Genomic DNA, 144,179 nt, shown 5'->3' with positions numbered 1-144,179 from the left:
TGTTTTAGGTTAGAGAGGAATGATAGAGAGTATTTTCTGTAACGCAAAGCGGTGCTGAAACTGTAATTTTCTGAGATAGCAGAAATTGGTTTGTGGAACTGAAGCGTTCCTGTTGTAATCCCTCTGTCAAGAGGAAGATGCTTTTCAGCATAGACTGATGAATCCCTCTCTCAAGAGGAAGATGCTTTTCAACATAGACTGGTGAACCCCTCTGTCAAGAGGAAGATGCTTTTTAGCATAGACTGGTGAATCCCTCTGTCAAGAGGAAGATGCTTTTCAGCATAGACTGGTGAATCCCTTTGTCAAGAGGAAGATGCTTTTCAGCATATACTGGTGAATCCCTCTGTCAAGAGGAAGATGATTTTCAGCATAGACTGGTGAATCCCTCTCTCAAGAGGAAGATGCTTTTCAACATAGACTAGTGAATCCCTCTGTCAAGAGGAAGATGCTTTTTAGCATAGACTGATGAATCCCTCTCTCAAGAGGAAGATGTTTTTCAGCATAGACTGGTGAACCCCTCTGTCAAGAGGAAGATGTTTTGTAATAGCAATTGTGAAAATCCCTCTATTTGAGGAAGACGAATTTGTATCAGTTGGTTTACTATTTATAAATAGAAGTTTTATTTACGTGTTGTTGTTACACCATAACCAGAAAATAGTCTTGACGTCAAAACAGAGTGTTGCTGACAAACCAGTTTCAGCATTGTTGAAACACCAATGCTGTTACACTGCAAACAACAACTGACAAAACTGCGTTGTTGTTACACCGTATTCCTCAAACGATTTTTATTTCCGCTGTGTTAAAACAGAGTATTGCTCTGTTTTTCAGTTTTGTTTAGAATTATCAGAAATTACACCATGGTATCAGAGCTAGTCTAGGCTCTTTGAAGACATCAAAGAAGCTGAAGGAAGGTTTCTTGCTGCAACAACTTCTCCAGCAGAGTGAAGACTCAGTCAAGAAAGATCCAGTGCATGAGAGTGTGTTTTCAAGGATAGCAGCAGCCAAGACATCCAGAGAAGCATGGATAACTCTCAAGACATCCTATCAAGGCATGGAGAAAGTGAAGACAATAAAACCTCAGTTCATTGAGGAGGAAGCTTGTGATAAAAGCTTAGAAAAGACAGTGAATCTGAAGACAATTGTGTCTCACGAAGAAGAAGAGGATGGGACAACAGCAAATAATCCTTCCTTGGTGGCTCCTCCTCCACCACAGCAAGTACAACAAACCACACCACAAGCTGTCGAAGAGCCTTGAGAAGTCAAGGAAGTGCTTCTCAAGCACACCACAGGGATCAGAAATACCCTCAAGCTCGAATGGAACTCCAAGCACACCAAGAAGACCAAGATTCAGAAATCTGAATGAGATTTATGAACAAGGAGAGGTAAGTAACAATACCGGTCTGAATTCATTATTCGCTTTGTATTGTCATGTTGATGACTTAGTTCATTTTGAAGATGTTGTAAATGAAGATAAATGGATTGAAGCAATGAATGAAGAAATTGGTGCAATTGAGAAGAGTAAAACATGGGAGTTAGTGGACCTCCCTGAAAGGCAAAGATGCCATTGGAGTTAAGTGGGTCTATAAGACCAAAAGCAATGCTGGAGGTAAGATTGATAGGCACAAAACAAGACTTGTTGTGAAAGGCTACAAGCAACAACAAGGCAAAGACTATGATGAAACCTTTGCACCAGTAGCAAGGATGGAAACAGTGAGAACAATGTTGTCTATTGTGGCACAACACAAATGGAAGATTTATCAGATGGATGTTAAATCTGTATTTCTGAATGGAGTGTAAAAAGAAGAGGTTTATGTTGAACAACCTCCAGGCTATGAAGTTGAAGGCCAAGAGCATAAAGTCTGCAAATTGAAGAAGGCTCTTTATGGGCTGAAGCAAGCTCCAAGAGCATGGTACAATAGAATAGATGCTTATCTGATTGAGAATGGGTTTGATAAGTGTGATGGTGAACCCACACTCTAAATAAAGGAGAATGACGGTAAGATTCTTATTGTTGTTTTATATGTAGATGCTTTGTAGCAATGATGCTTCTCTCATTGTTGATTTTAAAGCAGTCATGAAAAGTGAATTTGAAATGACTGACTTGGGCTTCTTAAGATATTTTCTTGGAATTGAAGTAGACCAAAGTGAAAGTGGTGTTTTCATTTCTCAAGTTAAATATGTAGAAGCAGTGTTGAAGAGATTTAACATGCAGAACAGCAAGACAGCTGTGGCTCCAACTGTAATGGGGTTGAAATTGACCAAAGAAGACAGCAGCAAGGATTTTGATCCAAAACTGTACAAGAGCATAGTTGGCAGCCTTATGTACTTAACTGCAACTAGGCCATACATTATGCACGCTGTGAGTTTAATCTCCAGATTTATGGAAATACCGAAAAAGACTCATTGGCGGGCAGCCAAGAGGATTCTAAGGTATGTGAATGGAACGAAGGGGTTTGGTATTTTATACTCCTCTTCTGAAAGTTTCATGTTGACAAGCTACACTAACAGTGATTGGGCTGGAAGTGTTGATGATAGGAAAAGCACATCGGGATATGTGTTTCATATGGGATCGGAAGCCATCTCATGGGCTTCCAAGAAGCAACCAGTTGTGTCTTTGTCAACAGCAGAGGCAGAGTATGTGGCAGCAACAACAGCAGCATGCCAAGCAGTGTGGCTGAGAAGAGTTCTCATAGATTTGTGTCATGAACAAGAAAAGGGCACAACCATTTACTGTGACAATAGCTCAGCAATAACATTGTCTAAAAACTCTGTTTTTCATAAAAGGACAAAGCACATAGACACCAAATTTCACTTCATACGTGAATTGGTTAACAATGGTGAGATTGTTTGCAGCACTGCAGAACAGAGGATCAGTTCGCTGACATCTTGACAAAACCATTAGGAAAGAAAAGTTTTGATCATTTCAGGAAATTCCTGGGTATGCAGAAAAACCCAGCAGTTGAAATTAAGGCGGAGTGTTGGAATTTAATTCCAACTGCAACATAAACAGCTGGACAGAAATCTGATTTTCTGTAGATATTCTAGACTGTTGGATGCCTCAAAGTCATGCTTGATATTTTCCACATTAATGTGCATTAAATTGTCAGCATTAAATTCCCCTGCAACAGCCGACTTCATTTCTTCAAAAGGCATCACCGCTTGCTGCATTCAATACGTAGATAAGCTTTAGAAGATATTTGTATTATTTTATTGTTTAAAGTCATATATGTTTTAACATATAAATGTAATGAACAACAGTGCTGTTTTAGGTTAGAAAAGAATGATAGAGAGTCTTTTCAGGAACGCACAACAGTGCTGAAACTGTAATTTTCTGAGATAACAGAAATTGGTTTGTGGAATTGAAGCGTTCTTGTTGTAATCCCTCTGTCAAGAGGAAGATGCTTTTCAGCATAGACTGATGAATCCCTCTCTCAAGAGGAAGATGCTTTTCAGCATAGACTGGTGAACCCCTCTATCAAGAGGAAGATGCTTTTCAGCATAGACTAGTGAATCCCTATGTCAAGAGGAAGATGTTTTTCAGCATAGACTGGTGAATCCCTCTATCAAGAGGAAGATGCTTTTCAGCATAGACTGATGAATCCCTCTCTCAAGAGGAAGATGTTTTTCAGCATAGACTGGTGAATGCCTCTGTCAAGAGGAAGATGCTTTTCAACATAGACTGATGAATCTCTCTCTCAAGAGGAAGATGCTTTTCAGCGTAGACTGGTGAACTCCTCTGTCAAGAGGAAGATGCTTTGTAATAGCAATTGTGAAAATCTCTCTATGTGAGGAAGACGAATTTGTATCAGTTGGTTTACTGTTTATAAATATAAGTTTTATTTACGTGTTGTTGTTACACCGTAACCAGAAAATAGTCTTGACGTCAAAACAGAGTGTTGCTGACACACTAGTTTCAACATTGCTGAAACACCGATGCTGTTACACTGCAAACAACAACTGACGAAACCACGTTGTTGTTACACCGTATTCCGCAAACGATTTTTATTTCCAATGTGTTAAAACAAAGTATTGTTCTGTTTTTCAGTTTTGTTTAGAATTATCAGAAATTCCAACAATACATTCTAAAAAAAGAATATTGCGCTTCCTTATGCTTCAGAGTTTACTCCAAAACATCCACTTCATACAATTTGAAAATATAATAGTTCAAGTCATGAATACAGCCCGGACACTCCACAGAGGGATTTCTCAAGCCTCTCGACCCTAATCCACGTCTCGCGCCCATTCTCACTGCTTTCCATGAGGCAATACACAGTTCTCCAAGTCGCATTGCATTCTTCTCCGAATGTTTTTCCATCTCCTCGCACATAAATATTACATTCGCCTACCTTAACAGAACAAGGGATAATAGTCATCATGTGGGGATTACATTGAGGGATAATAGTCATCGTGCGTGCAGGAAAATTCGTTGGTCGTGCACCACAAAAATAAATCGACATTATGAACACCGTCGTGCAGCGAGTGAAACAGCAGTTGCATTGGCGGTTGCGGAAAACGGGGAGGCAAGTATAGACAATACACTGTTGAAGGAAAACGGAGGTGCTGGAGCTGAGAGGACGCATCCACAACACAGTGAACATAAAATTTACGCTTCAATATTTAAATCAAAACTTCGGGAACAATCTCGTGACAACGGGGATAAGGTCTCTGTGCGGTATACCACTTACGCGATAGGCATGATTTTGTAATCGTCCCTTTATTTTTTATCTTGGAATTGTTTTCTGAATTCCACTATGCAGATGACGTCCCGAAAGACGCTACCATGACCTCTGCCTCGGATTATCATTACCCGGCTGCTCAGCAGCCGCCGGCTACTCAGCCCGATTAGTCTACTGTAAAGCCAAGCAAGCAGTAATGGGCCCGGTGAACCTTTTCAATAGGGTCATTCCCTATCATTTAAGGGGGTATACATAGGCATGGACTGATAAACGTCTAGCCTCTTTCGTGATCTCACTATGATGCGCATACTACGTAGAGGAGGGCTTTGAAATGTGTCCGCCGGTGGATCGTGTTTTATATATATATGCATATATAACAGACATGAACTTCAAGTAAAAGACATGTCTCCCATTGGATGGTGAGATAAATAGTGAAATTAAGATTTATTGCTGAGGGGAAATTAAAGCCACTCGATCATCTTATCTGCATGACTCCGCAGAGATTCCAGTCGTGGACAGTGTTTGGGTCACATCCCTTTTACATAACTCCACAGAAACTCTAAGGGTGCACTTTCATCGGGTGTCAGGAAAAAGGATCCTTTGTGTGCATGTCATTGCAATATCAGTCTGATTTTTCGGGCACGTGCCTCGTGACATTGGACTACAAATTATCTCCTTCCGCGGATGTATACGATCTGAACCAACGCTGGTAAGTTTATACCGATGGACTTCAAGATAAGTAGCAGGCAGACTGGAACCTTGATGCGATCGACAGCAGGTTATAGAATCTAATATATATGAAATATTTTTGTAGGGACTGGTCCAGTCAAGGTATCCAGGTATCAAGGTTGGGGTTCTTTTTAAAACTTATGTGATCAAGAGAGCAGGGCAGTGGAATTTTATTATAATGTTTTCATAAATTAACTATTACTTAAAACAAAATTTATAATAAAATCAAACTACGGCAATTACAAAATAAAATTTTAATCTATAAAATATTTAATAAATATATAAAAATATTGTATTTTGTATGCCATTCCATACTATAATCAATAATTTTAATAAATTAAATAAAAATGGCAATCATGATATTATAACGAGTTTGTTATTTCATGGGTATAGGATGCTAATGGAAGTATTTTTTCAAGTATAAATATATAGTTGTGTGTATATAGAAGTAAAGAGAATTAGTGCATCCCGTCAATCCAAAGCGGAATTTGTGCATCCCGTCGAACGCTCGTTGTCGTCGAATAGTTTTAATACCGTCGTCGGTAACGCTGAATGGTTGCCCATCGTCTGGCCCAGTTATAGTAATTTCGACGCCTTTACGCAGTTCAAGTCTAATTACATCCTTCCCCTGGTCAACAAAGTGGGTAATTTCGATCACCTGTGGTATCAAATCCCTTCAACTCCTCTCAACGGAGTAAGACTTTTTGGAGTGAGTTTGACAGAATCTTAATAATCGTCACTATAGCGGAATTTACGGTGAGATATCTTCCCTTCCCATCCCTTCCTTGTCCCATGACGACGCTGCTACAGCGCCATGTCTGGAAATAATAGGCCGTACATTAAAAAAAGGCCGTACATAAAAAAAGACACTGCAAGGGAAAAGTGCGAATGGTCTGCCACCGGTACGAGCGAAGACTTTAGATATTTTGGAATTTCTTGCGCATTTTATCCTGTAAAATTGACTCAGTGAAAGGGTTAGGGTGTTTTAATGCACTTGGTATCAGTGGTTTCTCATAAAAGTTTGTGTTTTTAATTACTTAGTATTGGCGACATGAGATAAGGAGGTAGTAGTATTCGTGACGTGAGGTAATGAGCTCGTTCTTTGGGTAATGTCTTTAAAATGTTTGGCATTCTTTATGGTAATATGTTAAAGTTGAACAAAAGGTTCACTTGGTGAGGGCTAAGATGTTGAGAGGCTTTGGTTGCATTTAAGTTAACTATATATATATATTATTAAACGTTATTTTTTATATTGTAGCTTTTTAAATAAATTATGTGTAAATAATTTATGTGTATGGGTTTTATAATTATTTTTATATTATTTTATTATTACAGGATATTTTCATTTTAGATTTAATTAGGAAAACTTTACTGTCATCATTTACATCTTTATTTCAGACACCTTACCAATTTTCAAAGTGGTTTTCGCATTTATATGTAGTTTACAAATTTTCATAAAAGTGTTTTTCTTTTTCTAGTTATTGTTATTTCAACAACATGCTCACACCAAAGGCTCATTTCAAGCAACTTCATCTCAACCAACTTCATGATTTTGTTTTCATCTATGTTGCCTTTGGTTTTTTGCTCTACATCAATCTACAAAACTAACTATCCCATGTCATCTCCAAGTTGGTTGTCCATGCATTGCCATTAGGTCCTTTGTGGTTTGACCAAATACTATAATACTAAGTTCTTCACAAAGTAGTAGCTTCTCCTTTTTTTCACTTCTTTTGATTAAAAAAGAAAAAAAATTAATGCAAGAAGAAAATAATTAAAAGGGTCATATAGATAGCAAAAACGCACATGATTTACCATATACCTAAACCAATAAAAAACTAGCCAACAATAGATCTATTATCTTATACCTTAGAAATAGTCATTTATTGACTTAAATGCAAACACACTCTAGCCTAGCCAAATAGGTTGTTCACTCCTCTGACTCATTATAACAAAGAATCCACAATCCTTTTAAAGTTTTTAACTACATGTAAGAGCAAGCTCCACTAACACCAGGTACCGAAAACAACCATTGTTGACCTAACAACATTAACTTCTTCACCAAGTCAAGTTTACATAGCAATCCCCCTTTACACTTAATTATAGAAATTATTTCAACCCATTCTTAAAAACATGTATGCTCCTCTCCCCTGTCACCTAAGTCTACATCAAGGCTTTACCAATAGGGGTATGCATGCTTGGGAAAACTTGTATGCCCATTTACATGTAGTTTAAACCAAAAAAAATCCATTCTTGAAGTAATTATTTTAATTTATTTTTACTATTCCAATGCTTAAGTTGTCATTATCTAGCCTTACCACTTGCTCACACTAGGTGATCCCTACATGTAGCTTCATCACGACCAACCACTTTCTTTGGTCTTTTCCTCTATATCGTTAGCAATTTCATGTTATTTTTAGGTAGGTCATCGCTCTAGCTTCTCTAAGGTCCTTTATGACTTGACCAAACATTACATATAATTAGATAACAATTACACATATAGCAACAATATATATGATTTACCTTGAAAAAATTTAACTCTTTAAAAATGATCAAACAATAAATCCATTGTTTTATGACTTAAAAGTAACTATTTCTTAAATGTGGCTAATCTAGCTATACACCTTGACCTCATCCAAAGTAAGTATTGCAAATTTCCGAGGGCAAAAATGACTGAATTTTTTTTTCAAAAATTCTGGTAGTAGGAGTGTTTCAATATTGTTTTTTATTGTGGAAATAGAATCAACACCATAAAAAATTCATGGCCACCCAAAATCTTGAAGTGTTTCAATATTGTTTTTTATTGTGGAAATAGAATCAACACCATCAAAAACTCATGGGCAGCCAAAATCGTGAAGTTTGACAATTGTAACTTGGATTTAGAAAAATTATGTCAAATTTAATAAAAATATTGCTAAAATTTCCATGATTTTCCCAACAAATTTGAAACCAAAATCTTTAAATTTTGACTTATTATAATAAAAAATCTATAAACCTTTTTAAAAACTTTAAATTCATGTAGAATATTAAAGATCGAAAACCATCGACTCTTATTGACTTTTACTCAACGTTGATAATTACACTCTAAATTTATTTGGATTTTGTTCTTAAAAATGGACTCATTTACAAAATGGTTAAACGTATCACGTATGATGTGAGATCGTGAGTTATTAAAGCATTGTAATGATGGGAAAGTGACTTAGTATTCATTATAATTATGTTTAGGTCGGTATTTAAATAAAATATATTCAGCATGGTTAAAATTTTAATATGATCATTGATTATATTATAATTTTAAAGATATTTCTAAATTTCCTTTTAAGAATATTTATAAATTTCATTTTAATATGACGATAGATAATATTATAATTTCAAAGATATTTATAGATTTCATTTTCCTTAATATTGTCATCTATTATTTTATGTTTTTTTTCGACTTTATTCTTTGACAACAATAGTGTAGCTAACCGATTTTTATGATCAAGAGGTTGATTTTGGATGTTAAATTTACTATGATTATAAAGTTGGTGAGTTTGAGGGTTGTTGGATGAAGGCATATCTCACGTGGACAACAATTAGAGTATGTTTTATTATATAATATAATATTATATGTTGTTTTTTCCCGACGATATATGTCACGCTCCTACATCTGCAGTAGTCTTTCAACCACTTATAGCGAGGTGCGGCACCACCGAACACTTTCTTTTCACCAATACTTATGTTTGTGGACTACGCCTAACATTCCACTTATCCTACTTAGTTTGTGTTTCGCAACCAAGTATTATTAATGTGTTCCTTTATACCAATGAATACCCATACACATTCATTATCAACAGCATTATACAAGAGAAATGCACAAAAGTATAAAGGGAGGGGCAACTCCCTGCAATATGAGTCTGCCTGAATCAATATATTATACAATCTTCACTTTTACAATGTACAAGTTAAATCTTGGGAAACCCCAAATTTACACTTAGCCAAATTTCACAACTTCGGCAAACTCGGTTGCCCAGCTCGTCGGCACCTCCGCACGGTTGCCGCACAACTCACTAACCCTTCGTTCACCTCGTCGCACGATCGTGTTGTTTTCCAAACTTGGGCGCGCCTCCAAGTCGCCACACACGGGCGCCTCCACCCGAGACACACTTCCGTTCACAACCCAACACACCAACAAGTCTTTGTGCACACTTGCACGATGGGCGGGCGCTCACCCGAGTCGCCAAGACACCCACGTCAAGCCTTCGCACAAATCAGGCGCCACACGTTCACCGTGCACGCCTCACCCAACCACCGAGCGCACCTTCACCCGCACCTTCGCCCAACACCAAGTGCAACCTTCCACCATGCGACTCACCCAAGCATCGGCGCATGAGATGTGCGCCTTCACCTTCTTGTCTTGCGCACTAGAATCTGCGCACTTCTCTTTCTTATGTGAAGATGACAAGTGATGGTTCGATTGTCAAATGATTTCATCGCATTCACAATATATACCAAGGTGTGGGGCTAAGTCTGGCTACCGAGCTGACTTGCCCAAAGCCCCAACGCTATCACAAATACTTCACTTTAACTCGTCGGCTTGCTAACGTTGTAGGTCGGCCTTCATACCAATCGCTCCATGCTCCATGCGTTATATATACCAACGCTATTTCATATCGTCGCATGAGTATCGTCGCATGACTGCCGCACAACCGCAGCTTGCCCTCCAATCACGTGCTCGCCCATGGTCGCTCGTCGCCAAACGCGGTCGCACTTCGAGCAGAACCGCAGGATGTTACATCCTCCTCCACCTGAAATCGTTGTCGTCCTCGACAACATATCATCCTAGTAGCCAACCACCAAGATCATCAATATCCATGATGTCAACTCCTCCACATACTGCAAACATCCCTGTAACATATGTAGGACCACCATCTCCATCATGTCTCGCCTCGGCAACCATCTATCACCAAGATCACCATACCAAGGTATACACCTCATCGGTATGTCATACATCAGAGATCATCTCAATCCATGATCATCGATCACCCTGTCACAATCTCCACATGCTACTCTCCACCGTGGAAGGCTGGCCCCTCCATCTAAGCTACATGCCCACTGCAACATCCCGTGTCGACCTCATCATGTGTCATCATGTGAACTACTGCCATGGTACTCCAACATAATGCTAACACATCTCTGTACATTGTCGACCCCCATGTCTGAACTAGTCGGGTGATCAGTCCAACTATCACGCTCAAACCATGAGAATGCACATCCTCATGCCACCATCAGTTGTTTCTTAGAACATCCTGTCACATCCTCAACTCAATCAAGAATCCATCTCCACATAAGTATAAGCCATGCTCAGGTCCATGAAGTAGTCCTCATCTCATCTACAACATGTTGCCCATGATGTTTGGTGTCAATGTGCTACATGGAATCAGCCACATCTATCCCAACATCATCCATATGTGTATCTCCTCCATATGAAGAGATCATCTCATCAATCTCCAACTCTCGGTGTGCCACATCCAGATCCATGAAGTAACCTCCATCATATCTACAATGTGCCATCCCTCAAGTCTTCCATAGAAACAAGTATGCACCTATCTCATCTATCCATGTGCTGTCCATGACCATAAATCAATTAGCTCCCATGTGTCAAAAGTGGTTGAGTCTCGGCTCAACCCATGCCCAAGTGTTGCCACCAAGGCATCATCATCGTTGTAACTCCATCACTCCAAAGTGTCTCAGATCGATCCTCCACATCAAGTCACTCTTCCAAGCCACACCCATGTATGTACTTGAAAGTATGCACCTGCATCAAAGTCCCTGACCTCAGCTCCTCAATGCATTAGATCCTCCAAGTCCACCATATATGAAGTCCCTCTAGAAGTCACAACAATCTCATGTCAGCATGAGCTCCATGAGTCATTTCCAACCAACACCTCAGCAAGCATACAATTCTCGACCCAAAGGTCTCTGCAAGATGCCTCAGCTCTCCATGTAGTAGGAATGCTCCATAGTCTACTCACAAATCCATCCAAATCCATGGCCTTGTTGTACAAGAGTGCACAACCTCTCCATCGGCTCATAAATAATAAGTCTCCATGTCACATCAGCAAATCCATCTGCACAACATCCCTGCCTTGGCACTCCTCATTGGATGCTCATAAGTGACACCTCTATAAGTGCTCCTACACAATGTCCCTGCATAAAACTGCCATGCTCCATGTCTCCAACTTGATGTCCATGACTAAGTTTCCCCTGTAGTCCAACCATGTAGACCCATCACAACAATCGGTCATCCTCATCCAAGTCTGCAATCTTCGGTCTAGTGAACTCGGTCACTCAACCATATCATTATCATCATCACGAGTCCCTTCCATCATAGCTCCCCCACTAAAGGTTCCACCAAGACTATCTCTTGGTCTCGACCATGAGAAGTCCACCCAAGTGACTCAAGTGTGTGCCCTTCAACCTGCTCATGTGTCATGCCGGGCACTTAGCCAATGTGACTAAAGCATGACCCATTCATTCGCAACGATCATCATGTTCCTCCCTTGTCACGGGCCTTTGCACCTTCTGCCATAAGGTCACAAACAACCCCAACAAGTCCTGCAACAATCAACAATCCTTGCTTCTCCATACAAGGTCTCATCATAGTCCTCCATGGTAAGATGCTCCCTAGCGTCGGCAAACTAATTTTGCTCTTCCCTGCATACGGTCCATCTACCAAATGCTCAAGTGAAACACAAGTATCAATAGTACTTACATCATCATCATGAGGTTCCTCCATGTGAGTATCCTCATCCACCCATGTCTGCAAACTGCACAGTCCTGGTCCAACTTGATCAATCTCAAGTTCATCCTCCATTGTTGTCACATCTGCAACATTTCAATCATCACGGCTTCCTCTTCCTTGTCAGCACAATCTGCAACTTCATCTTGCCCCATTGTCCAACCAAGTTGAAGAAGTTTGTCTTCAACATTCTTTTCCAAGACTTCAAGTTCCTTTCGAATCCGGGGATTCTCTTCTTTCATCCGCTTTAACCTGTATAAGGTAAGCAAGAGCTTCCCTTCGCATTCTTCCAAACCTGCCATGCCTTGTCGTTCAGCTTGGCCCAAGCACTAAGCTTCACCTCTGCTAAACCTGTTTCACCATTCACCAGCTTCACCAAGTTCCCTGCAACCATGAACTGGCCCTTGTTCCACTTGTATGTGAAACTAGCTTCCTTCACCTTCAAGTACCTGCTTCCACTGTCATCAGTTGTTAAGCTTTCAATGTACCCACACCTGCACTTCGTCACGAGCAACCCTGCTCTAACACCAGCTCCAACCGAGCTCTGATACCACCTGTCACGCCCCTACACCTGCAGTAGTCTTTCAACCGCTTATAGCGAGGTGCGGCACCACCGAACACTTTCTTTTCACCAATACTTATGTTCGTGGACTACGCCTAACATTCCACTTATCCTACTTAGTTTGTGTTTCGCAACCAAGTATTATTAATGTGTTCCTTTATACCAATGAATACCCATACACATTCATTATCAACAGCGATATACAAGAGAAATGCACAAAAGTATAAAGGGAGGGGCAACCCCCTGCAATATGAGTCTGCCCGAATCAATATATTATACAATCTTCACTTTTACAATGTACAAGTTAAATCTTGGGAAACCCCAAATTTACACTTAGCCAAATTTCACAACTTCGGCAAACTCGGTTGCCCAGCTCGTCGGCACCTCCGCACGGTTGCCGCACGACTCACCAACCCTTTGTTCACCTCGTCGCACGATCGTGTTGTTTGCCCAACTTGGGTGCGCCTCCAAGTCGCCACACACAGGCACCTCCACCTGAGACACACTTCCGTTAACAACCCAACACACCAACAAGTCTTTGTGCACACTTGCACGATGGGCGAGCACTCACCTGAGTCGCCAAGACACCCACGTCAAGCCTTCGCACAAATCGGGTGCCACACGTTCACTGTGCACACCTCACCCAACCACCAGGCGCACCTTCGCCCGCACCTTCGCCCAACACCAAGTGCAACCTTCCACCGTGCGACTCACCCAAGAATCGGCGCATGAGATGTGCGCCTTCACCTTCTTGTCTTGCGCACTAGAATCTGCGCACTTCTCTTTCTTGTGCGAAGATGACAAGTGATGGTTCGATTGTCAAATGACTTCATCGCATTCACAATATACCAAGGCGTGGGGCTAAGTCTGGCTGCCCAGCCGACTTGCCCAAAGCCCCAACGCTATCACAAATACTTCACTTTAACTCGTTGGCTTGCTAACATTGTAGGTCGGCCTTCATACCAATCGCTCCACGCTCCATGCATTATATATACCAACGCTCTTTCATATCGTCGCATGACTGCCGCACAACCGCAGCTTGCCCTCCAACCGCGCACTCGCCCATGGTCGCTCGTTGCCAAACGCGGTCGCACTTCAGGCAGAACCGTAGGACGTTACAGTATAGGTCACATCAACAACCATTAGAGTGTGTTTTACCATATAAGTGACGTTTGTTTTAAGATAATAAAGCTTGCTTCCATTTTACATTTTTAAAGTTGGTTTGTTATTTTCTTTAATCTAAATTAAAAATATGTATTATTATATTTGTGAAATTGTATGGTATATAGTGATTGATATGGCTTAAATTAAAAATATGTATTATTATATTTGTGAAATTGTATGTATATAATGATTGATATGGTTTTGATTAGTATTAGTTCAGTTGATTTATATATCTATATATATATATATATATATATATATATATATATATATATATATATATATATAGAAAGTTGGGTGAAACATAGGGTATTTAATTTAATTTTATTTTTAAATTTAATTGTCTTATACTATTTGAGTTTTATTATTGGTTTAGATAAGAAAAATATCATATAATTATAATGGATGATCTTGAGACTGGTGAATGGTAACTTTGGAGTTAGTATTAATCCATGATATAAAATGCTATTTCTTTTCCATAAAAAAAATTCCGTATTTTTTTTTGTATACTACCTATTTGACTATCTGCCTTCTCATTGTCTCCTTCAACCTCTCACCCAATGCATCCTTCAAGCTACCACCTATTCTCACTCAATGCTCCTTCAACCTCCTCCCCACCATCCATTTCATATTTCACTTGCATACAATTTTGCCATAATAACTATATCTTATTCCCTTCACCCAAGTTAATTATATCATATTCCCTTCGCCCAGTGCAATGAAGTAGCATCTCCAAATATCGCATCCCCTTCACAATGTACATTGAAGCAACATTGAGAAGTACCATATCCCCTCCCCCCAATACATTGAAACAATGTTTCAGAAATAATATTATTTTTCCCTATACATTGAAGCTTTTGTCAAATAATCCACTTGATCATCAAAAGGCCAATACATTGAAGCATTAGTACATTGAATTCCCTTGTGCAATAAACATCAACATCTTCACAGTGGCTAACATAAGAAAAGTAGACTTTACACAAAATCCTACAAATTCTGGCATGTACATAGCATTGTGTTCTCACTAGCTCTCAATTTGAATGTATTTTCCCCAATCATCCATATCTATTGCTTTCTCTTTTTGGTTTTTAGTAATATTCTATTGTTACAAAGTATTTTCCCCAATTTTCCATATCTCTTGCTTGCTCTTTCTAGTTTTCAAGAACACTCAAGCTTTGCAAATTATATCTATGCTTGAAATAAAATTTCCTCATGTTTAGCCTCAAAGTTTTATTAAATAATTTATTGATAAGGACGATAAAGGCGCCTGACTTTCAGTGCTATGTTTGTGTCTTTTACAAATTGTAGATTGTTTTAATTTCTAATAAAAACTCTACATTAAGGGTTATCAAGACCATAAACAATGGATGGTAGGCCTATAACTCTCTCAAACTCAATTAGTCTTCCAAATTTCTTTCAATTGTGTTCTACAACATGAATGCGCATATCAAAATTTCACTAATTGGTTAAATTTATGTTTACAAATTCCATTGGTTATGTTCATGTTTACAAATCCAACATAACAGAGTAAGTTATTAACTTTTTTTCCATAATTCTTATGAAATGCATGAAAAAGTAAGATGCAAACTTTTTTTCCTTAATTCTTATGATTTCAAGCTTAAAACACTAAAAGTTTCAAATTAAAAATCAAAATTAAAGCCTTCAAAATATTAAAAAGAAAGTTCTAAGTTGTTTTCAACTACTGCATTGTGCAGGATGATGTAGAGTATCTAATATCCTCCAAGGGAGAAGTTCCTAGAAAGGGGATGAATAGAGCTTCCATAGCACTATGGAATGGATCCACATAAGTTTGTAACAAATTATAGTCACTCCAACAAACTATTAATTACAAGTGAATTTGTTCAAATCCCTTCAGTATTTCCATGATTTCCCTTAGCTATGGCTATTGGGTTCTTGCGATGTCACTTTGGTTGTGCACATTTATATGTGGAGCTAATCCAAAGGTGTGCTCCACTATAACTAGCCAGCTTTATTATTTCAATATGGCTTGCACTTTTGGGATGTTTTACAATCCTCCCATGGTAGATAATATCAGGCCAAACCCACAAAACATTCACACAATGAAGCAAATCGTGCAACCCAACAAGATTTTTTCATAAAATTGCAATACCCAACATGTTTTCTCCAAAAAATCAAAATGCTCAGATTCTTGCTGAGTCATAAAAGTATTCTTCCATGGCATAAGTAGTTTCTTCCATGTCCATAATCATTGAGTTTATGCTCCCTCTCTGTTATGAAACCAGCTCACAAAAAGATAGAAAACATAGATAAACACCTTCAAAATAAGCTTCTTTGAGGGGGAAACCTCTTGTACATTACATAAATGAACAATTCTTGGATGATACAAATGAAAAGACCTCATTTCTATATATAGGAGTCTAAGGGGTCATAATATAATCAGAGCTGACATAACAATAATAATGTAAGGGCACAATAATAACAATAGTGGGCTTCTATGGGGCACAATAATAAAAATATGGGGACTACATGGGCACAACAATATAATAAGGGGGTTGTACTAATAACAATAAGGGGTTACGCTAGTAGTATAGGGACCTAACATGCCCCTCTCCTTCAAAAAGCGTTGTCCTCAATGCTTCAGTAGTTCTTGATGCTTCTGTATAAAATTATTGTCCTCCCATGTGGAATCTTCAGCGGGTAAGTTCTTCCACTTAATGAGATACTCTGAAATTGATCAATCTTGTAGCTGTCGGGTTCTTGTTTCTGTGACGGCTCTAGGTTCCAATGCGATTTTCCCTTCCTCCTCAAGTTCTCGCAATATTGTTTGAACTGGGATCTTCTGCAACTTTTGAATGAGTGGCCACACTTCTTCGTCCTTCTTCCATTCATCCCTTGCATTGTTTATCCAATCTGGTTGGATAATAGAAATATCACAAAACAATGCTTCCACATCCTCATCCTTTCTTGAGAGTGCAATTGCAACACCATTTTTCTTCCCTTTTTTGTAGATGATTTCAAAGTCATAACCAACATATTTCTGACCCATTTTTTATGTTCTTCTAAAGATAATCTTTGTTCTAAAAAGTATTTAAGACTATCATGATCCATTTTTACCTTGAAGTGTCTTCCCATTAGGTAAGGTTGTCATTTCTTAAGTGCATGTAGTATTGCCAACATTTCCTTCTCATAAATAGATTTCTTGAGATGTAGCCGTACAAATACCCAATCACCTACATCAAAACTTCTTTCACTATGATGTTGATATGCCTATTGTTTCATTCGATTCTACAACAAAGTGTCATTATCCTTTAAAAGTTGGAGAACTTGTTGTTGATGCTCGATGTGATCTTTCACTGCTTGAAATTTTTTCTTCTTGATATGTGCTTCTATCTTGAGAGTTTGAGGAGTGGTAATTTCTTCCAATGCATTACAAGATATGGTCGGATTCATTTCTTGATGCTCGATGTGATCTTTCACTTCTTGAACATTTTTCTTCTTGATGTGTCCTTCTATCTTGATAGTTTGAGGAGTGGTAATTTTGGCCAATGCATTATAAGACATGGTCAGATTCATTTCTTCTTTCTCGATGTGATCTTTTAGTTCTTGAACCTTTTTATTCTTGATATGTCCTTCTATCTTGAGAGTTTGAGGAGTGGTAATTCTTGCCAATGCTTTACAAGATATGGTTGGATTCATTTCTTCTTTCTTTGGGGTTGGTTCCTAGTGTATGTCCTCTTCTTTTTATGTTTCTTGATCCTTTCCTCCTCTTCACAATTTATGTAAAATAATTTTTTATTAGCACACTTATGACCTTTAGTGTATTTGCTATCACAAAAGTAACAAAGTCCTTTTTCTCTTTTTTCTTCCAATTGTTGTGGTGTAAACCTTGTAGGTTGTGGAAGGCTAGGAGTAAAAACACTTCCATATTTATAGTTATGAGTGGTGGGATTCCTTGTTTCCATAATTCCTCTTTCAATTTTTCTTTACAACCTGAATGCCTTCTCCAATGAATCGGGTTCCCAAAGATGAACCTCATGTTGAATGTTATCCTTTAAAGTCCCTATGAAGACATCAATCCTTTGCTTCTCTGGAATATCATTTACCCTTATATTCAATTTTTGGAAGTCGTCAATGTGCTCTGCCATTGAATCCTTTTGTTTGAGATTTATCAATTGGCTAAAGAAAGTGTTACTCTTTGTGTCCTCAAAATGTGCTATCATTTCTTCCATGAAAATTGACCAAGTGACAAGTGCTTTATGAGAACAAAGCACTTTATACCATAAAAATTGATTCGGTTCCAAACATAAAGATGCAATATGTACCTTTTGTAACAGTTGTACATAATGTAGATCAAAATATTGCTCCATCTGTAGTATCCAATTTACCGGATCCTTGCCAACAAACTTCTTCATATCATTTTTTCTTGATTTTAGGAGCTCGATCTTGAATCTTTTGTAATTATGTAATTTCGGATCTCCTAGGTCTGAAATTGTGCCCTAAGGTAACCCTTTGTGTCCTCTATCCAATACCACTAGTTTCATAAAAAATGGATTCTCCAAGAAAGAGTTATGTCAAACCTCTCAAGATGACCTGCTTATATACTGTTTCAGTGGAGCGAACTTGTATGAAGTGCCACGTGTCACTATTTTGACCTTCGGATCTGAAAAAGATACACAGAAAACTACAGTCCATCCTCTTTATGTACCTTACGAAATTTCAATCCGATGCTCAGAGAGAAAGTTATGACGATTTTCCCAAGGTTACTTGTTTGGGATGTAATTTGGGAGCCTGCAGAAACCCTAAGTGTCTTGGATTGTATCTCTGAAAATATAGCGAAAGAAGATCTGAAAGTCGAGCCTGAGCTTCACCAATTTTTCGGCTCAAATGGGCTTTAATTTCAGTGTCTAAGACTTCGTAGAAAAACAATTATAGTGAAAATTCCACGATGTCCTATTTGAGATTGAATTCTGGATCTTGCAACAAACCTAACTTCCTCAGATCCGATCTCCGGAAATATAGAGAGACAAGGTCTGAAATTCGGACCCGAGGTTCAGTGAGATTTAATCTCAAATGGGTTTTTTTATAGCTTCTGAAACATCGCAAAAAACAAGTTATAACGAAAATTCCACGATGGCCTGTGTGGAGCAGCGAAACCATAGAATCCATAGCTCTAATACCAAATGTTATGAAACCAACTCACAAAAAGATAGATAAACGCCTTCAAAATAAGCCTCTTCGAGGGGGAAACCTCCTTTACATTACGCAAATGAAAAATTCTTGGACGATACAAATGACAAGACCTCTTTTCTATATATAGGAGTCTAATGGGTCATAATATAATCAGAGCTGACATAACAATAATAATGTAAGGGCACAATAATAATAATAGTGGGATTCTATGGGGCACAATAATAACAATATGGGGACTACATGGGCACAACAATATAATAATGGGGTTGTACTAATAACAATAACAGATTACACTAGTAGTATAGGTACCTAACACACTCCTCCTCCTCTAGGCACCTCTATGCCAACTTCCTGTGCATCTCTACCTTGATAACCCCTTGGCACAAACCATTTCCTTGATAACTCGTCAATACAGTTCCCGTTAATGTTTTAGCTTGGTAAGCACTACTAGTGCTCCTTTGCTCTAAGACATAGAGAACTCAATCATTTTTTAAAGGGAAGACCCACAAACAACAATTCAATGCAAACATAATCAATAGACACAGCTACATGGTTTAAATCACAATTTCCAATTTCCATTTTAAAGAATCCTCTGGTGTATGCAATAAGTGTTGTCCCATAATATTTAGACCCTAGAATAATGGGATATATGCTCTTACCTAAATTTGGTAACATAATGGATCCTCATAAAATGTAATCCATGGTTACCACAATGTTACTTCACTTGGTTTCCTTGAGGCTAACCCAAATGAAAAGAAGTTTGATTATTGCAAATGTTTGATTTGATTAATGACTTATCAACTTAGTGTAGCTTGCTACTTGCCACTTAGCTTTGGGCATGAGACTGGGCATTTATAATTGTTTCAAGTTGCCACACTTCTCCACTTTTCTTTTTTGGACACTTATAAAGGACTACACTGTGACCCAATTTAAGGTGATTAAAGTTCAAACAAAAAATTAGCTTGGGTAATAGTTGGTGGATATTTGAACTGTGACATATGTTGAGATACTTTGAAAATGAGAAAAATATTATGTAAAAAAACAGTAATTTGATTAAAACAACATTAGAATAATAAACAAAATTAGCTACTAAGAATTACAAGAATAAAAACACTTGCATGGACAAATTGTTGGTAAACTTATGATATATGTTGAATCACACATGATGTTCTTACTCAATCAATAAGATTAAGCAAAAAATCAAAGAGAGTATTAATATAATTAATTGAAAAATAAAAGCAATTAATAATAAGTCTAGATGGAAAATTGTTATATCTACACAATAAGGTTTTAACTAATAATCTAAAAATTTAAGCATCATATTGACCATCGATATATAATGGTCAATATATATTTTTTTAATTTAATTTTAGAAGTTTCACATTTTTCAAAAATAGAAAAAGTGTTATCAAACATCAAATTCTAGGACTTTGAAAATTTATTAAGTGAAAATATAGATGAAATAGAATGCATATGTTTTTAAATAAAATATATTAAAAGGAAATCTGAACTACCGACATTAGAATAGTAAGAAAAATCAACTTCCAAGAATTACAAGTCAATGCTAGAATAAAATTACCTGCATGAACAACTTGTAGCCCCAATTAAAAGTGCCATTAGTCTCAACACCTCCATATGACATGCAAAGTAAATATTTTTCCTGGACCCTTTTTCTCATTATCGTACATCCTTTCTCACTGGATATTTATGTTTCCTTATTGAACATCAACACTCCGAAGTAACACGCCTCTCTTTCACAAATTCTAAATTCTCAATATCATTAATAAAACCATGATTCTATATTTAAAGAACCCTAATGTCGGTTGGATAAGCCACTGCACAATTATTGCACTTGATCCATTTCCAACATTTCTTCTCCTTAGCTCCCAACTACTCATGAAGGAAAAATTTGTATTCCTTATGTTTGTATTGGTTAAAGCACACAATATATTTGTATTTCTAATTTTCGTAGCTCGAAGATCTTGCAGACAGATCTTGAGGATGTTTAGATCATGCCATATATGATCAATAATACCTTGTAGATATTTGGTGAGTAAAAGCTTCATTTACAGTTAGTAATTAAATCAACACTAACACTAGTAGACTGCAAAAATAATATTTTCTAATTATTTATTTGCAGGTATCCCTCTACATTCCAGACTTGTTAATTATGTAAATACTAGACAACTTTGTTGTTCTTGTAAACAATCTTGCAATTATATTATGATTCTTTTGATATGACCATAATTTCAACGAGGAGAATTTAAAATCTACATTTTTAGAACACAACAATTATACTTATTGTAACATCTCCCTTCACTGACAATAACTCCTAATTTTCTTTCTTTAACTTTTACTTTGTAAGCAAAGAAAATTTCTATAATGAGACAAAATAACAATTATCACCGGTGTTGTTCTTTAAAAAATAATCTTACTGTTCTACCCATCACTAAGGGGTTTACATGTTATTTGAATATGCCATCCAACACTTAGCTCTATATATATATATATATATATATATGGTTTGGATCAATTATCTAAACATTCAATTGTAACACACACACACACACACACACACACACATATATATATATATGTGCTATGTATTTCACATGTATCCTAACCATTGTGTGAACTTTGAGAAATGTTATTATTAAGGTTGGTTGAGTTCGACATATTCCTATTAGTCACAAAGGATAATGCGTAAATAATATTTGCTCAAAGCTTTGCACTCCCCCATCATTTATGATCGATTGGATTATCTATTAATTGTTAGGTTATTGCGAGCCTTTGGAAGAACTCTCTAGACCTTCCAGTTGTATAACATTATGATCCTTAGGATTCACTCCACCCTTGGGTTTGGTGCTAGACTTGAATTGATGATGTAGATCTTAGGGTATGGGGACTACAATGGAGATAGGACAAGGCATTATGGAGGTAACTAACCTCCCTCTTCCCTTGCACCACTCCGATTCATTTGGTATTTCACTCATCGAGAGATATATATGCAATAAGGGAACCCTTTTTCCTCCAAATAACTTTGTTTTTGTGAATATTGGATGACACCATGTAACTTCTAGGGACCCTAGTCTTATTCAATGTTAAGTTATGAGTTTGTTGCGAACTCCCCTTTACTTCTCCTCATTCAATTTGATTCAGGTCTATTGCAGATCACTTCTCTTAGGTTTCTTTTCGACATGTTTCTCAGTCCTTATGTATTACTTCCTTTTGTAAGATGTGGTGTAGGGAAAGGAAACCTTCATTTCCTTAGAAAAATGGTCCTTTCATGCTGAAATTTTATTGGTAGTATGTATATTCTTAACTTCAAAATAAGGTTTTATTTCTTTGAGTTATATTCTCGGCTTCTTGATAATTTATCTAAGTTTACTCTCTATGCAGGGTACAGGGATTATGGACACCTTCAAAATTTATTCACAAGTTAGTTTTCTTGCAACCCTATCTCTATTCTCTTTTTCTTTTAAAGTTGATTGTTTCGACAGTAAGATGGGCTAACTAGCTTCCTATTTGGAATTTTTAAGTTCGAATTCCATTTGTTTCGGGTACTTACATGGTTGTCATGGCTTCGAATTTGCTAAGACTACGAGGTTCTTATGTTTAATACTCCATTTCATTTTATTATTTCAGGTCACAAAAAGGCTATGACCAAGTTTTAGTGTAGGGATTATGTGAGATTTGTCATGTCCTTTGCAATTATAATTTTGACTTGATAGTATGTATTAGGTATATTGCATTGTGAGCCATGCAACCTCGAAACCTTTGTTGGGTGTTGATCTTAATTATAATTTTACTTGCTCTTGTCGAGAAACCTCTTAATTGATATTGTCTAATGCGTAGACTTATTATGGTTCTTTGTTGGATATTTGGTATTTACAACCTTCAGCCTTTGGTCAGTTTAGATGTAAGGACCTTCTCTTAGTTATACAATCTTGTTTGGTTTTGTAAATATTAATTCCTCCATTATGTGTTTTCACACTTGTTATGAGATTCTTTATTGGTCTTATGAATCATTACATTCTTCCATCTGATTTTTCTATCAACCCTAAGGGTTTAGAGTATATAAATTATCAATTCCACTGTTTTATTTTATTTAATTTTCCTTGTAGCTAGGTCTCAATTCAACTTGTATGGAAATATTTTACTTTAGTTGTTGGAATGTTAAATTATGTTTTATTATTATTTTCGGAATAAGACCTTATGCGTCCATATTCTCTGTTATATTCTATAGTAACACATTTACCTACTCTATTTGTAACAAGCCTTTATATGTTCTATTTATGCTTAACCCTGAATATTTAATTCTTACTTAAGATATATAAACGTATATGATTCCCTTTAATTGGTAGTTCAATTGTACTATTTTATTGTACTTAGTTTTCTTTCCGTGACATCATATATGTTTTTTTCATTATCCGCATATAAACCCTAATTTTTCAATAAACACTGCATGATTTATTTATAAAGCAACAATATTATTGTATTAAATTTGGAAGTCTGATGGGTCTTGCATCTGGGACCTGTCATCTCCATTCCATAGTAAGTAATAGGATTTGGTACTATTTCGAGCTAATGGACCGCTATTTGTTCAGGCCCAGAACTAACCTACTCCAATAGCATTATATAATCATTACACATTATCATAAATTTAATTTCAAAAGGGATAAACATTACATAACAAATCAATAAATGAATACATCTAGAGAGAAAGGAAAACATTCCAAAACAATTTTTCACTTATTTGTTTCTCAAGAAATCAAGTCTACCATGAAAATAACAGGGGAAAGATTTCTCCACCCAACTAATGAGAGAGAGTACCCTATACTGGAACTTGCCCCCGCCCCCCAAGGCAGCTTCACAACCAGAGAAATTTCATAAAAATAACCATATCAGGTCCAACCCTAGAGAATCTCTAACCTTCACTATGTACAGTCTCATGGTTTTAACCAAGCACACAAGCTTCAACCTAGAATTCCACTGGCCAACCAACTCAATAATTCCATTCTTGGTAGTGTCATGCCTCCCTCAACAACATCCTATTTGAGGGTATCAAGCTTACGACTTCAATCTCCTCCCTTGGGCCTCCTCCAACTAGGCTCCAATTTTTCCATGTTACCTTCGGCTTTTTCCCTTTCACCCTCTTTTCTCCCTTTTCCCTAACTGGGATATTTTACTTTAGCGAGAGGAATATGGGGAGGTAACAACCTCTTCCCATAACTGTATTTTAACTGTATGGAATGTCAAACTCTCTTTCTTTTCCCACCGTAATTTTCATGGCTGACCATAAACTATATTTATTAATTAAATTTAGAAAGATAAACATTTATGTTTATCACTTATTCATACTAGGCCTTCAACATGGCCCGCAATTTCCCAAGTAACTTTAAAAAAAGTAAATTAAAATATTTACAATTCACAGAGGGGTATTACATATTCCCCCACTTAGAGAAAAAAACAATCCTCAGTGTTTGTTCTTGGCCCTTAGAATACAATGATATATGCCTCACCCATAAAATTCTCATCCTCCCAGGTAGCCTCTTCCAGGTTGAAGTGCTTCCTCTACAATTTAACCTGGGTGATAGCTCGCTTTCGTAGCACGATTTTCAGATCTAGTATGCGCAGAGGCATGATCAGGAATTCTTCGTTCTTCTTGAACTACATCCAAAACAATTATGACAACCATTACCTTAGCAGTTATCATTTTAGAAAACATACATAATAATTCTTAACTTCATTTTTCACCTGAATCATCCTGCCAATCAATAATATGCTTCAAATCATGTATGTATTTCTTTCACAAGAAAACATGAAATCATTGTATATGCATATATGACTAGGTAAAGCCAACTGATAGGCCACAAGCCCAATCTTGGAAATTATCTCAAAAGGGCCACATAATCGAGGGGTTGATTCTGCACGAGTTCCCCCATATTAAAGTGCTCTTTCTTTTAATTAATTTGGTTTAATCCTTACATGCATATGATAGCCTATAGGAAACTCTCTATAAGTTCATCTTTTATTGAGTCATTAATATAAGCACACCATTATTAGTCATAGATAACAATAGATTATCATGCACCTTATCTAATAAACGTTATGGTAATTCTCTTTATTGTCCAATGTGGACATGAGATTAACTAATTATCTTATTATACCACTCACATAGTAATCATACTTATTATCATCATCATTTTTCTAAAGATTTTTTTTTGTCCCCATGATGGGTCACTACCAATGATCTATCCTTTAGCCAAAATATAATTTATAAAATCAAATATGCCACAAAAAAGCATTACCAAGGTTCAAGGACAATTACTATCATCATTGTCTTTTGTTCAAGTGAACCCAAACATGTTTATGATAATTATCCACCGGTTGATTCACACAAAATTATTTATCATGGTTTTATAATTCAATTTGTTTTCCTTGTTTATTCCTTTCCTTTTGATCTTTTTCAATAGACAATCGAACCCAAAAGCACAAGGAAATATTAAAAGAAACCATTGCTACCATTCAAGAGCACAACCTTAAGTAGTATGAGCATGCTTAAAATCAATAAAAGATAGAAAGAAGATTACATCATCAAATCTTACAACCATACTTCTTCGATACACCTCACCTATTTGTTTCTCACAACTCTCTTTTTGAGGTTTTCATTCTTCTCTAATCTGCAAATTATTGATCAAGATGTTTGGAGGTTACTTGTGCCCCCTCCTTTTTTTGTTTAAGTGTAATCAACTATGGGGCCCTTCCCCCTTGCATCTTTGTGCTTATAAGCTGCCTCAGCACATTCTATTAGTGTGGTTACCTTGACATAATTATTTTGTAAACACATGTTCATTCTAATCAACCATTTGACGAAACTTCATTTGTGTCTATAAAAGTCATATTGAAGTTCTTTAAGGTACTTATATAGGGTACCATTGACTGGTGGCATGCTATACTTTCCACGTACGCACATCACATGAAAACAGGCACATGTAACATTTGCACCAATATGCTACTAACATTCTCTTTATCAAAATTCTATTTTTTTTAAAGATTATCTACCACATTTTCTTTGGTTACCTTATTCAACTATCTGCCCATTTCCGATCACATTTTACCTATATCCACTATTAATCCTTCAAGTTATGTTAAGAAAACACACTCCTCAAAGTATTTAATATACAAATTCATTATCGTGTCTACCTAACACACACACACACACACACACACACATATTTGCCTATGTTTCCCTTTTCAGCTTATGGTATTTTCCAAAACTTTTAAAGAGAAGCATTAGACCAGCAAGGATATATATATATATATATATATATATATATATATAGTTCTGCTAGACTTCCCATGGATGGAATCTAGTTTGCATCTATTCTTGTTTATCTTGGTGTACCAACTTAGATCAAATATTGAGATGTCAGAGTTAATAGTCATTTCAACCAATCAAAATTCTCGTGTCATCTTGGTTTCAATCAAACTTAAATTTTTTCAATCGTGAAACGGTTAGAATATAGACCAATTAGTGAACCATTCCATGATTTGGTATTATGAGGCTATAACTCACAAAAATATTGAGCCCTTTGCATCCATCAGGTACAAGAAATTCGACTCATCTTGACTCATTTTCGATATTTTAGGGGCCAGTGCATCCCCTTTCTAGTAAATTTCCATGTTCTCAAAATTAACTCTAACTTTTCTCACTTTATACCTACTAAATTTAATGTAAAGTTGATGTCTTTTTTAGTAACAACAACATTGTTCCAAAGCGCTTCCATGTTTATTTGGTATCTTAAAGTAACCAAGAGACTATTACCATGTCACTTTCAACTTAAAAGTCTCAAATATGCTGCTTCACTTCCCTATTTCCGAGATTAATCACCTTTACATCATAATTTGTTATCAGAAATTATCACAACTTACCTCCATTTCGTTGATTTTTAAACAAGAATTTTATCCAACAATTCTACTACAATTCTCAATTATTTGAATTTTTTGTGTAACTTGTTTCTGAAAAACTCCCCTTCCTTCCATTCACATACACTATAGTTATCAAAATATCGATTCTTACATTTTCTTTTACTCAAGGAGGCTAAAACAATTTCTCTTTGAAAATCTAACAACTATAATATCCCAAAGTATCTCAGTACACACAAGAAACCTTACAATTTTAAAACATTACCAAATGGTATTGACTTATATACAATACTCCATGCTAATGGTTTGTACCAATTATTCTACTGTTGTAACCATTCTTTCTGTGGCTCCCTTGATGAAGAGACTTCCCAATGAGAAATTTTACTAATTTCCTTTACCTATATATATTATCAGTCATAAAATGCAAGCTTACTCATACTAGTTGGTTATTACTATATTGAAATTATTTATACACGAGTTATATTATTGACATAAACATTTTTTTAATCTTTAATTATTATCTTACAGGTAATACGTTGTGTACTTTATTCATTGTATAATGTTATCATTGTCATATCAATCATATCACTTGCTAGTGCTTAATTTGGTGAAAAGGATTCCAACCATTTATGCCACAGACCTAAAATAACCCCTACTAACACATATTTATACATATATTTTGTAATCATAAGCATTCTATATCTCCATTCAAATTTGAAAAAAAATATCATTAAATATGCCCAAACACTGTCCTCAAGTATACCAATACACCATATATTTTGCTATGTATTATAAGTTCTCAGTCCCTTTATTCTCTTTTCTTGTTTCGATATACACTTTATTCCATGTATATTCTTTGTTTTCTTCTTTTTTTTTAACATTCAATGCACTTACTATTTTGAGTGTTTCACAATGTTGCTATAACCTCCTTCTTTTTTCTACTTGCTTCCTATACACAGGTAAAATTACTCTTCTGTTAGGATTCAAAAGTTTATTGTTACCATCAAGTATTTTCTTCATTCACTCTCTCAGCAAGGTTCTTGGTCAACAATTAGTATATGTGCAAGGAGGTAGTTTATCCTAGTCACATTATTACTTCCAAATGTATCTAGTGTAACAATTAAATATTACTTACATTATCACCAATAATATTACTTATTATTATTATTATTATTATTTTAAATATAAAATAATAATAATAATAATTAGTTAACATGTTAGTTAATTATAAAGCATGTTTTATATTTATAAAACATTATTAGTTAATTATATTTATATTATATTTATTATTATTATTATATAATAATCATAAATTAGCTAATTATATTTATATTTATATTAACAAAATTTAAATGAAGAATATTTATTATGAATAATAGTAATATTGTTTTTATGTAATTTTTATACATTTTTTGAGCATATCAACCACATTTACTAATGTAAATGTGGTTGTGCTAATTTATTTAATATTAATTCATAATATTTATATTAATTTTGAACTTTCATAAAACCATCATAGAAATTGTCTTCACAATGAGATCTTAGACTATACTCTAAAGTATTCTGAAATTTTGTCTAATTTTATCTTTGCTTAATTTCAACATGATAGTTTTTTAAATTTTTAAAATATATGAATGTGTTTTAGTTTTAAAATTTTAAATATTTTTTTTACAATTTCAAATTTAAACTTGGTTAATTATTTTTAATTTACATTTTAAATAATAATAATAAAACGTTAAATATATTATTTTACTATTTGAAATTTAAACTTGGTTAATTAGTTTTAATTTACATTTTAAATAATAATAATAAAATTTTGGATAATTATTTTTAATTAATTTTAGTTAAGCTTTAAATTTAAATTTGGGAAATTTATAGGGCTTTGAATAGACCACGTTTGAAGCCAGAGATTCAATTCCCCGCCCAAATCCGAGTGATATATTGGACATGATAAAAATATAATCATACCAAACTAAAAAATAAATAAAAATGGAAGAAAAAACGATATTCTATGTAATCAGGTAAACCATATTTCAATAACATATATAATAAATATGTAATTTAAAATTTTCTTTTAAAAATTGTTCATCTGAAGGGAGAAAAGACAGGTCTCCAGTTATTTGTTATTTTTTTTTATAATATTTATTATTATTATTATAAAAAAACTATTATTATTCTTTTATTAACCATTTTTTTTTTTTAACGTTTTCCAATTTGATCTATTTTTCCATTAAAATTAAACAATATACAATTCCAATTTTACAATTTGAAAAATTCTCACTTCAGTAGGTTCCAATGTAATAATTCAAAATTTACCGTCTCTTAGGTTCTTTCCCTATTCTTTCCGTGATCTCACTATGATGCACATACTACGTAGAAGAGGGATTTGAAATGTGTCTCCCAGTGGATGGATGGATGGTATATACATATATATATATATATATATATCGGAGAAAAGAACTTAAAATATCAGAGGTGTCTCTCAGTGGATGGTGTGATAAATAATATATATAAATAATGAAATTGAATCAGATTTATTGCAGACAAAAGGGCCTTTTCGCTCGGTGTCCAGACAAAATAAGTCCCTGTGTGCTTGTCACATGCTTGTGATTGTTGGACTTTTCTGGCACGTGACAATGGACTACAAACTCTGGTAAGTAGTCAAACCTCTATACAGATGAACTTCAAGATAAGTAGCAGGCAGAATGGAACCTTGATGCGATCGACAGCTGGTAGAATCCAATGTAAAATCAACTAACTTCACAATACAGCAATAAAGGTATACGTCAAACAGCGCAGCAATAAACGTATCAGTCATCAATCATATGCAAAATCAACTAACTTCGCAATACAGCAATAAAGGTATCGAACAAAATCAGGAAACTTCACTGTACATCAATAAATGTATCACACATATATCATATGCAATAATATTGGTAAGTTACGTTCTACGTTCAGTCACAAAGTCTGTCCAGGGTCGACTCCATTAATCAATTAAACTAACACAGCCACTTAATAACTGGCTGATGAACGCCTCGCCTACAGGAGCGTGGAAAACTCAAGTACTCACCCATTTTCTTCAGCAACTATGCCTTTATTTTTCTTCGCAAATTACGTTCATATACTCACGATCTATTTCATAAATCATAATGCTATTTTTCATTTGATTCGATAGCCTGTATTATAATTCCATATTCATCACAAATTAATTTCATAAACTTACGACCTATTTCATAAACCATGATGCATTTTCTAAAATAATAATTTATATTATTTATATATATATATATATAAACCATTTGTTATTTAATAATATGTAAAGTAATTTCATAAATATAATTAAATTAAGGGTTTTTTAGATTGCCAGATTTTTTTTTATGATCTACCGTGAGTGTTCATCTTTTTAGAAATGTTGATGATGTTTCTGATCTTTAATTAGATTTATCTTCATGAGCAAAGGTGATGTCATTACTTTTTATCAGGAAGATATTCCAATTAAGGTTTGGAAATGCGAATGCCTTTCAAAAAGTGATATAATCGTTTATTTTGACTCCAATTAAAATTTTGAAATGTCTATTTCTATATATATATAAACATTGGAAAATTCTCTAAAAAGCCTATAAGCTAACAACCCTTCCCACAACAACGGTTTCCACAGGAATTTTAAACCTCTCATTAAATAAATTTAATTTGTCATTCCCATCTGCGTAACATACAGACAAACAATAAAAGGAAAGAAAAACACCATCAAATCAAATCTGCATTCGATTGATTTAGATAAGTGTTTTATACAGCAAATATCAAATATAAAATTCGGGAGCAATTGCAATGGATGAACAAATATAAAATTCGGAAGCTTCCATCTGGGGAACAGGAGTCGTCCCCACTTGACTGAGAGAGTCGACAGCGAGAGGAGACTTGAGTGAGAGAATGGACAGAGAGGGGAGTCACGACTCGCGTCACGAGGTCCCCCCCGGATAAAATCTTGCTGTGCAAGTGGGGTGCATATATAATATGGTATATGGAATTGACAGTTTTCCTCATTATATCTGTGGACCCTCTTACCGAGTACAGAGATGGGACTAAATACAAGCGAACGGCAGGGTAAACTTCGTTAAAATTCTGAATCCTGCTTTGCTCCCATTTGTTAGAATATGCCCACATTGTATTATAGGTGGTTGTAGGTGGTGGTCGTGTTTTATATGTTCGGTGTATATTCCGTCAATATAAAATAACATCTTAAACAACCTGAGGCGGAGCCCTTTTAGATTCCTAATTATTATTGCCAACATTTCAAATAATATTTGATGCTCAATTATTGTCTTCCAAAAAATATAATAATAACATAGAACATGAAATCATCAACTGCGGCGTCTTTGACTCTTAATGTCTATTAGGTTTATGAGCACATGAGTCCCCATCATTAATTTATATATTGCAGTAGAGAACCGCATTGTGGTCTAGAGATTCAAGTCTGTGTGTTATGATGAGTTTGCATGGTGGAGACAGGAAGTCTGCTGTTCCAACCACTCTGTGAAAGTCGGAGATGGGCTGTCCCAGCGTGGTTCTAAGCTTGGCGTACTGTCCTATGCACGCTGAAATGAGTTCTATCATTTGCAGCAAGAAGAATACTTCTCCATCTAGCCCCGCCTCTGTTGAAGTTCAAGAGAAGATGATGAGAGAGGCAATAGAGGGTGACTATTCCACCGAACACGATCAAGAAAATGAAGTGGGCAACGCCATGAGGGAAGAAATTACCCCTTCTGTCACGGGTTTCTCAGGGAACGGAAGACAGCTAGAGTTAGAGGAAGGTCAGTTCAAAGATTGGGTTTCGGCGAGATCGAAGGGAAAGAATGTTCGAGAGTTGGAGAGACTGGGCAGCGGAGTAAACGTGGTGCCGGAATCTGCCGGAGAGTCGGACGGATTTGAGGATCTGAGGAGATATTCATTACTGTCGTTGCAGCAAGCTAGTAAGCTGCAATCGTCTCAGTACAAAGGCGTGGTTCCGCAGCCCAATGGCCGATGGGGTGCTCAGATTTACGAGAAACACGAGCGCGTTTGGTTGGGAACGTTCAACAAGGAAGAAGACGCTGCCATGGCTTACGACAGAGCGGCCCTCAAGTTCCGGGATTGGGACGCCGTGACCAATTTCAGTCCGGCCCGAGGCGGCAATCAGGAAGCCCGATTCATGAGGGAGCACACCAAGGAACAAATCGTCGACATGCTTCGAAAGCACAGTTACGATGAAGAATTTGAACATCATAGCAAGAGGATCATGATGACGGCAGCTTGGCGGTCCTGTACGAATAACGAGGAGCAAAAGTCGGAAGCGCCCGGCCAGAGAAGGACGGGAACCGGGTGGCCGGACGACGGAAACGGAAATTCTGCCATGGCTGGTCTTCTTCGAGAGCACCTTTTCGACAAGGCCGTCACGCCCAGTGACGTGGGAAAACTGAATCGTCTTGTTATTCCCAAGCTGCATGCTGAGAAATATTTCCCTTTGGTCATAGATTCCAGCGAGAAGGGATCGCTCTTGAATTTCGAGGATAACATGGGGAAAATCTGGCGTTTCCGTTACTCGTATTGGAAGAGCAGCCAGAGCTACGTGCTGACCAAAGGATGGAGTCGGTTTGTGAAGGACAAGAAATTGGAGGTCGGGGACTTTGTTTCGTTTCACAGGGGATCGTCGGAGCCTCACCAGCTCTACATCAGTTGGAGACACAGGGCATCGGTTCGACCCCAACTTGGAGTCGGCCCCCAATCCAAAGCGGAATTTGTGCATCCCATGAAAGGCTCGTTGTCCTCGAATAGTTTCAATTCCGGAACCCAGACAACTGTCGTCGGTAACGCTCAATGGTTGCCCTTCGTGTGGCCCAGTTCTAGAAATTCCGAAGCGTTTACGCAGTTCAACTCTAATTATATGCCTCCCTTGGTGAAAAAAGTGGGTAATTTTGAGCACCTGTGGTGTCATATCCCGGCATCTCCTCTCAACGGAGAGTTTTCTTTCTGTTTCTCGGAGCCGCCCGCCAAACAAGCAGACCAAGGCAGCTTCCACAACTCGCTCAATTCCGGCGAAGGAAGTACAAATATCAAACCACTGCATCCTTTTGTGAACCCTTCTCAGCTCTCCGCGGCACAAGAATTGGAGACCCCGGAACACAAAGCGACATGGAGTCTGGATCCTGCGACCAAGAAAGGAGTAAGACTTTTTGGAGTGAGTTTGACGGAATCTTAGTGATCGTCACTATAGCCCAATTTACGGTGAGAAATCTTCCCATCCCTTCCTTGTCCCATGACGAAGCTACTACAGCGCCATGTATGGAAATAAGAAATAATAGGCCGTACTTAATAAGCGAGACTGCAAGGGAAAAGTGCGAAAGGTCTCCCACGGATACGAACGAAGACTTCCGATAATTTGGAATTTCTTGCGCATTTTATCCGGTAAAATTGACTCAGTAAAAGGGTTAGAATGTTTTTATGCACTTAGTATGAGTATGAGTGTTTTGTGCTAAAAGTTAATGTGTTTTTAGTTACTTAGTATGGGTGATATGAGGTAATGAGCCTGTAATTTAGGTAATACTTTTAAAGTTTGGGCATTCTCTATGGTAATGCGTTAAAATGGAGCAAATGGCTCACTTGGTGAGGGCCAAGGTGTTAATAGGCTTTAGTTGCATTTAAATTAATGATAAATAGATATATCTATTGTTAAATGGCTTTCTTCGCATTGTAGTGTTTTAGGATAAATCATGTATATATAATTTATGTGTATGGGGTTTTATAATTATTTTATTATTATAAGATATTTTCATTTTGAGTTTGAACCTTTGGATTTATTTCGGAAAACCTTGTTATTCCCTATCATTTACATCTTTACCTCAGATACCTCATTAACTTTCAGAGTGGTTTTCTCATTTACATGTAATTTACAAATTTCCATCTCCAAAAGTATTTTTGTTTTTTTGGTTATTGCTATTTCAACAACATGTTCACACCAAGGCTTGATTCATGATTTTTTTCCATCTATGTTCGTTGTGGTTTTTTCCTCTACATGAGTTCACAAAATGAATTATCTCATGTCATTTCCAAGCTAGTTGTCCATGCATTGCTATTTGGTTTTTTCCTCTACATGAGTTCACAAAATGAATTATCTCATATCATTTCCAAGCTGGTTATCCATGCATTGCTATTTGGTTTTTTCCTCTATATCACTTCACAAAATTAACTATCTCATGTCATCTCCAAACTGATTATCCATGCATTGCTATTAAATCCTCTGTGGTTTGACCAAATACTACAATACTAAGTTCTTTACAAAATAATAGCTTTAAATTCCCCAAACCATACACTTATTCCACATGAATCATGTAAAGGTAAATATAATGCAAGAGATATGTAAAGCCCAAAAAATATATCTCTGAAACTCTAATTTTTGCTAGTAATTTGCTGAATGCACGGTGAATATCTAAACATTAATATCTAGGTATTATTTAATATATTAAAATTTAGTTTTATTTTATTTTTAAAATGTCAAATCCAATCACAATTCAAACTTTATAGTTCATTATCAAATAATTTAGTAATAAGTTATTTTATTTTTATTTTTATTTTAAAGATTATATATTTAACTTTTTAGTCTATAAAAAACAGTTTACTAATTTTTAAATACTTTTAAGAAAATATTTATAAAAAAAAATTATGAAACATTTGACAACTTTCACTGAGAGGGATTTTTTATATTTTCTAACAACTAAATACAGATTTTTATAACCTTGCATATTACATCGAATTAAAAAACAAAAAAAATTATTTGATATCCTTACAATCTCACGATCATAATTATTAATCCCTTTGTGACTTGGAACATACCTATAAAAAGTAATTAATGATATTTATAAAGATAATAGGTTGATCGTATATGATGCCAATTACACTTCAATGCTCAAGTGAAAGGATCTGAACGGAGATATTTTGAATTTAATGAGTGTAACCTTCTAGGGCATGGCTCGCTTATCTGGCATTCGCATATGATTGGGACTATGGACACCACATATCTCCACAATGGTATGATATTGTCCAATTTGGGCCTAAGCCCTTATGGGTTTGTTTTTGGGCTTTACCCCAAAAGGCCTCATACCAATGGAGATATTTGTTCATCCTTATATACCCATGATCCTTCCCACTTCTACCACTTCTAATAAATGTGGGACTTTGTTCGTATACCCAACAATCCTCCCCTCGAACAAAGGACCATCGAGCCTCCCCTCAAACCATCCGCAGGATTCTCCCCTCTCTACCAACCAGGGTTCTCCGCTCCAATGCGTTGGAAGCACACGCCTTACATGGTAGCACCACCTGTCTCGAGAGCTTGCTCCATCCCAGGTCAACTCCTCTTCACCGTGTCGGTAGGCAAGACACGTCCATGAAGAATCCGGAGCACACCGCCTGTTTAACCGAGCTCATCCACAGGCTCACGGGGGCTCACCATCTTTGTTCGGCATTCCGAGGATTCATCCACTTGGGTAACCTCGAACTTGGCTCTGATACCACTTGTTGGGACTATGGACACCACATATCTCCACAATGGTATGATATTGTCCAATTTGGGCCTAAGCCCTTATGGGTTTGTTTTTGGGCTTTACCCCAAAAGGCCTCATACCAATGGAGATATTTGTTCATCCTTATATACCCATGATCCTTCCCACTTCTACCACTTCTAATAAATGTGGGACTTTGTTCGTATACCCAACACGAACAACCTACCCCGAGGAGTGGTACTGTTGTACTGTCTTGACATATGGCTCTTCCTAGCACCATTGATCCTCTGCTATCAATCTGATGGTGGAGAAGGATTAACACTTGTTTCTCTAACCAAACTCCCGCCTCCGCGCCTCTGATGGTTCATTGTCACTGTTGTTGAGTCTTCTACATTGCTCTTCTGCGTTTCTCTAATGTCGTCGGGGTTTCTCTCGGAGTTCATTGCTACGCCTGGAGGGTTCTAGTTTGAATGTGGAGGTGGATATGGCACCTCCCAAAGCACGTATGCCTCAACTCTAAGTTTAGTAGTATATTCATTCGGACTTGGTGTAATAACATCGGTTCAAGGGTGTTTAACTTTGTCATAACCCTATTGTCCTACCTCGCTTTCAGGGGTAGATTCAGGTGTTGTAGCGATGGCGGTAGGAAGCCAACACTCTGGAACGTCGAATGAAGGTAACTTCTTTGTCACTGTCACGGTGCGTTTAGTAATTTATGGTTATTGCAAACTTACTACTGGAGTATTTCTTCTTTCCTTGAATTTAGTATGGACCTGGGCACTAAAACACTTCCTCGCTTTGGCAAGTTATAGCCTCGGCACAAGTCTACTTCATACCCAGGTAAGAAATCCCAATTTTCAATTGCAAGAATGCTAATGTTGAGGTAAGGTTACAGATTGTATTACATTCACTAAACTCTGATATGTATTCTTGCAGGTACATGGTCTTATGGATGAATTAGAGTCGGGGTCTGCGGCTATTAAATTCATGAAGGCTTACAGCCTCTCAGTTGTGTTACAGGTTGGAGTTGAGACTTTAGATAGTTGTTCTATCCTGCTATTGTAGGGTTTCGTTGAGTGTTCTTCTCTTAATGGTCTAGGTTAAGATAACCACTATAAATTGTTCATTCTGTGTTTTCTTCTTTGAAGTTGTTCCAATGTCGAGCGTAAATAATTTGTTGCAGTATTTATATTTCACCATTATGTAGTTTATTATATGAAATGACTTCACCAAGGGTTTGGTTGCCATAGCATTTGTATCAAATGATTCTTTATATGACATTTCACCATTCTGTAGTTTATTATATGAAATGACTTCGCTGAGGGTTTTGGCTGTCATAACATTTGTATCAAATGATTCTTTATATGACTTAGGGAGTATTTTTGTTATCAAGTGTTTGGCCTTTTTGACTAATACTACAATAACATTTATATTTATTCTTAAATCTGATAGAGAGATCATAGCATATCTATATATTTGAAAATTTCTCTGTTTTACTATTCAATCATCCGAATATATATCATGTGTTGTCTACTGTTTCAGTTTTTCACAAAAATAACTCCATTATATTAAGTCTGATGCTTATTATATAGTTCACTTTTACACAGGAGTGAATCCTATGTTTTATTGGTTTATCTACTTTGTAAATTAAGGATAACCTCTGCCATTTACCATATGTAAACTCATTCCATACTACACAATTATAGTTCTACAATCTAGAACAAATACATAGACAATATTGAAGTTTAGAGGTTTCTTGGCTTTAAACACATTCAATACTACACAATTATAGTTCTACAATCTAGAACAAATACACAGACAATACTGAAGCTTAGAGGTTTTTCGGCTTACTTACCTATTCCTTTTAAACATTAATAACAATAGTAATATTTTTCAGAAAGTCTCTCCTCCCAACCACGAGTCTGGAAATCACGTCCAAACTCCCTCGAGCACTTTCTACCTTCAATGCTGGATTATATCCAATTACAGTCAATACTATGGGCTTCTACCTTCAATGTTGGATTATATCCGCACTTTCTACCTTCAATGCTGGATTATATCCAATTACAGTCAGTGCTATGAGCTTCTACCTTCAATGCTGGATTATATCGAGTTATAGTCAGTACAATGGGCCTCAGGACTCTTGTCTAGCCTCCATCTCAGTACTCCCCGAGCACTTTCTTCCTTCAACGCTGGATTATATCCAATTGCAGTGAGTACTATAGGCTTCTACCTTCAATGCTGGATTATATCCAATTACAGTCAGTGCTATGGGCTTCTACTTTCAATGCTGGATTATATCAATCGAGTTACAGTAAATACTATGGGCCTCAGGACTCTTGTCCAGCCTCCATCTCAGTACTCTCGAAGGCTAATCCAATTACAGTCAGTGCTATGGGCTTCTACCTTCAATGTTGGATTATATCGATCAAGTTACAGTCAGTACTATGGGCCTTAGGACTCCTGTCCAGCCTCCATCTCAGTACTCTCGAAGGCCTCAAGACTCCTATCCAGCCTGCATCTCAATACTCTCTGTTCGAGAGTATGGAGCAACCCTCCAACCGGTTTATTTCACCTAGCTCTAGGATGGGATTGTCTGTGCTCCTCCCCTCTCTATATTTTCCTGTTTAGGTAGAAGGTTCATTGTTTCTTGATAACCATTCTTTTAACTAAAACAAAACAGTTTCATTCTATTAAAGTAAAGTACCAATAATTTAGGTAATCACAAGATAACCATGATAAATGTTTCTTGGTCTTCCAACCTCAATCATTTAATGTCAACATCAAAACAATTAAAATTTAATTTAAACATCTATTAAAGAGTTACTTAGTAGTTCTCATTGATTTTTAAATGCCATTTTTGGAGTGTTACATTCTCCTACTAATAATTTTTAATACGTCAAATGATTATGATTATCTGGTCGCGTACTTGGCGCCCTGAGAACTGGAACATGAAAAATAAATTTTGAATATGATATCTTCATGATCTGAGATTGTTTAAGAAATGGAAAAGAATTTTATATGCAAGTTTTCTGGTTCATTTCATTTCAGATATGCATATATGTATATGGCGGCCGCCTCACATCAGTGACTGTTGGATTGTTTGTCATTGAATCTCAATCCCACTAAGAGGCATATTTACCACCTCATTTTACCCCACCAGGGTGCACCTCACATAGACACTGATTCTTTAAGAGACATATTTACCACCTTATCTTACACCAGCATTATGCGTACCACACAAACACCGATTCTTTACGACCATAAATACCCTCTTTCTTTTGTGTCCGCCTCCCTCTTGGACAAGCATTGTACACCCAGCCAGTTCCATGCTTGCCCTCATGCAATCCCTAATATCCACCGGGATTCTCCCGCTGCTTTGTTGCTAAAAGAGCCTCATACATGCCTTAAATATCCACTGGGTGTATTCCCTGAAACCAGTGCACATCCTACCTTGTGTGCCCCCATGTGTCCAAGCTCACTCATGCTACTTTCAAGTGGATGACCAAGTGAAGAGGGGCCGGTACCGCACCAAGTAGGGACTTTATTTATTTAGTTTAAATTTATTTTTATAATTGTAATAAAAAACATAGATAATAAGAAAATTAATATCACATAGAAAATAAAAAAATTAATATTCATTAAAATTATCTTATATAATTTAAATTAAAATAAATAATTGTAATTTTTATATTTCTCAAAAATTTTATTTTAAAATAATCACCTTAATTATTTTGTATATCTATATTAAAAGATATTTCAATTCATATAATTTTATTGGTTTTTTTGTTTTTTTTAATGTGTGGTTTATAGATGCGGGAGATATATAGTGGCTAAAAAGTTAAAGGGAATTGATCTTATTGTTTTTTATGTGGTTTATAGATGCGGAAGATATATAGTGGCTAAAAAGTTAAAGAGAATTGATCTTATGATTTCTAATTAACAAAAAAAAATATCTTAATAATGTGAACTTGACCAATTCTACTAACAAAATGTCTTATTAATGTGAACTTGACTAATTCGACTAACAAAATGTCTTATTAATGTGAACTTGACCAACTCAACTAACTTTTATTTCATAATTGTTTTAATAGTTTATTCTTAATTTAATTTTATATTATATTGGAAATTATTACATTTATTTTTATTTTGAAAATGCATAATTTATTATTTTCATAAAATTAAAATTAATAAAATATTAATTTCCATAAAAATAAAAATTTAAAATAAAATAATATTTTATATTTGATAAATATAAAAATTATATTAAAAAAAAAAAACTTTTTAAAAAATTATATTTAAAAATACTAATAATAATATATTTTATTTTTATTTTAAAAAAATTAAAATTTTAAAATTGAAATTATATATATTTTAGATTTGAGTTTTTTGTGATCTATGTTGTAAATAAATGTCTTTCAGATTAATCACATAATTAAAATTTGGTCCACGTTCAGAAGGTGAAAAAATCATACAATCTTCATGAATAAATAGTAAGGATGCATCATTGCCCGAAGTTAGCTGTTGGAGATTAGTAAAACAAGTAAATAAATTTTTTATTTGAAAAGGTAGATTTAATATTGTAAAATTAGTTATAAACTGTTTAAAATTCTAAATTTAGTTATAAAGTAGAAGTTAGAAGTATGGATATTGTTAAGAAAATTAATAAAGAGGTTAAGAGTAAGTAATTAATAAAATATTTGTTATTAAATAATAATAAAGTTATAAGGTGGTTTGAGAATAAGTTAAAAATAGTTGCTATGTAATATTAAAAAATAATTAGGTTATGAGATTTACATCCAACATAATCTCAAATATAACCAATAAGGTTAATCTAAAAGGGATAGAGATTAATTAATATCATAAATTTAGTTATACTCATAAATAATAATAAGGGTAAAAACAGTTACAGTGAGTTTATAAATAATATCAAAAACTAATAAGGTTTAGATCTATATGTTATTATTATAAAGTAAAGAGAGGCTATATATTATTGAAGTAATTAGGAGTTTAATAATTGATTTTAATTAAGTTTAGAAGGTAAAAGAAAATTCAAAATAAGGACATATGATATAGAGAAGAGGGAAATTACATCAAATAAAGTACTAATGAGCTTGAGTAGATATACATATATAACGAAAAAGGGAAAAATAAAGATGGGAAAAGGAGACAAAAGGATCATAAGGAGAGGGTCAGAATCCTTTTACCCAACTTCCAACCATGATCTCTATCGAGATTTCTAACACGCTTTTCAATCTCAATAGCATCCATAAGCTTTCTATGGTGGAAATGGTCAACCCTAACAATGACTCCAGAATATTCAATACAAACACGGTGTTTGGATTACTCTGCATGCTCAGCCAGAGATGATGAGTGGGAGCGATTGTGCCTTATTTATGTTGCATGGTCATGGACCCTCTGGTTAATTGATCGGCGTGTTTCTCCAATAATATTTTGGTTAGCCTTATTTGTGTCTCGTGCATGGACCCTCTGGTTAATTGATCTTCCTGTTTCTCCAATGATCTTATGGTTAATTGATCGACTTATTTCTCCAATATATAGAGTACCACAGGAACATGGAACAAGTAAGCACCTTTCATGTCCTTCCTTTCAGTAGAGTCTTTCACCAAACCAAGAAAATTTCTAATAGTCCTTGAAAAGTTGACCTAAATAAGAACATTATTCAATCTAAAAATATAAACAATCCGATACTTTCTAAAATTATTTTAATTAAATTTTAACAATTTATAAACCTCTTTTTATTTTGTATTTTAATTAAAAACTTTGAGAATATAACATCACATTACACATGTTTTTCAAATCAAACACCATTATTTTAATATATTTATTTAATAATGCTGGTCCACAATGATTGTCATGACTGTTAACTTCGACAAAAATATAAAAAAATGATCAATATTCAAGAAAATATAATATCATATTTGAAATGTGTTAAGCCGAGTGATATATATTTTATTTTATTTATTTAAGCCCAGATAAATCGTATTCACAATGGGGTTCGAGGCTATGCTCTAACATATTCTGGAATTTTGTGTGAATCTATCTGTGCTTAATTTCAGAATAATATATTTTAATTATTAAAATATATTAACGTGTAATAGGTTTTTTTTTTTTACAATGGGATATTTAAAATTAGATATTTATGGAGTGTAGTTTAATTACCGATTATTTTGTTATCAAAGAATATAAAATTCAAAATTTAAATTAGATAATAATTTAAAATTAAAAACCAACACTAATATAAAATTAGATAAATATTTTTAATTTACATTTTAAGTAATAATTATTACGCTTCAAATTTAAATTTCCTTTGAAAAGAATTATTTACGTTATCACGTGAACCAGGTTTCAGTAAAATATTCCATATATATATATATATATATATATATATATATATTAATAAAAGCTGCCTATCACTGAAGCAGGGAAAACGTGATATTTTTATGTATTTATGTATTTTTATATATTTTTCCATTTTAAAATGGCAATATACAATTCCAATATTACAGGTTTAAAAATCTTGTCACTTTAACCGTCGTAATATAAAATTTTAACATAAAATTTACGCTTCAATATTTAAAACAAAACTTCGGGAACAATCTCGTGACAACAGGGGATAAGGTCTCTGTCCCGTATATAGGGATGATTTTGTAATCGTCCCTCCATGTTTTATTTTGCAGTTGTTTTCTGAATTCCACTGTGTATGACGTCCCGAAAGACGCTACCATGACCTCTGCCTCGGGATTATTATTACCCGGGCTGTTCAGCAGCCGCCGGCTACTCAGCCCGATTAGTCTACTGTAAAGCCAAGCAAGCAGTGACGGGCCCGCTGAACGTTTTCAATAGGGCCTTTCCCTATCATTTAAGGGGTATACATAGGCCTGGACTGATACACATCTAGCCTCTTTCGTGATCTCACTATGATGCGCATACTACGTAGAGGAGGGCTTTGAAATGTGTCCGCCGGTGGATGGTGTTTTATATATATATATAAAAGACAAGAATTTAAAGTAAAAGAGGTGTCTCCCAGTGGATGGTGTGATAAATAGTGACATTAAGATTTATTGCTCAGGGGAAATTAAAGCCACTCGATCATCTTATCCGCATGACTCCGCAGAGGTTCCAGTTTGGGTCACATCCCTTTTACATAACTCCACAGAGACTCTAAGGGTGCACTTTCGCCTGGTGTCAGGAAAAGGAGCATGTGATTGCAATATCAGTCTGATTTTTCGGGCACGTGCCTCGTGACATTGGACTACAAATTATCTCCTTCCGCGGATGTATACCGATCTGAACCAACGCTAGTAAGTAGTCAAACCTTTATACCGATGGGCTTCAACATAAGTACCAGGCAGACTGAAACCTTGATGCGATCGACAGCAGGTTATAGAATCTAATATATATAAAATATTTTTGTAGGGACTGGTCCAGTCAAGGTATCAAGGTTGGGGTTCTTTTTAAAGCTTATGTGATCAAGAGAGCAGAGCAGTGGAATTTTATATGATTATAAGGTTTTGATAAATTAACTATTACTTAAAACAAAATTTATAAATAAAATCAAACTACGGCAATTACAAAATAAAATTTTAAATCTATAAAATATTTAATAAATATATAAAAATATTGTATTTTGTATGCCATTCCATACTACAATCAATAATTTTAGTAAATTAAATAAAAATGGCAATCATGGTATTATGACGAGTTTGATATTTCATGGGTATACGATGCTAATGGAAGTATTTTGTAAGTATAAATAGATAGTTGTGTGTATATGGAAGTAAAGATTATAGAAAGTAATAGTGAAATTGGAATTTTCTTTTTCAATTTCACTTTTGCTTTTTCTTCAAATTTCACTTGCTTTTTCTTCAAATTTCACTTTTGCTGGGAAGGGATATAAACTGGAAAATAGAGAATTAGTGAAATAAGTTGAAAAGAAACAAATAATTAATAAGAAAATGAATAAAGGTATCATTGTTAAATGAAAGAATATATATATATATATATATATATATTTTTCCAAGTTTCCTATATATGTTGTTTGGAAAAATTTTATTTTTATTTTTATTATATTTAATAAATTTATTATTTAAAATATTTAATCATTTTAGTATAATTATATTAGTAAATATGATTAATAAGTAAATATAATTAATAAATAATATTTTTATTAATCACATTTACTATATATATCATAATTTTGCTAATATATATATATATTCACATTTATATATATAAAATCAAATCCAAAATTGATAACTATGCGATAAACCATCAAAACCTCGTTCGATTGATGTAGATAAAAGTTATATACAGCATAACAATCGGAGGAAATATCAAATTGCATAGCATGTTTTAAGTGGAGCAATTGCAATAGATGAACAAATATAGCTTCCATCTGCAGAACAGGGAACAAGATTCGTCCCCACAACTCCCAACCCGAGCGAGAAAGTGGACAAAAAGAAGGGAGTCGCGACTAGCGTCAGGAGGTCCCAGCCGGATAAATCCTGTTCTGTAAGTAGGGTGCATATATAATATGGTATATGTAATTGACAGGATTTCCTCATGCATCTGAACCCTCTTACCGAGTGGAAAGTTGTCAGAGGACTAAATGAAAAAATCTGAATCTTTGCTTTGCTACCCATTGTTAGAATATGCCAACATTGTATTATAGGTGGTCGTGGTGTTTTATATATGTTCTATATGCATTCCTATCCTCTGAAACAACTTGTGGCGGAGCCCTTTTAGATTCGTTGATATTATTGCCAACCTTTCAAAAGAATATTTGATGCTCAATTATTGTCTTTCAAAGAATATAATAATATATCTATAATCGACAGATCAAATGAACATGACATCAAGAACTGCGACGTCTTTGGCTGTTGATGTCTACTAGGTTTGTGAGTCCCCATCATTAACTTATATATTGCCGTCGAAAGCTTCAAGTCTGTGTCTTATGATGAGTTTGCATGGTCAAGCCAAGAGGTCTCTTGCTCCAAACACTCTGTGGAAGTCGGAGATGAACCGTCCCAACGTGGTTCTAAGCTTGGCGTACGGTCCTATGGACGCTGAGTACTTCTCCATCTAACCCTACCTGTGTTGAAGTTCAAGAGAGGACGATGAAAGACGCAATAGAGGGTGACTATTCCACTGAAATCAATCAAGACAATGAAGTGGGCAACGCTTTGACGTAAGAACTCACCCCTTCTGTCACGGGTTTCTCAGACAACGAAAGGCAGCTAGAGTTGGAGGAAGGCCAGTAAGGATTGGGTTTTGGCAAGATTGAAGGGAAAGAATGTTCGAGGGCTAGAGAAACTGGGCAGAGGAATAAACTTGGTACCGAATAGGACGGAGAGTCGGACGAATTTGAAGATCTGAGAAGATATTCATTAATGTCGTTGCAGCAAGCTAGTAAGCTGCAATCGTCTCAGTACAAGGGCGTGGTTCCGCAGCCCAATGGGCTATGGGATGCGCAGATTTACGAGAAACACCAGCGCGTTTGGTTGGGAACGTTCAACAAGAAGGAAGACACTGCCATGGCTTACGATAGAGCGGCCCTCAAGTTCCGGGGTCGGGACGCCATGACCAATTTGAGTCCGGCCTGAGGCGGCAATCCGAAAGCTCGATTGATAAAGGGCAACACCTAAAAACAAGTCACTAAGGCAATGATTGCCTTAGTGATTCACCAACATGCATGCATAGTAACATACATGCCCATACATCATGATTTATTTTGCGGCGGTTTCCATCCACCTCCCGCTCTGACAGGCTCCTCTGCTCCGACTTAATCACTTGGATGTACTTAATGCAAGTGGATGTAGTTAATGAAAATGCACTGTCCACCTACAGACATTCAACGAAACCTCCGTGCTCAAGATTTCAAACTCGCAATCCCGCTCAAAATTTCAAACTCACAGTCCCGCTTGAAATGAAATTGTTGAAATTATAATTTAAACTGCATTGAACAGAACAGCAGAAGCTACTTTACTTATTTGTCCTGATCCGGCGCCCCAAATGTATTCCCGATATTTTAAGTCACTGCTATTACCATCTTTTCACTCTTTAATTATTTTTGTGCTCCCGAAGGAGGAAGATCAGATCCAGGGCTACACCATTACTTCTCAACAACCGTATTAATGAGCAAAACGGCTGAAAGAGAAAAGAACCAGCCTCGAGCCGACGCAGCAATTATGAGCCATAGATTTCATCACCACCGACTCAAGAAATACAGCAAAAGATCAGATTTCGTTCATTATGAGCAGCAGAGTACAACAGAGACTTCATCAGCAATTTAAAGCGGTGATGACCCTTTCCCACACTATAAAATGCAGACACAGCAGTATAGAAATAGATATATAGAAGTAGAAAACAGAGGAAACAGATTGAGAGTTTTTTTTGTATTGCACAACAGTGCTGAAATTGTAATTTTCTGAGATAGCTGGTTTGTGGAACTGAAACGTTCCTGCTGTAATCCCTCTGTCAAGAGGAAGATGCTCTTAAGCATAATCTTTTATGAAGATCCCTCAATGTGAGGAAGACTTAGTTTTATCAGTTAGTTTATTTTTATAAATAGAAGTTTCTTTTTGAGCGTTGCTGTTACACCGTAAGTAAAAAATAGGCTTGACATCAAAAATCTCTGTTGCTATTACACCAAAAGTTATTGCGTCAAAAATCTTCGTTGCTATTACACCAAAAGTTATTGTGTCAAATCACCGTTGCTGTTACACCGTAAGTCGAAAAATAATTGACCTCAAAAAATTACGTTGCTGCAACACCACGAACAGCAACTGAAAAAAAAAACTGCGTTGCTGCAACACCAGTTACAGCAAAGCGATTTTTTTCTCTGTTTTCGCTATATTAGAACAGAGTATTATTTTGATCAGTTTTTTATCCTGAGGCAAAGTAGAGTATTATTTTATGCTCTGTTCTTGTGTTTTTGAATTATCAGAAATCCCATAAACAGAGTATTACTCTCTGTTCATATTTTTTTTGTTGTTTTGGAATTTATCAGAAAATTCCCAACAGTGGAAACAGAGGATTTTTCCACTGTATTTTGTTTGGAATAACCAGAAATTCCCGACATGGTATCAGAGCTTGTCCAGGCTCTTTGAAGACATCAAAGAAGCTGAAAGAAGATTTCTTGCTGCAGCAAATTATCCAGCAGAGAGAAAACGCTGTCAAGGTATTTTTCAGTTTAGTTTTTGTAGTTGTTGAAAACAATTAAGTGATTTTTTTTATACACAGTCAAGTATTGAAAGAATGGCCAGCACCAGCGTGGGTATGTTTAATACCTAGCTTCCACAATTCAATGGGAAAAACTATGACTACTGGGCAATAACCATGAGAGCCCTGTTTGCCTCACAAGATTTATGGGAACTTGTTGAATATGGATTTGAAGAGCCAGCAAATGAAGAAGAGTTTATTGGATTAACTCAGGCAGAGAAAGAGTTGTTGAAGAGCAATAAGAAGGACTCAAAAGCCCTTGTATTCTTATATCAAGCAGTGCATGAGAGTGTGTTTCCAAGGATAGCAGCAGCCAAGACATCCAGAGAAGCATGACAAACTCTCAAGACAGCCTATAAAGGTATGGAGAGAGTGAAGACAGCAAAACTATAGTTGCTGAGGAAAGATTTTGAGAACCTGCGTATGAAGGAGTCAGACAATATTGACTCATTCTTCACACAAGCAATTGGTTTGGTCACACAGATAAGGTCTCATGGAAAAACTCTTGAAGAAAGAAGGATTGTGGAGAAACTATTGAGGTGCCTACCCTCAAAGTTTGATGTGATTGTCACCACCATAGAAGAGACAAAGAATCTCTCAAATTTTTCAGTTGATGAACTTCATGCATCATTGATAACACATGAGCAAAGGTTGAGTAGAAATGAAAACTCATCTCTAGAGCAAGCCTTCAAGACCCAGATGTCATTTGGAAGAGGAAGAGGTCAAGGCAGAGGAAACAAGAGAGGAAGAGGCAGCAATTCAAATCAGAACCAAGGCCATGGCAGCAGCCAGCAAAGTGGACAACATCATGCTCAAGGACAAAGGTATGAAAAATCCAATGTCCAATGTTATTATTGTAAAAAATATGGGCACTTTGCAAATGAATGTAGGAAGAAGCAGCATAATATGAGTAATAGATCTAGTGCAAATATCACTAGAGAAAATATCAGTCAAGATAATGTGTTGTTAGTTTGTAATATGGCTGAAACAAACAGTGAGGATATATGGTTTCTAGATTCTAGTTGCAGCAACCATATGACAGGAAACATAGCCCTGTTTTCTGCTTTAGATCAGAGTGTGCAGTCACAAGTCACACTTGGGACTGATAGTAAAATTTATGTTATGGGAAAAGGAGAAGTTAAAATATTTACAAAGAAAGGTGAAAAGAAAACCATAGCAGATGTTTATTATGTTCCCGGAATGAAGTGTAACCTCTTGAGTATTGGACAACTTGTTCAGAAGGGTTACATTGTTTTCTTTGAGAATGATGTATGCACCATCGTGGATAGATTACCCAGCAAACGTTGTATTGCTGAAGTGAAGATGACAAGGAACAGGATGTTCCCTCTCAGAATAAGGGCAGATTTGAAAAATAAAGAAATAATTGCAGCAGTGACACAAGAGGCTCTCCAAAGCGTACCAAAGGATGAAAATTGGTTGTGGCATTTGAGATTTGGACATCTCAACTTTAGAGGTCTTAATTTGTTGAGTAGAAAAGGAATGGTAAGAGGATTACCATTGATAGAAAAGCCAGACAACCTTTGTGAAGGTTGTATATTGGGGAAACAACACAGAGAGTTTTCCAACCGGAAAAAGCATAAGGGCAAAAGCACCCTTAGAAATTATCCACTCAGATTTATGTGGACCGATGCAAGCTCCATCACTTGCAGGCAGCCAATATTTTCTAATAATTATTGCTGATTTTACCAGAAAGACTTGAGTTTATTTTCTGAAGAATAAGAGTGAAGTGTTTGAAAAATTTCAAAATTTCAAAGCACTTGTAGAAAATCAAAGTGGGCTGCGTATTAAGATTTTGAGAACTGACAAGAGGAGGTGAGTATATTTCCAAAGAATTTTTACGTTTTTGCAGAGAAAATGGAATTCATAAGCAATTTACAGTAAGGTACACCCCGCAGCAAAATGGAATTGCTGAAAGGAAAAACAGAACAATCATGGATATGACGAGGAGCATGTTGAAGGCAAAGCATTTGCCAAATGATTATTGGGCTTAAGCTGTACACTGTGCAGTATATATTTTGAATAAGTGTCCTACAAAAGTAGTAATGAATAAAGTGCTAGAAGAAGCATGGAGTGGGAGAAAGCAAGGAGTCACCCAAATGAAAGTTTTTGGTTGTGTGGCTTACGCACACATTCCAGATCAGCTAAGGAAGAAATTGGACAGCAAAGGGGAGAAATGTATTTTCATTGGATACAGTGAGGAATCCAAAGCTTACAGGTTATATATCCCATCCACCAAGAAGTTTTTTGTGAGCAGAGATGTTCAATTTATTGAGGAGGAAGCTTGGGATGGAAGCATAGAGAAAACAGTTAATGTTAAAAACTGTTTGTCTCATAATGAAGATGATGAGGAGTTGGTTGAATCACATCCCCAAACAGCAGCGCCAACACCAGAACAGCAAGAGACACCCTTGAGGAGAAATGAGAGTGCTTCTCCAAGCACACCACAAGGAGGAAATTCAAGTGCATCTACAAGCACTTGCACACCAAATGAAGGAGGTAAGAAATTCAGAAATTTAAGTGATATTTATGATGAAGGTATGAATTCCCTGTTTGCCTTGTATTGTCATGTTGATGACCCTGTTCATTTCGAAGAAGAAATTAGAGATAAGAAATTGATAGAAGCTATGGATGAGGAGATGAATGCCATAGAAAAAAATAAGACATGGGATTTAGTTGAGCTACCAAAAGGTAAAGAAGTCATTGGAGTTAAATGGGTCTACAAGACCAAGAGTAATGTTGAAGGAAAGATAAAAAGGCACAAGGCAAGACTTGTTGTCAAGGGATACAAGCAGCAATATGGGAGAGATTATGAGGAGACTTTCGCACCGGTTGCAAGAATGGAAACCGTGAGAGCAGTGTTGTCCATAGCAGCCAAAACAAATGGAAAGTTTACTAAATGGACGTGAAGTCAACATTCTTGAATGGAGTATTAATGGAAAAGGTTTACATTGAGCAACCTCTAGGCTATGAGAAGAAAGGCTAAGAGCACAAAGTTTGCAGATTAAAGAAAGCTCTTTATGGGCTGAAGCAAGCACCAAGAGCGTGGTACAGTAGGATAGATTCCTATCTACTAAAGAACGGATTTGAGAAGTGTGAGGGAGAACCCACTGTTTACATCAAAGAAAAGGACTGTAAAATTTTAATTGTTGTGTTATATGTTGATGATGTGATTTTTACAAGTAATGATGACTACCTCATTGAAAATTTCAAATCAGTCATGAAATAAGAATTTGAGATAACTGACATGGGTTTGCTGAGATACTTCTTAGGAATAGAAGTAGATCAAAAATAAAAATGGAATTTTTATTTCACAGGCAAAATATGTAAATGAAGTGTTGAGCAGATTTAACATGCAGGACAGCAAGGCAGCAATCACTCCCACAGTGATGGGATTAAAACTCAGCAAAGAGGACAACAGCAAGGATTTTGACCCTAGCGTGTACAAGAGCATAGTTGGCAGCCTTATGTATTTAACTGCAACTAGGCCAGACATAATGTATGCTGTTAGTTTAATTTCCAGATTCATGGAGAAGCCAAAAGAAACACATTAGCAGACAGCAAAGAGAATTATGAGGTATGTTAAAGGTACAAAAAGGTATGGCATATTTTATACTGTTTTAGAATGTTCAGATTTAGTTGGATACACAGATAGTGATTGGGCTGTAAGTGTAGATGACCGGAAAAGCACATCTGGTTACGTTTTTCACATAGGTTCAGGAGCCATTTTATGGGCTTCCAAGAAACAGCCAATTGTGGCATTGTCCATAGCAGAAGCAGAGTATGTGGCAGCTACAGCAGCAGCGTGTCAAGCAGTTTGGATGAGGAGAATGTTGAGAAGTCTATGCCAGGAGCAGACAACAACAACAGTTATTTTTTGTGACAATAGCTCAGCTATTGCATTATCCAAGAACTCTGTATTCCACAAGAGAAAAAAACACATAGACACAAAGTTTCACTACATCAGAGAATTGGTGAACAATGGAGAAATCGTTTTACAACACTGCAGGACTTAGAAACAGGTTGCGGATATTCTAACAAAGCCATTAGATCAGAAGAGTTTTGAGTTTTTAAGAAAATGTCTGGGTATGATTGATAACCCAGCAGTTGAAATTAAAGGGGAGTGTTGAAATTATAATTTCAACTGCAGTGAACAGAACAACAGTAGCTACTTTACTTATTTGTCCTAATCCGGCGCCCCAAATGTATTCCCGATATTTTAAGTCACCGCCATTACCATCTTTTCACTCTTTAATTATTTTTGTGCTCCCGAAGGAGGAAGATCAGATCCAGCGCTACACCATTACTTCTCAACAACCGTATTAATGAGCAGAACGGCTGAAAGAGAAAAGAACCAGCCTCGAGCCGACGCAACATTTATGAGCCATAGATTTCATCACCACCGACTCAAGAAATACATCAAAAGATCAGATTTCGTTCATTATGAGCAGCAAAGTACAGCAGAGACTTCATCAGCAAGTTAAAGCGGTGATGACCCTTTCCCACACTATAAAATGCAGACACAACAATATAGAAATAGATATATAGAAGTAGAAAACAGAGGAAACAGATTGAGAGTTTTTTTTGTATTGCACAGCAGTGCTGAAATTCTAATTTTCTGAGATCGCTGGTTTGTGGAACTGAAACGTTCATGCTGTAATCCCTCTGTCAAGAGGAAGATGCTCTTAAGCATAATCTTTTATGAAGATCCATCTATGTGAGGAAAACTTATTTTTATCAGTTAGTTTATTTTTATAAATAGAAGTTTCTTTTTTAGCGTTGATATTACACCGTAAGTCAAAAATAGGCTTGACGTCAAAAATATCCATTGCTGTTACACCAAAAGTTATTGCGTCAAAAATCTTCGTTGCTGTTACACCAAAAGTTATTGCGTCAAATCACCGTTGTTGTTACACCGTAAGTCGAAAAATAATTGATGTCAAAAAATTACGTTACTGCAACACCACGAACAACGACTGAAAAAAAAAAAACTGCATTGCTGCAACACCAGTTACAGCAAATCGATTTTTTTTTTCTATTTTCACTATATTAGAACAGAGTATTATTTTGATCAGTTTTTGATCCTGAGGCAAAGTAGATTATTATTTTATGCTCTGTTCTTGTGTTTTTGAATTATTAGAAATCCCATAAACAGAGTATTACTCTCTGTTCATATTTTTTTTGTTGTTTCGGAATTTATCAGAAAATTCCCAACAGTGGAAGCAGAGGATTTTTCCACTGTATTTTGTTTGGAATAACCAGAAATTCTCGACAGAAATGTGAAAAGGTGGGCTGTGCCACGTAAATTTTTAAAATTGAAATGAAAAATGCCCTCCCTATAAGAGGATTAGAAGGAAGACCTGGAGTGCTTCGCACATTTCTAGCTATACCATATCCAGTTCGATCTAGATTCGAACTAACCGAAAATTATGGGTGATGTCAAGAAGATGGACAATGCAGGCGCAGTGGTGGAATATGAAGAAAATTAATTTGACACGCCTCTATTGTTATTATTTTAGGACAACAATTTTTATGGTAATAATTTACAGGGTGTTTTCGTGTTCCATATATATTCATGGCAACTTTCTTTTGCTAACTGAGTTATTCTTTCTTAGTATTCTGTCTAGGGAGGAACTCGAATTTTGGCCTGGACCTAACAAAGTTTCACCGAGAGCTTTTATCCAACTATTTCCTTGTTCAAACTCAGTTTCAACTTTGAAAAAAAAGTGCGGTTCCAGTTCGAATCTAGCACTGAGGGTGCTTCTTTGGTAATAAACATATCACGATGGAGCTTAAACTTCTCTTATAGTTCCGTATTCGCACGCACCGACACCAAGTATTGAGAAAATAATAGATCTGTTTAAACATGGCACAAAGAATGATTGATTGGAATTTCAAACACTACCCAAATATAAATTTTGATTGCAATGTCAAACGCTACTGAAATATAAATCTTCATTGCAGTATATAGGGTTTCATTTCCTCAAATGTCTCAATGTCTCTCAAATCCAGGCGGAAATCCTTCAGTAAAAGCTTAGCTTGCAAGTGAAATTATTTGCGTTATTGGAGGAAGGATTTTGAATATACTGTTGTAAGTTATCGTTGCACAAAAATTGGAAGATCGGGGAGAAAACTTGCTTGCTAAGTCGTAGTCTCCCATTTCATTACTGTAATTTTTTAATTAAATTAAAGTTCATAAGGGTTTTTTTATATGAGACGACTGAGTGGTATGTATAATGTCAAGTTCCAAAGCGGCACATACATTTTTGGCCTTGTGATAATTTTTGAATCAAAGTAACATTCATAAGGGTTTAGGGTTTTCTCGTGAGACGACTTGATGGTCTACACGATGTATGTTTCAATTCCTTGCATTGGAATCATCAAGATTACTTTAAAAAGTCTCAAATTTAATATAGTTAAAAAAAAATTACTATCCTCATTAAGAATAGAATTTGATTTCTTGAAAATGGGAAGAGCAATAATGGATAAAATTACAAGACCCGACCTTACCGTGAGCGTGATGGAAACCTTCGACGTCGCTTGCCATAAGATTCGACTCGAAGTATAGGTGAACAACGTTAGATGACCTAAAAGAATTTTATGGGAGAATCGATATATTGAAGGTAGAAGAATTGTACAGGAGAATCGATATATTGAAGGCAGATGTATTATTATTTATATATACATTTAATATATTAAAATTATTTTATAGGAGAATCCACATATTGAAAATAGATGTAATATTATTCATATAGTTATGTTGTAATATTATTTATATAGTTATGTTGTAATGTAGATATATTTAATGTAAATTTATATATTAAAATATAAAATTTAAGCATATTAAATTTGTATTTAATATTACATAAATTTATATTTTATTTAATTTATATTAAAAAATTTTAAAATGATAAAATAAAATATAGTTACATTATAATATATTGATGAGAGTATTAAGTTTCATAAAGTTATATTAAAAACAAATAAATATCTATTAATATATTTTTACTATTAATATAATTTAAAAATGTATAGTGAAAATATATTATATTGGACTTTGTATTTTAGGATATTAATTATTTTAGGGGATTTCTCAATTATAAGGAAGACATTAGAACAATAAATTAAACTAGTCATTTTTTTAAACTTATATGAATTTATAAAAATATGAGTAAAATATCATATATCACATTCCTTAATGGTTGATCATGTGCATAATTTTAGTAATTAATGTTTGTATAGGACCCTATCTCATATTAGTTTCAGCCGAGAGTTTTGAGGATGGTTCTCAACCCTTCTCACATTGGATACGTTCTCTTGGATTTGGCTAAAAGATTTAGTAAACATTTATGCCAAATTTGTAGGAGTATTTATTGTAGGACGACAAGAATGGAAAGCAACTGCAATAGTGGATTGATTATGCTAGGGCTATAAATAAGGTGTTATTGCGAGCCTTGGATGTTGTTGATTTATTGATTAAGGTGGGAATTGGTGGGAATTTTTATGGTTTTGAGAATTGTAATTTAAATTTGGTACTTCATCTTTTAGTCTCCTTAGTATTTCTTCTAAAATATTAGGATTTTTTTTGTGATTTATGGGCATATGAAGAAGGGAGCTACTTTATTTGTATAACCTTGTTGCTATTACATTTGTGTTTAACAATGTTTATTCATTAGTTATCTTTTGTTTAAAATTTTCAAGGTAGAAGGACTAGTACTCTCGCAATTGTAATAGATAGTGTGATGCTTATGGTTTTGGTTCATTCTAATCCCAAGAATATGGTCCTTTCTCTCTATCAATTTAGTTTTATAGATTTAATGGGTATATGTATCCTTGATGCTATTCTTAGTTGGATTATCTATTTTGATAATTATTATATGATTTTTTTAGTTCCTTGTCTTAGTTCTACTCAAGATATTTGTATCCTTTCTCTATGCCTATATGATTTTTTTTGTTCCTTGTCTTAGTTCCACTCAAGATATTTGTATCCTTTCTCTATGTTTTTTAAGCGAAAAACCTTTCTATTTCAAGGAGACAAATATTCTTTGCATGTTCATATCCTTATGTAACAAAAAGTATAAATAAAGATATCATAGAATATATATTAACAATGAGGAGAATTGAGAAATACATATAATTATACAACTTCATTTTAATTACTCCCAACACAGCACCATCAAGAACATGTTTGTACATCAAAGAGAGGGAATATAGATATTCAATAAGTAAAATATAACATGATGTGAAATCTAACTGTAAATCTAGGCAATGATCGTTTCACATCTAAATCCAATACTTATACAAATTAAATTAAAAAAAAAAAAAAAAAAAAAAAAAAAAAAAAAAAAAAAAAAATTTAGAGGAACCAAAAAACACCCAACAACATCACTCAACCTTTCTAATAAATATTAAATAAAAATAATAATTCATAGGATTCAAATTATATATGTATATAAAATAATTTATTTATTTTTTAATATATATATATATATATATATATATATATATATATATATATATATATAAAAGTAATGTTTTCACTTCATATTTAAGTTTGATATGATATAAATTAATTAGTTATATTAAATAATACTGATTTATATAAGAAAATCAATATGTAGTTTATAACCTCTCGCCATCCTTCTTTCATGGGTAGTCCCACTTCCTATGGTTTTTATCATAAGTTCAATATTTATGTGGTTCCCCTCCATAGCCCTTAGCCTCCTCTCTCACAGTCTGAGTGAATAGGTCTCTCTCTACATTAGTAAACCTTTTCTAAAACTCACCATTGCTAATGGTGATTGAATTCCCTTCCTTTTTTCCAAGTAGTTTCTGTGCAATTGCATGCTTCTTTCCTTTGAATTTGAGGCTTCCTTTTTCTTTCCAATCATTCCTATCTTAGATTGCTCTTCTTTCCTTTGAATTTGAGGTTTCCTTTTTCTTTCCAATCATTCCTAGCTTAGATTTCTCAAGTTAGTACTTCATTTTCGTAATAGCCTCCTCAGAATTTTGTGACTCATCAAACTCTATCATGTCCTTGAAAGTATGTGGAAATATTTTTGAATCTTTTCCTTCTCATCCTCATACTTCAATATCCAGTTAAATACCAAATAAATGCATAGTTTTTTTTAATCTTTAATATAAAGTTGATATGTAATATTTAAAAATATATATATTAATATCTAAATAATATTTTTGAATAAGTTATAAATAAATAAATTCAATGTCTCTATTAAACATTACCAATGTGTCTATTAAACATTACCAATGTCTCTATTAAGAATTATCTGGAAAAAAACAAAACAAAATACAATTTTATATCAACTTTAAATACATAAAGACAAACTATTTAATCACCTAAAAAGCCAAAAATAAATATATTTAAAAAAATTGTGAAAATCTCGAATTTGTTTGATTAGACATTGTAACCATGCTTAAAAATGTTCTCAAAATTCTTTATTTTGAACACCAATCAAAACCATGGGTCCTAAACAATAGATCCAAAACCATGTACAAGCTATAAACCCAAATTAATATTTTTACAACGAGAACATCACAAATAAATATTTAAATATTATGACAACTATCAATATAAGTTACTTTTGTTTTATTTTTTTATTTTTTAACATTGTATTTTATAATAACCAATTTAATGAGTCATTCACAGTACATGCATGGCTTAATCATTGAGACAACCATATGACTACTCCCATGGCTAATCATTGAGACAACCATACGACTACTCCCAGGATAAACCAAGTAATCATAAAAGAGTGCGCACACACATATATTTCACAAATTTATTTAGTTATAATATGATTTTAGAATTGTTGTTTATTTTTTATTTATGGAATATAAGGTCAAATTACAGTCATTGTTTAAGCAAACTACCTTAAAAATTTGTGAAAACTTCATAATTACATTTGTGTATGTACGTTGAATTTATATTATAGTCAGAAAACTTCATAATTGCATTTGTGTATGTACATTGAATTTATATTATAGTTATTAATTGGCAATTGAATACCAATTAGAATGATTTTGGAATGCATGTATAAATATGCATAGATTTTTTGGATCTCACGTGTGACCTTTACACTATCAATAAAATATAAAACAAATTACATTTTAAAAATTGAAAAATATTATAACACAAAGTTAAAATTGATTTCTAGGGTTAAATCCATTTTCCACAAACTAGGTGGAAATTGCTATACAAGTATTAAATTGCAATCATAAATGTTTAATTTAAAGGATTTTAATTTGAATGTTATTTAATTGTTTTGATTTATTAGGAGACAAATTTTTTCAACCATCAAGTTGTGCTCAACTTATTTTTATTAGTCATAAAAACTTTCTTGAAATTAAGTGTAGGAAAACTAACTATTTACTTAACGAAGGGTGTCATATGATTCTTCAATGCATGACCTTTCTTTATTACTAGACCAACATGTACGCATTCATCATGGTAGTGCATTTGTAATGTGCATGGTAATCTTCTTTTTTATATTATTTGTAATGTGAATGGAAGCATTTTTCATTCATATGTGGTGAAATTTGAAAGAGATAATGCTTGCAACCATTTCACTTCATTCTTATATGTAGAGTGAGTTAATCACAACAATTTGGAATTGGATTACAACTCGATGACCATGACCTAGGACCAAGCAATCTTGTTTTGTTCCTTGAACAAACACATATTAAATAAGACTCTTAATCAACGTCATGATGTCAACTTCAATTCCACATATTTAATATGTAGGATGTTTCATCTACATGTCTCACATGGAAGGCATTCCTTTTATGTTAAGAGCCACAAAGGGAAAGTTTGGATAGGTCTTTCTATGTTATGTCGTTGCACTAATGGAAGTATGCTATTCATGTGTTCTGGCTGATCAATGTTGTGTCATCAACTGTTATAAGTGTGTGCTCATGCTCAAGTATTGTCTTTTTTCAATTTGGATTTACTGATCCCACACTTAGCTAAATCCGGAAAAGTACATTCTTGAGTAACCTGATCTCACTCAGCCTTCTTGAACTGCATAGTATAAGTCCTCAAGCTCACACCTTAATTCTTAGATCTTTCCTTCCAAAACTATGCATTGCGCTGTCTCAGTGCTCAACCCTAACCCTTGAGCTCCGGAACTACACGATCCCTGCCTTTTAGTCACCTTCCCCTGTGCATTATAGAGTATCAAGAAAAAGCCTCACCCTTGACCACTTGAATTGTGCAACTACGTAAGCCCTTAGCCATTGTTCATCAAGAACTGCGCAGTGGGCAACCTGAAGCCTCAAGCCTCCATCCTTACCGCCTGACCTCCTCAACTGCGTAATTGTCTTCCCCTAGCCAGCCTAAATTGTGCATTGCACAGTATCAAGGCTCAGTCCTAGACACAGACCTCCTGCTCTGCGCAACTATGTAATCCTTGATCTAGTGTCTCAGCCTATCACTTGGTTCCAGCTCAATTAATGGTTGTCATGAAGCATGTTAGACTAGGGCCTTATTGGACTGATGTCGTCTTGTTATGAGTGGATTTCAGTTGTAGGTATTATATATTTTTGTGATAAGATGATGATGGAGGAGATAAAGAAGGAGACCATGCTAGAAGACACCTTTGTAGCTGCAAAAACAAGTTGATCAATCAAAAAAGACAAAGGGACACCAAATTGTGACAACAGCTAGAGATCAAGGTCACATTGAAGAGTCCCTACCTTGAAGCCTTATGGAGGAAGAAGAAGAACATGTACTATCTTTCAAGAAGAGATGAAGACAACAAAAGAAAGAATGACTTGACAATGTCATATCATCATGCGGTCTATGTCATCAATGTCATGTCACGTCTCATCAAGGTGTCATATGAGTCATCATTTTCCACATCATTCGTGGATTATGTAATTTCAATATATCATAAATGTAATGAAAAGTGGAAGTCCAAGAGTCATCTATAGAATGTTAAAATTTGTGCATATACGGAGGTTGTGTATATACAGAGGTTGAAGTTGTGCATATATGGAGGTTGCCTATATATAGAGGTTGAAGTTGTGTACAACTTTTGTATATGAAAAACTTATATATATGCACATATATAGAAGTTGTGCATATAAGGAAGATGCACATATACATAATTTATGCGCAACTTTAGCCACTGTGTATGCGCAATTTCCATATATGCGCAACTTTTGTATATGGGCATATACTAAAGATATCTTTGTGCATATACTAAATATATGCACATATCTAGAAATTAAATATATGTGCATATACAAAATATGTGCATATATGGAAGTTATGCCTATATAGAGGCTAAAGTTATACACAACTTCCGTATATGCACATTTTCTATATCACATGTATTCGGTATATTATGTGTATATTTTCCATATGTGCACAACTTTCGTATATGCGTACATCAACAAGAAACACTAGATTTGGTCAAAGACCAAGTAAAAGCCCCACTAGGGGGGGAACCTTTTGAAATTCTTCTTCTATTAGATTGTCATAAAATGTTTAGCATAGATTACAATGAGCCCAATACAATATCATCTAGAAATACAACCCAATAAACTTCAAAAACAAGTTTCCAGTGTCAGAATATATCAGAGACAACTTTTCCCATCTGTGGTCAATGGTCAATTTCAGTCAAACTCCCTGGTCGCATGCATGAGGAGTTGTTCAAGCAACTATAGGAGCCCAGTCGCTCCCTTGATGCTTGTGTGCCAGCATCTGGGGTCGAAATTTCTCAGTGAAAAGTCTGCGCCTATAGCTCAAAAACCCTAAATCAGATGCAAACCTCGAAGCCTATAATTTTGGACCTTTGCGAACTTCTTTCATTGTCCTTGCTTCAGACCTGTGCAAACCAATCAATAAGAAAATAAGAATAAGATGCTTGGTGATATCCAAATGATCTTGAGGCCACTTGTATTTATAGACTTCCATGGGTGTCCAATTTTCTTTAGGGCCGACCTTGTCTAAATGTGCATATGTGGGCTTTCCTTCATAAGTACACTTTCCCTTATCCAATTTGAGTGATCTTTAGGTCAATTTTTGTCCTCTATAAAATAGGAATTCAATTAAATCATCATCTCCATTAAATAAACTGTCCAAAGTAGAATTTTATTGTAGTTGTATAATTTTAACACTCCCTCTCAACTAGGGAGAATTCCACTTGTTCGCTCTCCCATATCATGTCCCATCTTTGCTCAACTAGGGAGAAATTTTCTAATTGGAGGGGATATGAAGGTCATTGAGCAGCTCTATCCGAAGGAGCTCCATGAAGAGTTTGAGAGAAGTGAGGTGAATGACTTAAGTGAGTGACTTAATGGGTTCCTCTTTAAATCACATAAACGAAAGTTGCACGAGTTGTGCATATACGAAAGATATGCAATACATGAGATGCACATATATAGAAGTTGTGCGACTTTCGTATGTGCACATATTTCGTATATGTGCATGTATTATGTAGATGCACATATCATTTGTATAAGAACATTTTGTGTAGATTCGCATATCTTCCTTATATGTGCATATGTGGAAGTTGCGCATATACGGTAGATGCACATATACAAAAGACGTGCATATATAGAAGATATGAACATATACGGAAGATATTCATATACGGAATCTGTGCATATATAGAAGACGTGCATATACAGAATATATGCATATACGGAAGACATGCATATATATATATATATATATGGAGGATATGCACATATATATATATATATATATGGAAGATATGCACATATACAGAAGACGTGCATATATAGAAGTTACGCATGTATGGAGGTTGTCGTATAGGCATATTACGAAAGTTGTACATTGCTTCTATATATGTATATTTTCCATATATGTGCATATACTGAAGTTGTGCATACATGGAAGTTATGTGCATATACGGAAGCTGCACATATACAAAAGATATGTGCATATAGAGAAACTGTGCATATACAGAAGATATGCGCATATACGAAAACTGTGCAAAAATTTAGTCTCTATATATGCACAACTTCCAATGTGCGTATATCTTCCATATATGTGCAAATGGAGTCATTTCATAATATAATTAGAGCCTTCATAACAATAATAATGTAAAGGCACAACGATAATAATAGTGGTCTTCTATGGGGCACAATAGTAACAACATGGGGGATACATGGGCACACAAATAAAAATAGGAGGATACACTAATAACAATAAGGGGAATACACTAGTATTATAGGTACTTAACACTTTGGCTCTTTTAATTCAATACAACTAATGATTATTTTTAACTAGCCATAAACTCTCATCTAGGAGGGGTTTTTCTAAGAAGGAAATACCTTTGGAAATCTATTTAGGAGATCTATGCAACCATTCTATTTGTAGACTATTTTGTACAACATAACTTCGTCAAAAACTAAAACAACTTCAAGCACCTAAATCTTCATGTAATGAGACTTTCTGAAAGATCCAACTATCATATCACTTCATAAAGAGACATGTTGCTATTGTCTCATACATTCCCTTTGAAAACAATGACATATTGTTGTCATCAATGGCAACACTATGTGCAACACAAAGGCCTAGTTGATACCCAATTCTTAGGAAATCTATCACCTGAAAATAGGTCCAACTACACACCTAACATATTCCTTAGATATACACCATACATCAACGTATATAAGCTCAGAAATATGAATGGATACATCTATATGTTCCACTAGGACAAATAAAACCATTTTCTATGATACCATGTTAAAATTATGGGAGAGAAATATAATTACTAAGAGATATTAAAGAAAACAACAAATAACAAATACAGAAGTTGTGCATAATAAAAACAGTCTGCAACCATATATAGAAGTTGTGCATACATAAAACCAGTCTACAACTTCTGTAATACGCATATACGATAACCTCCATATATACACAACTTCCATATATGTGCACATCTTTTGTATATGTACAACTTTTGTATATGCGCACATCTTCTGTATATGTGCATATATGGTTCTCCTCCTTGTCCTCATCATCAACATGATGCCATTCCTTCCTTGCATGAACTAGGGTTTCTTCTTTCAACAGAAACATCAGATCTAAGGTTTTATCTACAAGCCCTAGGTTTTCACATCCAAGACTTCAAGTCTTCTAGAATTTACAAATCCTATTTTTATAAACTCATTTTACACCTTTTGCAAGTCCAAAAGATGGAAATTGCGCATATAAACAATATATACGCATATACGGAAAATATGCACATATACAGAAGTTGGTCATATACGGAAGATATGCATATCTTCCATATATGCGCAAATTTTGTATATGTGAATATATTATGTATATGTGCATATCTTTTGTATATGTGCAACTTCTATATATGCACATATCTTCCGTATATGCACATACACATAAGTTGTGCATATACAGAAGTGCACAACTTTCGTAACATGCATATACGACAGTCTCCATATATTCACAGCTTCCGTATATGCGCATATCTTCTGTAGATGCGTAACTTTTGTATATACGCATATGTTCCGTATATGCACATCTACTGTATATGCACATCTATTTTATATGTGCAACTTCCAAATATGCACATATACAGAAGAAATTCACATATATGAAATAAACGTATATATGAAAAATATTTGCATATACCAAAGTTACACATATATGAAAGAAACGCATATCTTTTGCATCACATATCTTTTGTATATGCACAACATTCATATATGTATATACGAAAGTTGTGCATATATGAAAGCTATGTATGTACATAGGTTGAAGTTGTGCACGACTATTTATTTGTGTAGCTTCTGTATATGCACACATATGGGAGTTGAACATGTATAGTAGATGCACATATACAGAAGTTATGCATATATGGAAGATCTATATATATATATATATATATATATATATATATAGATATATGCTTAACTTTAGTCACTGTATATATGCAACCTCCATATATGTAGAATTTTCGTATATGCACAATTTCTTTTGTATACTTGCTTTCTATAGTGACACTTGGCCTTAGTCCCAAAACTAATTAAATGAATAAAGTTTTTGGTTAGTGACAAGATTTGTGGATGATAGGCCACTTACACTTTTACTAATTAAACTATGTTATTTGTAAAAACTAGAAAATTAGATTGAAAAATATGTGTTGAATTTGGCCACTTACGTTTCTCCCTAGTTAAGGTATGTGAGAATTTGCAAATAAAAAAGAAGAAGTAATAATCTAATTTCTAATACAAAGCTTATAGAAGCTTAGTGTGTGATGTGTAATTGTGTGCAAGTCATCATGTGAGCATGAAAAATGTGATAAGATGTAGATATTCGGTGATCTGTTACAGTATCTTCCTAATTACACTATATTTCAGTTGTTCCTTGCATGGAAAAGAAATGATGTGTGGATAATGGGCCGCTTACTCTTTCTCCTACTACATTATGTGCGACTAAAGGGAGGTGGAAAACACAAGTGTGTAAGAAGACTTTCATATGCTAGCCCAATTTTGCCTACAAGATGCAAGGGAAGCAGAGATTACTTCTATATATGCACATCCATTGTATATGCGCATCTATTATAAATGTGAAACTTCCAAATATGAACATATACGGAAGAAATGAACATATACTAAATAAGTGCATATATGGAAGATATACACATATACAAAAGTTATGCATATACTAAAGATATCTTTCTGTATCACATATCTTTCGTATATGTGCATCTCTTTTGTATATGCACAACTTTCATATATGTGCAAATACAAAATTTTATCCATATATAGAAAACATGTACGTATACGAAAGTTGCGTATATATAGAAGATGTGTATATATAGAGGTTGCGCCTATATAGAGGTTGCATTTTTGTTCATATATGGAAATTGTGCATATATGGAAGATATGTGCATATCTTTCATATATGTGCATCTGTTGTATATGTGCATCTACCATATATGCGCAACTTTCGTATATGCATAAATTTCTTATATGTGTATATCTTCTGTGTATGCACATCTTTTATATATGTGCATCTATCGTATATGCGCAACTTCCATATACAAAAATTGCGCATATACGGAAATTGTGCATATACGGAAGATATGTGCATATCTTCCGTATATGCGTAACTTTCTTATATATGCATATCTTCCACATATGTACATATTTTATGTATGTGCATCTACCGTACATGTGCAACTTCCATATATAGAAATTTTTCATACACGTAAATTGTGCATATATGGAAGATATGCACATATATTCCGTATATGCGAAATTTTTCTATATGCACATATCTTTCAGGTATATGTGCAACTTCCGTATATACACATAACCTCAATGTATGTGAAACTTTAGTATATATAACTTTTGTATATATGCATCTTTTGTATATGCGCAACTTCTGTATATACACATATCTTCCGTATATGCGTAACTTTCTTATATGTGTATATCTTCCGTATATGCATGTCTTTTATATATGTGAATCTACAGTATATGTGCAACTTCCATATATAGAAATTGCACGTATACGGAAATGTGCACATATGAAAAAGCTAAGTATATACGAAAAATATGCACATATCTTTCATATATGCACAATTTCCGTATATGCGCAATTTTGCGCATATACAGAAATTGTGCATCTACTGAAGATACTGAAGATATGCACATACCTTCATTATATTCCTAACTTTCTTATATGTGCATATCTTCTGTATATGCACATCGTTTATGTGTTTGCGTCGTATATACAAACGATGTATTTATGTATATATGGAAGATATGCACATATCTTCCGTATATGCATGTCATTTATGTATCTACATCGTATATGCGCAAATTCCATATACAGAAACTGTGCATATACATGAATTGTGCATATACGAAAGATATGCACATATCTTCAATATATACATAACTTTCTTATATGTGCATATCTTTCGTATATGCACATCTTTTATGTATGTGCATCTACTGTATATATGCAGATTCCATATACATATATTGCGCATGTACGGAAATTGTGCATATACGCAATATATGTGCATATTTTTTGTATATGTCCATCTTTTGTATATGTGCATTTATCGTATATGTGCAACTTCCGTTTATACGCATATATTTCGTATATGCGTAAATTTCTTATATGTGCATATCTTCCGTATATGCACATTTTTTACATATGTGCATCTATCATATATGCGCAACTTCCATATAAAAAAAATGTGCATATACGAAAGATATCGATATTTCGCATATCTTCCATATATGCGTAATTTTCTTATATGTGAATATCTTCCATATATGTATGTCTTTTATGTATGTGCATCTACCATACATGTGCAACTTTCATATATGAAAATTTTGCATATACGGAAATTGTGCATATACAAAAAATATGCACATATTTTCTGTATATGCGAAACTTTTTTATATGCACATTTCTTTCAAGTATATGTGCAACTTCCGTATATACACATAACCTCCATGTATGTGAAACTTTAGTATATATAACTTCCATATATGTGTGTCTTTTGTATATGTGCATCAACTGTATATGCGCAAGTTCCGTATATGCACATATCTTCTGTATATGCGTAACTTTCTTATATGTGCATATCTTCTATATATGCATGTCTTTTATATATGTGAATCTATAGTATATGTGCAACTTCCATATACAAAAATTGTGCGTATATAGAAATATGCACACATAAGAAAGTTATGTATATATATCTTCCGTATATGCACAATTTCCGTATATGCGTAATTTCCATATATAGAAATTGTGCATATACGGAAAATATGTGCATATCTTCGATATATCCTTAACTTTCTTATATGTGCATATTTTCCATATATGCATGTTGTTTATGTATCTTCATCGTATATGTGCAAATTCCATATACAAAAATTTCACATATATGAAAATTGTGCATATACGAAAGATATGTGCATATGTTCCATCTATACATAAATTTCATATATGCGCAAATTCCATATACAGAAATTGCACATATATGGAAATTGTGCATATATAGAAGATATGTGCATATCTTCCCTACATAAATAGCTTTCTTATATGTGCATATCTTCCCTATATACATAACTTTTTTATATGTGCATATCTTCCGTATATGCACGTCTTTTATGTATGTGCATCTACCATATATACGCAAATTCCATATACAAAAATTGCACATATACGGAAATTGTGCATATACGCAATATATGCGCATATTTTTCGTATATGTCCATCTTTTCTATATGTGCATTTACCGTATATGTGCAACTTTCGTATATGCGCATTTATTCTGTATATGCGTAAATTTCTTATTTTGCATATCTTTCGTATATGCATGTCTTTTATATATGTACATCTACCATATATGCGCCACTTCCATATACAAAAATTGTGCGTATACGGAAGATATGCGCATATCTTCTGTATATGCGTAACTTTCTTATATTTGCATATCTTCCATATATGTACGTCTTTTATGTATGTGCATTTACCGTACATGTAAAACTTCCATATATGGAAATTTTGCATATACGGAAATTGTGCATATACGGAAGATATGCGCATATCTTCTGTATATACGAAATTTTTCTATATGCACATATCTTCCAGGTATATGTGCAACTTCCATATATACACATAACCTCGATGTATTTGAAAGTTTAGTATATATAACTTCCATATATGTGCATCTTTTTTATATGTGCATCAACCGTATATACGCAACTTCCATATATGCACATATCTTCCGTATATGCATAACTTTCTTATGTGTATATCTTTCGTATATGCATGTCATTTATATATGTGAATTTACAGTATATGCACAACTTCCACATACAGAAATTGCGCGTATATGGAAATGTCCATGGTTATCTTGCGCGTATAAGAGGGTAATCAAGTCACTTTTTCATGATTTTACAAGTAAAACCCATAAACAACTTTACTTAAGCATTCAGCTAGGCCAAAGGTCATAAGATGACCTTGAAATAGTTTTAAAACATAACATAATACCAAAAATAACTAAAACGTGTTCGAGAAGAATGGTCTCCACCATGACATCATCCTCCAAAGTAGGCAATAATGCATCAAGGAACTAATGCAAAGGTACAAGAGTGATCCTACCTCCAATAAAGTCCCAAAGTGCATGTGTACATCTCCAAAAGGTGCCTCCTCCATTGTGGCATCATCCAAAAGAGGCCCTACATCACCCTTTTCATGCATGGGGGAAAAACGTGGCTACAGTGAAACTTCAAAGGTATATAGAATCTATGTGCTTGGTAAAAGAGAAGTGGAGTGTCATTATAAGCAAACTCAACTTGAGCCAAGACTTGATCCCACTGCTTGGGATGATCTCCAACCAAACTGCACAAAATATTGCCTAAAATTTTATTCACCACTTCAATTTGACCACCCGTTTATGGGTAGTATGCTGAACTAAAGTTCAATTATGTGTCTGGTTTCCTCCACAATCTTCTTCAGAAATGTCCCAAAAATCTGATGTCTTGATTAAAGACAATACTTTTGGGAATTCCATGTAATCTTACAACTTCCCGAAAGAATAGATTAGCAACAGGAGTGGCATTACTAGTTTTAACAATGTGAAAATTTCCTTAAATTGTAGCAACTATAAATTTATTCTTCTGGCTAATTAAATTATGCAGTTTATTTTGTTATGAAAAAATAACGAATAAATCACACCGCAAATTTTCACACATAAAGTACGTTGCGGAAATAAACTGGACACTGAGAAAATGATAGCACACATAATAAAATTGACACGTTATTTTTGGACAATTGTCCCCAGAAGAACCCAATGTGTGAAAACTAGTCCAACAACCGAGGGTTTTATTATTATGCAACAATGAAATTATGACTACAACCTCTAGATGCCCAAAACTAACAATCCTCTACATGATAAACTGGCCACAAAAATTAGTGAGACAAACATTTCCTCACCCAACACCAATCCAACTCCAAATCTGGCACAAATTGGGCTGCTCGAAACCCCTACGTCAGCCTCTATGCCAATGCTGTGTAGCCCCTTACATGCATTACCTAGAATATCCTTTTATCATGACATCCAACCCAACTTAGCCTCGAAGAATTACTTGTTGGCCCTTACAAAATTTCTCCTGGCCTCCAAAAATGATTATGGGATTTTTTTAAAAATGATATCTAGTATGCTTCTATTGGCTATTGTTGCATAGCTGAGGAGGAGGAGAAGCCGTACCAATAACATTGATATTAGCACGCACAATACTACGAACGAATATTAAGTAACCTCCTTGATGTGTGGCAAAAAATAGAAGAAATAGGGAATGAAAGATAAGCCAGAGTGACCCACGCAATGATGTATGGTGGAGAACACAAGGAAAATGTAGATGAACACAATGAGTCCTAGAGGAGTTAATTTTCCCCATGAATCTTCATAACTGGGATGGGCCATCCTTGGAAACATGTAGGTTATTATCTCAATTAACATTACCCTGCTCCAATGTATCATAAATAAGTTATTCCTAATTACCTCACCACTCAATGGCTATGGATTGTTCAAGATCTCTTTTAGTAAAGTTATGTGTGTTTACCATGTTCATAACTTGGATGGTTAGACCACTAAGGACGAGTGAATTGTTAGGATCCCAATGGGCTCTCTTCTTTCTTTCCTTCATTGTATCCATTCTGAGAAGGACAATGAATACTAACACACTACAACAAAGCCCAAATAACTCTGCAAGTTGCTCGAGAGTGAGAGGGATCTTGTCACACTCTCCTTGAACTTCCATGATTGAGGCGAACACAATAGATGATGAGATGAAGATAGAGTACAATAGATGGCTGCAATACATCAATGAGGCCCTATACTCCAAAACTTCAAAAGGTAAGTGATGCATGCATTTTTGCAATTACATCATTATTTAAGTCCAATACTTTAATTGATAGATCAACTTAATTGTAAATTTCAAATTATTTTATAAATACTATATTATATTATAATATCGAAAATTTAATATTTTATAACTACTATATTGACACCATTAAATACATAAAATAGTAATTTTGTAAACAACAGTCGGACACTTCGAATTAAATTATTATTATGAAGAAGAAATAGATATATATATATATATATATATATATATATATATATATATATATATATAACTTGACACCCATTACATATAAAAACATTGAGCAATAACATGTTCAATATGATAGCCAATCAAATTGCAATATATATATATATATATATATTCAAAAAAATACTAACTTTTAATGTACAAAGTTAAACTATGGAAATTTTATAATTTTTTTAGGTCAACCCCAAACTAATTTGGGTTTGACCAAAAACTCAATGCAATATCCTATGCATATAGCAAGACTAATGGTAATTTTATGAAAATCATCTGCACACTTTTGTGATTAGCTTGACTTTTCAATTAAACCAAAGGGATTTGTGAACACATATTTCACTGTTGTTTAAGAGTGAAAGAGAAGGCATTTTCAGTTTTTGTGTATTGGGTATCACATTTCCATCGATTTTCTTATTAAAGTGAAGGATTTTTGAAGTGCCAAGGTGCATATGTTCTCATTACTGCTCGATCTCTTAGACATTCCACTTGGGCATGACAATGGCTTGGGTTTCTTTCGGGTTTGTTATGCGTGGTACTAACATGGTCAAGGGCTTGTCACTAGTCGTACCAACCAGGGTTCAAGTCATCGACAAAGGGCTTCTTGGTTGGTCTATAGTAGGCTCTCCTCTCATTTGCATTTTTGCTAGCAGTGTGCCTCTCTCAGGCATAAGTATCAAGTGGTCTTATGCATAATTGGCCAGATCAGTCCCAATCCTATATTAATAGTGCCTTACTTTCCATAGCATTCATGAATGGCTCTATGCAATGACAAGAGTGTTATTCTATTTGCTCAATTTTTGTCATAAATGCTAGGCTTGTGAGCCTACAGTTAGTCTCATAGTTTTCATAGTCTCTATGGGTTTCTTGCTCTATTAGATGTAATGCTCAAACAAAGACAATGTAATACAAAGATTTTGAATTTTTTCTTCTAGCTCGATTTCCCCTCGAGCAAACTAGTAGCACAAATACACTTCCTTTGTACTGTTTTTCTAAAAAACTTTTAAGGGTGGTTCACGAGCATTGAGTGACTGCTACATCCATGGGAAAATCTTGGCAGATCAGCGTGAAGGGATCTATCCGCCGACCAAACTAGAAAGGCCTAACCCCAAGGGTGTCAAGGAGATTTGACCCCGTGACCTCCCGATAGGCAAGGTACTTAGCAACATGAACTCGACCAACTAAGCTATCGCTTGAAACTTGTACTGTTTTTCTAATAAAAGCCTAACCCTTACACAAAAAAATTCAATTTTACCAACTTATAAATATTATACTTATATAATTAACTTCTAATAAACTAATTTACATATAAAATTATAATATTTAAATTATATTCTTTTAATAAATTTTATATATATTAAACTTAAATCGTTATAATTTCAATCTTTAACCCAAAAAAATATAATTTATATAATAATAATAAACTATTTGAGTTAAACAATTCAAATTAAATGAACATTTAAATATTTTATTTTTAAATTCCATTTTCTTTTATAAAACGTTTTATAATTTTAATAAACTTATAAAATACAAGTTATTGTTGTTTTATTGGGGTGAAAGAATATGAAGAATTGGATCGGAACAACCTTACCACAATCCAAGCCATGAAGTTTTAGTTAATCCACTCATTCTAGGCATTATTGATACTTCCTCATCGGTCTCACTTAACTTATGGTTTTTCTACTTCAATTAGAATTTACCAATATTATAACATAATTTTTTGTGTAATGAAATTTGGACCAATAAACCATTTTGTAGACCAAAAATAAATAAAAATTAAGCTTTGTAAATATAATTTGTAGCCTAAAAATCATGGAAAATAAATTTTGATATAATTTCATAAAATAAACTTATTTAAACCAAAAAAGGTATTATTAAAAGAAATATTTATTCTTTTAGAAGTATATTTAATTCCATCCCTATAATGTAAATTATTATTTCCTATTTTTTAACATTTCAAATAACGATTTATAAACCAATATAAAACATGTTATTTAAAAAATTAATTTACTAATAAACCGTACATTAACCAACTTAACATAAACATAAAAAATTATGATGTTAGAGAGACAAATTTGAAATGTTATAGTATATTTATATTTGTAGTCAATCGACATTCTAGCATGAAAATATTAATGACAACTAAATTAGCTTCATATCAAAAAATCAAGTTTTTAATTAAGTAAATTAATATTTGAAATGACTCTTTCCACGATAAATATCAATTACATAATTTTAAATACATATTTTAAATTTAACATTGAAATAGAAAGATGAGGAAATATATTTTATACTTTAAGATAATGTGACAATAATATTTATTGTTTATTGAAAAACATAATTAATATATTTGACATTCGATTTTTTTAAATCTTAATTTTAACAAAATTATTAAAAAAAATTCAAACTTATTATATTTTTTATGTTTCAATAATTTATAAAGGACAAGGTTGTAATAAATATTTTGAAATTGAGTTTAATTTTGGGGGTATTGAAGGTATTTTAAGAAAAAGTAGTTTTTATTCTGAACCTTCATAGTGTTAAAAAGATTACAGATTCTTGCATCTCAATGTTTTGGAAATGTCTAACATTTAATTTCATTATGTAGCTTAAGGGAATTGGTTATTATTTTAGCAATGTTGGTTTCATTCTTTGTGCTAGTAGAAATTGAAATATACTTTTAATATTGTAGATTACGGTTGATCATGTCCTTATATTATCTTAACTTATTTTTATTTACTAATAATAATTTAATATTATCCTTACATGGTGACATCTTCCTATAATCCCCAAAAACTTAACCCATACATGGCGTCTCAATGTCATTGTCATGTTGAGCCATTGGTGGTTATGCTTAGAGTTGGAAGCAATTTTGGGGAGGCTCTTGTCATCCCTGTTGTTTATATTGTTCTTATACATTAAGTACCTAACCATGGCCACCTACTAAATGGGGGATAGGTTCACTTTTGTAAGGAGGATAAGATAGGTTACATTGGTTTTAATATGATGTTTTTAACTTATAACATTCTTTTGGATTTTGTCCTTACTTATCCAAGATTCTCTAGAAATATTGCATCCCGAGAGTTTATATTTGTATAAGATAAAAGGAGTGACAAGAGTATCAAATAGAAAGTTTTTCTTATCCCACCACTAAAGTTTTGCTAATTTACATTTTTTTTCAAGTCCATATTAAAATTTCCATCCCTCATTTATCCTTTTTTAACACTATAGTTACAATTGATTTTATGATTAATATAGATTTCAAGATATTTGTATGATGACACTTCCTCCCAACTATTATTATCATATATATGAAAGTGTCAGAAATGATCTGACGACATTTGATTAACATAACCTTTATCTTTTCTATGTCCATAGTTATACCTATTCTAGAACAAAATTCTTTGAGGATTCTTAAATCATATATCATTAGCACAAAAAGGAAGGATGATGGCTATACGAACAAGAGTTTGCCCAATACAGCTAGCTTCTTTCGACCAACATTCTATCTTATCAATGTAAATGCCAAAAAAATGGGGAACATGAGACAACCTTGTTTGACTAGTATATTACAATTAATTTCTTCCAACCATCTTTCAATGTTCTAAAACTTGGTAATGATACTTCGATATAGCCTTACAAAAACCTCTTAACACATAAGAAACTTTAAATATAAAATTACAAATTAAATTATAATTCCAACAAATTTTAGGGAAGCAAATTTTAGACCTCCAAATACTACGGCTTCACAATCGACAATTGTAAGTGTGAGATGTCAAACGTTATAGCAGATGAGACAACATAGGATATTAGTTCCATTATAATGCACCCTTATGGAATGTTAATTAAAGTTGAAAGATAGTACACAATTGAATGATATTTCTTAAAGTCAGTAAGTCATATGTTTTTTCTTTTTCCAAAATACTGGCCTAGTGAGGTGGGTTAATTAGCTAATTATAATAATCTTGTAATTAAAAGAAATATCTTAATCATAATAATTTTATAATTAAAAAAAAAAAAATTATTCCTAATTTTAAAAATAAAAAATAACTAAATTTTAAGTGTAAAAATCATAATTAAATAAAACACCAAACTCTTCTTCATTAATAGACAAGAGACCCACTTATATACAATATTTTTTTACTATTAAAATCTACTAAAACATACCTACTCCAACTAACTCTTGATTTGAAGCTTTAAACTTTTTAAAAGAAAAAAACACACATTCATTCATTAAAATTGAAAATATTTATATTTGAAATTTTATTTATGATTTAGTCTCTAAAAAATAATTTATACTTTATCATTAATATTGTGATTGTGTAAAATTTACTCAGCCTTCCACCTTCCACGTTATGAACTAACCCCTTCTATCGAATTTGATCCCATATTACTTATATTATTACTTTTATATTTTCTTACTTATAATACTACATTTAATTTAATTTATTTCGTCAAAACGTAAAATCGAAATGGTGGAATATCAAACATGATACTGCTGCAAAATATGTCATCTGAGCTTAACCAAAAAAATACGAGTCATACAACCTCTGGTACCAATATTTTGAAACGGCTGTACAAACTTAACTTTGAATATGTGAGAGAAAGGCCGACAGGATCGTTTACCCTATTCAACTAATAGTAGAAGAGACCATGAGTTAAACTGGAACGAACCCACTCAATACATTATGAACTAAACTGAATATGGTCCATATTATTACACCCACTGGTGGGAGCTCCTTCAGCTTTTTCTTCAACGGCCACGCCCTCAGCAGATGGTTGACCAACGGTCTCTCATTTTGCAGGTTCATCTTGTTCGGGCATTTTGGTGGAATCGTTGAGTTTTGACACTTCGTCGGATTCCACTGGGGCTGATTCTGCTTCAGGCTCTGAGGCATGCGGCATTACAGTTATTTCCTCTCCAGATTTCTCTAAGATGCGGGGGCTTTCATCTACTTTTTTCTCTGCCGCGGGAACCTCTTGTGTGGGACTGCAGGCAGGAGCTTCTTCTTCAGTAGGCCCTTCAATCATGGGTTCAATCTCGATAACCTTCACAGCTTCTTCTAGGGGTTTCACTTGTTCTTCTCTTGCCATCAATTCAACGGACATGGTAACCTGCACAAAGAAACAATGCATCACGGTATGATCAAATACTTGGTAAGAGTTCGATCCATGCAATTTTAAGTGGAAGTTGGGATCCATAGATCTCGCTACAGATCAATCGATCTAAACTAAAAATATGAAATCAAAACGGGTACAAGGCATAAAATTGCAATGTCAACCTGCAGAGCCTCATTGATGTACCTCTACACGGGCCATATTCTACCAATTCAAAATGTTTACACAAGATGATAAAGAAAGTGAATCTTCTCATTTAAACAAAAATTCAATGGATGGTATCAGAAGTTTTATAGGTGGACTTGTTAATTGGCATAAAAAATCCTACAATATATTCTGCTATCGCACCATGGGAGATGGGAACTTTTGGTCGATAGTGCTACGGCCTACGGTGGATATCCATGGCACTTTGTTGAAAATTAGAAGGAACTGGGCCTGAGCGAAATGAATGTTTGAATTCAAACCAACTAAAAAATCAACTAGACGCGTGGGGTAAATTTGAAATTCAAATAAGTGCGGTGATGCAATACAATTGAAATTCAAAATGTCTCGACAAGGAGAAACGTTGAGTTAATGTTGTCGGCATGTGCCAATATATTGCCAACTTAAATACATTAATTAATCGAGTCAGAGCGATTAGAGGTCATTTTTCATTTCAAATTAAAAAATTTACGTGGCACAGCCCACCCTCTCACATTTCATTTCAAGGGGGACTATGAGTTTGAAATTTTGAGCGAGACTGCGAGTTTGAAATCTTACGCGCGGAGGTTTCATTGAATGTGTGTAGGTGGACAGTGCATTTTCATTAACTACATCCACTTGCATTAAGTACATCCAAGTGAGTATGTCACACCCCCAAGCCGTCGATAGTCTTTCAACTGCTCTTAGCGAGGTGTGGCACCACCGAACACTTTCTTTTCACCAATACTTATGTTCGTGGACTATGCCTAACCACTTACTCCTACTTAGTTTGTGTTTCACAACCAAGTATTATTATGTTATCCTTTATACCAATGAACACCCATACACATTCATTATCAACAGCAATTATAAATGATGAACACAATTGCACAGTATAAAGGGAGGGGCAACTCCCTGAACAATGAGTTTGCCCAAATCAATATATTATACAACAGTTTACAAAGCTTTACAAGTATACTTGGAAACCCCAAGTTTCATACTTAGCCAAATTTACAATCCAAGGCAAAACTCGGTTGCCTAGCTCGTCGACACCTCCGCACGGTCACCGCACGACTCACCAATGCTTCGTTCACCTTGTCGCATGATCGTGTTGTTTGCCCAACTCGGGCGTGCCTCCAAGTCGCCACACATGGGCGCCTCTACCCAAGACACACCTCTTTTCACAATCTCAACATTCCACTAAGTCACCGTGCACACTTGCACACCGGGCGGGCACTCACCCGAGTTGCCAAGTGTTATGAAACCAGCTCAAGAAAAGATAGAAAAGATAGATCAACGCCTTAGAATTCAGCCTCTTCGAGGGGGCAACCTCCTTTACATTACATAAATGAACAATTCTTGGATGATTCAAATGACAAAACCTCCTTTCTATATATAGGAGTCTAAGGAGCCACAATATAATCTAGCCGACCTAACAATAAAAATATAAAGCCACAAAAATAATAATAGAGGGATTCTATGGGGCACAGTAATAACAATATGGGGGCAATAGGGGCACAACAATATTAATAAGGGGTATAACTAAAATAGTAATGGGGTAATCACTAATATTATGGGGACCCAACATGACCCTCTCCTTCAAAAAAGTGTTGTCCTCAATGCTTGAGTAGTTCTGGATACTTCTGCATAAAATTCTCATCTTCCCATGTGGAATCTTCAGTGGATAAGTTCTTCCACTTGATAAGATACTCTGAAATTGATCGATTTCGTAGCTGTCGAGTTCTTATTTCTGTGACTGCTTCCGGTTCCAATATAATTTTTCCTTCTTCGTCAAGTTCTGGCAATATTTTTTGAACTGGGAGCTTGTCGCCTATAACCTTCTTTAAACATGAAACATGGAAAACTGGGTGCAATCGAGAAGCTGCAGGAAGCTCCAATTTGTATGCTATAGTACCAATCTTTTGCAACACCTTGTAGGGACCATAATACTTTGGTGATAATTTATTATCCTTCTTAGCTTGCTTGAGGGACATTTGCTTATATGGTTGTAGCCGTAGGAATACCCAATCACCTACATCAAAACTTCTTTCACTGCGATGTTGATCTACCTGTTGTTTCATTCTATTCTGTGCCAACATGAGGTTATCCTTTAAGAGTTGGAAGACTTGTTGTTGATGTTCAATGTGATGTTCCACAGCCTGAACCTTAGAATTTTCTCTTAAATATGATGTGATGGATGGTGGTTGATACCCATAAAGTGCCATAAATGGGGTCATTTTTGTTGCTGTATGGAAGGAAGTGTTATACCACCATTCAGCCAGAGGCAACCATTTGACCCATTGTGTCCGTTTATCAGATACAAAGCAACGAAGATATCCTTCCAAACATTTGTTTACTATCTCAGTTTGCCCATCATATTGAGGATAATAAGATGAGCTATGCGCTAACTGAGTACTAAGACAAGAAAATAATTCTGTCCAAAAATTTCCAGTGAAAATGGGATCTCTGTCACTTACAATAATCTTTGGGTTTCCATGTAGCTTTTGAATTGTTTCCATAAATGCAGTAGAAACTGTACTGGCTTTAAATGGATGTGATAATGCACAAAAGTGTGCATACTTGGTAAGTCTGTCAACTACCACCATGATGACACTCTTTCCCTCAGACTTGGGTAAACCTGTGATAAAATCCATTGAAACCTCCTCCCAACGTTGGCTTGGAATGGATAAAGGTTTTAATAGACCCGGTGTCTTAATTGTTTCAACTTTATTTTGTTGGAAAACCAAACATTCCGCCACAAACTTTTGAATATCCGATTTAAGGCCATCCCAAAAAAATTCCTTCTTAACCCTGTGGTAAGTTTTTAAAAATCCTGAGTGCCCTCCTAAGGGAGAAGTGTGCAATTCCATAAGAATATTTTGTTTTACCTAGGAATTCTTATAGAGGTATAAGCGATCTTTGTACCATAACGAATCATTTTGCCAGCTAAATGTATCAGACGTACTGGAATCTTGTTGTAACTTTCGAATAAGTGCCCACACTTCTTCGTCATTCTTCCATTCCTCCCTTGCTTCATTTATCCAATCTGGTTGGATAATAGAAATGGCGCACAACAATGCTTCCACATCCTCATGCTTTCTTGAGAGTGCATCTGCCACCACATTTCGCTTCCCTTTTTGTAGATGATTTCAAAGTCATAACCCAACATCTCTGTGACCCACTTTTGTTGCTCTTCAGAGAATAATCTTTGTTCTAAAAAGTATTTAAGGCTATCATGATCCGTTTTTACCTTGAAGTGTCTTCCCATTAGGTAGGGTCGCCATTTCTTAAGTGCATGGAGTATTGCCAACGTTTCCTTCTCATAAATAGCTTTGCTTAAAAACTTTCCCTTAATTGGACGACTTTCAAAAGAAATGGGTCTTTCATCTTGCATTAGAACCGCACCAATTCCATTTCCTGAAGCATCAAATTCCACAATAAAGGTTTTTGTGAAGTCCGGTGTAGCTAAGACCGGTGCTTGGCACATTGCCTCTTTAAGATGTTCAAAGGCCTTTGTTGCTTCCGGAGTCCATGAAAATGCATCTTTCTTCAATAATGTTGTTAGAGGTGCTGCTATTCTCCCATAATTCTTAACAAACTTGCGATAATACCCTGTCAACCCGAGAAATCCTCGCAGATGCTTTATGGATGTGGGGATTTTCCATTCCTTAATGGCTTTAATTTTGCTAGGGTCTACCTTAACTCCTTCATGAGATACACTATGACCTAGATATTCCACCTCCTGGACTCCAAAGAAACATTTGGATCTTTTTGCATATAATTGTTTCTCCTCCAATAGTTGTAGCACCCTGTCAACATGTTCAACATGATCCTTCCAAGACTTGCTGTAGATTAGTATATCATCAAAAAATACTAACAAAAATTTTCTAAGGAATGGTTTGAAAATTGAATTCATCAAACCTTGAAATGTTGAAGGTGCATTGGTAAGGCCAAAAGGCATGACCAAAAATTCATAATGACCCTCATGAGTTCTAAATTCTGTTTTCGGAATGTCTTCAATCTTCATTCTGATTTGATGATATCCTGAACGAAGATCCAACTTGGTAAAGTAAATTGATCCATGCAATTCATCCAATAATTCATCAATGACAGGAATGGGGAGCTTATATTTAATAGCGAGCTTGTTGAGCTCCCTATAATCCGGACACATGCGCCATGATCCATCCTTCTTGTGCACCAATACTACTGGAAAAGAGAAAGAACTTTGACTCAATTGAATTATACCAGCCTCTAGCATTTCTACAACCATACGTTCAATTTCACTCTTTTGGACATAGGGATATCTGTACGACCTGATGTTTCGAGGAACACTTCCTGGAATCAGATGAATAGCATGATCATGATCACGCATATGTGGGAGACCTTTAGGAGTCTCAAATACCTTGGAATGATTGTCCAGGACTTTTTGGAGATCTAGAGAAATAGATGATTCCGATGTGGAAACATCTAGGGAACATAATTGTGCAATTACACCTCTTTGCTCCTTTTTTAGAAGCTTTGTCATACCATTAGAGCTAATTATCTTTCCTGGTTTCCCTGCAATACCCCTTAATTTAAATTCCTTTCCTTCCATAGAAAATTTGATGAAAATTTCTTGAAAATTAAAAGCTATTGTACCCAAGGATTGTAGCCATTGGACTCCTAGTACAACATCAGCACCTCCCGTTGAAATGGAAAGCATTGGGCTAGTCAATACATATTCTCCCATGGATAGCTTGATATTATGGCACTTTCCAGAGCACTATATTATTCCTCCATTTGCAATCATCACTTGACAGTCTGGTGCTGGATATAGGAAGCAATTCAATTCTTTTGCTACCTTACAATGAATAAAATTGTGGGTGCTTCCTGAATCAATCAACACTATTACCTTTTGCTTCTTGATTTGTCCTTCTATCTTGATGGTTTGAGTGGTAATTCCCGCCAATGCATTACAATATATGGTCGGATTTATTTGCTCTTCATCTAGGCTTTGTTCCTGGAGTATATCCTCTTCTTTTGACCTTTCTTGCTCCTTTTCTTCTTCCTCTTCACAATCTATGTAGAATAATTTCTTCTCAGCACACTTATGACCTTTAGTGTATTTGTTATCACAACTGTAACAAAGCCCTTTTTGCTCTTTTTTCTTCCAATTGTTGTGGTGTCAACCTTATAGGTTGTGGAAGACTAGGGGCAACATCACTTCTGTCTTTATAGTTGTGAGTGGTATGCTTCCTGGTTGCCATAATTTTGCTTTCCATTTTTCTTGCTAACCTGAATGCCTTCTCTAATGAATCAGGTTCCCAAAGGCGAACATCATGTTGAATATTATCCTTTAAATACCCTATGAACACATCAATCCTATGCTCCTCTGGAATATCTTTTACCCTTATGTTCAATTTTTGGAACTCCTCAATGTGCTCCATTATTGAACTGTTTTGTTTGAGACTTAGCAATTGGCTAAAAAAAGTGTTGCTTTTTGTATCCTCATAATGTGCTATCAATTCTTCCGTAAAAATTGCCCAAGTGATAAATTGTTTACGAGAGCAAAGCCATTGATACCATACAAACTGATTTGGTTCCAAATATAAAGTTTCCATACATACCTTTTGTGTGTTTTGCATATTATTGAGATCGAAGAATTGCTCCATCTGTAATATCCATGTTGCGGGATCCTTGCCATCAAACTTCCTCATATTGATTTTTGGAATATGGTGGGTCTTCGATCCAACATTAGAGTCTATGGAATCATGATTACCATTTCTTTTGTTCTCATCATGAGTTTCCTTTAGTACCCTTTCACCATTAGTGACCCTTTCTTGTAGCAACTTCTTCAATTCTTCCATGTCTGTCTTCAAATCTATCTTCAAATCATCCATCTTAGCTTCTACGCCTTTCTTTAAACCATCCATCTTAGCTTCTACATCTTTCTTTAAACCATCCATCTTAGATTCTGTTCCTTTTTGTGTAAGTGACACTTGTTGCACTTGGTCTCGTAATTTTGCTATATCATGTTGCATTTCTTCCTCTTCTTCATAAGTCATGCTAGAGCTTTCAGGTTTCTTACTAGGTGTTTGCATTTTCTTTCCTCGGGGCATCAATTACCGATAATAATGCTTTACTATGCCCTTTTAATTCCTTCAAACCAAGCTTACGCTAAAATTAAAAAAAAAACTACACACCTTTTTTCACTTTGTAGAAGCCTGATATTGAATCTGATGTATATCTATAATTTCGAATCATCCAGTTCTGAAATTTTGATTTGTAGTAGCCTTCTATGTCCTCTTTCCAATGCCACTAGTCTGATCCAAATTAGATTCTCCAAGAAAGAGTAATGCACAATCTCCCGTAGTGACCTGATTGTAGACTAGTTTAGTAGAGCGAATTTGTATGAAATGCCACGTGTCACTGTTTCGACCTTTGACTCTGAAAAATATATACAAGAAAACTACAGTCTGTCCTCTTTTTGTACCTTCTTGCGAAATTTCAATCCGATGCTCAGAAAGAAAGTTATGATGATTTTCCCCAGGTCACCTGTTTGGAATGTAATTCAGGAGTCTGCAAAAAGACCAACTTCCTTAGATCATATCTCCGCAAATATAGTGCGAAAATATCTGAAATTCAGACCTGAGGTTCAGCGTGATTTCTTCTCAAATGGTTTTTTTTTGCAACTTCTGAAACATCGCAGGAAAAAAAAGTTATAGCGAAAATGCCACGATGACTTGTTTGGAGCAGCGAAACCCTAGAATCCAAAGCTCTGATACCAAATGTTATGAAACCAGCTCAAGAAAAGATAGAAAAGATAGATCAACGCCTTAGAATTCAGCCTCTTCGAGGGGGCAACCTCCTTTACATTACATAAATGAAAAATTCTTGGATGATTCAAATGACAAAACCTCCTTTCTATATATAGGAGTCTAAGGAGTCACAATATAATCCAGCCGACCTAACATAAAAATATAAAGCCACAAAAATAATAATAGAGGGATTCTATGGGGCACAGTAATAACAATATGGGGGAAATAGGGGCACAACAATATTAATAAGGGGTATAACTACAATAGTAATGGGGTAATCACTAATATTATGGGGACCCAACACCAAGACACCCACGCCAAGTCGTCGCACAAACCAGGTGCCACACACCCGTGCACACCTCAACTATCCATCAAGCGCCACACACCCGTGCACGCCCTCACCTGACCACTGGGCGCTCCTGCCTGCACCTTCACCCACAACCGCGCTATCACCGTGCAGCCCTGCCCAAGAATGGGTGCATTACTAAACCTGCGCCTTCTCCTTAGAACTGTGCCTAGACCTATGCCTTTACCTCATAGAGCGAAGATGTTTGAGTGATGGATGATGTTCCAAATGCCATCCATGCATTTGCAACTTATACCAACCGTGGGGCGAAGTCTGGCTGCCCAGCCGACTCGCCCAACTCTCCACACGCCATCGCAAAGTCACCCAAACGCACCGTCGGCTCCACACAACTGTTGGTCGGCCTCCATAATGTTTGTCACCATGCCACCACGCATATATATGCTCGCCCTCCCCTTCTATCATGTGTATAATACATCGCACATCCAAGAGAGAGCTCACCCATCACATAACCGCAGTCGTTCAGCTCAACCGAACCGCACGTTCAAGCCTACCCGCGCGCACGCACTGTCCACCCGCGCGCCCAGGAACTGCAGGTCGTTACATCCTCCTCCACCTGAAGTCATTGTCGTCCTCGACAACATACCATCCTGGTAGCCATCCACCAAGATCATCATCAATATCTGTCTCATCCTCGGTCCATGATGTCAACTCCTCCACATACTGCAAACATCCCTGCAACATATGTAGAACTCCCATCTCCATCATGTGTCATCCTCATCCTATGAACTGTCCTCCTCGTCTTCCTGATGCCAACATCTCTCCGTGCACTTCTGGACCCCATGTTTGAACTAGTTGGGTAGCTAATCCAACTGTCACGCTCAAGCCATGAGAGTGAACATCCTTATGCCTTCACCAGTCTATCTCGGATTTCTGCCACATCTCGGACTCACCAAGAATCTCACCACCATGTTCAGGTCCATGGAAACTCCATCCCATCTGCAACATGTCATGATGCTTGATGCCAAGCCATCCCTGCACCATCTGCTATACCTACTCAACTTGTTTTAAAGGACTCACTGCCATGAGCAGCTAACAATGAGCCCCATCTTCTTGTCCATCTAAGAAGATGTGGAGGGAGTAGAGCTTGAAGTCTCACCCTCACTAATCATCTCAATCCATCTGTTAGGATCTTCTATCTCCATCCTCTGTAGATAAGTGACCCGATCCTCCCCCCGGACATTTGGCCTCACATATGTCTCATCATCATCATCATCATCCTCGACCACTTCTAGCCTTCTTGACAAATCCAACATACTATCTGAAAGTGTCCTAATGACCAATGACTGCTTGGTAAGCTTTGTCTCAACCGTGGACAACCGCTTACTCATGTCTTCCATCCACTTCTCATCCTCCATTTGCATCACTGCCAACTTACAATCAAGCCTTGTCACTCCAATGGTTGGTACACCAATGGGTACATCTTCCCTTCCATCGTAAATGTACAACTTCCTAAAATGTGGAACAATCATAACATCAAACTGTTTCATGAATTCCATTCCCAGCATAGCCTCATAGTCATCAATCTGCACTATAGTGAAGTCGACCTTCCCTGTCCCTTCACCAAGTGTTGTGTCCACCTTTTCAGCTACACCAAGAACATTGTCAGGAGGAGAATTGATTGTCTTCATCTGTGCCTTCACCGGTACAAATTTCAGCCCAATTCGTCTCGCAGTATCTTCACCCATGAAGTTGTGAGAGGCCCCACTATCCACCATAGTGATTATATCATCACCTCCAACCTTGATTCGAACATACTCCAGCTTGTTCCTCTCAGGATCGCTCTGAGAGATCACCTCTGTAGCAGCACCACCACCGAGTATCTGCATCATCCCCACAAAAGCTTCCTCATTCTTCGTATTAGACTGTGCAATCGCAGCCACTTTCGGTATAGAAGGGAAATTCTTCACTGTATGTGGTCTGGCACATATCCAACACTTCAAGGCTTTCCTCGTCTTCGAATTATCATCCGATTTTGAAGCATCCTCTTTCTTCTTATCTTTCGGCTTATCGGACTTCTTCTTCCTATCATAAGAAGTCTCATCATAATGCTCCACCAACCTGTCCACAGCAGCAAAATCTTCCTCAAGTGTTCTAATCCTCTGCCTCTTCACTTCATTTCATGCCCAAGGCTTCAACCCAATAATGAAATTGAACACCTTGTCTCTCTCCGCCATGTCAGGAAGTTCCAGAACCCATTTGCAAACTCCCGCTGATATCTTTGAAGGTTCCCGGTCTGCTTTATGAACTTAATTTTCATCCTTGCTTCCCACGTTTCATCCTGAGGACTGAAATGGGTCTGCAAAGCTTTCTTCATCTCATCCCACAAAGTAATGTCACCAGCACTACCATTGGCAATCTGATCCATCCTCCTTTGCCACCACATCTTAGCATCCTTTGTCAAGAACTGAGCAGCTACCTTGACCTTTGTATCATCATCAAATAGACCCAATCGTTCCAAGTATTGCTCCATGTCCCATAGAAAGTTGCCAAGAGTCTTTGCACTCCTTGTACCATTGTAAGATTCCGGTTCCTTGACTTTCACATGAGGCACTCCTCCACCTGAGTTATGCCTCACGGCCTTCTTCAACACTGCGATCTCATGTCTGGCTTCGTCAGAGATTTTCGCAAGCCCATGATCTCTACAAGACCTTGGTCTCTTGCCTCTTCAACCTCCTTGACCCTTACTTCAAGTTGTGTACACATAAGATCAGTGTACTCGTGTTGAGTCCAGAGTTCATCGAGCTCTTCCTTCATCTTCGAATTGGCCTCTTGCTCCTTATCGAACAAGTCCAACTTCTTAGCCCAGAAAGCTTCCAAGTCCTCCATCCTTTCCAACACTTTTTCCATAAGTGCTATAGTAGCATCATGCACACCGTGACGAGACCCAGCCTAAGATTCAGTTGCTATTGCTAACAGCCTGCTTCTTCTTTGCGATCTAGTTTCAACCATCCAACAGCTTCACCAAGATGCCTGCAACCTGAACCAGCTCTTGTTCCACTTGTATGTGAAACAACTTCCTTCACCTGCAAGTACCTGCTTCACTGTCTTCAACTGTCAAGTGTATGCACACTTGCTTCACCCAGCTTCCTGCAAGACTCCTCCAAGTCTTCAAACTAGCTCTGATACCAACTGTCATGCCCCCAAGCCGACGGTAGTCTTTCAACTACGCTTAGCGAGGTGCGGCACCACCGAACACCTTCCTTTCACCAATATTTATGTTCGTGGACTACGCCTAACCACTTACTCCTACTTAGTTTGTGTTTCGCAGCCAAGTATTATTATGTTATCCTTTATACCAATGAACACCCATACACATTCATTATCAACAGCAATTATAAATGATGAACACAATTTCACAGTATAAAGAGAGGGGCAACTCCCTGAACAATGAGTCTGCTCGAATCAATATATTATACAACAGTTTACAAAGATTTACAATTATACTTGGAAACCCCAAGTTTCATACTTAGCCAAATTTACAATCCAAGGCAAAACTCGGTTGCCTAGCTCGTCGGCACCCCCGCACAGTCGCCGCATGACTCACCAACGCTTCGTTCACCTTGTCGCACAATCGTGTTGTTTGCCCAACTCGGGAGCGCCTCCAAGTCGCCACACACGGGCACCTCTGCCCGAGACACACCTCTGTTCACAATCTCAACATTCCACTAAGTCATCGTTTACACTTGCACGCCGGGCGGGCGCTCACCCCAGTCGCCAAGTCGTCGCACAAACCGAATGCCACACACTCGTGCATGCCTCAACTGTCCATCAGGTGCCACACACCCGTGCATGCCCTCACCCAACCACCGGGCGCTCCTGCCCGCACCTTCACCCACAACCGCACTATCACCATGCAGCCTTGCCTAAGAATGGGTGCATTACTAAACCTGCGCCTTCTCCTTAGAACTGCGCCTATACCTGCGCCTTTACCTCATAGAGTGAAGATGTTTTGAGCAATGGATGATGTTCCAAATGCCATCCATGCATTTGCAAATTATACCAACCTTGGGGCAAAGTATGGCTACCCAACCGACTTGCCCAACTCTCCACACGCCATCGAAAAGTCACCCAAACGCACTGTCGGCCTCCATAATGTTTGTCACCATGCCACCACGCATATATATATGCTCGCCCTCCCCTTCTATCATGCGTATAATACATCGCACATCCAATAGAGAGCTCACCCATCACATAACTGCAGTCGTTCAGCTCAACCGAACCGCACGTTCAAGCCTACCCGCACACACGCACTGTTCACCTGCACGCCCAGGAACTGCAGGTCGTTACAGAGTAAGTCGAAGAGGAGGAGCCTGTCAGAGCGAAAGCGGTGGTGCAGCCTGCCGCAGTCGGAGCTATAGAAACCACCGGAAAATAACTCATGATGTATGGGCATGTATGTTACCATGCATGCATCTTGGTGAATCACTAAGGCAATCACTGCCTCAGTGACTTGTTTTAAGGGAGTTGCCTCCATAAAATAGCACACCAAGGAAGCAATCGTGGACATGCTTCGAAAGCACACTTATGATGAAGAATTTGAACATCATAGCAAGAGGATCATGATGGCGGAAGCATGGCCGGCTAGTACAAATAACAAGGAGTGAGATTCGGAGCGTCCGTGCAGAGACAGATGGGAACCAGGTGGGTGGACGACGGAAACGGAAGTTCTGCGATGGCGGGTCTTCTTCGAGAGCACCTTTTCGACAAGGCCGTCACGCCCAGTGACGTGGGCAAACTGAATCACCTTGTTATTCCCAAGATGCATGCTTAGAAATATTTCCCTTTGATCATAGATTCCGGCGAGAAGGGATCGCTCTTGAATTTCGAGTTTAACACAGGGTAAATGTGGCGTTTCCATTACTCGTATTGGAAGATCAGCAGAGCTACGTGCTGACCAACGGATGGAGTCGGTTTGTGAAGGACAAGAAATTGGAGGTCGGGGACTTTGTTTCGTTTTACAGGGGATCGTCGGAGCCACGCCAACTCTACATCTGCTAGAGACACAGGGCATCGGTTCCGCCCCAACTTGGAGTCGATCCCCAATCCTACCAATCCAAAGCGGAATTTGTGCATCCCATCGAACGCTCGTTGTCATCGAATAGTTTCAATCCCGTCTTCGGTAACGCTCAATGGTTGCCCATCATCTGCCCCAGTTATAGTAATTTCGGTGCCTTTATGCAATTCAAGTCTAATTACATCCTTCCCCTGGTCAACAAAGTGGGTAATTTCGATCACTGTGGTCTCATAACCCGACAACTCCTCTCAACGGAGTAAGACTTTTTGGAGTGAGTTTGACAGATTCTTAATGATCGTCACTATAGCGGAATTTGCGGTGAGATATCTTCCCATCCCTTTCTTGTCCCATGACGACGCTGCTGCTACAGCGCCATGTATGGAAATAATAGACCGTATATAAAAAGCGACACTGCATGGGAAAAGTGCGAATGGTATGCCACCGATACGAACGAAGAATTCAGATAATTTGGAATTTCTTGCGCATTTTATCCTGTAAAATTGACTCAGTGAAAGGGTTAGGGTGTTTTTGGGCTAAGATTTTTACAAGCTTTGGTTGCATTTAAGTTAACCATAAATATATATATTTATTATTAAACGGTATTTTTTATATTGTAGTTTTTAAGAATAAATTATGTGTAAATAATTTGTGTGTATGGGGTTTTATAATTATTTTTGTATTATTTTATTATTATAAGATATTTCCACTTTAAATTTGAACCTTTAGATTTAATTAGGAAAACTTTATTGTTCTGTATCATTTACATTTTTACTTCAGACACCTTACCAACTTTCAAAATGGTTTTCCCATTTACATGTAGTTTACAAATTTCCATAAAAGTGTTTTTCTTTTTCTAGTTATTGTTATTTCAACAACATGCTCACACCAAAGGCTCACTTCAAGCAAATTCATCTCAACCAATTTCATGATTTTGTTTTCATCCATGTTGCCTTTGGTTTTTTGCTCTACATCAATCTACAAAACTAACTATCTCATGTCATCTCCAAGTTGGTTGTCCATTCATTGCTATTAGGTCCTTTGCGGTTTGATCAAATACTATAATATTAAGTTCTTCACAAAGTAGTAGTTTCTCCTTTTTTGCACTAATTTTTTATTTAAAAAAAAAAAAATTAATGCAAGAAGAAAATAATTAAAAGGGTTATATAAATAGCAAAAACGCACATGATTTGCCATATACCTAAACCAATAAAAAACTAGCCAACGATAGATCTATTATCTTATGTCTTAGAATTAGTCATTTATTGACTTAAATGCAAACACACTCTGGCCTAGCCAAATAGGTTGTTCACTCCTCTGACTCATTATAACAGATAATCCACAATCCTTTTAAAGTTTTTAACTACATGTAAGAGCAAGCTCCACTAACAACAGGTACCGAAAACAACCATTGTTGACTAAACAACATTAACTTTTTCACAAAGTCAAGTTTACCTAACAATCCCCCTTTACACTTAATTATGGAAATTATTTCAACCCATTCTTAAAACCATGTATTCTCCTCTCCCCTATCACCTAAGTCTACATCTAGACTTTACCAATAGGGGTATGCATGCTTAGGGAAACTTGTATGCCCATTTACATGTAGTCTAAACCCAAAAAAAATTCCATTCTTGAAGTAATTATTTTAATTTATTTTTACTATTCCAATGCTTAAGTTGCCATTATCTAGCCTTACCACCTGCTCACCCTAGGTGATCCCTACATGTAGCTTCATCACAACCAACTGCTTTGCCATTATCTAGCCTTACCACCTACTCACACTAGGTGATCCCTACATGTAGCTTCATCACAATCAAAGGCTTGCTTTGGTCTTTTCCTCTGTATCATTAGTAATTTCATGTTATTTTTAGGTAGGTCATCGCTCTAAGCTTCTCTAAGGTCCTTTATGACTTGACCAAACATTACATATAATTAGAAAACAATTACACATATAGCAACAATATATATGATTTACTTTGAAAAAATTTAACTTAAAAATGATCAAAGAATAAATCCATTATTTTATGACTTAAAAGTAACTATTTCTTAAATGTGGCTAATCTAGCTAAACACCTTGACCTCATCCAAAGTTAGTATCTTTTAGTCTGTAGAGGTGGCAAATTTCCCTCAAGGGCAAAAATGGCTGAATTTTTTTTTCAAAAATTTTGGTAGTAGGAGTGTTTCAATATTGTTTTTTATTGTGGAAATAGAATCAACACCATAAAAAATTCATGGGCACCCAAAAGCTTGAAATGTTTCAATATTGTTTTTTATTGTGGAAATAGAATCAACACCATAAAAACTCACCGACAACTAAAATCTTAAAATTTGACAATTGTAAATTGTATTTAAAAAAATTATATCAAATTTAATAAAAAATATTGTTAAAATTTCCATAATTTTCCTAACCAATTTGAAACCGAATTCTCTAAACTTTGACTTATTATAATAAAAACTCCTAAAGCCTTTTAAAAAACTTTAAATTCATGTAAAATATTAAAGATCGAAAACCATCGACTCTTATTGACTTTTACTCAACATTGACAATTACACTCTAAATTTATTTGGATTTGGTTCTTAAAAATGGACTCATTTACAAAATGGTTAAACGTATGACGTATGATGTGAGATCGTGAGTTATTAAAGCATTGTAATGATGGGAAAGTGACTTAGTATTCATTATAATTATGTTTATGTCGGTATTCAAATAAAATATCTTCAGCATGGTTAAAATTTTAATATGATCATTGATGAGGGCATATGTCACGTTGACAACAATTAGAGTATGTTTTATTATATATTATAATATTATATGTTGTATTTTCACGACAGTATAGGTCACGTCAACAACAATTAGAGTATGTTTTTACCATATAAGTGACGGTTGTTTTAAGATAATAAAGCTTGCTTGCATTTTACATTTTTAAAGTTGGTTTGTTATTTTCTTTAATCTAAATTAAAAATATGTATTATTATATTTGTGAAATTGCATGGTATATAGTGATTGATATGGCTTAAATTAAAAATATGTATTATTATATTTGTGAAATTGTATGTATATAATGATTGACATGGTTTTGATTGGTTTTTATTAGTATTAGTTCAGTTGATTTTTATGTTTATATATATATATATATATATATATATATTTAAAGAAAGTTTGGTGAAATATATGGTATTTAATTATTATTATTATTATTTAGTTTATTAAAGAAAGTTTGGTGAAATATATAGTATTTAATTATTATTATTATTTTATTTTATTTATTTTTGTTTTTAATTTAATTGTCTTATACTATTTGAGTTTTATTATTGGTTTAGATAAGAAAAATATCATATAATTATAATGGATGATCTTGGGACTGGTGAACGGTAACTTTGGAGTTAGTATTAATCCATGATATAAAATGCTATTTCTTTTTCAAAAAAAAAAAAATCCAATTTTTTTTGTATACTACCTATTTTAATATCTACCTTCTCATTGTCTCCTTCAACCTCTCACCCAATGCATCCTTCAAGCTACCACCTATTCTCACTCAATTCCTCCTTCAACTTCCTCCCCACCATCCATTTCATATTTCACTTGCATACAATTTTTCCATAATAACTATATCTTATTCCCTTCACCCAGGTTAACTATATCATATTCCCTTCGCCCAATGCAATGAAGTAGCATCTCCAAACACCGCATCCCCTTCACAATGTACATTGAAGCAACATTGACAAGTACCATATCCCCTCCCCTCAATACATTGAAACAATGTTGCAAAAATAATATTATTTTTCCCTGTACATTGAAGCTTTTGTCAAATAATCCACTTGATCATCAAAAGGCCAATACATTGAAGCATTAGTACATTGAATTCCCTTGTGCAATAAACATCAACATCTTCACAATGGGTAACATAAGAAAAGTAGACTTTACACAAAATCCTACAAATTATGGTATGTACATAGCATTGTGTTCTCACTAGCTCTCAATTTGAATGTATTTTCCCCAATCATCCATATCTATTGCTTTCTCTGTTTGGTTTTTAGTAATATTCGATCGTTACAAAGTATTTTCCCCAATTTTCCATATCTCTTGCTTGCTCTTTCTAGTTTTCAAGAACACACAAGCTTTGCAAATTATATCTATGCTTGAACTAAAATTTCCCCATGTTTAGCCTCAAAGTTTTATTAAATAATTTATTGATAAGGACGATAAAGGCGCATGACTTTCAGTGCTATGTTTGTGTCTTTTACAAATTGTAGATTGTTGTAATTTATAATAAAAACTCTACGTTAAGGGTTATCAAGACCATAAACAATGGATGGTAGGCCTATAGCTCTCTCAAACTCAATTAGTCTTCCAACTTTCTTTCAATTGTGTTCTACAACATGAATGCGCATATCAAAATTTCACTAATTGATTATATTTATGTTTACAAATTCCATTGGTTATGTTCATGTTTACAAATTCAACATGACAGAGTAAGTTATTAACTTTTTTTCCATAATTCTTATGAAATGCTTGAAAAATTAAGATGCAAACTTTTTTTCCTTAATTCTTATGATTTCAAGCTTAAAACAATAAAAGTTTCAAATTAAAAATCAAAATTAAAGCCTCGAAAATATTAAAAAAAAGGTTCTAAGTTGTTTTCAACTACCGCATTGTGCAGGATGTTGTAGAGTATCTAATATCCTCCAAGGGAGAAGTTCCTAGGAAGGGGATGAATAGAGCTTCCATAGCACTATGGAATGGATCCACATAAGTTTGTAACAAATTATACTCACTCCAATAAACTATTAATTAGAAGTGAATTTTTTCAAATCCCTTCAGTATTTCCATGATTTCCCTTAGTTATGGCTATTGGGTTCTTGAAATGTCACTTTGGTTGTGCACATTTATGTGTGGAGCTAATCCAAAGGTGTGCTCCACTATAACTAGCCAACTTTATTATTTCAATATGGCTTGCACTTTTGGGATGTTTTACAATCCTCCCATGGTAGATAATATCAAGCAAAACCCACAAAACATTCACACAATGAAGCAAATCGTGCAACCCAACAAGATTTTTTCATAAAATTGCAATACCCAACATGTTTTCTCCAGAAAATCAAAATGCTCAGATTCTTGCTGAGTTATAAAAGTCTTCTTCCATGTCCATAATCATTGAGTTTATGCTCCCACTCTGTTATGAAACCAGCTCACAAAAAGATAGAAAAGATAGATAAACACCTTCAAAATAAGCCTCTTTGAGGGGGCAACCTCCTTTACATTACACAAATGAACAATTCTTGGATGATACAAGTGAAAAGACCTCCTTTCTATATATAGGAGTCTAAGGGGTCATAATATAATCAAAGCTGACATAACAATAATAATGTAAGGGCACAATAATAACAATAGTGGGCTTCTATGGGGCACAATAATAACAATATGGGGATTACATGGGCACAACGATATAATAAGGGGGTTGTACTAATAACAATAAGGGGTTACACTAGTAGTATAGGGACCTAACATGTCCCTCTCCTTCAAAAAGTGTTGTCCTCAATGCTTGAGTAGTTCTTGATGCTTTTGTATAAAATTATTGTCCTCCCACGTGGAATCTTCAACGGGTAAGTTCTTCCAGTTGATGAGATACTCTGAAATTGATCGATTTTGTAGCTGTTGGGTTCTTGTTTCTATGACTGCTCTAGGTTCCAATGTGATTTTTCCTTCCTCGTCAAGTTTTCGCAATATTGTTTGAACTGGGATCTTCTGCAACTTTTGAATGAGTGGCCACACTTCTTCGTCCTTCTTCCATTCATCCCTTGTTTTGTTTATCCAATCTGGTTGAATAATAGAAATATCACAAAACAATGCTTCCACATCCTCATCCTTTCTTGAGAGTGCAATTGCAACAACATTTTGCTTCCCTTTTTTGTAGATGATTTCAAAGTCATAACCAACATATTTGTGACCCATTCTTTATGTTCTTCTAAAGATAATCTTTGTTCTAAAAAGTATTTAAGACTATCATGATCCATTTTTACCTTGAAGTGTCTTCCCATTAGGTAAGGTCGTCATTTCTTAAGTGCATGTAGTATTGCCAATTCATTTACTTCTCATAAATAGAATGCTTGAGATGTAGCTGTAAAAATACCCAATCACCTACATCAAAACTTCTTTCACTATGATGTTGATATGCCTGTTGTTTCATTCAATTCTACACCAAAGTGTCGTTATCCTTTAAAAGTTGGAGAACTTGTTGTTGATGTTCGATCTGATCTTTCACTACTTGAATCTTTTTCTTCTTGATATGTGCTTCTATCTTGAGAGTTTGAGGAGTGGTAATTTATTCCAATGCACTACAAGATATGGTCGGATTCATTTCTTGATGCTCGATGTGATCTTTCACTTCTTGAACATTTTTCTTCTTGATGTGTCCTTCTATCTTGATAGTTTGAGGAGTGGTAATTTTGGCCAATGCATTACAAGACATGGTCAGATTCATTTCTTCTTTCTTGATGTGATCTTTTAGTTCTTGAACCTTTTTATTCTTGATATGTCCTTCTATCTTGAGAGTTTGAGGAGTGGTAATTCTTTCCAATGCTTTACAAGATATGGTTGGATTCATTTCTTCTTTCTTTGGGGTTAGTTCCTAGTATATGTCCTCTTCTTTTGATGTTTCTTGATCCTTTCTTCCTCCTCTTCACAATTTATGTAAAATAATTTTTTATTAGCACACTTATGACCTTTAGTGTATTTGCTATCACAAATGTAACAAAGCCCCTTTTCTCTTTTTTCTTCCAATTTTTGCGGTGTAAACCTTGTAGGTTGTGGAAGGCTAGGAGTAAAAACACTTCCATATTTATAGTTATGAGTGGTGGGATTCCTTGTTTCCATAATTCCTCTTTCAATTTTTCTTTACAACCTAAATGCCTTCTCCAATCAATCGGGTTCCCAAATATGAACCTCATGTTGAATGTTATCCTTTAAATTCCCTATGAAGACATCAATCCTTTGCTTCTTTGGAATATCATTTACCCTTATATTCAATTTTTGAAATTCGTCAATGTGCTCTGCCATTGAATCCTTTTGTTTGAGATTTATCAATTGGCTAAAGAAAGTGTTACTCTTTGTGTCCTAAAAATGTGCGATCATTTCTTCTGTGAAGATTGACCAAGTGACAAGTGCTTTGCGAGAACAAAGCACTTTATACCATAAAAATTGATTCGGTTCCAAACATAAAGATGCAATATGTTCCTTTTGTAACAATTGTACATAATGTAGATCAAAATATTGCTCCATCTGTAGTATCCAGTTTACCGAATCCTTGCCAACAAACTTCCTCATATCATTTTTTCCTTATTTTAGGAGCTTGATCTTGAATCTTCTGTATTCCTGTAATTTCTGATCTCCTAGGTCTGAAATTTCACCCTGAGGTAGCCCTCTGTGTCCTCTATCCAATACCACTAGTTTCATAAAAAATGGATTCTCCAAGAAAGCATTATGCCAAACCTCCGAATATGACTTGCTTATATACTGTTTCAGTAAAGCGAATTTGTATGAAGTGCCACGTGTCACTGTTTTGACCTTTGGATCTGAAAATTATACATAGAAAACTATAGCCTATCCTCTTTCTATACCTTATGAAATTTCAATTTGATGCTAAGAGAGAAAGTTATGACGATTTTTCCAAGGTTACCTGTTTGGGATGTAATTCGGGAGCCTGCAGAAACCCTAAGTGTCTTGGATTGTATCTCTGAAAATATAGCGAAACAAGATCTGAAAGTCGGGCCTAAGCTTCACCAATCTTTTGGCTCAAATGGGTTTTAATTTCAATGTCTGAGACTTCGTAGAAAAACAATTATAGCGAAAATTCCATGATGTCCTGTTTGAGATTGAATTTTGGATCTTGCAACAAACCTAACTTCCTCAGATCCGATCTCCGGAAATATAGTGAGACAAGATCTGAAATTCGGACCCGAGGTTCAGCGAAATTTACTCTCAAATGGGTTTGTTTTTTAGCTTCTGAAACATCGCAGAAAACAAGTTATAGCGAAAATTCCACGATGGCCTGTGTAGAGCAGCGAAACCCTAGAATCCAAAGCTCTGATACCAAATGTTATGAAACCAACTCACAAAAAGATAAATAAACACCTTCAAAATAAGACTCTTTGAGGGGGCAACCTCCTTTACATTACACAAATGAACAATTCTTGGATGATACAAATGATAAGACCTCCTTTCTATATATAGGTGTCTAAGGGGTCATAATATAATCAGAGCTGACATAACAATAATAATGGAAGGGCACAATAATAACAATATGGGGACTACATGGGCACAAAAATATAATAATGGGGTTGTACTAATAACAATAATGGGTTACACTAGTAGTATAGGTACCTAACACACTCCTCCTCTAGGCGCCTCTATGCCAACTTCCTGTGCATCTCTACCTTGACAACCCCTTGGCACAAACCATTTCCTTGATAACTTTTCGATACAGTTCCCGTTAATGTTTTAGCTTGGTAAGCACTACTAGTGCTCCTTTGCTCTAAGACATAGAGAACTCAATACCTTTTTAAAGGGAAGACCCACAAACAACAATTCAGTGCAAACATAATCAATAGACGCAGCTACATGGCTTAAATCACAATTTCCAATTTCCATTTTAAAGAATCCTCTGGTGTATGCAATAAGTGTTGTTCCATAATATTTAGACCCTAGAATAATGGGATATATGCTCTTACCTGAATTTGGTAACATAATGGATCCTCACAAAATGTGATCCATGGTTACCACCGTGTTGCTTCACTTGGTTTCCTTGAGGCTAACCCAAATGAAAAGAAGTGTGATTATTGCAAATGTTTGATTTGATTAATGACTTATCAACTTAGTGTAGCTTGCTACTTGACACTTAGCTTTGGGCATGAGACTGGGCATTTACAATTGTTTCAAGTTGCCACACTTCTCCACTTTTCTTTTTTGGACACTTATAAAGGACTACATTGTGACCCAATTTAAGGTGATTAAAGTTCAAACCAAAAATTAGCTTGGGTAATAGTTGGTGGATATTCGAATTGTGACATATGTTGAGAGACTTTGAAAATGAAAAAAATATTATGTAAAAAAACAATAATTTGATTAAAACAACATTAAAATAATAAACAAAATTAGCTACTAAGAATTACAAGAATAAAAACACGTGCATGGACAAATTGTTGGTAAACTTATGATATATGTTGAATCACACATGATGTTCTTACTCAATCAATAAGATTAAGTAAAAAATCGAAGAGAGTATTAATATAATTAATTGAAAAATAAAAGAAATTAATAATGAGTCTGGATGGAAAATTGTTATATCTACACAATAAGGTTTTAACTAATAATCTAAAAATTTAAGCATCATATTGACCATCGATATATATTTTTTTAATTTAATTTTCGAAGTTTCACATTTTTCAATAGAAAGTAAAATACATTTTAAAAATAGAAAAAGTGTTATCAAACATCAAATTCTAGGACTCTGGAAATTTATTAAGTGAAAATATAGATGAAATAGAATGCATATGTTTTTAAATAAAATATATTAAAAGGAAATCTGAACTACCGACATTAGAATAGTAAGAAAAATCAGCTTCCAAGAATTACAAGTCAATGCTAGCCCCAATTAAAGGTGCCATTACTCTCAACGCCTCCATATGACATGCAAAGTAAATATTTTTCCTAGACCCTTTTTCTCATTATCGTACATCCTTTCTCACTAGATATTTATGTTTCTTTATTGAACATCAACACTCCGAAGTAACACGCCTCTCTTTCACAAATTCTAAATTCTTAATATCATTAATAAAACCATGATTCTATATTTAAAGAACCCTAATGTCGGTTGGATAAGCCACTGCACAGTTATTGCACTTGATCCATTTCCAACATTTCTTCTCCTCAGCTCCCAACTACTCATGAAGGACAAATTTATACTCCTTATGCTTGTATTGCTTAAATCACACAATATATTTGTATTTTTTATTTTCGTAGCTCGAAGATCTTGCACACAGATCTTGATGATGTTTAGATGATGCCATATATGATCAATAATACCTTGTAGATATTTGGTGAGTAAAAACTTCATTTACAATTAGTAATTAAATCAACACTAACATTAGTAGACTGCAAAAATAATATTTTATAATTATTTATTTGGCAGGTATCCCTTTACATTCTAGACTTGTTAATTATGTAAATGCTAGAAAATTTTGTTGTTCTTATTAAAAATCTTGCAATTAGGAGAATTTAAAACCTATATTTTTAGAACACAACAATTATACTTATTTTAACATCTCTCTTCACTGACAATAACTCCTAATTTTCTTTCTTTAACTTTTACTTTGTAAGCATAGAAAATTTATATAGTGAGACAAAATAACAATTATCACCAGTGTTGTTCTTTAAAAAATAATCTTACTGTTCTACCCATCACCAAGGGGTTTACATGTTATTTGAATATGCCTTCCAACACTTTTATATATATATATATATATATATATATATATAGTTTGGATCAATTATCTAAACATTCAATTGTAAATTATCTAAACATTCAATTGTAACTTATATAGATATATATATATATATATATATATATATATATATATATATATATATATAGATATAGATATATATATATGCTACGTATTTCACATGTATCCTAACCGTTGTGTGAACTTTGAGAAATGTTATTATTAAGGTTGGTTGAGTTCGACATATTCCTATTAGTCACAAAGGATAATGCGTAAATAATATTTTCTCAAAGCTTTGCACTCCCCCGTCATTTATGATCAATTGGATTATCTATTAATTGTTAGGTTATTGTGAGCCTTTCGAAGAACTCTCTAGACCTTCCAGTTGTATAACATTATGATCCTTAGGATTCACTCCACCCTTGGGTTTGGTGCTAGACTTGAATCGATGACATAGATCTTAGGGTATGGGGACTACAATGGAGATAGGACAAGGCATTATGGAGGTAACTAACCTCCCTCTTCCCTTGCACCACTCCGATTCATTTGGTATTTCACTCATCGAGAGATTATATGCAATAAGGGAACCCTTTTTCCTCCAAATAACTTTGTTTTTGTGAATATTGGATGACATCATGTAACTTCTAGGGACCCTAGTCTTATTCGGTATTAAGTTATGAGTTTGTTGTGAACTCCCCTTTACTTCTCCTCATTCAATTTGATTCAGGTCTATTGTAGATCACTTCTCTTAGGTTTCTTTTCGACATGTTTCTCAGTCCTTATGTATTACTTCCTTTTGTAAGATGTGGTGTAGGGAAAGGAAACCTTCATTTCCTTAGAAAAATGGTCCTTTCATGCTGAAATTTGATTGGTAGTATGTATATTCTTAACTTCAAAATAAGGTTTTATTTCTTTGAGTTATATTCTCAGCTTCTCGATAATTTATCTAAGTTTACTCTCTATGTAGGGTACAGGGATTATGGACACCTTCAAAATTTATTCACAAGTTAGTTTTCTTGCAACCCTATCCCTATTCTCTTTTTCTTTTAAAGTTGATTGTTTCGACAGTAAGAACTAAGATGGGCTAACCATCTTCCTATTTGGAATTTTTAAGTTCGAATTCCATTTGTTTCAGGTTCTTACATGGTTGTCGTGGCTTCAAATTTGCTAATACTACGAGGTTCTTGTGTTTAATACTCCATTTGGTTTGTTTATTTCAGGTCACAAAAAGGCTACGACCAAGTTTTAGTGTAGGGATTATGTGATATTTGTCATGTCCTTTGCAATTATAATTTTGACTTGATAGTTTGTATTAGTTCTATTGCATTGTGAGCCATGCAACCTTGAAACCTTTGTTGGGGTGTTGATCTTAATTATAATTTTTCTTTCTCTTATCAAGAAACCTCTTAATTGATATTGTCTAATGCGTAGACTTATTATGGTTCTTTGTTGGATATTTGGTATTTACAACCTTCAGCCTTTGGTCAGTTTAGATGTAAGGACCTTCTCTTAGTTATACAATCTTGTTTGGTTTTGTAAATATTAATTCCTCCATCATGTGTTTTCACACTTGTTATGAGATTCTTTATTGGTCTTATGAATCATTACATTCTTCCATCTAATTCTTTTATCAACCCTAAGGGTTTAGAGTATATAAATTTTCAATTCCACTGTTTTATTTTATTTAATTTTCCTTGTAGCCAGGTCTCAATTCAACTTGTATGGAAATATTTTCCTTTAGTTGCTGGAATGTTAAATTATGTTTTATTATTATTTTCATAATAAGACCTTATGCGTCCATATTCTCTGCTATATTCTATAGTAACACATTTACCTATTCTATTTGTAACAAGCCTTTATATGTTCTATTTATGGTTAACCCTGAATATTTAATTCTTACTTAAGATATATAAACGTATATGATTCCCTTTAATTGGTAGTTCAATTGTACTATTTTATTGTACTTAATTTTCTTTCTGTGACATCATATATGTTTTTTTTCATTATCCGCATATAAACCCTAATTTTTCAATAAACACTACATGATTTATTTTTAGAGCAACAATATTATTGTATTAAATCTGGAAGTCTGATGGGTCTTGCATCTGGGACCTATCATCTCCATTCCATAGTAAGTAATAGGATTTGGTACTATTCCAAGCTAATGTACCGCTGCTTGTTCAGGCCTAGAACTAACTTAATCCAATAGCATTATATAATCATTACACATTATCATAAATTTAATTTCAAAAGGGATAAACATTACATAACAAATCAATAAATGAATACATCTAGAGAGAAAGGAAAACATTCCAAAACAATTTTTCACTTATTTGTTTCTCAAGAAATCGAGTCTACCATGAAAATAACATGGGAAAGATTTCTCCACCCAACTAATGAGAGCGAGTACCCTCTACTGGAACTTGCCCCCCCTGCCCAAGGCAACTTCACAACCAGAGAAATTGCATAACAATAACCATATCAGGTCCAACCCTAGAGAATCTCTAACCTTCACTAGGTACAGTCTCATGGTTTTAACGAAGCACACAAGCTTCAACCTAGAATTCCACTGGCCAACCAACTCAATAATTCCATTCTTGGTAGTGTCATGCCTCCGTCAACAACATCCTATTTGAGGGTATCAAGCTTACAACTTCAATCTCCTCCCTTGGGCCTCCTCTAGCTAGGCTCCAATTTTTCCATGTTGCCTTCGGCTTTTTCCCTCTCACCCTCTTTTCTCCCTTTTCCCTAACTAGGATAATTCACTTTAGCGAGAGGAATATGGGTAGGTAAAGAACTCTTCCCATAACTATATTTTAACTGTATGGAATGTGAAACTCTCTTTCTTTTCCCACCGTAATTTTCATGGCTGACCATAAACTATATTTATTAATTAAATTTAGAAAGATAAACATTTATGTTTATCACTTATTCATACTAGGCCTTCAACATGGCCCACAGTTTCCCAAGTAACTTTAGAAAAACTAAATTAAAATATTTACAATTCACAGAGGGTTATTACATATTCCCCCACCTAGAGAAAAAAACAATCCTCAGTGTTTTTTCTTGGCCCTTATAATATGATGATATATGCCTCACCCATAAAATTCTCATCCTCCCAAGTAGCCTCTTCTGGGATGAAGTGCCTCCTCTACAATTTAACCTGGGTGATAGCTCGCTTTCGTAGCATGATTTTCAAATCTAGTATGCGCAGAGGCTTGATCAGGAATTCTTCGTTCTTCTTGAACTACATCCAAAATAATTATGACAAGCATTACCTTAGAAATTATCATTTTAGAAAACATACATAATAATTCTTAACTTCATTGTTCACCTGAATCATCCTGCCAATCAATAATATGCTTCAGATCATGTATGTATTTCTTTCACAAGAAAACATGAAATCATTGTATATGCATATATGACTAGGTAAAGCCAACTGATAGGCCACAAGCCCAATCTTGGAAAGTATCTCAAAAGGTCCACATAATCGGGGAGTTGATTCTGCACGGGTTCCCCCATATTAAAGTGCTCATTCTTTTAATTAATTTGGTTTAATCCTTACATGCATATGATAGGCTACATGAAACTCTCTATAAGTTCATCTTTTATTGAGTCATTAATATAAGCACACCATTATTAGTCATAGATAACAATAGATTATCATGCACCTTATCTAATAAACATTATGGTAATTGTGTTTATTGTCCAATGTGGACATGAGATTAACTAATTATCTTATTATACCACTCACATAGTAAGCATACTTATTATCATCATCATTTTTCAAGGATTTTTTTTTTGTCCCCATGATGGGTCACTACCAATGATCTATCCTTTAGCCAAAATATAATTTATAAAATCAAATATGCCACAACAAAACATTACCAAGGTTCAAGGACAATTACTATCATCATTATCTTTTGTTCAAGTGAACGCAAACATGTTTATGATAATTATCCACCGGTTGATTCACACAAAATTCTTTATCATGGTTTTATAATTCAATTGGTTTTCCTTATTTATTCCTTTCCTTCTGATATTTTTCAATAGACAATCGAACCCAAAAGCACAGGGAAATATTAAAAGAAACCATTGTTACCATTCAAGAGCACAACCTTAAGTAGTATGAGCATGCTTAAAATCAATAAAAGATAGAAAGAAGATTACATCATCAAATCTTATAACGATACTTCTTCGACACACCTCACCTATTTGTTTCTCACAACTCTCTTTTTGAGGTTTTCATTCTTCTCTAATCTGGAGGTAACATCTGCCCCCTCCTGTTCTTTGTTTAAGTGTAATCAACTATGGGACCCTTCCCCCTTGCATCTTTGTGCTTGTAAGCTGCCTCAGCACATTCTATTAGTGTGGTTACCTTGACATAATTATTTTGTAAACACATGTTCATTCTAATCAACCATTTGACGAAACTTCATTTGTGTCTATAAAAGTCATATTGAAGTTCTTTAAGGTACTTATATAGGGTACCATTGACTGGTGGCATGCAATACTTTCCACGTAGGCACATCACATGACAACAGGCACAGGTAACATTTGCACCAATATGCTACTAAAATTCTCTTTTATCAAAACTCTATTTTTTTTAAAGATTATCTACCACATTTTCTTTGGTTACCTTATTCGACTATCTACCCACTTCCGATCACATTTTACCTATATCCACTATTAATCCTTCAAGTTATGTTAAGGAAACATACTCCTCAGAGTATTTAATATACGAATTCATTATCGTGTCTACCTAACACACACACACACCGCACACATATTTTCCTATGTTTCCCTTTTCAGCTTATGGTATTTTCCAAAATTTTTAAAGAGAAGCATTAGACCAGCAAGGATCAGGTTAAGAGTTTTCCCTCTCATAGTTTACGACTTTATCATTTGGCATATATATATATATATATATATATATATATATATATATATATATATATATATATATATATATATATATATATATATATCTATATATATATATATATATATATATATATATATATATATAGTTCTGCTAGACTTCCCATGGATGGAATCTAGTTTGCATCTATTCTTGTTTATCTTGGTGTACCAACTTAGATCAAATATTGAGATATCGGAGCTAATAGTCATTTCAACCAATCAAAATTCTCGTGTCATCTTGGTTTCAATCAAACTTAACTTTTTTTAATCGCGAAATGGTTAGAATATAGACCAATTAGTGAACCATTCCATGATTTGGTATTACGAGACTATAACTCACAAAAATATTGATCCCTCTGCATCCATCAGGTACAAGAAATTTGACTTATCTTGACTCCTTTTCTATATTTTAGGGGCCACTGCATCCCCTTTGTAGTAAATTTCCATGTTCTTGAAATTAACTCTAACTTTTCTCACTTTATACCTACTAAATTTAATGTAAAGTTGATGTCTTTTTTAGTAGCAACAACATTGTTCCGAAGCGCTTCCATGTTTATTTGGTATCTTGGAGTAACCAAGAGACTATTACCACGTCACTTTCAACTTAAAAGTCTCAAATATGCTGCTTCACTTCCCTATTTCCGAGATTAATCACCTTTCCATCATAAGTTTTTATCATAAATTATCACAACTTACCTCCATTTCGTTGATTTTTAAACAAGAATTTTATCCAAGAATTCTACTACAATTCTCAATTATTTGACTTTTTTTGTGTAACTTGTTTCCGAAAAACTCCCCTTCCTTCCATTCACATACACTATAGTTATCAAAATATCGATTCTTTCATTTTCTTTTACTCTAGGAGTCTAAAACAATTGCTCTTTGAAAATCTAACAACTATAATATCCCAAAGTATCTCAGTACACACAAGAAACCTTACAATTTTAAAACATTACCAAATGGTATTGACTTATATACAATACTCCATGCTAATGGTTTGTATCAATTATTCTACTGTTGTAACCATTCTTTCTATGGCTCCCTTGATGAAGAGACTTCCCAATGAGAAATTTGACTAATTTCCTTTATCTATATATATTATCAGTCATAAAATGCAAGCTTACTCATACCAGTTGGTTATTACTATATTGAAATTATTTATACACGAGTTATATTATTGACATAAACGTTTTTTTAATCTTTAATTATTATCTTATAGGTAAGACGTTGTGTACTTTATTCATTATACAATGTTATCATTGTCAATATCTATCATATCACTTGCTAGTGCTTAATTTGGTGAAATGGATTCCAACCATTCATGCCACTGACCTAAGATGACCCCAACTGACACATAGCTATACATATATTTTGTAATCATAAGCATTCTATATCTCCATTCAAATTTGAAAAAAACTATCATTAAATATGCCCAAACAGCTTCCTCAAGTATACCAATACACTATATATTTTGCTATGTATTATAGGTTCTCGGTCCCTTTATTCTCTTTTCTTGTTTCAATATACACTTTATTCCATGTATATTCTTTGTTTTTTTTTTTTTTTAACATTCAATGCACTTACTATTTTGAGTGTTTCACAATGTTGCTATAACCTCCTTCCTTTTTCGACTTGCTTCCTATACACGGGTAAAATTACTCTTCCGTTAGGATTCAAAAGTTTATTGTTACCATCAAGTATTTTCTTCATTCACTCTCTCAGCAAGGTTCTTGGTCAACAACTAGTATATGTGCAAGGCGGTAGTTTATCCCAGTCAAGTTATTACTTCCAAATGTATCTAGTGTAACAATTAAATTTTACTTACATTATCACCAATAATACCTTTTATGCCTTTCTCATACCTTTCGCCTTCCTCAAAAATCTATATTGAATGTTTAACATAAGACATCTTTATGAATATTGATCTTATGTATCAATATTTTTTTTTCAAATTAAAAAAAGGGTCTCGCAACTATTAACATGCGACCATCATATAGATAATCCTATACTTTTTAGGATGATTTCATATACAACACCCCACTTTATTTCTTAAACATAACTATCTAATGTTTATAATTGTTTAACAATATAGGAATTGATACTTTAATTCATTTACACCTATATATGTCTCCTAATTTGACTACACATACACTTCCTTATCATTACAACTCATAAACTTCTCTCTCTACTCACTATCCAACAATCGTGGGATATGATTTACTAATTAACATGTGTTACTAAATAAGTATTTCAAACAACTGTTTTCTCTCCTAGGTGCCCAACATATCAATTCTTGTAGGTAAGCGTACATCAACAATATTTCAATTATTATTTTTATAACTTAGGTTACGTAATAAAGTTTATTTAAATTACTCAAAGTAGGGTTCTTTCACTTCTCTTCGCTTTAGCTTTATAACATAGAAATTTATTTGGTTCCCCACCTGGTAAGTTATTTTTAGCTGTAGTTGGTCTCCTAAGTGACAATATTGTAACTTGTGGCTCTGATACCACTTGTGACATCTACCTTCACTCAAAGTAACCCCTAATTTGTTTTTTCTAACTTTTACATTGTAAACATAGAAAATTTCTATAATGAGACAAAATAACATTGATCACCAGTCTTGTTCTTTAAAAAACAATCTTACTATTCTATGCATCGCCAAGGGGTTTACATGTTATTTGAATATTCCTTTTGACACTTAGCTGTATCGATGGTGTTATATATATATATATATATATATATATATATATATATATATATATATATATATATGTATGTATGTATGTATGTATTTGGTTTGGAACGATTATTTAAACATTCAATTGTAACTTATATATATTGTACGTATTTCACATGTATCCTACCCATTATCTGAACTTGGAGAAATGTTACTATTAAGGTTGGTTGAGTTACACATATGCCTATTAGCCACAAAGGATGATGCGTAAATAATATTTTCTCAAAGCTTTGAATTCTCCCATCATTTGTGATCAATTGGATTCTCATATTAATTGCTAAGTTATTATGAGCCTTTTGACAAACTCTCCAGAACTTCCAGTTGTATAACATTACGATCCTTGGTATTCGTTCCACCCTTGGGTTTGGTGATTGACTTGAATCAATAGTGTATATCTTAGGTTATGCGATCTACGATGGATATATGACAAGGATTTATGGAGGTAACTAGTCTTCCTCTCCCATTGCACCACTCCAACTCATTTGGTCTTTCACTTGTCGGGAGATAGCTCTGCAAAAAGGGAACCTTTTTTCCTCCATAGAGTTTTCTTTTGTGAAGATTGGATGATGCTAGGTAAATTCTGGGGACTGTGGTCTTATTCAGTGTTAAGTTATGATTTTGTTGTGAACTCCCTTTTACTTCTCATCATTCAATTTGATGCAGGTTTGTTCTGGGTCACTTCTCTTAGGTTTATTTTCATCATGTTTATTAGTCCTCATGTATTACTTCCTTTTGTAAGTTGTGGTGTAAGGAAATGAAACCTTCATTTCCTCAGGAAAATGGTATTTTCAGGACGAAATCTAACTAGTATGCATGCATATTCTTAACATCATAATAAGGGTTTATTTCTTTGAGTTATATTCTTGGCTTCTCAATAATTTATCTGAGTTTACTCTCTATGCAGGGTACAAGGATTATGGCCACCTTCAAAATTTATTCACGGGTAATTTTTCTTGTAAAGTTGCTTCTTTCGGCTGTAATCTAGGCTAATCGACTTCCTATTTGGAATTTTCAAGTTCAAATTCCATTTATTTTAGGGTACTTACATGGTTGTTGTGGCCATGACTTTGCTATGGCTACTAGGTTCTTGTGTTTAATACTCCCTTTAGTTTTTCATTTCAGGTCACTGAAAGGCCATGACTAAGCTTTAGTGTAGGGATTATGCGAGATTTGTCATGTGCTTTGGAATTATAATTCTCACGATATAGTTTGTGTTGGCATTATGGCTAATGTGTTTTCCTTGATTATAACCTATTTGAAAAAGATGCACTTGATGTCAACTTGGTTATAATGTGATTATTGTGGAACTAAATCACATAATAGGTAGTATGGTATAGGCATTACAGAAGATATGGAAAAGAAATGGTAGTTCAGTTACAAATTGATAACAAATGTGAAGTTTGAGAAAGTATATGCAACCCCTTTGAAGAAGGTTCACGTACATATGCAGGTTCTATGAATAAAAATCGCGTACATACTTAGAACCATGGAAAACTGGATACCAGGGGTCATTAGCATGGTAATCACCCATAGTATTGTGTTGGCAATGTCTATTTGATCCCATCGACGAATAATAACAACATTACCAAGGGATTTACCTAAGGTATTGGTAAATGAAAAACCCTATATAAGGAGAAGGAGACCAAGGAGTTGTTTGTGCAATGCAATTGGTTATTTTATATGTGATATGATCTAAAATAGGTGTGCACCAGGGAGCAAGGAAAAGGTTCAGATATGAGAGATCTGAAAGTGCATTAACAATTATATTTAATCAATTTGAATATAATGATGCGGGATCTATTGGATTGCAAAGTAATTTGTGATTTGACAGTAAGGTATGTGGAATATGTGTGGTGTTTGCAGTGAAGGTTTGATTCTGTGATTTAAGATCTATGTGCATTTTTTCTTAAGTTAGATCATGTACATATGCAGCAAGACTTGTTCAATATTTTTGCGTATAAATTTTATGATAAGCTATTCAATATGTTGAAATATATACGCAGATGTTGTGCATGGTAGTAACGTATATATGCATATCTGTTTTATGGAAGTCGCGTATATGTACTACGGTTTTTAATTGCTGCCTGATGACGACAGATGATGATGTCCTTTCTATTTGTTGTTTTTTGTCAATGATGTCTTGATCATGATAATCTATGTCTCACAGTGTTGATTTAGTTGATTTAGTTGTGGATTGGAATATTGGTTAGTGATGATGCTACAAAGTGTTGATATGTGATTAGTTGCTACTATGACTGAGTGTGTTAGTAACTCAGTGGGTGACATAGTGATTTTGTTTTAATATTCACTGAATTGATATCTGTACACATGTGTTATACACAAAAAGCACATTTATACATGGGTATACTTATGAACAATCATGTATATATTCAGAAGTTAATATTGATCTCGATTTGCAGTGACTTCACACTATTTCTATGATGTCTGTCTAATAGGGCGATTAATCATTGAATGGTCAAATGGTTGAGGTGTGATAATATTACTTGGTATTACATTGATTTAATCTATTGTATTAGTAGAGATTTAGTTCAGTGATTGGATTTCTTCAATACTCAATGGTTTGATGTTTTAGTGATTCATATTTTGAGATTCGATATTTCATCTTGGCATATTGGTTTAGGTTTATTGTTGGTGAGGGTCTAGTGTGAAAATTTGATGAGAGGTGGCCTACAGTTTGTTTGATGATTGTTTAACAAGTGGATCTAGTGTGAAACATTCTGAAACATGGTCCACAAGGCGCTGAGGGTTGTAGACTTCAATGAGGGGGTAGGTGCCCCCTTTTGGTAGGAGTCGGTAAATGAGATCAGGGGGTTGTAGTTCCCTTCCAAGTGGGTGATGAATAACGAGTGGAGGTTGTAGCCTCTTATGGGTGGGTTCCTGTGTGCTGGTAAGAGTCCGCACTACTACAAAATATAATAAATATTTTCTTTATATCATAAGGAATAAGGAAGAGATGACAACAATAATAGTTTTCTCCCGCATTGGGTTTCCACCTAAAATTCTTGTGTTCATATTTTTTGATGTGTTTCTTATGTGTTGTGATTTATTTGTTTTTTACTGCATATTGAATGACTAATGATTTAATAATGCAATGATTAAGTTAATTGTTTGATGGAAGTTTTGGAAAATTAGGTAATTTGAACATATGCGGTTTTCATTCACTACAGTCGTGTACACATGTGGGTTACATAAATAATAGTAGAATATAGTTTTCTATATTTGAAATTGGAAATTAAAGTGACTTAAAAATACTGATTCAACCCCCCAAGAGTATTTTTCCTAACAATTCGTATTAGTTGTATTGCATTGTCGACCATGTGGCCTCGAAACCCTTGTTGGGGTGTTGAACTTAATTAAAATTTTACTTTCTCTTGTCGAGAAACCTCTTAATCGATATTGTCTAATGCATAGAATTATTATAGTTCTGTATTAGATATTTGGTATTTATGGCCTTCAGCCTTTGGTCAGTTCAGATGTTAAGGACCATGTCTTAGTTATACAATCTTGTGTGGTTTTGCAAATATTACTTCCTCCATTTTTTGCTTTTTTCAATTCTTATTATATTTTTTATTGGTCTTACGAATTGTTACATTCTTCCATCTAGTTCTTTTATTAACCCCAATGGTTTAGGCTTTATAAATTTTCAATTCCACTATTTTCTTTTATTTGATTTTCCTTGCGGACAGGTCTCAATTCGACTTATTTGCCAAAATATTAAATTTTATTTTAGTATTATTTTCATAATAGGACCTTATGCGACCATATTCTCTGCTATATTATACAGTAATGCATTTACCCATTCTAGTATGTGTAATAAGCATTTATATGTTCCATTTCTAGTTAAACCTGAAGGTTTAATTCTTACTTAAGATATATAAATATATAAGCCACCCTTTAATTGGTATTTCAATTTTACTATTTTACTATACTCAATTTTTTTTTGTGACATCACATAAGTTCTTTTTCATTTCCCTCATGGAAACCCTAAGTTTTCAATAGACATCACTTGATTTATTTATAGAGAAACAATATTATTGTACTAAACCTGGAAGTCTGATGGGTCCTACTTTTGGGGCCTATCATTTCCATTCCAGATTAAGTAATAGGATTTAGGAATGTTCTAGGCTAATGTACCAATGATTGTTCAGGCCTGGAACTAACCTAATCTAGTAACATTATATAATCATTACACATTATTAGAAATTTAATTTCAAAAGGGATAAACATTGCATAGAAAATTAGTAAATGAATACATCCAAAGAGAAATACAAACATTACAAAACAAATTTTCACTTATCTGTTTCTCAAGTAATTAAGTCTACCATGAAAAGCATAGGGGAAAGAATGCTCCACCCAACTAATGAGATCCAGTACCCTCTACTGGAACTCCCCTCGAGCCAACTTCATAACCAGAGAAGTTTCATGAAAGAGACCATATCAAGTCCAACCCTAGACAATCTCTGACCCTCACTAGGTCCAGTCTAATGGTTTTAACTAAGCACAGAAGCTTTAGCCTGGAATTCCACTGGCCAATTAGCTCAAGAATTTTTTTCTTGGTGGCATCTCGCTTCCCTCAATAACGTCTTGTGTGAGAGTATCAATCTTACGAATTCAATCTCTTCCCTTGGGCCTCCTCCAAGCAGGATCCAAATTTCCCAGGTTGCCTCAGGCTTTTTCCCTCTCACCTTCTTCGCTCCCTTTTCCCTAAATGAGATAATTTATCTCTAGGGAGGGGAATCTGGGAAGGCAATCATCTCTGCCCATAACTATTTAGAATTTGAAACTCTCTTTTAACATCTTTTCCCTCCATAATTTTCATGGATGACCATAAATAATATTTATTAATGAAATTTAGAAAGATAAACATTTATGTTTATCACTTGTTCATACTAGGCCTTCAACATGACCTGCAATTTTCTAAGTACTATAACAAAAGTAAATTAGAATATTTAGGATTCACTAAGAGGTACTACACCTACATTTTTAGAACACAACAATTACAGTACCGACCTTAATAGAAATAATTGTATGTGAGTACCTATTCTTTATCTAGAAAGATCAACGCTCTTATCAAAATCAATCTTAAAATAATTAAATTTATAAATTTTGATATTCTTATGTGTATGTGAATCATTTCATAAATTTAATCAATACTCTTATCAAAATCAATCTTAAAAAAATTATTTAATAAAATTTATAAAACTTGATATTCTTATATGTATTTAAATAATTTCATAAATTTTTATTATATTTACAAAATATATTCAAAAGCAAAATATAAATATTAAATTTACAATTATAATTATTAAAATAAATAATATTTTTATTATTTAATAAATAAAAAATAATTTAATAAAAACATTAAAAATCAAAAAAATATTCAAGTCAATAAATGATTTTTAATTGAAAAAGCTTATATTTACAAAAATTAAAATGTTCTATGCCATCCGATTTTTTAGACATCTCGTCACCGTCCAATCTAAATGATCCAACGCATTTATCTCCTAATGCATCTAACCATCCTCATGATTTTCTATAAATAAACCATCCATCATCAATTATCTCACCTTTCAGATTGATTGCCATAGATATAACCTTTGCTTCACTTTGCTCACCCACTATCTTCATAAAATCCATGGTTCTTTTCTTATATTTTTCAAGTGGGCCCTTGAATTTGATTTGGTTTCTCAATACATGTTTTCTTTCCTTGATTTCTCTGGACTCTTGAATTTGAGTTGGTTGTTCACTACATGTTTTATTTCTTTGATTTCTCATTCTACATGGAGAAGAGCTTTCTCAAATAATGAAAATCAGAGTGCAACATTAAATTTTAAAAACATAAAGGTTAGTATATGGCATTACATATTTTATAATTTAATAGAAAAATCTTTTATTTAGATTTACATTCATTTTGTAACACTTTTTTTATTTCTCTTAGATATGAAATGAACGGATATTTAGGACTCATAATATATTATTTATACTCATCACCAATGCTCTCTTCACATAGAATATGATGCTCTCTTTGCATAGAATGTGATGCTCATAAAAATACTGATGTATAAGGAAACAATACTTACTAAGTCACTTTTGTTATCCTTCGCAGTGACAAGAGATAACGCATAATGCGTTAACTCTGGAATTAATTTGTTGTTGACTTAAAAAACAAATAAATAATCTATAAAGTCGACCTTACAAAACAAAAATAATTTATTTTTAAAAATATTTAATTATATTTATTGACGTTCTGATTGTTTCACCGGGCTGAGTCTTATTTCACAATCATGATTTTCATCACTTGGTTGCGCGTTTGCAACTGTGTTTAGTTAATACAATACAATGTACAATGAACACTAAGAAGTACACTTTGTTATCCTTGGGGAGCACTCCTTAGAATAATAGGGTGAAAGTTTGAAATGATCCAGGACTAGGGAGAGAGGCGAACAAATCCTTTTAATCTAAGATCGCATCAACTCACATTCATCGAGAAAAATATCCAGATCTATTGTGTGAAATGTGGATAGATTAACGTAAGGTGATGTCTTCTTCATATAGCTTATTGTCTAAAGCAGAGCACATAAACCGACAGTTTTCTACTTTTCCTCCATGAAACATCATCACGCGTTTTTATTTCAGTGACTTCTTAATTCACTATACACATAACAACATCATGATACAAAATCCTATGATTTTGCGGTCTTGCCGTAAGTTGTCTCATAGTAATAAAAATATCTTAAATCATTTGTACAAAATGGATCCCTAGATCGACCTTTTAATCTAATCAAACCATTCCTTTTTGTGTATTTTTTTTTCCTTTAATGGTCGTTTTCATGCATGTTTATGTGATGGATTAATATTAACTTGATGTCAAGGTGACGTAATTTGAAATCTTCTTGTGGGTGGGATATATGACATTATCAGTTCTCCAACATTAATTCTTTGGAAAATAATGATGTCAAGAAAGCTCTCTGTTAAGAAATTATTTTTTCCCCTATGTGATGGATTAATATTAACTTGATGTCAAGGTGACGTAATTTGAAATCTTCTTGTGGGTGGGATATATGACATTATCAGTTCTCCAACATTAATTCTTTGGAAAATAATGATGTCAAGAAAGCTCTCTGTTAAGAAATTATTTTTTCCCCGTTGTTGCTTTTTCTAGCACCGATCAAGTGCTCAAAAATTTGTTCAAAATTCAAAGTTTTCGGATCAGTGTGGATCCTGAACGAATGCGTAGTGCTCGTCGTTCTAAATCCGATGCAACACGTTTCGCTCAAAACAGACATCGTATGCTCCTGGAAATGAGTTCTGATCGATTTCCCAAATAGACAAATTTTGACCAAAAAATGTGCAAACTGCCTAGTTAGCAGTCTGTACATCTGACTGGGCATGCTGACTAGGCATGCTAACTGTGCAATTTTCACTGGGATTCAATGGGCCAATCACATCTCACCATTTGTCAGAATGTTATATGGTGGCGGAAAAGTTTTAATAAAGTGGCACAATTGTGTTTGGGGGGCCCAGGCTAAGGCCTAGCCCTTGGCCACCCCCACACCACAGGACCACGGGCAGGGGGGTCGGGGGCTAGGCTCTAGCCGCCCCCTTAATGGTTACCATAACCCTTTGTAACACAGCATGTGACGGAATTTCCGAAACTGCCACAGGGACTTAACCATAATCGTCGACGGTTAATACTCTCGTCGTTAACATTTGAATGCTCCACCGCGGGGTCCGCCAAGCCGTCCGCTAACCACTGCCTCTGAAAATACCATCTCTTGCCGCTGGAAAAATCGCATCATATATCTTGTTTAGACTGTCAGCCTAAACTGTCAGTTTGATCGCCAACACTGGGGACCATCCCCAGACCGTATGGAAGCCCATGTACCAAGGGGTTCGAATTTCAGGGGCTTATTGGCCAAATTAGCGCACCCACTAAATGCTTTAGTAATCCGCCAAAATGGTGCTCTATTAGCACAATTTGGGGTGAAATTGTAGGATCGGTGCAAAATTTTGGGGAATTTGTAGAGCGAATAACAACCAAGCTAGGGGAACTCATAACTTGTTGAGTTTTTGTTCAATTAGGGAGTAGAAAGAGGATAGACATGCATTTTTGCATCTTCTGAAGCCATTGGAATAGGTTTCAGACCCATTTAAGCACATGTTGGGCATGGAATCTCCCAAAGGCATGTTTTGGGACTTAAAGCCCAAGTTTTGACCGAATCTTTTTATAAAAGCTCCGCGAATTACGGGCGCGGGGCGCGAAAGTATAATAGTGGACAAGGTTGTCCACCCTAGTTTTTGTAATGTAATGTCGGCTGGATAGACCTATCCATGGTCCGCAGACCATGGGATTGTACAAATAGAGCGAAGCTCTAAGTGTAAAACATAACGAATAGAGGAATAGAAGAGAAGCATGAGAAGTTTAAGTGATTGAGTCAGAGTGTAAAGTGCATCTGTGGGTCGTAGAGTAGGAGAAGGCTTTGCAGCTAAGCGCGCAGAGGCCTAGAAGTCCACAACTGAGTGCGCGAACCCCTACATCTGAGTGCGCAGGGCAGGTCGAGTCTGTAACCATTGGGAGAATCAATAAAGAGAAGTTTTGCTATAATTCTGTGTATGTTTTCCTAGTTTAATGCATGATTGAATATAATTTGCAAGTATACTATTTATTTATTGTGCGATCATATATGAATGTTTTGTATTGCTAATTATAACTTAAGACATTCAAGTAGACGAAGGTAATTAACTAACACTGGAAGATACGTAAGATCTCGGGAAATAGCGCAAAGAGCAGCACAACCCCTGGTTAGGGCTGCGCGAAGGCTGTGTATCAAGCCGCAAGGAACAAGAAGTGCACGAAGCAACCTGCACATAGGAATAGACAGAGAACCAATCATACTTCTCAGACATCTCAAGGGTGTGGAAACGTGGTTCTAGCACCCTCCCATACTACTTCGGGTGAGACCTCAGTCTGCGCTCCGCAGATTGTTGCCAAAAGGGTAGTAGTACAGGGATTTGTTTGGTTAATTAACTTCGAACCTGGTTCAAGCCCCAACAAACCAACAAATGGTTCTATTACCGGGACCGAGATCTGCATAGAGATGTTTGATGTCATATACCGGAATCCAACAAAGAAAGGAATTGAAGTTTGGATGGATAGAAAGATTCACGAGTTCGCGGCACAAGAAAACAAGAATCCACGCCTATCAAAGGAAGAGTGGTTAGAATGCTACTTATATACAAAAATCCACGAAATTTTCTTTGCACCCTTCCCCACTAAGTTGTACGAGTGGATCGCGAAGCTAGCAGATAGGTAAAGAAGGTGTAAACTTGACAAACCTATTGTGTGTACTCCAGAATTGGTGCGCAGACTGGAAGCATCAGAAGATAAGATCGCGCACGCTATCGATCACTGGCTCGATCGAGTCATAGGAGGATTCATCACCAAATTCGCGGTAGATACTTCAGTCAGCTATAGCGAGGCAGAACAATGCTTCCTCAAAGGACCATGAGGTAAGTATGTTAAATCTTTGAACACTTTGATTAAAATGGTACTGTGTGAAAAGCAGGTTATGCAAATAAATTGATGTTTGGGGCTACGTGAAGTGGAAAAATCTACAGAAACGAAGGTAGCAGAGAACTAATGACTAGCCCCTTGATTTCACCTCCGCGAGGGTGCGAAGAAGAGCTCGCGAAGGTCTCACCAAGAAGTTCGATCAATTTGATAAGACAGAGAATTCCACGCATACCACCCCCACCCACACCACCACCAGTTTCATCGTCTTCACCCCTGTCTTTGCCCATACCACCACCGCGAAGCAGTATGGCAAGTGCGATAAAGCTACCAGTGTTCAAGGGAGCAAGGAATGAAGATCCAGACCAGTTTTGGTTCGTAATAAAAGCTGTATGGGAAGCACAGGGTGTCACGAATGACAATATAAAGAAGGAAATGTTGTTCAGCGCTCTACAGGATCGTGCGTTGACCTGGTACAATAAGCATTCCAATCACAATCCGAATGTAGGGACCGCAGATATCCAAGTTGCGCTAAACAAAGAATTTAGCGGGCCAAAGTCAAAGGCACAGTCGATCATTGGGTTTAAGGAAATCACAATGCTGCCAGGCGAAACCCCATGGGAATTGGATCAAAGACTGAAGTGCACAATTTGCGAAGCGAACATGACATTAATAGATGGGCAACACCGCAATGGTTTGTGGAATCGTTAACACCGCATCTACGGAAAGCGCTGTCGTAACAAAGGCTAACCACTCAGGCTAAAGCTTTGGAGGCCACGATGAGATTGCATGAGACTCCGATACAAGATCTTAACCTGGGAGTTTAGCAGATTCATGCGTAGTTGAAAAAATTGTGCCTGGAGATGCAGAGTTTGAAACAAGACAGGATATCCTACCTAGAGATGCGTGATGAGGTATGGTGCATAAAATGTAAGGGCCAGGGGCACGACAAGGATCACTGCCCAATGTTCGCCAATTACCTTGCGGGAGGAGGGTCAATGCCACCAAGACCAAAGACACAAGGAGGACCAATCACGATGCCTGCCCTATGGTGCGCGATTTGTCAGATAGGAGGAAAGCATGCTACAGATAACTGTCATCTATTACAAAAGTATACACAGAATTCACAGTAGTTATTCTGTAATTTCTGTAGGTTGGTAGGACATGATGAGCGCACCTGTCAAAGTTATGAACTGATGATGGATCGAACTCCTATCTACAGAGTTCAGGCCGAAACGCGGCCCCTTGACCAAAACGCAGGGATGGCACGAACCGGATTTCAGGGGCGCGGACAAGGCTGAGGTGGAGGGGGGCCAGGAAGAGGTTGCAGGCAACTCATATGTTACAATTGCGGAGGGCCAGGGAATTATGCCCGCGACTGTGTGAATCCAACGCAACCATCATGCTTGTATTGTACGTTGTTTGACCATGAGACAGAGGATTGTCCTACACTGATAGCGAGGTTGCGTGATAAAGGAGCACTCCAACCTCCCCTAACTCAGAACCTTCAAATGATGAGGTTTGAGCTGCACGAGGAAGACCCTAATATAAATATCGTGCTCCAGAGTGTATTATGATAGGGGATGACAAAGGCAAGCAACCTGAAGAAAGCACCTGGGTTCGTAAGGCTCCAACGAAGGAACCAGAATCTGATTTGGAGCGCGCTAAGGAGACCTTCATGGATGCTAAGATGGGCTTCGCTAATGCCTCCACTTCAGGAAGTAAAGACAGACTGGAGCCGGAAATGGACCCATCGATGCTCACTACATTCTTGGAGACATGCATGAAACTGTTCCGCGACAACAATGCTTTAAAGGGGCTGCAAGAACTCATAACTAGATGCACTGGGACCGTGCCAGGAGAACTGTGCGTAGTCCGAAAGCTCGGGAAGCACATGACGTGAACAAGAAGGGAAATGAGATTGACCACGTAGATTGGAGAATATGAGATGGACCAAGTGATTCTGGATCTAGGATCAGACGCGAACGTCCTGCCAAAGCAGACATGGGAGCACATGGGCAGGCCTGCATTGCAATGGTCTCGTATCCAACTGCAGATGGTGAACAACAAAAGATCCTACCTATGGGTAGATTGCAGGGAATCACAGTAGATATCGAAGGAGCAAGTGCGCTAGCAGATTTCGAAGTGATAAAGATTGTTGACGATAACAATCCCTACCCCGTGCTATTGGGGATAGATTGGGCCACTAACATGAATGGAGTGATAAATCTAAAGAAGTGCAAGATGATCTTTGAGAAAAAATCTCTGCCAGTAGTGGTACCTTTAAACCTTGTAGAAGGATCGCGCTACACAGAGCCAGTGCACGACTACGATAGCGACGACGATCTGGACTGCATCTATAAGATAACCGCGTGGGAGCAAGACTGGGTAAATCCAATTGCGGATGGTCGAATCTCATGGGAGCGCGAAAGCTCCTGCACCTCAGAATCTAATGAGGAGATAGAACGATGGCAAAACTAGTTACACGAGGTAACCATGCTCAACTGTAACATGATGACAAGGTTGCTGCATTGTGTAGCAATAGAGGTAAGATATCTACCTACGTATAATGGTTTAAGCGAGATGGATGACTTCCTGAACAAATTTGAAAGAGAAGTACTGGAACAACATCCTTTCGACGCTCTAAAATGGGTACTGCGAGCTACGCTTGCAAGATGGTGGGGTACACACTAATGAAGTATTTAGGACTAGCGCAAATGCAGAAGGATGATGTGCATGTGGTTGGGAAGCCTCCAATGCGATTAGCAGACAAAGTTGTCGAATGAACTAGCCCGCACACCTACCTATCCAGGTGGATACAAGCATATGTTGCGAAACCTATACGAATGCACACCATCCTTGCGGTAGGATACATGGTCAGTAAGAAGGTGCAGGGAAAGAAATGGTGCGAACGACCCCTTCAGTTGGGACCACGAAGTATGGAAAGACCAAGTGCGCAAAAGAATATCCACGCAGAAGATTTTAACAGAGTACGTGAAGCGCTGAACAAGGTCCATAATGTGAAACAGACTGACTGGGACCTATGCGTACCAATGGTTCTCTGGGCTTATAGGACCGCATGCAAAAACCTGACCACGCAAGCATCACCAAGGCTGGAGTATGAAGCAACCACAGTAAGCCCTATAGTACTTGGAGAGCTTAGACCGCACATGACAGCACTGGTAGCAACGATGGTTTGTGGAGCCGTGGAAGGAGAAATCCAACAGGGAAATTTTAGACCCCAAGAACTTGAAGAAGAAAGGGTACGATTAAGGAAGAAAAGTGCTCTGGTGGATGCAGAAGTCAAAAAGCTGGAAGACGAGATAAAGGAAGATTTTCTTGGCAAAAAGATCAAGGTGATAACGCAGGATGCGTATGATCACGATGTCAGGTTTAAGGCCTATCGCCATGAATTGATCAGTATGATGCCTTGGCTTGGACCGCACATTGCTAAGCGTATTGACCAGGGTAGTGCATTGCACATGGTAAAGTGCACGATGCCGACAGTAACAATACAAGGTGGGTATTCTCCAAGAAACATAATGAATGACAGGATGAAAATTTACACGGGTGGTGCGACCGCCTGACTAGCTGAAGGAAGAATAGTCTTAGCACCCTAGGAAGTTGAAACGGAGCGCAAGACTATAAACTATTCTCTTCGGGAGCTGCACGATGTTGGAGCTATGAGCAGAAGCAAAGAGTCACAAGGTCCGCGACCGCTCATGGGGGGTTGTGCTGCTATGCGGGTTGGCCGGAAAGTGACCATTGAAGTCACTATTCATGATGGGATGCTCGACTTAAGACCAAATGAAGCGGGCGGCAGGCATTTAAGACGTGATTTATGGGCAAGATTTGGAAAAATCTGCCGCTAAGGGAGCATTAATGAATTGGATTTGGGCGGAATGGTCGAATTCAAATTCAAAAAGCACTATAAATTACAAAGGGCTGCCCAACAAACAACACTTGGTCATTCGCGAATTGAGCTATTGAGCAGAGCCTTGATTGTTGTGTGCCGAGCGTTGACTGAGCCCTTGAGTTCACAAGTCCTAGATTTTTGGATGGACACGATGGCAACAACTGAGGATGTTATGGAGATAACATAACTCACCACCAAAGAGGCCGCATAGGCTCTAACTGTGGGGGATGCTTCGAAAGGTGTCGGGATTGAGGCAGAAATCCCGAGATCACCGCGCACGCCGAGACCTAAGAAGGAAAAGCAAGCGATGGTTCTCATACGTGTGTCCCCTCTGAACCCACTATGCACCAAGCTGTCAATGGAGGAAAAGGGGGAAGCCGTCACCATAGAGACCGATGAAGAAGAAGAAGTCCTAGCGGACCTAATTATCGAAGAGGACAAGGATGAACGCATGGAGGAGGAAACTCAGCCTGCGCACCCCCCGACGAAGTTGCCCGCCTATGTCCTCCCACGAAAAGGAAAGGCTAGAGTGCCCAAGGACCTTGACGAGACCAAGAGCTCACTTTAGACCCCGCTTGTCCCAAACAACATTACTTTTGAGGGCACGCACCTAGGCCGGGTGCCGAGCTTAAAATTCAAATATTGGGACCTCGCTGACCACGAGAAGTTCCCTCACCTTGCGACCTCGTATCTCATGAAGCCGAAGCAGAACACCTCGGCGGGGGTTACAGAATTAGTGCTGCGAAAGTGGTTGCATGGAGTGGAAAGGGTTGGGCTACTGAACCTGCTCTGGGTGCCGCATTTTCACCACGCCCCAATAACCATATTTGTCATCAGGCAACTGCTCTTCCTGGTGCATGATGGGTGTTTGTGGCTGGCGGAGCCCATCCCCATCACGGCAGTCTTGATTCACTGCATTTCCTGGCTTCCATGCAAAGGAGAGGATCCTGTGGACATCTCGGAAAGGAAAAGAAGTGACTTGGCCATCGTGGAGGCCATGAAGAAAATATACAAGTTGGCGAAGAAGGAAAGGGGCTACGGCATATCCAGCATCAGTGACAAAGCAGTGAAAGTGGCAACCCAAATACTGGTCAGTAAGGTTATGCACAAGTGTCGTGCAGACAAGGTACCTGTGTCGGTGGTAGCACTGGCTGAGCAATGCACGGAGGGGTTCCAGTTTAACTGGTCTGAGTTCCTTTGCAAGGAGTTTTTAGAGAATTGTCACGAAGCTCAAGAATAGGGCAAAATGTTCCACTATGCATGGCTTCTACTATCATAGTGCTTTTGGCAGGGGAATTACTGGAGGATAGTCAATTCCCTACAATTGACAGAGATCTGTCGGAGGCCGCAAAGTATGCTTCGCTCTGGGCCACAAAGGATGCCACTAGGATCCGCAACAGTAAAATATTCTAGGTGTTCATGGAGATGAACCTCAAAATCGGGATCAACCGCAAGCCGCGGTTGTCGCCCACTGTCTACAACGGTTTTCAAAGTTTTACGGAATTTAAAGCAGACATCCATAGCATTTACATTAGAGCGCGCAAGGACCCGACCGAACAATGGAGGCAACTACCCTTTGTAGCCATAGACGATGTCATCTTTAACGTCCTAGAGACATGGCTGTCGGTGTGGCGCACTCCAGACATCACAGAGATCGAGAAGTTGGTAGCACAAAGGAAGAAAGACGAGGCCAAGCTGTGCATTGCATAGTTGGCAGAAAAGAGAAGGAAGGAGGCAGCGGGAGTAGAAGTGCGGACGACGCAGGACGCTGTGCAGATAGCAACTGAGTAGGAAAGTACCAGCAACAGTAAGAACACAGGAGGTAGCCACAAAGGCAAGCAAGGGCCAAACGTCACCTTCGCATGGACATGAAGTAGAGGAAGAAGAGGGAGACGTGGACCCACAAACTGCATCCACATAGTTGAAGCGCTATCACCTAGCCGAGTGGACAGGGTCATGCAAGAAGGTCAAGGCATCGAAGTTGTCTATTGAACCAATCACCCTAACCGAGGGCGATCTGCACGACATCAGCAAGACAGTGCACGATGTCACCTCTAAGGCCCTCCAAAATTTCATGCAGGAAAACCAGATTGTGTTGGAGGCCCTTAGAGTGCAGTTGCAGGAATTACAAGTGCCCCCTCCTTAGGCTAGTACCCTTTCGACTAGCCTCATAGTTGAAAGAACGATAGCAGAACAAATGTTGCGTGGCTGACAAATACCATAGTGGTACTAGAAGGGGCACTAATGACAACAAATGAGGCCAACAAGCCTATAGTTAGTGCGCTAAAGGGTCTCGATATCAATATGGATGCACTCCCGTGAGAGAACTTATATGTTTTGCAGGATGTGATAGCTGCAGAGCTGCGAGATAGGGAGAATCGTGCACTGCAAGTCATCAGCAAGTAGAAAATCAATATGGAACAATTGAGCTTGCGACACGACAAAGTGGTATCACAGAATCAATAGCTGGTACAAGTAATAGACAAAGCTTGCCAAAGCTTCCCAGAGTTGGCCATCCCAGTAGACATACCAGTAGAGGCGCGCATCCACAGGTTAGCAGCAGGAGTGCACAAGGCACGGGAGGAAATGACAAAGGTTCAGCTAGAGTTGAACCTTCAGATCATTGAGCTACGATTAAAGGCATAGCCATTCACCCCTCCGGAAGTCGGAGAACAGCGCGCTAGTGCTCTCACAGCGGGACTGGACGAAATTGGCAGTGTAGTGCAAGATTGCACCAACATGTTGGAAGAATCATTTGAGGTCCTCATAAATCTACAAGAGGACCCCAACATCGAGCACTTAGAGACAGAGGCACAAGAACTCTAACAAGAGTCTGACAGCGTCAAAGGAACTACGTAGACGGTGGCCCTCACTCAGAGGCTCGCGCGGATGCAACAAGCTAAAGCACTGAAAGAGCAGGTGGACGTGGCATGACACAAGGAAGTAGTCCTCAAGGCGCGCATTCAACCTTGGATTGACAAGGCCTTCACCATCACAACAGAATTGAAGGGAAGCTCGCACACATGCAGGGGATGCACGCACTGATGCAGAGAAGCACTTCCGACATAGAGGTCTCGGAACAACGTATGCAGCAAATCCAGCAAGTAGCAGCTCAGTACGTTGCTGATCTTGCCGTAGTTCGAGAACAATTGGAGGGACTTCGCGCAAAGATCTCCGTGCCAACAGAGTGACTCGAGGGCAAGTCACGATGTTTGTGTTGGGGACCTGTTGCGCATGGAATCCCCCCAAGGCATGTTTTGGGGCTTAAAACCCAAGTTTTTACCGAATCTTTTTGTAAAAGCTCCACGAATTATGGGCACGGGGCGCGAAAGTATAATAGAGTCACAGGGTTGTCCACCCTAGTTTTTGTAATGTAATGTCAGCTGGATAGACCTACCCATGGTCCGCGGACCATGGGATTGTATAAATAGAGAGAGGCTCTAAGTATAAAACATAATGAATAGAGGAATATAATAGAAGCATGAGAAGTCTAAGTGATTGAGTCGGAGTGTAAAGTGCGTTTGTGGGTCATAGAGTAGGAGAAGGCTCTGCAGCTAAGTGCGCAGAGGCCTAGAAGTCCACGACTGAGTGCGCGGACCCTTGCAACTAAGTGCGTAGGGAAGGTCGAGTCTGTAACCATTGGGAGAATCAATAAAGAGAAGTTTTGCTATAATTCTGTGTATATTCTCCTGGTTTAATGCATGATTGGATATTATTTGCAAGTATACTGTTTATTTACTGCGTGATCGTGTATGAATGTTTTGTATTGCTAATTATAACTTAAGACATTCAAGTAGGCGGAGGTAATTAATTAGCACTGGAAGATAAGTAAGATCTCGGGAAATAGCGCAGAGCGCAGCATAGCACCTGGTTAGGGCTGCGAAGGTAGTGTATCAGGCTGTGAGGAACGGGAAGTGCGCGAAGCAACCTGTGTGCAGGAACAGACAGAGAACCAGTTGTACTTCTCAGACATATCAAGGGTGCAGAGACCTGGTTCTAGCACCCTCCCATACTACTTCGAGTGAGACCTCAATCCACGCTCTGCGGACTGTTGCCAAAAGCGCTAGTAGTGTAGGGATTTGTTTGGCTAATTAACTCTGAACTTGGCTCAGGCCCCAACAAGGCAACAACACTGTAAATGTATGTATTCAAACTTTTGAGCATAATTGAAGAGGGCCAAGCCATTAGAAGTTGAACCAAGGAGACGTAGCCCATGAGGGGTGAACTCCTTCATCATGTGCTATCATGTTACTGTTTATGGTGATGTTTAAGTCTGATATATAATGTTATTCAGTGTTTTACTTATGTTAATTTTCTCATGAAATTTACATGAAAACACATAAAAACTCATGGTTAACTTGCAATTTACCTCATAATCCTCAAGCACTTCTTTATATTTTGAATTGGAATTTAGCACAACAAACACTAACTTTCTCATTCAGATCAAGTTTGGTATCAGAGCTATTGGTTTACTTGTGCAAGGAGGATTTAATTATTTTTCAATTGTTTAAATGCCTACTTGGTTTCATTGTCTCAAAACAAGATATTAGGGTTGATCCTAATAAGGTAAAGGCAATTACTCAATTGCCTGAAACACAACCCATTTTGCAGCTCCAACGTTTTCAAGGGATAGAAAACTTCTTACGATGGTTCATCATAAATTATGCCGAGTTGAAAAAAGGCTTTATGTGCCTACTAAAGAAGGGAGTACCATACTTGTGGGATGATCAAGCCCAACGACCATTTGATGCCTTGAAAAAGGCACTTATATCAGCCCCACTGCTTAGTGCTTCCAACTATGGAAGTGAATTTCTCCTCTATCTGGCAGCCTCATCCTCCTCTCTTGGAATGGTCTTGGTCAAAACTAATGATGATCTGAGTGATCATGTGATATATTATCTATCAAAAGGCTTGGCTGGGCCCAAACTCAGATATTCACATGTGGAAAAGTTATCCTTGGCAGTTGTCTTTGCTGTCAATCGATTCTGACATTATATACTGCTGCGACAGACTACCGTCATCGCTTTGGAGAATCCCATGAGACACATTTTGTCGTGTCAAGTCACTGGAGGAAAATATTCCAAATGGATAGCTATCCTCTAACAATTTGATTTGGTTTTCGCCACTTCCAAGGCAAAAAAATCCTTAGTCTTCGTTGAATTTTTGTCGGATCTTCTGATTGTCGATCCAAATGAGATAGCCCATGATCCTCTCTCGGATGAATCTATCTATCCAATCGACTCTAATGACCCTTGGTATGGTGACATTCTTGTCTACCTCCAAGTGCAACGTTTCCACCCTGAACTATCATTAGGTGACTGTCATCGCATCTGCCACCAAACGCTGCACTATTTAGTGTTGAACGATACTTTATATCACCCTGGCGCTGATACAATTCTTTGCTTGCCTCACTCATGAATAGGTGGAACACGTTTTAAATGACTTCCATGATAGGGCATGTGGCAGTCATCTTTCTGGCATGTCTACTGCTCAGAAAATTTTATGTGCAGGCTACTACTAGCCAACCTTGTTCAAATATTGTATCAAGGCAATCCAACAATGCCACCCTTGTCAAGTGTTTACAAATAAAATGCACGTTCCCTTGGCCCTACTACACCCAGTTATCTCCGTCGGACCTTTTTCCAAATGGGGTATCGACTTTGTCACATGTAAACCCACTTCCTCTACTGGACACAACTACATTATTGTAGCTGTGGACTATTTCCTGAAATGGACAAAAGCCCTTCCCACTTTCTGGGCCGATGGAGAAACTGCAAAGCTATTCCTGTTAAATCAAGCTATCTGTCGTTTTGGTGTGCCCTGCACAATCGTTACAGACCATGGGTCTCATTTCCAAAATCACATGATGTCTGACTTAACATCGTTGCTCGGTTTTCACAAGGACCAATTGTCCTCCTACTACCCCCAAGTTAATGGCGAAGTAGAATCCCGTTAAGTGCATCTTAAAGACCATGATCCATAGGTTAGGCAGTAATCACAAAACCCATTGGCACCAAATGTTATATCCTGTGTTATGGGCATATTGAACTTCAGTCAAAATCACTACATGGTTTACACCATTTCAACTAGCTTATGGCCTAGAAGCGGTTTTACCTATTGAGTGTCAGATTCCTTCCCTAATTTTTTTTTTTGAACTCTTACCCAACACCACTACTGAAGAAGAATGACTACTATACCTCAATCAAATGGATGAAACCCATCGAGATATCAAATCGGCACTTGAAGCTCACAAGCGTCGGGTCAAAGCCCAGTACAACAAAAAGGTCAAGCCTCGTTCTTACCAAGAGGGCGATCTTGTTTTACTCTATGTTAAAAAACATGACCTCTTGGGGGCAGGAACGCTTCAAACCTTATGGATCAGTCCATATGTTGTTACCAAGGCCCTCTCGAAAGTGGCATATGAAATTCAGGACTATGACGGAATCGCGCTCAAGGAGCCTCAGAACAGGCTCTATCTAAAAAAGTATTATACCTAGTACTACACTAGGCATGTGCTTTGTAATTCTATGTATTTATAAGTTTTGCTTCTTTTTTATGTGACTGGAATTTTCGACATCTTTTCAGTATTTGTCTCATACATCTTTCTCGTCATGAAAATGTCTTCATTACCCTTAGAATACATAGGATACGTGGATGGTGCCGGTCGTCACACACGGCACATTGCATTAGTTGCTTGGGTCATTTACACACCTGAATTGGAACTGCTTTGTTCTGGGGGATTCTTTCTTCATACTGCCACCAACACTATTGTTGAGCATATGTCTGTCATCTCAGAACATCTCCAATCTGGTGGTCAAGTTAGACTCTCATCTTGTCGTTATGCAATTGAAAAATCATTATCACATTCGGAATCCAATCTTGTTATATCATTATTTAAGGGTACGACTCTTGGAATGTCAATTTGAGTTTATTGCATATGAACACATTCCTCGAGAATTTAATGCAGTTGCTAATTCATTGGCAAACTATGTATTAGATTGTCATCTGTCTCATTTATTATAGATACATGTATGGAAGTAAATATTTACACAATTAAAAATTTACAAAAACACTTAAAAAAACTTTACATCATAAAAATGCCAATATATATATATATATATATATATATATATATATATATATATATATATATATATATATATATATATATAGATATAGATATAGATATAGATATAGATATAGATATAGATATATAATCCAATCTTTTACATCAGAAAATTTCCTAAAACTTGGGTGTTTTTAAGTACAAAATGGCTACTAAGCCTCACTATAAACACTCGCTGGCTATACCATGTGCCTTCTAAAAGAGCCTACTGCTCATGAAAAGTTAGTACAACTCTAGCTATCCTCCGAAGAGGAACCAAAAATCGCTCAGGAACACCAACAGTGTGTCGCTGCATATGAGCGGGAATCTCCCTGATGCGAAGGGGGGGAATGCCCATGCTCAGGCCTTCGAGGTTCCTTAGAACCTCGCGGAGACTCTGTGCATTATCCCCATCTTTAGCAATTGTTGCTCCTATGCTAGCTCCAGGTAGACGGTCCCCTCGCCTCGCTTAGCAAGGCATGCCTACAGGTCGTACCAGTGCCACATTTGTGTCAATTAAAAGCTTCATTATCGTTTTGAGGCTTCTGCGATCAGTGCTTTGGGTGTAGTCTTCTTCTGGAGTTCTCGCATTCATAATTGTTTGCATCGATGTTTCGAGCCATCCACCGTGACTCATCATCAGGATAGATCAATAATTGTGGCAAGACAAATCTCATTGGTATGAATAAATAGGGTTAGGGAGATGTAAAGGGAATGGAAGCCGACCCTATCATAATAGTTTTATAATATTTGGTTTTTTTATTTTGAAATATTTAATTATAATGAGAATTTTAATTATTCTGATTAAATTGATTTTAATGTAGTTTTATTTGTAACTTGTTATTTATTATTTTATATTATTTTTATTTTTATTTTATATAGTTGATCTAAATCTGGTTTTTGATTTATATAATAATAATAAAATAGAAATATTAATTATATAATAAGAATTATAATTATTTTAATTTGATTTTTATTTATTCTTATTTGTACCTAGTTTTTTATATTGGTTGTTCATTTTTAGAATAAACTAATTAGATTGATCTTAATCTTGTTAGTGTTTGATTGATATTAGTTATTAGTATTAGTGTTATTTCTAGAAGTTTTATAATTTTAGTTTTATTTTGATTTTAATATGATTATATAATAATAGTTCTATAACAAGAATTTTAATTTTTTTTTTCTTCTTCAATTTTATATAATTAATTTTATCATGTTTTAGTTCTTAATCTTATTAGTGTTGAGAAATACTAATTATTAATACTTGTGTTATTTCTAAAATTTTTTATTATTTTTATGATTTATGTTTTATATTATGCTCTTCATGTTTAAAATAATAGTGTAAATAAGTAGATATTAATTGATCTTCATGTTATTACTAGAAATGGACGCTAATTTGTTTGTTTGTTTGTTTAGTCTTAGAGAGCAAAGTATAAATATTAATGTCAGTGTTAGTAATGATCTATGAAACTAATTATTTTAGAATTTTGTTAAAAATTTTCTCTCAATTATTAAAAAAACCTTTGACAATTGAGAGAAAATTTTTAACAAAATTCTAAAATAATTAGTTTCATAGATCATTACTAACACTGACATTAATATTTATACTTTGCTCTCTAAGACTAAACAAACAAATTAGCGTCCATTTCTAGTAATAACATGAAGATCAATTAATATCTACTTATTTACACTATTATTTAAACATATATTCCTTCTCACAATTTTAAGAAAATTGACAGGATTGTCAAGATTAAAATATATTCATAAGAGCATAAATAAAACAAATCATAAAAATTTCTAAAAATAACACTGGTATTAATAATTAGTATTTCTCAACACGAATAAGATTAAGAACTAAAACATAATAAAATTAATTATATAAAACTAAAGAAGACAAAAAAAAATTAAAATTCTTGTTATAGAACTATTATTATATAATCATATTAAAATCAAAATAAAACTAAAATTATAAAACTTCTAGAAATAACACTAATACTAATAACTAATATCAATCAAAGTTAAGATCAATCTAATTAGTTTATTCTAAAAATGAACAACCAATATAAAAAACTAGTTACAAATAAGAATAAATAAAAATCAAATTAAAATAACTATAATTCTTATTATATAATTAATATTTCTATTTTATTATTATATAAATCAAAAACCAGATTTACATCAATTACATAAAATAAAAATGAAAATAATATAAAATAATAAATAACAAGTTACAAATAAAACTACATTAAAATCAATTTAATCAAAATAATTAAAATTCTCATTATAATTAAATATTTCAAAATCAAAAAACCAAATATTATAAAACTATTATGATAGGGTCAGCTTCCATTCCCTTTACATCTCCCTAACCCTATTTATTCATACCAATGAGATCTGTCTTGCCACAATTATTGATCTATCCTGATGATGAACCACGGTGGATGGCTTGAAACATCGATGCAAACAATTGTGGATGCGAGAACTCTGGAAGAAGACTACACACAAAAGCTTCATGTCAATACTTGTTCACCCATAACAACAAAAACATTACATAAACATTCAAAAGCTAAAAAAATACTTTAAGGTACTCTAAAAAAACCTTCTTACCTTGAGGCCCTCAATTTGTACCAGGTGGAAGTATCAATTCAGGATCTCCAGTAAAATCCATGCCCTCATATGCATAGTCATCAATCATCAGGATCTGAGCACTGAGTCACTCGAAAAAATCTTCTTCAAAAAAATACCGAATGGGTCCCCCTCTAGTGTGAAGATCAGGAGATGCCCATCGCCCTTGCCTGGGCTCCCTCGGATCAGGTGGACCTACACTCATCCGCAGTCTCATGACGGGAACCCTCTCAAGTATAAAGGATATGATGAGAGTATTGTTAGCTCTGCTACATATTTCGGTATTTGCTGGGTAAAAGACACTGTGGCCGTGTGTTTTTTGCAAAAAGGGAGCTCGCCGCTGTTCATTTTATCTTTCCCCCCTTCATTTGCTTTATACCCTTATAACTCCTGCTATCTCCATTTCCTCCTTCCCCTTCATGCTCCTTATTCTCCCTTAACCATGTTATTTTTGTTTCCTCTATAATCCTTATAAACCTCGTATAAATCCTTTTCCCTCGAGTCCTGGGCGCAAAGTTAACCCATGAAACTGTGGTCATATAACCTCGTGCATACAAAAAAAATCAATACCGCCGAGGCCCTCCCCTGTCACATCAATAAATAAACATGTGCATTGATTCCCGCCCTCTGATCGTCCATCTCGCAATCCGACGGCAGTCGCGCCTCCCAATGCCGAAACCTACCCGCGCATTAACTCGTGATAGCGGCGATTTTCTGCCTATCCCATCGTCCACGTGTCAGCCTCCAATTGCGATCACGCGGTTGCATACGAATACCGCCCACCTCCGATAAGCAGTGCGGGGAAACCGCTTACTGCCTACTCATACTTTCCCCGCTCATTAACACTCTCGCATCTCTGCCTCCCGATAGCTGTCGGATCTTCCCGACCGCGATCTAATGGCCCACATCTCTCCATCCGCATTGTCTCCCGATAACCCTTGTAAATCGATCACAGCGGTTCATCCGTGAGATCCAACAGCTGGTATTTATCTTCCTTCATGCTGCCCGTGTCCATAGCCTGTTCTCTGTTGCCGAAGAACGAAGGCAATCATCTACCCTGTACCTGGCGCAGTTATTCCTCAACCACTGCATTTAACAGAAAGGACGGAAAAAGAAGGAAAGTACAGCCTCGAGCCATTAAATGCCTCCAGCAGTTATGGAAGTTTATTCATTCAGCACTCCACTGGTTCGTGAGGTACAACAGAGTACCAGAAAGGGTCATTTTGTTGATTAAAACAATCAGATTGTATCATAGACCCATATCAAACAGTTAATGTGGTTGGTGGTCCATTATGACCCCTCCACACATAGCACAGAAGAATATCTTTGTAAACACATTCTATAAATACTCAGAACAAAGATGTAATGAGGGTTTATGGATGTTATTTTGATGTAAAGTTCAACTTCTGAAGACTGTAACTATTGTGATATCTGCAGCATCTAGTCTTCATTTTCAGCTAATGCAAGCTTCTTTTGCTGTTGATTGCTCACTTTCCACTTCTTCTTTGTTCCAGGCTATGCCTGTTATGCATTTTTCATGTGCTCTTGATATTTAGCATAAGAGGGGTTGTCATCCCACCTCTGTGTTAGGATCTAGTATGTATCATTGAATATGTTATGCAGGTTTTTGTTTGCTTAGTGCCAGAGAGTTGTCATCCTGTCTGTGCATTAGGAAATATATTTACAGACCTTTTAATTGGTTGCAGCTGGCCATCACATGGTCATGTGCATCTTCTGGTGTAGTTAGTATTCTCCATCTTCACCTGTTCCTCAAACTGTGAGTAATTGGTGGTCTAAAGCCTTGTAGTCTGGGGGTGTTCCCCCATGTTTGGGGTTAAGAATAGTAGAAGTGGTTATCTGGCTTGAATATGCATCATTCCTTCCATTCATCCATCATTTTCCAACATTTTTGTTGAGTTTGTAATGTTCCCGAGCATCTCTGATATACAACCTAGGAGAGTTTCTTAGGGTGATAACATTAATTGGCACCGTTGCCGGGGAGAGGGGAATTGAAGCTCAGCTTCCCTGGGAGAACGACACAGTTCCAGATTTTGATAATAGACAAGGTCTGGGCACATTTCTGGTTGTAATCATCTATCTGGCAACTCCACTGGAGGAAGACCAACCTTTGGCGACTCCACATTGAAGTTATGGCTCAGTTTGTGAGACATACTCGAAGAAATCCTCATAAATCGCCAGCTGAATCAGTGCCTGACCCTGAGAGGACTGTAAAATCGAAGAAAGCATCACAGAAAGGGGCATTAGGATCAGGTAAGCCTAAGAAATCTCATGCATCTCTGAAAGATAAAGTTGTAGCTGAAGATATACAGTTTGAAGATTTAGAGCCCAGCGCTATTAGTAAAGAAATTCCTTCAAAGATTAATACAGCCCCTTGCCCATCTAGTTCCCCTTTGAATCTCAGTCCAAAGGAAGTTTCCCACACAGTCCAAAACATCCCTTTGTCTTTGCCATCCATCACATTACTTCATACTACTCAATCTGCCAGTGTACTTCCACATATCCCAATCATGGCAGGCCAGCAAGCACCCATGAAGATAGAAAGAATTGTAGCTGCCAGATATGGACCTTTGGTCTTGCCTGTCCCTTTGAATCCTATGCCTATGGGAGAATATCAAAAATATATGCCCAAGTTCATTGGCACAGAGGGAGTAACAGCTGAAGAACACCTTGAGGCATTTATAGTTATGCTGATAACTTAGATATAAATGAAAACAATGTGTGGATGAGAGTTTTTGTCCAGGGCCTTGATGGAGAGGCCAGGAAGTGGTTCAGAGAATTACCCCAGAGATCTATTACTGATATTGAAGCCTTAGATGATGCATTTTTGAAGCACTGGGGGATAAAAAGGACTTGTTGTATTATCATACTGAGTTTGGTAACTTGAAGAGGGAAAATGGTGAATCATTGCCTGATTTTAATAAAAGATTCAACCGTATGTATAGTAAGATACCAGCTGAGGTAAAGCCTACTCCTACCTCTGCCAAAATCACTTATGCCAATGCCTTTGACTCTGATTTCTACCTATTGTTGAGAGAACGGAGATGTGCTACTCTGGCAGACATGCAGGATGCAGCCCTAGAAGTAGAGTCTAATATCATGGCTGCAGAAAAACTCAAAAGTCAAGCTGACAAAAGGAGGGAGAGAGGTCAGGTTTTTTCCTCCTCTACATCATCTTCAGAGCCTAAATTAGATAAAATGACTAAGATGATAGAGTCATTGGCTGTTGAACTTTCTAAGCTGAAGGTTGAGCAGAATTCAGGAAAGACAAGGCAACACAACATGTTTTCTCCAAGAAATCCTAATCCATTCAGAAGATCAAATGAACAGTTACAAATTATTCAAAGGGGTGAAGAATCAAAAGAAGAACAGAAAGTTAAAGCTCCTTTCCAAAATGTAGTCATGGAGGAGGAACAATTTGAAGATAAGGATGAAATTCACTGCATGGAAGATAAAGGCAGTGCTGCATTTTTGACATTGGCTGCGTATGAAGAATCATTGCTACATGAACAAGACAGTCAAGAATGGGATAGAGAAGCTGTCCTACAAACTAGTGAGCAACAAAGATACCATCTGAGGTCAAATGAAAAAAATGTCAAGGAGAATTCTACCCAAAGAGCTGCTGCCCAAACAAAGTCACAGAATATCAGACAGAGAAGACCAGCAGCTGATTCAGTCATTCTCAAAGCTCTAGTTCAAGAGGTAAGAGGTACTGATAAGTTACCCTCTTCTTTTAGCTTAGAGTTAGAAGTTCATAAATTGAAAATACATGTGCCTCTAGTAGAGTTAGTAAAGAGTGAAGTATTTAGAAAGCCTATCCTTGAGGCCCTTGAGCTGGAAATCACACAAACCTCCACTGACTCTGTCAATTTGCAAGATGACAAGCCTGCCATTGTGCTTAGCCCCATGATTGAACCTGCTGATAATAATTCTCCATCTTTTTATGTCTCCTTGACCATTCATGACAAAATCCTCCATAATTGCTTGCTAGACACAGGGGCCAGCCACAATTTGATGCCTAAAGCTGTCATGGAAGAGTTGGGCCTTGATATCACTAGACCATATCATGATTTATTCTCTTTTGATTTAAGGAAAGTGAAATGCCTAAGATTGATTAAGGATCTGGCCATTACCTTAACTCAACTACCAATGAAGAGTATGATGATGGATATTGTGGTGGCAGATGTGCCTCCCAAGTTTGGCGTGCTGCGGTCCAGAGGATGGATTAAGAGACTAGGTGGGACATTACAGAATGATCTATCTTATGCCATTATCCCAGTGTTTGGAGGAGAAAGCAGGAGATTGTATAGAGAAGCACAGTTGGCATATATCATCAGTGATGAGAAGAATCCTACAAATCATCCCATATATGTTGTGGACACTGATTTTGGAGCATGTATTCTCCAAATAGAAGAATCGCAGAAGGCCTCATTGCAGCTCAATAAACTAATCATTCAGGTCGAGAAGGAGCAAGGAAGTCGAGTTTGGGAGATGTTCTTTGATGGAGCATGTTCCAAGAAGACTGCACGAGCAGGGGTGGCGCTGATATCTCCAAAACAAAAAAGCACACAGCTGTCTTTCAAGTTAGCTTTTCAAGTCACAAATAACATAGCAGAGTATGAGGCTCTGATATTGGGCCTTAATGCAGCAAAAGACAGAGGAATCAAGAATATAAAGGTGTTTGGAGATGCTGATCTGATCATTCAAGCAAAGCACCCAAGGCTAAAAGCATACAGAGATGAGGTATGGAGAGTCAGAGATTCTTTTGATTATTTCTGTATTTCATATATTCCTAGAGCCAAAAATCATCTTGTTGATTCCCTTGTTGTTTCTGCTAGTCTATTTATCCCTCCAATGCCTCCCAGACTGGTGTATGAAGCCCAAATGAAATATAGACCATCTTTGATGATGATAAGGAATTGAATAGGTTCTTGCAAGTTATTGATGAATTTTCTAAAATGCAAATTGATCAAGAAAATGAAGCCTTGGAAGAAAACCCCCAACCCCAGCTTAGAAATAAAATTGGCAAAAACAACATTGTCCAGGTTCCTAGTAATCATATTCCAAAGGGTCTAATTCCTCTTGAAAGATTGTTCAACCAAAATGATGTGCCTTACAAGGCTGCCCAGAAAGAAGACCAATCAGCAGTCTGTAAGCATGATATAGGGAGTCCAGGTCAGCCTAGATACATAAATTTGTCCACCCATCTGTCTGCTGACCAAAGTTCTGAATACTGCAAATTACTAAAGCAATTTGCTAATGTATTTGCCTGGGAGTATAGCGACCTGAAAACTTATGATAAAAAGATTATTCAGCATAAAATCCCTTTAGAGAAAGACACCATTCCTTTCAAACAGAAGCTGAGACCAATAAATCCTATTCTTCTTCCTCTAAGTGAAAAAGAAATTAAAAATTTGTTGGCTGCTAAGATCATAGTCCCTCTTAGATATTCCAAATGGCTAGCCAATCTAGTAGTGGTGAGGAAGAAAAGTGGAGAAATCAGACTGTGCGTTGATTTCATAAATTTAAACAAATGCTCCAAGAAAGACAACTATCCTCTACCCAAGATGGAGCATTTGCTGCAAAAAGTCTCAAGAACCAAAGTAATGTCTTTCTTGGATGGATTTTCAGGCTTTAATCAGATTGTTGTGCATCCAGATGATCAAGAAAATACTGCATTTACCACTCCTTGGGGCACTTTTAGGTATGCTAATATGCCTTTTGGACTGATGAAAGCTGGAGCCACCTTTCAGAGAGCTATGGATATAGCATTTGTAGGAGAGAATGATAAATTTGTCCTTATCTACCTTGATGACATAACAGTATACTCCAGCAGCCATCAAAATCATTTGCAGCATTTGAAAAAAGTGTTTCTGAAGTGCAGAAGGTTTGGGATTTCTGTTAATCCTAAAAAGTCACAATTTTCTTTAGAAGAAGGCAAGCTATTAGGACATGTTGTTTCTGCTGCAGGTATACGAATTGACCTAGAAAGAGTAAAAGCAATATAGGCCTTGTTTGTCCCAAGATCAAAGAAGGATATTCAGTCCTTTCTGGGAAAGATTAATTTTGTGAAGAGGTTTATACAAAATTTTGCAGAACTGGTAAAGCATGTTACCTCCATGTTGAAGAAAGGGTCAGAGGTCAGATGGACTGATGCAGCAAGAAAATCTTTTGAGTCCATTAAAAATCCATTATGGAAGCTCCCACGTTAAGCAGCCCAGATTACAGCAAGGAGTTCCATATATTTTCATTTTCCTCTGAAGACACTATTGCAACAGTTTTATTATAAGCAGATGTAGAAGGTTCAGAGCATCCGGTGGCGTTTTTCAGCAAAAACTTAAGGTATGTTGAACTGAGGTATGATATTATTGAAAAACAAGCATATGCTCTTATCAAATCCTTGAAAGCTTTCATAGTTTACATTATGCATTCCAAGATAGTTGCATATGTACCCTCTGTTGCAATAAATGATGTCTTAACACAACTTGATGTTGATGGAAGAAGGGAAAAATGGATTGCAAAGATGATAGAATTTAATATAGAACTGAAGCCCACCAAGCTTGTCAAAGGTCAAGGTCTTGCTAGATTGTTAGCTGAAGAAAATTGCAGATCATTGGATATTTATTTCCTGTGCACAATTGCAAAAAGTGGTCAGACAGATGAAGAAGAGGAAGCAGATGAACCAGACAAAAAGCAGCCAGTGGCAGAAAATCTAGTTTCTTGTAATTGGTATTCTGCAATAATTAATTTCTTGTTGAAGCTATAAATCCCTTCAGGATTTACTCAAAGTCAAACCAGAACTATTAAGCTTAGGGAAGCTAAATATTGCATTAATGAAAATCTGCTCTACTGGAGGGATCCATCTGGAGTGCTTTTGAGGTGTCTGGACTAAGAACAGTCAATAGAAGCCATGCAGCAGTTTCATTCTAGCATGTGTGGAGGGCACCATTATTGGAAGACTATAGCCTATAAAATTCTCAGGGCTGGATATTACTGGCCCTCCTTATTTTCTGATGTATTTTCATTTGTTAAATCTTGTGACAGGTGCCAAAGATTTGAAGAAAAGCAGCAATTGAAGTCCGTGCCCTTAAAACCAATACAGGCTAAAGGACCTTTTCAGCAGTGGGGCTTGGATTTTATTGGAGAAATCAATCCACATTCTAGTGGCCAACATAGATGGATATTAGTAGCCACTGATTATTTCACTAAGTGGATTGAAGCAGTCCCTACCAGAAAGGCTAATCATAATGTGGTCATGAAGTTTTTAATTGAAAATATCTTTACCAAGTTTGGTTTTCCACATAAATCAGTCACAGATAATGCAGCAGCCTTCAGGGCAAAATAATTGGTGGAAATGTGTGATCCAATGGGTATTAAACTGGTTCATTCCACCGCATATTATCCTCAAGGAAATGGTCTAGCAGAATCCTCTAAGAAAAGTCTGATTAGGATAATTAAAAAGCTGCTGGAAGACAATAAAAGGAATTGGGATTCCAAGCTCAAGTATGCACTGTGGGCTGACAGAGTGACCATTAAAATATCCACAGGCAATTCTCCTTTCAGGCTGGTATATGGTACTAAGGTTGTATTCCCAATTCAGCTAACTCTCCCTGTGGCAAAATTCCTTCAAACAAAACAGAATGAAGAAGAAAATATGGCAAAGAGGATCATTGATTTAGCAGAGGTACATTAGATTAGAGAACAGCTGGTTGAAAAGGTTGCAGCACATCAGAAAAAGATCAAGGATGCTTTTGACAGGAAGACAAAAATAGATAATTTTCAGGTTGGAGACTTGGTTTTGAAGTGGGATGCACTAAAAGAAAAGAAAGGCAATCATGGGAAATTTGATGCTTTCTGGACAGGGCCTTTCATCATTTCACAGATTCAAGGGAACAACACCTTCATACTGAAAAGTATGGGGGGAGAAGCAGTTTTTGATGGCCCAGTTAATGGGCGTTTTCTGAAAAATTATGTGGTTTAAGGTCTTTGGCCTTAAATGTTGTAAATATTTTGTTTTTATCAGTTTTGTGTAGGCAAAGTAGACTCCATGCCCAATGGAACACTAGGAATTTTGGCTAATTTGTTTTCAACTGGAAAGGCAATGGTCTGCAAGTTCTTGAGACCTCACAGGGAGGATCTCATCCCCAGAAGGAGCCAGTGTTAGCTCTGCTACATAATTCGGTATTTGCTGGGTAAAAGACACTGTGTGTTGGCATTATGATTCTGATATGGCTCTATGTTACAGATGTTGTACTTGATGGCAACACCCATGGCAATGCTCTGATCAGGCTCTCAAAATATTGAAAATTAAGAAGTACGCAGGAGAACAGTTCAAAAGATGCGTACACGCAGGTACACCGTGAAGGGACCGCGGCCAGACACGCAGGTCACCCGTTCAGGAGGTGCGTACCCCCAGTTTCACTTACTTCAAGGCAGAGAAGCGCGTTCACGTGGGGTTTCCTATGTTTGGCCCGTGGTATTTAGCCCACCGCTCTTGATTCTATGGTTTTGGCCCGTGGTATTGTTTTATATTATTATTATCATTGAGCCCCATGTTGTTGGGCCCCTAGTATTGGTTATCTATGGTATTGATCCATGATTTTAGGAGGAGCTTGCCTATATAAAGCAAAGGAGATCACTTGGCTAAGTATCTTTTTGCAATTGAATATCTTAAGATCTGAAATATTGGGTTATTGTCTTAAAAGCTTGATCTATATATAAGAGAAGTTGAAAGCGGATCTGTGAAGGGTGATCTCTCGAGCGCATGATCAGATCTGGGCATCTGACTAACTGTGCCACACTGGTGGACTGCCAATTCGGCCCTAATCAGAAGTACGCAGGTGTTTAACGGTGCAGGTGCGTGGGTACGCAGAGCAGAAAAAAGAGAGCTACATGTGTACGCAGAGTAGAAACAGGAGAGTTGCGTGGGTACGCAGAGCAGAAACAGGAGAGCTGCGTGGGTACGCAGAGCGACAAAGGTTCAGGTGCGTACGCACAGCAAAAGTACGCGGCGCGATAGTATCTTTGAGTGCGTGGCTTCAGTAACGGTACGCGGCGCGATGGTGTCTCTGGGTGCGTACCTACAGTAACAATACGCAGCTCAATTGAAGAAGAAGTGCGTGGGTACGCGGTGCAGCAGAAGGCTCTCTGCGGGTATACGCAGGGAAGCAGAAGGTGAAGTGGTAGCGACGCAGGCCACAGAAAGAAAAATTGCGTATCTGTCTTAAGATCTTCTGTTTGATTTAATTTTTCTGTTGATAAGGTGTTCTGGGTTAGTTATGTTATTGTTGATCTGGTTACTGCAGTTGACTGTGTAATTTACATGTACTTGATGATCATTTGATGCTTTATGAAAAGTGGTCCTTGTAAGAAAAGAAGTAGGGGGTTGTAGCTCCCTTCCAGGAAAGACTGAAAACGAGAGAGATTTGTAGCTCTCTGCAGGTTGCAGCCTGTGTACTAGTAAAGGACTGCACCAGTACAAAATCATTGTAAAAGGAGTTTCTAATTTGAAAGAAGATAGAGACATATTGCAGCAGGTGGTTTTCACCCACATTGGGTTTCCACCTTACATCTGGTGTTCTTTGGTGTGACTATCTGTTTTTCTTGTTCATGCTCATTATTTTATGGTACTGATATGCAAAAATAATTCAAAGTATAAATAAGGAAGATTTGTTAAAAGAACTTGATAATACTGATTCACCCCCCCTCTCAGTATTATTTCCAACACTGTGGCCGTGTGTTTTTTGTAAAAAGGGAGCTCACAGCTGTTCATTTTATCTTCCCCCCTTCATTTTCTTTATACCCTTATAACTCCCACTATCTCCATTTCCTCCTTCCCCTTCATGCTCCTTATTCTTCCTTAACCCCGTTATTTCAGTTTCCTCTATAATCCTTATAAACCCTGTATAAATCCTTTTTCCTCAGGTCCCAGGCGCAAAGCTAACCCATGAAACTGTGGTCATATAACCCTGCGCATACAAAAAAAATCAATACCGCCGAGGCCCTCCCCTGTCACATCAATTAATAAACATGTGCATTGATTCCCGCCATCTGATCGTCCATCTCACGATCCGACAGCAGTCGCGCCTCCTGCCGCCAAAACCTTTCCACGCGTTAACTCGCGATTGCGGCGGTTTTCTGCCTATCCCATCATCCACGTGTCAGCCTCCAATTGTGATCGCGCGGTCGCGTACGAATACCACCCGCCTCCTGTTATCAGGAAATCTAGTGTCCACTCGGAGCTGATAGTCCCACTAATACTGGTAGCTATCTTAGAAACAAACAAACTAAAACTACTTACATTTTCCTTTATGAGAAGTAGATAAGAGGGGAATGAAGGACACCAACCTTAGTGTTGCACTTGGTTCCTTGCTCGGTTCCGCTCCCTTCTGACAGATCCTTGTCGCTTCTCCTTCGTCTACCCAGCTTCAAAGAGCACTTGTGGAATCAAAGCAGCATAATACTATCGAAGAACAGAGATCTACAATCATAAACAATATAGGACCAAATATATATTGACCACACAAATGCCTATATCATCAAACATACAAGAATGTGGAGGAAAACTTGAATAGCTTTATTAATATCAAGAATAGCAAAGAGGATTACAACCAATTGTTCTGACCCAGCGTCATCCTCCAACATGAAATCCCTTCTTTCACCTCATGAAAATCTTAGATCACCAAACACTATGATATTCCACCAAGAAACCAACAACATTTCCTTACAAGATACAAAATTCCAGCCTCTGGATCTCTGGGATGAGGGATCTGTTAGCGCTTGAAATTTCACCTCAGGCTGAGAAAGGTAAACCTCAAGGCTACATCAAACCATTCAGCCTCGTAGCTAGCCCTACGGGGCAGGAGAAGGCTCTCTCCGGTCAATCTTGGTAGATCTTCAATGGGATGAGATGACCAACAAGGTAACACTGATATTAGGCTAGTAAACTGATTAGAAAGGTTGATTTGGGGGTTTTTTGGGTTTTTGGTGGCAATTTGAGGAATTGCAATTTTGGGTGCGGGGATTGGACACAGTTTCTGCAGGGGGTTCCTTGGGGCGAGGTAGGAAACAGTATTGATGCCTTAACTTGAGATGGATGATCAGGAATGAAAGATGAGGAGCTAAAGAGAGCAAACAATGACTTTGAATTCCCTTTAGACAGTAGAAAACATGGAAATTAAACAAATTTAAAAGCAGAGCATGGCTAGCATGAATTCCTACTTTAACACTTCATTTGTTTAATGTGCAGCAGTAAAGAAAGGAAATGAATCACATAACAAAGCTTACAAGAACATTGAGAAACACACCATCAACACATGAGTCCACAAGAATCCCAAAGATGACTGCAAAACCCTAGTCTTCCTTAGCCAAAAATTGCAGAGATACAGTGAAAATATACAATGATAGCTTCTCCCTCAAGAGTCCAACCATGAAAATGAGCAAGAAAGTACATAATATAGATGATCTAACCTCTTTCCCTGCCTCCATGGGTCGAGCTCACTATCCTAGGAGCTGTTTGAAACACTTCTAAACTAAGCACTACAAAATAGGCAGTCAAAACAACTTGCCTCTATAAACTTGGAAACCAGTTCATACATTCAATTTTTACCCTTTACATGAAAAAATCTTCTAGAAGTGTTAAACAAGAGTGAAAGTATCCAAAAAGTGTCACAATTACATCCAAGAGGACCATCATTAACCTCAGAAAGTCTAAAAGAGTCAAATCTGCATTTTCTGGGTTGAACTGGTCAAATCTGGCAAAATTTGCTCAACGGGTCGCGCCCCTTTTCTCAACGGGTCGCGCACTTTGGAGCTCTGTTTGGCACTTCCAGGTGTCAGAATTGGGTGCAGGATAGCTCGTTGGAAAGGTCTGCGAGTCTACTTTCCAACCCAATTAGAATTTTTGAATTTGGAGTTCATTTTCCCAGTCAAAACGCAATTCTCCCAAGACTGCTTCTGCAACTCAAAAAAGGGGCAGAAAGTCAAATTTTGCATGTATTTTGACCTTCTGGAGGCCCAAAACTCCATAAAAACTCAAGTCCATCAATAGGCATATGTAACTTTGCATGAAAAATCTAGAAATGCTGAGTTTTTTCAAAAAGGAGCTGCCATGACAAAGGGTCTCACCGGGGGTGAGACCCGTTGAGGAGCCAAAACATGTAAATTTCCAAAAATTGCCAAAATTACCCAAAATTCTCAAAAAAATTTGGGATTTGAGCTGTGACTAGGCTAATGAGTGCCATGATCTGAAGCCTCCGCCAAGATACGGAGTGGATTGGTCTTCTTCCTCCGCCTAAGAGCCTCGGACAACCTCCTTTGGAACATTTTCATTTTGGCCTTGCATACATGCATCCTTGCCCAATAGTGATTCTTCATGTTTCTCAGCAGCTTTTTATCTTGGTTGGCCTTAGCCAACAGCCTCTCCAAGTGGGCATTCTCCTGAATGAGCATTGACTCTCGGTCAGCAGGCAATGGATCACCGGGTCTTCTACGGTTCAAGACTCGGTCGCTACGAATCCTCCAAAGCTCATCAAGTGCTTTCTCCTCCTCTAACTGTTTGTTCCGCTGCTCCAGGTAAGTAATAGTCCATTGGGCACCCTCAAGTCTCCTTTGTAAAACATCATTTTCAGCCCTGAGATGTTGAATGATCTCCTTCGCCTCTTGGCTAGGAGAACTGGCCTCAAGATCAATCACCGGACCCTCATGAATCATGGGCTCTTTGCCCCTCTGTAGTACCTGTGCTGGTGAAGAAAGCGAGGCCCCTTCCACCTGATGTGGAGATAACACTCGCTGAGTTGAAGATGAAGGCGAGACCCCTTCCACCTGCTGTGGAGATAGTACTCACCTAGCTGCTGCAAATAAGGCCCTCGGGCCTTTCTGATATGTGAGCTGAGGTGAAGAAACAACATGTCTAGTGACCGGAATATTAGGCTGCTGAGACGGTCCACCCTCCTCATGAATGACCTCGGGATGTGGCTATGGTGGTGCTGTGAAAAACTCACGGGAGATGAACTCTTCCCATGAGATGCCCTGCTGAGTCAACTGATGTGAGACTATGAGCTGAATCAAACCATAATGACATAAGCTCCTGTACTGCTGCGCCGGGGTCTTCTTCTGCAACATGGGCACCATCCTCTTAATGTTATGAAACAAGAAGACCGGGATGTTCATCATCCTCACTCGGGTGAAATGCATCAAAAGGCGAATGTGATATGAGTACACCTGTGAAAATCTGCCCTCACAGGTAAAATAATGCATAATAAGCCTCATGATGGGAGCATACTCGCTCCAGAGAAATCTGAATGGAAAAAAACCCGCCAAATGTCTCACGAATGGTGGTCGGACATAGGGCTCAAAGTGAACAAAATCTAGCAACCTGTGCTTAGGCCACACCTCACCCACATTCGGTATCCCTGTAGCCTGTGAGATCACCTCGGGTGTCAATGTAAAGTTCACCCCTGCCAGAGTGACATGTCCATCATGGAGGTGTAAAACAAACAAGCGGGCCAACTCTCTATGGTGCTGAATCCGGGAAATCCTCTCACAGAAATCATAACAAGACATATACTGAAAACAAGTCACTGCCATGGGACAAGCCTGTAATTCTGCCAAAGAGGTGGGCTCCTCTCGCTTATGATGTCCACCCTTACCACCCTTACGAGGCCTCCTCTGTACCTCAACCTCTGTAGATGATGAATGGTCATCACTTTGCTCATAAGTTTCGGTTTCTGACATGGTTTAGGAGCAAAGTGGACAAATTGAACTGTTGTCTCTGCCTGCAAAAAGTGCTGAAATCTATGCTGTTTCAAGGGGAAAAAGACATGAGGGAAATGTTAGGGGAGGGATCTTTAACAAGGAATGGGAATATATAAATGTAACAGGGAATCTTTAGGGGAAATTTTGCAAATCATTATGCATATAGGAAGACATATTTGTAATTGGGAAATCATTTGCAAAGATCATTACATATGGGAAAAAACTTGTATGAAAGTGAACATGGGAATATGCATACATGTATTAATAGGGGAAGTAGGGAAACCATACACAAAACCTGCTGATATATTCATCAACATTTTCTTTTGTTTTCACATGAATTTTTACACATGTATATGGTAGAGGGAAATTAGGATTTTGTATGCTTTGGGAAAGGGATAGGGTTTACATTTTTAATGGCTAGGGATGGGGAAAGATTTGCATTTCATTTATAAGATAAAATAGGAAAAGAGATGAACATATAAATGTGAGTGATAGGGAAAGGAAGGAAGCCAACCCAAGGGAAAAATAACTTGAAACAACACAAACCCTAGCACAATTTGGTCATGAACATTGCAGCCATATAATGTCCTTTTACTTGCAAAATTTTGATCATAAAAGCATGCCCATGACATCGCCCATGACATCCACCATTCATAACAGCAATTAATCCATGTTTAGAGCACCTACCTCGAGCAAATTCGGTGATTTGGAAGAAGATTAGGGAAATTTCCTTGAAGTTTGCAGGCAAGCGGTTCAACGGGTCGTGTAGGCCGCCCAACGGGTCGCGCACGTTGATTTTTTGCACTGCAGAAGGGCTCTGGACGGGTCGTGCACCACCCAACAGGTCGCGCCCCTCTCAGCTGCCCAAAATTGCTGTAATTTTGCTCCTTTCTCTCAATCACTCTCTTTATCTCTCTTGCAGGCGTTAGAATGCACAATGAGAGTGAAAGGAGGGAATTTGGGCTTTTATAAGTCTCATTTGAAAAAAATTCATTTACAAACCCACTTTCTAATGTTTTTCTTTTGACACTTTATAACACTGATTTTTGGTTTCCTTTATCCTGAATTTGACTCATTGAGTGCTTTGACTTGATTCTTTTTGCAGGTAGATCATCTGAGGGACTTTGGCAAGGGGACCAGGGTTACTGCTGCCTTTTTGAAGACTTTTTGGAATTTCATTCTTTTTACAAAAATTTAACATGACCTTGGCTTTAAAAACAGAGTTTTTAAATCCAAGGTTAAAAATGAACTGTACATGATGAAAATATCAAAGAAACATGTTTACAATCCTCCCTCTGGCTTGCTGGGCACTCAAGGACTTTCAAAGACATGACCTTGCAGAGATAAATGACCAAAACCCTAGACCTAGGACCTTTGACCTCAAGACAAAACAAGACAAGCTTGAAAGAGCTTAATGACTGATATGACCTGATCCAGCAAAACCAAGAGGGGTATAAATAAACCAGCTCCTCCATCAGGGTTATGGCATGCCTAACGGGATGCAAAATTTGACACTGATGAGACACCTACGAATGCAAATGCAAAGAGCTTTGATCACTGATGGAGGGCTTCAAGACCGACACTAACATTGGCTCCAATGGGGATGGTAGCTCCTTGGAGGTGCCAAGAACCTTAGACCTCTGGGAGAGCAGACCAGTGCCTTACAATCATTGGGCAATCGAGTCATTATTTTGAACGGAGAACACAAAACCTTTGACACATTTATTGAATGAAAACTTGACTGAAAACTGACTGAAACTTAACTGAAACTTGACTCAAACCGACTCGATGGCAAACTGAAAAAACTTGAAAAAACTCACTCAACAGACCAAACACAAATGACTCATGACTGACTTAAAACAAGACTTTACAAAGCTATTGAAAAAACGGCAGCAATCCATCAAGATTTGGAATCATGATGACAACCACCTGTGTTTCTTACAAGACAATATACATCAAACTATATCAAAATGCCAATGCAACCAATCAATAAGATGGCTTCTTGACTGATTCTCCTGATCAGATCTTCTGGTCAACAATACAAACCTATCACTGGGCATCTACAAACATAGCTGACCATGATCTGCTTCATCACTGAACACTGCAATAATCACTTTCACTGCTGACTGTAACAAATCTTCCATTGGATCGTGAAAAACATGAAGATTTTCCACTACCACCTCCTGCTGAAAGAACAAGGTATCCTTTGTTTCAAATTCTGATCTGCCTTCATCATGTGCTTCAGTAAAAGTATGCTCATGGGCTTCAAAAAATTCTGAACAAGTAGATGAGCAGATCTCCTCTTGAAATAACATTTCAAAACATGAGACATATGAGGAAGAATCTGAAATGGAATCCTGAATGTTTTGATCTTCTGTAGTTTGAATATATGGTAAGTCACCCTCATATGATATGATAGCCAGATTATCATTACATTCATCAATCATAAGAGAAGAAACTTCAGATGGTCCTTGAAGCACAAGATGATCATTTATAACGTCTACCACAAATTCATGCAGAAAAACTTTTTCACTTGCTTGAGCAAAGATCTCACCTTGTTTTTCATGAGCTGTCTGAATGACCTCCTCATGACGATCTAGTTCCGGTGAGGTGGGAGCACTTAGATTTGT

At 36.4% G+C, this 144,179-nt stretch overlaps 1 protein-coding gene and 1 pseudogene across 1 annotated transcript; both read left to right on the top strand.

Annotated features, from left to right (window-relative positions):
* Positions 1-31,401: 31,401 nt before the first annotated feature.
* On the top strand, positions 31,402-33,638 carry LOC149150605 (uncharacterized). Its single transcript, XM_089439673.1, has one exon. It carries the CDS (start codon positions 31,557-31,559, stop codon positions 33,243-33,245), a length of 1,689 nt encoding a protein of 562 aa, XP_089295799.1. The 5' UTR covers positions 31,402-31,556; the 3' UTR covers positions 33,246-33,638.
* An 11,046-nt stretch (positions 33,639-44,684) lies between these two features.
* LOC149150604 (putative AP2/ERF and B3 domain-containing protein Os01g0140700) lies at positions 44,685-86,421 on the top strand (annotated as a pseudogene).
* The last annotated feature ends 57,758 nt before the right edge of the window (positions 86,422-144,179 follow it).

The sequence above is a fragment of the Pinus tabuliformis genome, chromosome 9, assembly GCF_031772625.1.
Source record: "Pinus tabuliformis cultivar Carrire ecotype Pingquan chromosome 9, CPIR1, whole genome shotgun sequence".
Classification (NCBI taxonomy): domain Eukaryota; kingdom Viridiplantae; phylum Streptophyta; class Pinopsida; order Pinales; family Pinaceae; genus Pinus; species Pinus tabuliformis.
This window is presented reverse-complemented; position numbering and strand designations above follow the sequence as displayed.

Bases quoted from the DNA above. Each gene is read 5' to 3' on its own strand.
- LOC149150605 (XM_089439673.1), top strand. From the start codon at position 31,557: ATGGGCTGTCCCAGCGTGGTTCTAAGCTTGGCGTACTGTCCTATGCAC.